The sequence below is a fragment of the Coregonus clupeaformis genome, chromosome 8, assembly GCF_020615455.1.
Source record: "Coregonus clupeaformis isolate EN_2021a chromosome 8, ASM2061545v1, whole genome shotgun sequence".
Classification (NCBI taxonomy): Eukaryota; Metazoa; Chordata; class Actinopteri; order Salmoniformes; family Salmonidae; genus Coregonus; species Coregonus clupeaformis.
The window spans coordinates 12,698,577-12,819,567 of NC_059199.1; the positions used below are offsets into that span (position 1 = coordinate 12,698,577).

The following is a 120,991-nucleotide window of genomic DNA, read 5'->3' on the forward strand; positions in this document are numbered from 1 at the left end:
CCTACATTTCCAAGAAGGGGCCTCATTGAAGTCGGAAGAGATTATAATGCCACTAATAGCCGGATCCATCTGTGACTTACCATCACTTTGTCTTTATTAGTGACCCTTTTCTGTCACTCTGTCTTAACACAGTTTTGCCCTCATTACACCTCGTGTTCCATCTGCTCCATAGAAACTGACAGACGTTCAATCATGCCATAACACTGGCAGCTTCTCACAATCCATCACTGCTGTCACTTACCTATAGAAAACCTCCATTATTGAAATGGACAGAGAACTAGAGGCTTATGTTAAGTCACTTACCAGACACCTTCATCCAAAGCAACTTACAGTAAATTGAGTGCATACATTTTTTTGTATGTGTTCCATGTGGGAGTTGAACCCATGATCGTTGCTAAGCACAAGCATTTCGCTACACCCGCTATAACATCTGCTAAACACGTGTATGTGACAAATACAATTTGATTTGATTTGATTTGATTTAAGCCACACAGGACCACAAAACATGACATATTGATGTCTGTCCTGAAGTGGCAAAAGATGGTAGAAGAACAAACCTTGCTTCAAATGTATTTCTAGATCTATACAGAACAAAAATATAAATGCAACATGTAAAGTGTTGGTCCCATGTTTCATGAGCTGACATAAAAGATCCCAGAAATGTTCTATATGCACAAAAAGCTTATTTATCTCAAATTTTGTGCACAAATTTGTTTACATCCCTGTTAGTGAGCATTTCTCCTTTGCCAAGATAATCCATCCACCTGACAGGTGTGGCATATCAAGAAGCTGATTAAACAGTATGATCATCACACAGGTGCACCTTGTGCTGTGGACAATAAAAGGCCACTCTAAAATGTGCAGTTTTGTCACACAACACAATGCCACAGATATCTCAAGTTTTGAGGAAGCGTGCAATTGGCATGCCGACTGCAGGAATGTCCACCAGAGCTGTTGCCAGAGAATTGAATGTTCATTTCTCTCCAACGTTGTTGTAGAGAATTTGGCAGTATGTCCAACCGGCCTCACAACCGCAGACAACGTGTAACCACGCCAGCCCAGGACCTCCACATCTGGCTTCTTCACCTGCGGGATCGTCTGAGACCAGCCACCCGGACAGCTGATGAAACTGAGGATAAAGCCCTTTTGTGGGTAAAAGGCTCCCCAGTGGGTGGGCCTGGCGCCCAAGTGGGTGGGCCTATGCCCTCCCATGCCCATCCATGGCTGCGCCCCTGCCCAGTCCTGTGAAATGTATAGATTAGGGCCTAATGAATTTATTTCAATTGACTGATTATATGAACTGTAACTCAGTCAAATTGTTGAAATTGTAAGGAGATGAGTCAAGTCAAATTGTTGCATGTTGCGTTTTTATTTTTGTTCAATATATATAATTACATAATTTGTAAAATTTTAAACTTGGATGTTTCAAGAGACCCCTCTTGGGGTTCTAAGGATTATGCTTCTAGTAGCTTGGTGGTGCCAGGGCTTTGTTCTCACTTGATTCGTCAAATTAACCCTGTACAATAATCAAAACGTGTTGTTATGTCATATTGGGAAAAAAGTCTGAAAAATTGAACTCCAAGACTTCCAACAATGGCAAACCTCATAGAATCCTTATGAATTTGGAGCATATTCCAACCATAGCCATTTCACAGACACAGACTATGTTAATCTACTTATACCTCTTGACCGTCTGCATGTCTGCAAATGTATTCAAGCAGCTCGAGCCTGTCAAATAGATCAAAACCTAATCAGAAATTGGACTTAATTGGCCAGAAATTGCACTTTGTGGCACAAAAGCCCTCTCATAACCGCACAGTGATATATAGCAACTGTCTGGTAGTCTACAGTGACTGCCATATGCCAGTAGGTGTGTTGGCTACTGTGCTACACATTTGCCTAGCAACTAAAAGAAGAGCAGAAATTCAACAGTCATTGTTTAATCTAATTGGCTACTCATGCTACTGTATATGGTTTGTCTCATTCCTTAAAGTGGACATAATCCAGACAACTAATCCAGAGCACAGACTAATCTAGAGATGAACTGTCCCTCATGGTTTCGCATGGTTAGACTGATGTAATAGACTGTGACTAATCTGGAGAAGAACCTTCGAACACTAATAGATTTACTTTATTCTTTGTAAAAAAATAAAGAAAAATAAAAGAGAGAAAAAAATGGGGGGAATGAAGAATTACTGTATTCTGAAAGGCATTTGCCATCAGGCAAGTCAGGAGTATTTTTTGGTTGCCTGAAAATGGTCACTTGCCCAAACATGTTTACACGCAGAAATACCATAAATTGGCCATCTTTCACTTTAACAATGGTGAGGAACCAGAGAGATCAGGTTAAGGCTACTGGAATTCTTGCAGTTTGGTTGTTTCAGTAAAATAATTGCCCGCCTTGACCAACTGCTTAGTTTACTTGCCCCGGGCAATAGGGAAACCCTTAATGTCACACACCCACACATGAAAAGATACCAACACCGTTATCATAATAGTCATGTTCATTTAATAGTCCCACTGTTACTGTTTTTTAATTTTTTTATACATGTTACTACTTTCTCTGCCATCATAGATGTCTCCACGTCATTCATTCTCGCCATTACAACTTTTACAGAGGTTTTATGAACAGTTTTTTAAAAACAAAGTGTTAATGAGCTTTCAACCATTGTTTTATTCCCATTGACGGACATGTGCCTAGGAAAGAAAATGATATGTATTAAACTGAGCATTAAAAGAACTGACATAAAACGTGACTGACTACATAAAGTCCTACATTTCCCAATCCAGCTGCAGGAGTCATTGGAGGGGCTACAAGGTCACATGACGTACTAAATGCAGTACCCCTACTCACAAAGTAGAATGGGTATATAGGCTGTGATGGGTATGTAGGCTTCATGTAGTCTCACAGCTTTAAATGTGGCTAAACAATACCTCTAAGTGAAAAAATAGTGGTTTTGAATTGTTTGAACTTAATTTGATACAAACGATTAAAAAATAGAGAGCACATTAAATAAAGGAGGTATTAAGTGTACAGTTATGTTATACTCTTACCTTAAAAAATATTTTTATGTAAAGTTGTGTACATTAACACATACATCCAGTGCATACAGAAAGTATATAAAGTATAAATGTTGGCCTAACATTGTATGTTAACACATACTGATAAATATTTTCAATAGTACCGCTTTATAAGCAGGTCCGTCATGGACCTAACACAAACCGACTGGACAGTTTGACCACAGGTTAGATTGACAACAGAGCAAATCTTTCAAATTGTACCTCGTACCAATAGAAGGTTCACTTTCCTCAGAGCTGAATGAGGCTGGTGTCCAAAACAAAGAAAATACAATGAAACCCAAAGTAGTTTTAACTGTTAGTTTTGACCTTAAGTTATATCTAACTTTTCCATGTTTCCTTTTGACTGAAGGAAAAAAAGAGAGTATGCCCTGTGCAGTGCAAATCTGACCTCTGGTGGCAGGTCCAATCATAGCTTTATATCTGACTTCATTCCTTCTGGGGTGCATCTCAATAGTCCAAAGTGGCCTTTTTTCCATTCCTGTTCCTTCATCTGCATTGATGTGAAAGAATAGGAGAGGAAGCTACACAAGACTATTGAGATGCACCCATGGTCTGAGGAGGACTCTTATTTGGTACATTTAGGCTCACCCACCCCATCGAGAGGGTTCCCCAATCATTTATACTGATTGGCAACGGATGAGTCTAAAATCGATGTCCAGTAAAAACGTTTAAACACACTCATTGTGGCTCATAATATCCATGAGCCCTCCTGAGAAGACTCAAGCTTGACTCATCTCCTTACAATGCCACATATAGAAAATAATGCTCTGGCAATCAAATAGACAACATACAATGTTAAAAATTAAGAACAAAATGGAATGTAAAAATTATACTCAACTCAACTGAGCCAATATATATATCAACTATTTAAAATGTACAACAATGCATTTTCAAAATGGTACAGCAATTAATAAAATACCGACAAGAACCTAGAGAGGAAAAGGGAATGTATTTTCAATAAGTACCACTAGAGGGCAGTAAACACTCATGCTCACACATATCCAGTCATAAACTTGAGATATTTTGAAAGTTCTCTGTAAAGTTTTCTGCACCCTCAGTGGGGTGGAAACAACCGGATGCATCCAATTTTCATAGGAAATGGAAATAGAGCCGGACTTCTGCTTTTGGACGTTAACAAGGCGACATCACAGAGCTAACTGTCTTTGGTTCAACAGTGCAGATTCAGAAGAGAAAATCCCCCAGCAGTTTTTTATTTTCTTGTCAGGACCAGAAAGAAAGAAACGCCGCTCAGATGATTATTTTACGCCTGCTATGTTAGGTTACATTTTCTGTAACGAGAGATGTATTACTATGCTGCCAATGGTCTAATACTTTAAGCCTTTTATTCTCTCTTTCCTTCTCTTTTTACCCTCTTACATTCAATACCCTATTTAGCATATTCCCTTTAATACCCATTTTTAGTGCTCATCCTACCACTTACAGACGCTCTGGTAAACCTGGTACACCATTGAATTAAAATGGACCAATTAAGATTCAGTACATTCTTGTCGAACTCTCAGGGTATAAACGACAGCTTCTGTCCAACACTGAGCACAGTGGCCTCAAACCTCTCACTGAATTACATTTTGTGACAGCCCCATTACTGTAGCAGAAATAAAAAAACAAAAACATTCCATCATACAACTGACCCATGCAGCGGTGCCGACCCACAGCCCACCTGTTCAGAGGGTTTCTAATGTCGTATCTCAGCTAGTGTCCCTAGAAACTAGAGCCAGACAGTCTATTTGTCTGTTTCTCTATTTGTTTAATGTCCCGTTGCTTATTTTTCTTGGCTCATCTGTTCATCGGTTCATTCATTTTTTCTCGTATGCTGTCTTTCAGGCTGTCTGTTTCTGTGGGTGTCACAATTGTACCATCTGTGTTCATTTCTGTACTTCTCTTTTTTAAAACATATTCATATGTCTATAACTCTCCCTCTCCATCCCTTTGTCTCTCTGACTCTGTGTGTTCATTGTTTTAACTCTGGCCTCCAGAGTCAGACAAGTCTCTCTGTTGCTGTTTCCCTGTCGGCCCGTCTTTAGCTCAGTCTCTGGGTAGGCACTCCTCCTCGGTGATCCCCTGGGCCTTAAGCTCCTCCAGAACGTTGTCCAGGTGGCCGGGGTCGGGGTAGCCGTGGCCCGTCAGGTTGGAGCCGAACTCCGTCTTGTGGTGCACCTCGTTCCAGATGACTGTGTCCGACTCGCCCGTGGTGCTGGATGTGCCCACTGAGAAGATGAGCCGGCGGTCCCACGCCACAAGCAGCAGCCTCAGTACCTGGGGGGGAGAGGGATGGGGAGAAAGGGGGTAGAAAGAGACGGAGAGAGAGAGAGCAAGAGAGAGAGGGAGGAAGTTAGTTAGCCACATAGTCCAGTCATTTCATTAACAGCAAACCGGTACAACTGAGTAAACTAGTAAACAAGAAGTTAAACAGTAAACAGGAAGTAGGCTGGTGTTTACCTTGCGTCCCTTCTCGCTGTCAGGGAGGTAGCAGTGTCGGGGGAATCCCCGGGCGGTGAAGGGCTTGCCTGAGTTCGGGTGCTCAGGGCCCTGGGAAAGGTGAAAGGTCACTATTAGAATGTAAACAAGTGACATGTACAGTCGTTCTTCCTAAGTACTATGGAGTGTATTGAAAATGATGCTCAACATCATGATTTACAGAACATCAGATGTGGATAAGAGTAAGGCTGTTACCTGGATGCCTGGTGGGATGTTGTAGATGATGCGGATGGTCTTGCAGTCGGGGTGGCCGGGCAGCGAATGGGGGATAACGTGGTACTCCATCTTGCCAGGCGGCTGGTTGCCCGTCTTCACGCCGTAGATGGTCTTGCAGGTGGGGCACTGAAGGCTGCCGTCCTTGTTGCCGTTGTTGTACATGGCCACCAGACACTGTAGGTGGTACTGGTGCCCACACTGGGCCAGGCGACCCACCGACTCTGCCCGCTGGATGCCCCCAACACCGGGGCCTTTGTAGCCAGAGGGCCCAGGCAGGGCCTCCATGCAGATAGTGCAATCCTCCTCTGGGGGGCTGCGGACCTTCTGAAGGTACCTCTTCACTACTTCCTCAGGGGTCTTGCCTGAGAGAAAGGGAGGAATGGACGAGAGAGAGATTTTCACAAATGTCCTATGCCGGTGTGTGTGTGTGTGTGTGTGCGCGTGTGTGTGTGTGTGTGTGTGTGTGTGTGGGTGCTACACCCACCTTTGCGGGCCTGCTTCTTGGTGGTCTTGCGGCAGCAGTGGCCGAGGCCGGGGACGGGCTTGATGTCACTCTTGCTGACGGGCGGGGGGTGGAGCACCAGCTTGGGGGGGCGGGTCAGACAGACAGGAAGTCCTGCGGCGCTCATCAGGATCCCTGTAATACCTAGAGACAACCAGCAGAGGGAGCAGTGAGACCACTTCTCCATCAATGTCTATTGACACTGTCTAGACACTGTCTCATCCATCAGAAGCTACTCTCATTGACCATATGTGGGTCACATTAATTAACAAATGAAGCCTGATTCTCTGTAACACTGTCTATCGTTGTTAGATAAAGTGACCGTTGATTGACTAAAATAGGCCTAGCAACTAAGAAGAGTGAAAATGAATTTAGACACTGGCATTTCCTTAATAGCGCAACTAGGAAACTAGGCTTGTTGTTTATATTATTTTGATAGTGACTTAATGGCTGTTCCTACCTGCCAATGCAGGGTGGACAGGGCTGGATCCATTGAGGTTCTTCACAGGAACCGTTGGGACTCTGAAACACAAAACACACACTAGGGTTAAACACCACTTCATAACACACACCTAGCAGACACAAACACACACCACACACAATCACACACATCTGGATGGGGATTAGGCACACTAATTGCTGTGTCATAGGTAAACTGCAGGTGGGAAATGCACAGGTGACCATAGCGTCTGCTGTTTGCTGTGTCAAGGGTCGCGTCTTGTTAGCAAGTCAAAAGCTTTTACCAAGTCACGTTTTAGACACAAAGGCTAAGTGGCACACGGACCAGAATAGCACCATGTTGACATGTCACTGCGCCAACCAGTACTCCCTTAGTTGTCTGAGCCATGACTGAAAACAACAACCCTAACCTGAGCCAGCACTGCTTTATTGTTCAGCGCATAGAAGGTTGTGAAACTTCTGAATATTTATCAACAGGAATTAGAACCCTTTGCAGAGTTGGCCAGCTGGTCAATTTCATTTTAATTCCAATAATCTCAGAAATTATATATCACTGCTATAGAAAAATTCCATGCCCAATATAACCGACAGGAATTGAAACAGAATTCAGGATTGAAATTGCCCATCATTCCCTACGGTCTTCTCTTTACTACAGTTACTCACATCCAACATAGAGCCACTGTCAGACAACTGAAAGACTGCTGTGCTGTATCATTCTCATGATGAGACTCCACATTATTCGCAATATGATCCAATCAGAAACCATACTCACTTTGTGTTGAATTTGATTATGGTCATCTTGACTTTGATTGTGGAGTTTGTTTCCCAGCTGAATCTGCAAAACCCTTCAGCCACGAATAAATGTTTTATCCCAAAGACGCTTTACGCTTTTCGCTTCTCCAAACTAGAATCTTTCTCAATTCTTCCTTCTCCTTTCCATATCTCAAGAATAAATCCTTGTTAAGTATGTATATCCTCAGATACGCCGTATCTCCCTGCTCCAGTCTCCCTCGCCTCTCTAGATCAGTCAGTAGGGTGTATGAGTGTCTCGTCTTCTTCCTCTGGCTCTTATAGGGATCATTTCCCTCTGTTGATGTCACCACACCGAGATTACCTGTCAATTAGCACGTCACCGTGCAAGGCTGCCACACGGCAGACAGACACCAGCGCATACTGGAGTAACGACATTATCTGGGGTCACCCCACTCTAACCCTTTAGGCAATGCTGTGGGGTTTCACTGAAGGATAGTCCTTGACATAAAGCAGCGGCTGGGATCGGTCTTGGGTGATTAAGTCCGATCATGGTTCATCCACATTTGCAAATTATTTTAAATAGATACTGAAACATACTGTTAGCCCATCAACTTGGATATTTCTTAGCATCTTTCTGTTTATGAAGACAACACTGCACTGACCAACTGTGGATCATTCGTTGAGTATATGTTACCATCCACCATACCCAAAATACCCACATTTTGGTAACACTTTATTTGGAAAGCCCCTTACCCCTTACAGATGATCTAGTGTAGATGTTCCATATTACAATTGGTTTCATTTATCAAGTGTATCAGCTGCAACATATTACAACTAATTTTAAAACTTGAGTGGCTGAGGAAATTAAACTAGCTATTACATGTCAACAGTTGTAGATTACTTCTAATTCATCTAATGACAATAGTTGTTTAATCATCTGAGCATCTGTAGGGGACTATTCAAATAGTCTGTCAACCTTTCACTCATTGCACCGTCCAAACACTCAATCAACTTTCAATTGTAGGCCATAGCGCTTTTAACTTTATCCAAAGTAACCTACAAAAGGCAAAAAAATGACCCCATTCCTCCACAGGACCAGTCTGGTGGCATCCCTAAGATGGCTGACCACTAGGGAAACACCATGCAGTTCATTGGGTCACCACCCTTCTGTATGGTAAAAGAGTGACTGTCTGGGTTATCTAGCCCAATGTTCTCTCACACATATTAAAATAGTGACATGTTGACGAATGTATGAATGAAACAGCACCTTGTGAACTGGAACAGTAGATATAAATACATTGGGGTACATACTCGTTCCAGGGAGCGACCCTGCAAGGTGTGAGATACGGAAGGGTGGAGAAAGGGTAGAGGAGAGAGGAAAATAGTGAAGGAGGGAGGGAGAGTGAAAAAGGTGGGGAGGAGTTGGGACTTGGGAGTTAACTATGTTGTTTAGTCACGTTTGTTTGATCCCTGGCTAATGTAGGAGCTCTAGAAACTACAGTTGAAGTCAGAAGTTTACATACACTGTCACGCCCTGGCTCTGGGGACTCTTAATTGTTGAGCCAGGGTGTGGATTTTCTATGTTTTGGTTTGCTATGGTTTTTCGTTCTAGATCGGTTAGATCTATGTTGGCCAGGGTGGTTCCCAATCAGAGGCAGCTGTAGCTCGTTGTCTCTGATTGGGAACCATACTTAGGCAGCCTGTTTTCACTAGTCATTGTGGGATCTTGTTCCGAAAGGTTTGTGTTAACCTAGGACTTCACATTTCGTTTGTTGTTTCGTTCGTGTGGTGTACATCAATAAAATATGTACGTTTATCACGCTGCGCCTTGGTCCGCTTCATCATGTAACGATCGTGACATACACTTAGGTTGGAGTCATTAAAACTTGTTTTTCAACAACTCCACACATTTCTTGTTAACAAACTATAGTTTTGGCAAGTCGGTAATTTTTCCAACAATTGTTTACAGACAGATTATTTCACTTATAATCCACTCTATCACAATTCCAGTGGGTCAGAAGTTGACTGTGCCTTTAAACAGCTTGGAAAATTCCAGAATATGATGTCATGGCTTTAGAAGTTTCTGATAGGCTAATTGACATTATTTGAGTCAATTGGAGGTGTACCTGTGGATGTATTTCAAGGCCTACCTTCAAACTCAGTGCCTCTTTGCTTGACTTCATGGGAAAATGAAAAGAAATCAGACAATCCCACAGAAAAAAATGTGTAGACCTCCACAAGTCTGGTTCCTCCTTGGGAGCAATTTCCAAATGCCTGAAGGTACCACGTTCATCTGTACAAACAATAGTACGCAAGTATAAACCCCATGGGACCACGCAGCCGTCATACCGCTCAGGAAGGAGACACGTTCTGTCTCCTAGAGATGAGCGTACTTTGGTGTGAAAAGTGTAAATCAATCCCAGAACAACAGCAAATGACCTTGTGAAGATGCTGGAGGAAACAGGTACAACTGTATCTATATCCACAGTAAAACAAGTCCTATATCGACATAACCTGAAAGGCCGCTCAGCAAGGAAGAAGCCACTGCTCCAAAACCACCATAAAAAAGCCAGACTACGGTTTGCAACTGCACATGGGGACAAAGATCGTACTTTTTGGAGAAATGTCCTCTGGTCTGATTAAACAAAAATTAAACTGTTTGGCCATAATGACCATCGTTATGTTTGGAGGAAAAAGGGGGATGCTTGCAAGCCGAAGAACACCATCCCAACCATTAAGCACAGGCGTGGCAGCATCATGCTGTGGGGGTGCTTTGCTGCAGGAGGGACTGGTGCACTTCACAAAATAGATGGCATCATGGGGAAGGAAAATTATGTGGATATATTGAAGCAACATCTCAAGACATCAGTCAGGAAGTTAAAGCTTGGTCGCAAAAAGGTCTTCCAAATGGACAAAGACCCCAAGCATACTTCCAAAGTTGTGGCAAAATGGCTTAAGGACACCAAAGTCAAGGTATTGGAGTGTCCACCTCAATCCTATAGACAATGTGTGGGCAGAACTGAAAAAGCGTGTGCGAGCAAGGAGGCCTACAAACCTGATTCAGTTACACCAGCTCTGTCAGGAGGAATGGGCCAAAATTCAAGCGTTTGGCCCAAGTTAAACAATTTAAAGGCAATGCTACCAAATACTAATTGCGTGTATGTAAACTTCTGACCCACTGGGAATGTGATGAAAGAAATAAAAGCTGAAATAAATCATTCTCTCTACTATTATTCTGACATTTCACATTCTTAAAATAAAGTGGTGATCCTAACTGACCTAAGACAGGGAATCTTTACTAGGATTAAATGTCAGGAATTGTGAAAAACGGAGTTTAAATGTATTTGGCTAAGGTGTATGTAAACTTCCGACTTCAATTGTATATGACAAGAATAGTCACACACAGGCTGGCCATAGGAAACATACAAACCACAAGCTCTAAAATCATGTGTTGTGGTCAGATCCTTAAACAACTGTCTGGTTCACAGATACCTGGAAATACACACACAATTGCCAGGACCACTGACATGCACACACGTGACAGGGGAGAAAGGGGTTGACCCTGTAATGTCATGGGTTAATCTCTTAACGTGGTTGACCACGCCTATGAGAAGAAAATCCACTTCTTAACCATCTGTCATCGCCCCACACACTCATTTCACTTTCTTCCAAGGAAAACTTGCCAAACAAACGTGCAGAGTTTACAACTATGCTATGAACTGTTGATTGCATTAATAATTTTAACGTTTTGGGCCGGTGTCCTGGACACAGATTAAGCCTAGTCCTGGAAGCACTTTGAATGGAGAATCTGTCCCTCAAAGTTAATTATTCTGGAAATCACATTTTCCTCCCACAAAATAGGCCTGAAACTGTCTGAAACTGCCCTGTCATAAAACTATATGATAATTGAAAAGTAATTAATAAGCAAGTTATCGGCGATTCTTGTCCCTAAACAAACTAGGCATCCACAAATAGCTGACCCACGAATACATCTCTCAGCCTCTGATGCCAGACTTCAGCTACTGTCTGTCTTCAAGTCTTAGCTCTTCACAGTGAGTTAGTCACTCAGCGAACAGTGCCCTCTAGTGCTAAGAGGAGATCATTGCTACACTCACACTCTTTTCACAATAACACATATCTTCACACAGCGCCAGTAACTATGTCAACATTGATACTCGCCCTGTCGGCATATCCTCAGGTGACAACTTATCTATTTGCACGTGTGTATTACCTAAGTATCTGCTACCTCACTTTAATAACGACCTGGGTTGTCCTTTGCCAGGATCCCATACCACACATTACCTTGCACCCAAATCGCCCCCAACCACAGATTTGAAAAAATTAGACAGGTAATATGGCACATGCAAAAGTGAAATGGAAGAAGCTCCAAGGTGGAGCTATTATCATATTGCTTAAACCTATCCTTCCCGATTTACACATGTGCTTGGGTACTGGGTAGTGGCTCATTATAGCATCTACCCTTAGACACTTCTCAATGGCCCCTTGTCAATCTGAAAGGATGGGGTTGGTGAAAGCAATATGTTAGTTGTCTAAACCGAGCCCCTCAGGCACCGTGCACACATCTCAAACTAAGACGCTGCTTTGTGTCACCAAGACTGGAGACGTCTTCCTCTGACACCCCCCCCCCTTCCCACTCCCTCCTCAACCAAACTTCCCCTATCAACAAGTCTCATGTCTCCAAATCACCCCCATCCCCACCCCCACATCAATGTCACATTCACTCTCAGGGACAACTCCCCAACCAATACCACAGTACAGCCACGCAGCTTCGGCTTCTCAGGGTAACACTTGGGCCAGTCGCTACAACGTTGGGTTCTCCCCATACCCCCTGCCCTGAGAAGCCCCTGCCTCTGTCCATGTCCCAGCATTGTTTTGGAAATGGGAACCAGGCCTCGGCTGTGCCCACAATGGTTGCCGCAGTGACCGCACCCTGACATACACACACAGTCACACTAAAAGGGGTAGAGGGGCCTGTAGGAATGAGAATAGGCCTGGGAACTGTGTGTGTTAGGGAAGATATCAGTATTACAACATTTTCTCATGGCTCTCTCTTATCCCTCTGCAGCAGACATATGGTGAACAATATGTTTGGAACATCAAATCCCAATAAAATCGCAGTATCAAATCGAAATACATATAGAATGGTGATAAATTGTGATACATATTGTATCGGCGCCTACTGTAAGTATTGAATAATATCGTATTGTGAGGTCCCTGACCTAACTGGTGTAGTATTGGGATAGTACCTGGATAGTTGATCATATAAAAGGATAAGGTGTAATATTGAGTGAATTGTAGTGACATAGCAACAGCTGAAGCAGTGACTCACCCGGAGGCGATAAGGGCTCTGGACTGGGCCATGGCGATGCGCTGCAGGGCGGGCCGGCTCAGCCCAGCCAGGCTGGCACGGGGAGGCAGGGGGGCGGCACAGGCCGCCGCCGCTGAAGACACCGGCCCCAGGACACGGGCAGAGGGCGAGGGGGTGCAGGAGGAAGCAGCTGTGGAGATTAGAGGAGGAGGGGGTGGCGCGGGCATCGACGGAGGGGCAGAGGAAGCCATGGATGCCATGGAGAAGGAAGAGGAGGGGGGAAGAGTGGCACTGTTGGAGGCGATGGAGGAGGGCGGAGGAGGTGGAGGAGGCGGAAGGGGGGGTAGAGGCGGGGGAGGGGGCCGGGTAGAGGAGAGGGACAGGGCAGCAGTGGCCGAACCCAGGAGGGAGAGCGAGTGGGCGAAGCCACCGCCCCCTCCAACCCCCAAGCCACCGCTAGCCCCACCCACGGACGTCCTGTGGGGGGACAGGGACCTGCCCATGGAGGAGGGGGGGCGGGGGAGGGTCAGCGAGTAGGACCCCCCCATGGCCGAGTAACCCCCACCCAATTTGGGGCTAGGAGGCTTGTTCTGAGGTGGCCTCCTGCCCAGGGTGTGGGCCGTTGCCATGGCACCCGCCTTGACGCTCAGGAGCAGCATGCATTGCTGACAGGCACAGGGCTGGCCCAGGGAGGTAATGGCGGAGGCTGGCAGGGCGCCGCTGGGGTAGGCGCTACCGTTCCCATTCCCCATCCCGCTCACCCCCACCCCCATGCCTACTCCGGACACCCCCAACAGTCCCCCGGGGCCGGGCCCCCAGGCGTGGTGTGACTTGGGAAGGGGACCCGACACCAGTGGGTAAGCCAGGTCGGAGCGGCGCTGGATGCGGCGGCAACGTTGCGTCTGCCCGTTGATCTGGGTCATGCTCTGGAAGTCGATGAGGTAGCAGAAGCCCAGCGGTGCCAGGTCCAGCCAGGGCTGCTGGCGATCGCGTGCCGCCTGGATGGCGATGCCCACCTCCGTGTCGTAGGCCGTCCACGAGCCTGTGTCGTTCTCCCACTCCCACAGCCAGCCCTGACCCGGCGCCGATGTGGGGTCGTAGAAGCTGCGGCGCACCGGTCGGAGGGTACCTGGGGTAACGGTAGAAAGACGAGGGTCACGCCATAGAACTACAGAGATGGGAACAAGAGGGACCTGTTCCAGAAGACCTGTCATACACTCACTGTTCACAACACTGATTACATGTATTATTACACTAACACACTGCAATAGTAGACGTACATTGACACAAATCACTAGTAATTTTCTAGCCACATGATTGTGTTTCTACTTTTATGTGATTTGACCAGTTCAAGTTAAAAAAGAAAAGGAAAAATAATGATTACATTTTTTTATTAGGCTTTGTTGTTGACTGAGACCAACAGAGCTACATGAGCTGAATGTTCTGTAGGCCCTGCTGTAATATTTGTTGCAGACAAGCAGATTACACAACCAGCAAATTTGACATATAGGTGTGTGCTCGCTAAGAATTTGGGCAAACAGGCTAACAGGTTGCCCTTGGTAACAGCCCACAATGTTCTGGATTGTGATTTGTCGCTGGCCTTGTTCGGGCTCAGAGCTGGTCATGTTTGCTTTCCCAGGGAGTCCAGAGACAAAACTCTGAGAATTTTCAATAAAGCCCTGTCCATACCAACTGTCCATCTATTACCTGGGATTTAAAGAACTTCTAAGGAAGACCATTGTGTGCAGCTCACCCTGCACTATCAGCTCCAATATAAATAACATGAGCAAGTCTACTCCTGATAAGCTTCACAATAAAGCATTAAAAACAATCAAGCAATCCAGAAAAGTGCTAAAAATAGCCCATATTAACATATGCAGCCTTCAAGGTTCATGAAGTCAATAACTTGCTTGTAACAGATGACTTTCATATTCTGACTATCTCTGAAACTCACTTACAGTTGAAGTCGGAAGTTTACATACACTTAGGTTGGAGTCATTAAAACTCGTTTTTCAACCACTCCACACATTTCTTGTTAACAAACTATAGTTTTGGCAAGTCGGTTAGGACATCTACTTTGTGCATGACACAAGTAATTTTTCCAATAATTGTTCACAGACAGATTATTTTACTTATAATTCACTGTATCACAATTCCAGTGGGTCAGAAGGTTACATACACTAAGTTGACTCTGCCTTTAAACAGCTTGGAAAATTCCAGAAAATGATGTCATGGCTTAAGAAGCTTCTGATAGGCTAATTGACATCATTTGAGTCAATTGGAGGTGTACCTGTGGATGTATTTCAAGGCCTACCTTCAAACTCAGTGCCTCTTTGCTTGACATCATGGGAAAATCAAAAGAAATCAGCCAAGACCTCAGAAAATAAATTGTAGACCTCCACAAGTCTGGTTCATCCTTGGGACCAATTTCCAAATGCCTGAAGGTACCACATTCATCTGTACAAACAATTGTATGCAAGTATAAACTCCATGGGACCACGCAGCTGTCATACCGCTCAGGAAGGAGACGCGTTCTGTCTCCTAGAGATGAATGTACTTTGGGGCGAAAAGTGCAAATCAATCCCAGAACAACAGCAAAGGACCTTGTGAAAATGCTGGAGGAAAGAGGTACAAAAGTATCTGTATCCACAGTAAAACGAGTCCTATATCGACATAACCTGAAAGGCCGCTCAGCAAGGAAGAAGCCACTGCTCCAAAACCGCCATAAAAAAGCCAGACTACGGTTTGCAACTGCACATGGGGACAAAGATCGTACTTTTTGGAGAAATGTCCTCTGGTCTGATTAAACAAAAATAGAACTGTTTGGCCATAATGACCATCGTTATGTTTGGAGGAAAAGGGGGGTGCTTGCAAACCGAAGAACACCATCCCAACCGTGAAGCACAGGGGTGGCAGCATCATGCTGTGAGGTGCTTTGCTGCAGGAGGGACTGGTGCACTTCACAAAATAGATGGCATCATGAGGAAGGAAAATTATGTGGATATATTGAAGCAACATCTCAAGACATCAGTCAGGAAGTTAAAGCTTGGTCGCAAATGGGTCTTCCAAATGGACAATGACCCCAAGCATATTTCCAAAGTTATGGCAAAATGGCTTAAGGACAACAAAGTCAAGGTATTGGAGTGGCCATCACAAAGCCCTGACCTCAATCCTATAGAAAATGTGTGGGCAGAACTGAAAAAGCGTGTGCGAGCAAGGAGGCCTACAAACCTGACTCAGTTAAACTAGCTCTGTCCGGAGGAATTGGCCAAAATTCACCCAACTTATTGTGGGAAGCTTGTGGAAGGCTACCCGAAACGTTTGACCCAAGTTAAACAATTTAAAGGCAACGCTACCAAATACTAATTGAGTGTATGTAAACTTCTGACCCACTGGGAATGTGATGAAAGAAATAAAAGCTTAAATAAATCTCTCTCTCTACTATTATTCTGACATTTCACATTTTTTTAATAAAGTGGTGATCCTAATGTCAGGAATTGTGAAAAACTGAGTTGAAATTTATTTGGCTAAGGTGTATGTAAACTTCCGACTTCAACTGTAGATAATACCTTTGATGATACAGTGGTAGCAATACATGGTTATAACATCTAACGAAAAGACAGAAATGCCAATGGGGGCAGTGTTGCGGTCTATATTCAGAACCACATTCCTGTAAAGCTTAGAGACGATCTTATGTTAGATACTGTTGAAGTAATATGGCTACAGGTTCATCTGCCTCACCTAAAGCCCATTATTGTAGGAAGCAGCTATAGACCACCAAGTGCTAACAGTCAGTATCTGGATAATATGTGTGATAATGTATGTGATATCAACAGAGAAGTATATTTTCTGGGTGATTTAAATATTGACTGGCTCTCATCAAGCTGCCCACTCAAGAAAAAACGTCAAACTGTAACCAGTGAGTCAATTCCAAAATTCTGAATTGAGCCCAACCCTGATTGCTACAGATATTATGACCTATGTCTTTATCTAAACCAAAGCAGTTTGACTTCTTAGCAATGAAGTTGCAACTGTGAGCTGCTGTAAACCTATGTGATTGGGTACAAAGGTTGAGTCTCTAGATTCCCTTGCTGCACTGGGGAAATAATGAAATGGTTGTCATGGTGATTTAAACTGGGACTGGTTATCTCTGAACTCGGAGGCCATGTCATTTGTTATATTTCAGCCAATTGATAAAAGCAGCTACAAGGCTGAACCCAAAAGACAACTCTAAATTGATACTTATTTAAATTATCCTAAAATCCTTTATCTCATTCTATTGAGTCTCTTTGTTCAACAGGTAGTCTATGATATTAATATTGTAGCAAACAGCGGGGCAGGGAAGTGAACCTGGGTCACTGGCGAGAAAGGCAAACACCCTACACATGGCAATAGGGTTAACCCACATGGTGGGAATTGTAACGTGGCTCACTACACAGCCCCCTCCAAAACAGGAAGGTATTGGGGATTTTTCAGTGGACTATAGTTCAATCCTTTTAGACTTAGTAGACTATAAGTTAAACAGTTAATCACAACATGACAAGCACGGAGCCAGGGTTAAACATAGTTACATCTCTGTTGCTAGGCAGGAACTTCATTGGTTCCTCTCGCTGGTGTAGTCATGGCCCTGCCTGATGCTAGAACCTTCGTGGGCGTGGAAGTTTCTTCTCTCTTCATCTGATCTGACTTCGGGTCGAATTCCTCCCTCCTCCCTAATCCACGGCTGCCCTGCCTTATCAGTGATAATCTTACCTTGTAGCCTGAATTCACTACCAGAACATGTCAAATCATTGAGATGTTTCCCATTCTGCTCAGAGAGCAACTTCCTGATGACGAGCGGTCTGTATCTATGTTCTAGGTACAGTTGATCTCCCATTCTACTCAGAGAGCAACTTCCTGATGACGAGCGGTCTGTATCTATTTTCTAGGTACAGTTGATCTCCCATTCTGCTCAGAGAGCAACTTCCTGATGACGAGCGGTCTGTATCTATGTTCTAGGTGCAGTTGATCTCCCGTTCTGCTCAGAGAGCAACTTCCTGATGACGAGTGGTCTGTATCTATGTTCTAGGTGCAGTTGATCTCCCGTTCTGCTCAGAGAGCAACTTCCTGATGACGAGCGGTCTGTATCTATGTTCTAGGTGCAGTTGATCTCCCGTTCTGCTCAGAGAGCAACTTCCTGATGACGAGCGGTCTGTATCTATGTTCTAGGTGCAGTTGATCTCCCGTTCTGCTCAGAGAGCAACTTCCTGATGACGAGCGGTCTGTATCTATGTTCTAGGTGCAGTTGACCTTTGAACTCTGGACGTGTGTTGGGTAGTCTACCTTTGGCTAATCTCTCGTGGACAGACTACAGTACGGAAACAGAAATGACCAAATTACGCCAGATTTTAGTTCTGGATTAACCGAGATTAGCCTTTGACAGACCTTCAGCTGCTCAGCTACCACTTCTTGTCTTGGCTGATCTGTTCAGGAAGGAGTCAGTGGGTCCCTCCCTGGCCTCAACATTACTGATCTGTTCAGGAAGGAGTCAGTGGGTCCCGCCCTGGCCTCAACATTACTGATCTGTTGAGGAAGGAGTCAGTGGGTCCCGCCCTGGTCTCAACATTACTGATCTGTTGAGGAAGGAGTCAGTGGGTCCCGCCCTGGCCTCAACATTACTGATCTGTTGAGGAAGGAGTCAGTGGGTCCCGCCCTGGTCTCAACATTACTGATCTGTTGAGGAAGGAGTCAGTGGGTCCCACCCTGGTCTCAACATTACTGATCTGTTGAGGAAGGAGTCAGTGGGTCCCGCCCTGGCCTCAACATTACTGATCTGTTCAGGAAGGAGTCAGTGGGTCCCGCCCTGGTCTCAACATTACTGATCTGTTCAGGAAGGAGTCAGTGGGTCCCGCCCTGGTCTCAACATTACTGATCTGTTCAGGAAAGAGTCTGTGGGGTCCCACCCTGGTCTCAACATTACTGGCAGTAGTTTAGGAAACGTTTGTTGGGGGTCAGTCAACCTACCAGGGTACTTACAAACAGCACAGGAATGATTTCATCAACATGTATTGATCACATCTTTAGTAATGCTGCAGAAATTTCCTTTAAAGCAGTATCCAAATCCATAGGAGCAACCAGATGCTGCACTTGACACATTTATGAAATAGCTTATTTCAGTTACTAATAAGCATGCACCCATTAAGAAAATGACTGTAAAAACTGTTAAATCCCTGTGGATTATTGAGGAATTTAAAAATTGTATGGTTGAGAGGGATGAGGCAAAAGAGATGGCAAATAGGTCTGGCTGAACAACCGATTGGCAAATGTACTGCAAATTGAGAAATCCTGTGACTAAACTGAATAAAAAGAAGAAGAAACTACACTATGAAACAAATATAAATGACATAAAGAATGATAGTAAAAAGCTTTGGAGCACCTTAAATGACATTTTGGGCAAAAAGGCAAACTCCGCTCCATCATTCACTGAATCAGATGGCTCATTCATCACAAAACCCACTGATATTGCCAACTACTTTAATGACTTCTTCATTGGCAAGATAAGCAAACTTAGATATGACATGCCAGTAACAAACGCTGACACTACACATCCAAGTACATCTGACCAAATTATGAAAGACAAGAATTGTACTTTTGAATTCCGTAAAGTCAGTTTGTCTATCAACAATGACAAGCCACCGGGGTCTGACAATCTGGATGGAAAATGACTGAGGACGATATTGCCACTCCTATTTGCCACATCTTAAATTTAAGCCTACTTGAAAGTGTGTGCCCTCAGGCCTAGAGGGAAGCTAAAGTCATTCCGCTACCCAAGAATAGTAAAGCCCCCTTTACTGGCTCAAATAGCCGACCAATCAGCCTGTTACCAACCCTTAGTAAACTTCTGGGGGAAAAATTGTGTTAGACCAGATACAATGCTATTTCACAGTAAACAAACTGACAACAGACTTTCAGCACGCTTATAGGGAAGGACACTCAACAAGCACAGCACTTACACAAATGACTGATGATTGGCTGAGAGAAATTGATGATAAAATGATTGTGGGGACTGTCTTGTTAGACTTCAGTGCAGCTTTTGACATTATCGATCATAGTCTGCTGCTGGAAAAACGTATGTGTTATGGCTTTACACCCCCTGCTATAATGTGGATAAAGAGTTACTTGTCTAACAGAACACAGAGGGTGTTCTTTAATGGAAGCCTCTCAAACATATTCCAGGTAGAATCAGGAATTCCCCAGGGTAGCTGTTTAGGCCCCTTACTTTTTTCTAATGACATACCACTGGCTTTGAGTAAAGCACTATACACGTCAGCTACTACAGCAACTGAAATAACTGCAAGACTTAACAAAGAGCTGCAGTTAGTTTCGAAATGGGTAGCAAGGAATAAGTTAGTCCTTAATATTTTTTGGGACAAATCATTCACTAAACCCTAAACTTCAACTACATCTCGTAATGAATAATGTGGAAATTGAGCAAGTTGAGGTGACTAAACTGCTTGGAGTAACCCTGGATTGTAAACTGTCATGGTCAAAATATATTGATACAACAGTAGCTAAAATGGGGAGAAGTCTGTCCATAATAAAGCTCTACTCTGACAACACTATCAACAAGGCAGGTCCTACAGGCCCTAGTTTTGTCGCACCTAGACTACTGTTCAGTAGCGTGGACAGGTGCCACAAAGAGGGACTTGGGAAAATTGCAGTTGGCTCAGAACAGGGCAGCACGGCTGGCCCTTAAAAGTACACGGAGAGCTAACATTAATGACATGCATGTCAATCTCTCATGGCTCAAAGTGGAAGAGCGATTTACTTTATCACTACTTGTTGTTGACAAGCTGAATGTACCGAGCTGTCTGTTTAAAATAGTAGCACACAGCTCAGACACCCATGCATACCCCACAAGACATGCCACCAGAGGTCTCTTCACAGTCCCCAAGTCCAGAACAGACTATGGGAGGCGCACAGTACTACATAGAGCCATGACTACATGGAACTCTATTCCACATAAGGTAACTGATGCAAGCAGTAGAATCTGATTTTTTTTAAACAGGTAAAAATACACCTTATGGAACAACAGGGACTGTGAAGAGACACACACAAAGGTACAGACACATGCATACGCACACATTGTGATATTGTTGTATGGTGGTATTAAACATTTTGTATTGTAGATATGTAGTGGTGTAATAATGTTATATGATGTACTGTTTTATCTTTTGTTTTATATGTAATGTAAGTGCTTTAATATGCTTGGACCCCAGGAAGAGTAGCTGCTGCCTTGGCAACAGCTAATGGGGATTCCTAATAAATACAAAAAATACAAAATAATCCTGGGTTTTACTCATTTCTTTTCGCAAAATATTAAATTGAGAATGACTGGCAGACAATGAATGTTGGTTGCTTGTTTTAACGAAGACTACATTTTGGGAGAATAAATTGTGTAAGACGGCTTGAGAAGCAACACTACAATAGAAAACGAAAGCTTCAACTAAGAAGACACAAACCAATATAATAATAATATTATTATTATTATTATTAATAATATTAATATAAATATAATTCATCAATAAATACAGTATGTTGTTCAAAACAATTGGGTTGGAACGTAAAGTATACTTGAAAAACATACATACTTAGTATAGTCTATTACAATTTAGAGACTATACTAGACACACAACAATGCCTGGAATGCAACAGAGTACTTATTTAATTGAATCTGAACTCAACCCAACTACCCCCTTCTCTCAATGACCTCAGACTTCTGCAATTCATCTCTCTCGCGTCCTTCTGCTCCTCCTTCTCCTCCTCTCCCTCGCTCTCTAGTTTTGGGACTGGGGCAGCCTACCCCCTCTCTCCCCACAGCTATCCCAGCCTGGGAAGCAGGCAGACTGCACAAAAGTGTTTGTCAGCCAAAGTTGAGAGGAGGGAGGTGGTCTTGGCCAATGTGACAGTTCTTCCCTTTGTGTTGTCCAATACTGTCCTCACTTCAATGTGTGAAGACTCTCTTTGCCAGCACCTAAAGTCTGGAGGGCTGGAGACAATCAGTACCATTCTACAGAATAGCATAAACAGCCTTAATAAGAGGCATATAAGGGAAGGTTTGGGGATGAAGAAAGGTTCAGATAGCATTTCACCTTCACTCACTCTATTCAGATAGCCAGTCATAGGTGAGAGTAGCGTATATACAGGAGTTTTATAGAGATTGAATTTGGAAATGTGCTGCTCATGAGAAATCATGTGAGCCTTGCAGTTGCACTGTGAACCCAATCCAGGATTGCAGGTATTTGTATGCATGGTTTGGGTATGTGTCATGCTGAGTGTGTGATAAAGTAGTGTGTACCCACTGCTTCCAACAAAACACATACTACTGATCAATGTGGTATAACTTCACACAAACAAGGGGACAAGCTCAAATCGACCCCAATTTCCCCTCAGCCTTCTCATCTTTATTCATGATCATGTTTTGCATACTGATAATGAGAGGCCTGAACAGCTCATGCATAACTTTGGCCTACATACACTGTAGATGTCCACGTACACACTACAACCAGTGACTAACCGCTGAGTATTGGCACACTGTACGCTCACAGCCTTTGAAGTAGTGAACACAGAAGCTGAAAAACCCTCCAGTTGTACTGTATGTATTCAATGTACATAGTAGATTCCAGGGGCCGTATGTATCAAGTGTCTCAGTATGTGAGCGCTGATTTAGGGTCAGTTTTTCCTTTTAGATTACAATGAATAAGATTGCATGGACCTAATGATAAGTGGACTCCCTAATAAGTGCAAACTTTTTAAGCATGCAGTTTTCCAGGCCCAACTCAGTTGCTTTCCATATATTTCCAGATATTTATTTCCAGATACCAGCATGCTCCTGTTTACTGCATGATGTAATGGCGTATTCCAAGCCGTCGCATTTATCAAGAGTGGACTGCACTTGCAAGATGTGGAGGAAAGGAGCATAAAATCCGCTGTAGCAACATGGAAGTGATGCAGGCTACTTTAAGATATTAATAGCACAATTTGGCTTCCTCTCGCTATTTCTAGGCTAGGTTTCTCTTCTGCCCCTAACCATGTTATCCAGATCCAAAATCGAAATATGATAACAGTGATGATGCTGACAGAATCTTGTGAAATAATGTTTTGTCAAATTCAAAACACATGATCAAGGGAAGGAAAAAAACGCTTTGGGATAATGAAGGCAACTGCAGTTAACAAACAAGGCCTTGAAAAATCTCAGTGAACAACAACAGTCCGCAACCGAACATGCACACATAGGCTATAGCCTAGTCTGCATAAGATGTCGCATCAAACAATAACATAAAGGCTGTTATTTAAAACATTAAACCATATGTCGGTTTTATGGGTTAAATTACTAGTGCAGGCTATTGTATTGCTGTGTCGTATGCTACATCATCGGTTTCACTGCAGTAATAACACTGTAATAGCATAGGGCCAATTTATATTCCCTCAATACAAATAGGCCTATGTCACCGTTGTCAATCACATTCGTCTTACCGGTATCTTGTCGGAACTGGTGCATGGAATGCAAGTCGACGATGTAGGGCGAGAGGCGAGTGTCCACCTGGCCTAAGACAACACTACCACCCCGTGGGTCGTTGCGGATGACTGCCTCGATGTGGTGAGAGACCGCCGAGCTGTAAGGCCGCCAGCGCCCGTGCTCGTTCAGCCATTCCCATACCACCACGGCCGACGCTAGTAACATCCTACTCCTGCAATAGAAAATAGCACAAATTACGCGTTTAGGTGTTTTTCTTTCTAGAAATGTCCTATTTTAGGCACATCTCCGTGCGCAGCTGCATCCATCTTGAGACATTTACCAGCTAGGATAGGTTATCGAAATATGTTTATAATAACTATAATATTGCAGCTCTGACATAGGTAGCCTACCTATTGTCTGTGGAGCCTACCTTCCATGTTGATATCCCGTACAGGTAGCCTACAACAATATTTCGTTCCTTTGTTCAAGCGAATCAATAAATCATTAGAATCGTTTATCATAAAGCAGGGCAAAAAAACAAGCAGGTGCCTTGCCTTTTGGTCCGTATGCAGAAAAATGACGAGTAGGTTAGGCTACTGAAATAATTTATATGGCACAATCAAATTTGGGTGTGTGAAGATGCTATGTGCTATGGTGGTGGTGCACTGAGTTTGGATACATCATCCATTAATAAAGTGGATTACTGTAACAAGTGCCAGATATGGTTTCATTTTGCGATTATTTTAATAGATGCAATGTAACAGATATGCAGTGAGCGCCCACTGGTCACTGAAAAGACCAACAACTGTCGGAGTTCCACAGCTTTATTCCACTGTATTTCCTTCAAATTTTAGGATTATTGGTTTATTTGTAGGTAGGCTATAGCCTAAAGTAAATCAATATAGACATATTTACCAATGGCGGGTAGCCTACTTTTAGTTCGCCTTCTGCTACCTCCAATCAAAGCCAATCCATTGTAGGCTATGGTATTTTCGGTTTTACGGTTTAACGATTATCCATCTCGGTCTGTTAGAAAATATAGCCTAGTATTGCAAGTCCAAGGCGTTTGTTGCGAGAAAAATCACGGATTCGCGTTATATAATTGCCCTGATGTGAAATGCAATAGCTTTGTTTGGCTATTTGTTTGAATCTCTATGAAAGCGCATTTGGGTCTGCATAGCCAGGTCGTGCAATTGGTCCATGATGTGTCTTGGTTTTATGCGTGGGTTGCATTTATATGAGAGGACCACTGGAAATAATTCCGTGGGTGCTCCCGGCAAAAACAATATTTGACTAAATGTTGGCGTGAATGCTTGGACAAGTGTTTCACCCCGCCCTATTTATAGGTAAAGTAACCAATCAAATTCCAGAAGCAAGGCCCAAAACTCCGCCCATAGCTGAGCAGACAAGGAAGCATATTTTACAAGCAGCATCCATTGTCATAGCCCTATAATAAAACATAAATAAATGACATGAATATATGTGTTTTTAGGTGGTACTATTAGTTTAACTCCGAATTATCAGTATGTGTCGTAATTAATTTATTGGGTAGACAATAGGTACAAAATCATGGAGATGCCGGGGATTGAACCCGGGGCCTCATACATGCGAAGCATGCGCTCTACCACTGAGCTACATCCCCATTGGCTACAAGTACGTTAGCAAAAAGGATTATAAAGCTAGTACATCCTATGAACTAACAGGGTATATATACCTTTCACAAAAATTATATTTATGCCTTAAAAACGTATAAGTACTACAGCCTACACTTTTTATAATACTTATATATATTTCTTTTACAAAAACACACTTAAGTAATAGTCATTTTGAAAATATTTTTTATTTAGATTTTGAATAGCTATATTTCAACAATATAACTATCAATTCAAGCACATCAGTGCAAACACTTAAAGGCCTAATGCAGCCGTTTTTATATCAATATCAAATCACTTCTGGGTAACAATTAAGAACCTTACTGTAATAGTTTTCCATTAAAGTTGACTAAATTGCTAAATTGCTAAAAATATTTCTCAAGCAAGAATTTTGCTAGGACTGTCAGGGAGTGGTCTGAGTGGGTAGGGGGAAGCTGAACATATCTGTTATTGGCAGAGAGGTTCGGAACTCTCTTTGTTATTGGTCTATTAAGCAATTTAATGCCTGGTGATGTCACCAGGCAAGCCGAAACTCCCGCCCATGCAAACCTGCTGATTTTTTTATTTTATTTAACCTTTATTTAACCAGGAAAAGCCTATTGAGACCCAGAGTCTCTTTTTCAAAGGAGACCTGGCCAAGAAGACAGCAACAATCAATACATTACAGAATTAAAACATACAACAATACAATTCAACAACATGATCCAGCCTAAAAAAAAAGCATTTACACTCCTCTGTAACAGAGTCTCTCATCAAAATTAAAGGCCCTGTGTAGATTGTATTTTCAACCAGCAACTATCAGGAATAACACTGATCAAATCTTTTCACACTTTTACAGTGTTTGTTTCATCAGTTGTTGTACAACATGATACAAAACACAGGAAAAACATAATTTTGACTGCACTGGGCCTTTAAGTTGGATTAGATAATAACAAATATAAAAGTGTATCAACCAATGAAATGGTTGGCCTATGGCTCTCTGACCGTGGCAGAGGCTCCAGTTCACCATATGGATTTCTCTGGAAATAAACATAATGCACAAAAGACATGAAACAGTATAGCACAATGTCAAGCCCTAGGCCTACCTAAATAGCTATTCAATTAATAAAATATACAGAACACAAATATTTACAATACAAATAATCCCATAGCAACAGTGCAGACCCCAAAACTTCGAAACCCTTGAAACCATGAAACCATTTAAAAATGCTTTTTATATCTAAAATACATTCATATAGCTTCATGTATTCAAGCTGCAATTGTTGCTCATCAGTCACTTTGATAATTGGATTGATTTACACTCTCTGTTGCTCTCTGCCTTGATTGTTGTAACACTGGTTTGTAAGGTTTACAATTATGACAATTATGACAATGATGATGATGATAAGTAGCCCATGTTCTGTCAAGCACTATTACTGTACAAAAATGTATTATGGAACTCTTAGCCCTTTCTGATCCTTTACTCACAATGCAGTCACATCATTGTTGTCTTTGCCTCCCTCATAATCTTCAGACCAGACAGCACTACCAGAGTACTGATGCAGGTCTATCAGCAAACCTCCTCGTCCACTTTCTTCTCCTCCAACTGCTCCCTCATCCCCTTTTCCCTCCATATTCTCCTCTCTCTTCCCCTCACTCTCTCTCCTCTCCTCCTTCACGTCCATGAGCTTCACTCTCTCCCTCAGGCCAGAGTCCTCCATACTGGAGTAGTCATCCGACGAGTCATCCCCTCTGCCCTCCCTCTCATTCCCCCCCTCCTCCTTCCCCTTCATTTCCCCTCCCTCGCTCCCTTTCTCCACATCCTCCTCTTCGTCTCTCTCTTCCTCCTCTCCTATAGCCTCCTCATCCTCACTGAGAGGCCAAAGGCGACACCCGAGCCACACCTCCAGGACTTGGACGCCGCCCCTCACCCGGTCCCTGGCCCCACCCTCCCCAAGGACCAGTTGGTGGACTGTGTACTGGCCATTAGTCTGGTGGTTCAGCCACATGTACAGGATGACCAGGAGGGCAACGAGGGAGACCAGGATGAAGAAGACAGTCAAGACGACATGGGAGGATGTGGTTTCGTCTTTGATTACTAGATTGTCAGTAGCCATGCCTAGAAGGGGAGAGTAACATTGGAAAGACTGTTTAAACTGACATTTGACAGGGACATTGGGTTGGATCTAAGGGCGTATACACTATCTCTGATTCCAATCCTGAAGTGTTTGGTTGGCCTGATCTGCACTATAACAATTACATTTGAATTGAATTGAAATGAATTTGACCCCAACTGTGACAGTCCCAAAATACAAGTCTCGTATTCTAAAGCTGTTCAAGTCCAGTCATGCTTGGCCTCTTATTAGAACAAAATAAATCCTCTCAGAGTTACAAAACCATAAATCCATTATTATTGGGGTTAACAGGGTCAGATAGATTTGATGTCGCAACGTACCTCTTCAAATAGTTCTCAGAAAAGTTGAAGAAATCTCTACTCAGTCTGCTCAATCCAAGGCCAAACTGCTGAGGTGGAGATCCAGTTTACTTCACAATGATATTTCCTTTCAATTGGAGGTGATCCATACATAGATTTATTAATGACTGGATCTGTAAAGAAAATATAGTAACATTAGCTTCCTACTGCCAAAAAATGTAGCTGTATAATTGAGTAGTGTTCATTATACAGTGCATTCGGAAAGTATTCAGACCCCTTGACTTTTTCCCAATTTTGTTACGTTACAGCCTTATTCTTCATCAATCTACACACAATACCCCATAATGACAAAGCAAAAACAGGTTTTTAGAAAATTTTGCAAAAACAAAAATATATACCTTATTTACATACAGTGGGGGAAAAAGTATTTAGTCAGCCACCAATTGTGCAAGTTCTCTCACTTAAAAAGATGAGAGAGGCCTGTAATTTTCATCATAGGTACACGTCAACTGTGAAAGACAAAATTAGAAAATAAAATCCAGAAAATCACATTGTAGGATTTTTAATGAATTTATTTGCAAATTATGGTGGAAAATAAGTATTTGGTCAATAACAAAAGTTTCTCAATACTTTGTTATATACCCTTTGTTGGCAATGACACAGGTCAAACGTTTTCTGTAAGTCTTCACAAGGTTTTCACACACTGTTGCTGGTATTTTGGCCCATTCCTCCATGCAGATCTCCTCTAGAGCAGTGATGTTTTGGGGCTGTCGCTGGGCAACACAGACTTTCAACTCCCTCCAAATAATTTCTATGGGGTTGAGATCTGGAGACTGGCTAGGCCACTCCAGGACCTTGAAATGCTTCTTACGAAGCCACTCCTTCGTTGCCCGGGCGGTGTGTTTGGGATCATTGTCATGCTGAAAGACCCAGCCACGTTTCATCTTCAATGCCCTTGCTGATGGAAGGAGGTTTTCACTCAAAATCTCACGATACATGGCCCCATTCATTCTTTCCTTTACACGGATCAGTCGTCCTGTCCCTTTGCAGAAAAACAGCCCCAAAGCATGATGTTTCCACCCCCATGCTTCACAGTAGGTATGGGGTTCTTTGGATGCAACTCAGCATTCTTTGTCCTCCAAACACGACGAGTTGAGTTTTTACCAAAAAGTTATATTTTGGTTTCATCTGACCATATGACATTCTCCCAATCCTCTTCTGGATCATCCAAATGCACTCTAGCAAACTTCAGACGGGCCTGGACATGTACTGGCTTAAGCAGGGGGACACGTCTGGCACTGCAGGATTTGAGTCCCTGGCGGCGTAGTGTGTTACTGATGGTAGGCTTTGTTACTTTGGTCCCAGCTCTCTGCAGGTCATTCACTAGGTCCCCCCGTGTGGTTCTGGGATTTTTGCTCACCGTTCTTGTGATCATTTTGACCCCACGGGGTGAGATCTTGCGTGGAGCCCCAGATCGAGGGAGATTATCAGTGGTCTTGTATGTCTTCCATTTCCTAATAATTGCTCCCACAGTTGATTTCTTCAAACCAAGCTGCTTACCTATTGCAGATTCAGTCTTCCCAGCCTGGTGCAGGTCTACAATTTTGTTTCTGGTGTCCTTTGACAGCTCTTTGGTCTTGGCCATAGTGGAGTTTGGAGTGTGACTGTTTGAGGTTGTGGACAGGTGTCTTTTATACTGATAACAAGTTCAAACAGGTGCCATTAATACAGGTAACGAGTGGAGGACAGAGGAGCCTCTTAAAGAAGAAGTTACAGGTCTGTGAGAGCCAGAAATCTTGCTTGTTTGTAGGTGACCAAATACTTTTTTTCCACCATAATTTGCAAATAAATTCATAAAAAATCCTACAATGTGATTTTCTGGATTTTTTTTTTTGGATTTGTCTGTCATAGTTGACGTGTACCTATGATGAAAATTACAGGCCTCTCTCATCTTTTTAAGTGGGAGAACTTGCACAATTGGTGCCTGACTAAATACTTTTTTCCCCCACTGTATATAAAAAAAATTGCTGCATGGATATTGTAATTGGGAGGTGAACTATGTTGCTTGTCAGGAGGTAGAGTACGTTCGGAAAGTATTCAGACCCCTTGACTTTTTCCACATTTTGTTACATTACAGCCTTATTGTGATGGGTGATTTGAAGGAGTCAGGCGCAGGAGGGTAAATCACAGAATAACAGGATTTATTCCGGAATACAGAGTTACGCAGTAATGCATCAAAACAGTCCAGTGCACAAAACATGCGCACTGGAACCAACAAGGCACACGGGGAAAATAACCCGGCAATACAAAATACAAGGAGCTCAACCGAGCTTCACTCTCCTCACAATATACAATCACACACAAAGACAAGGGGGCAGAGGGAACACTTATACAGGTACTGATGAGGGGATATGAACCAGGTGTGTGTAATAAACAAGACAAAACAAATGGAATGATGAGATGAGATGAGGAGCGGCAGTGGCTAGACGTGTACCTATGATGAAAATTACAGGCCTCTCTCATCTTTTTAAGTGGGAGAACTTGCACAATTGATGGCTGACTAAATACTTTTTTCCCCCACTGTATATATACAGATAATTAAACCTGAATTATAAATCTTTGTGCCAGAAAGGTGGTGAAATATTTCACAGGATAAAGGCTGGATTTAAATGTAGACTTAAACCTGGCCATGAATAATAATAAAATAAATGTGTAACGGGTCGACCAAGGTGTATAATCAGAAAGTGTCACACTGACTGGTTCTGACAGGTGTGGTGTCATGGTGATTGATGTGCCATGCCATTGTTGCATTGTGCTGTACTGTCCCTGTAGATGCATCACCTCACACAGCACCTCACACCTCAAAAACACAGGAAGTGTCTGTGAGGCGGAGGCCATGGGAGAATCTCAATTGCATACTCTTTGTGTCCTCTCTCACGTCTCCTCGCCTCCTTCTCAAAACCCATTGGAGGAGAAGGTCAGAGGGGAGGGACTTCTGGCTTTCTCATCCAATGGGTTTTGAGATGGAGGCGAGGAGAGTGGAGAGAGGAGAGAGGACGCAGGGAGTGTGCAATTGAGATTCTCCCCCTGATTCTGCCTGTGTGACTCACTAAAAAGGAAGCCAGCAGACACTTTCTCTCACTCGGTCTTGCTCACTTCCAGTTGAATAATTATCACAGTCAATTGGAAACTGCATTATAGATAAATATGGATGCCTGTCAGAGTCGACAAATGCATTTTAAAATGCAATAAGTGCACCTGTGGTTTCCCCTGACCTGTGTGGATAGCTGACACATTGAGAACTAATTGAATCTAATGCATAAAGACTAATTTATATTTCTAGTTCATACAGGAATGCAATGGGATTCATGTATGTGGAGTTGTTGCTCATCAGATGAAAGTTATCAACAAGGCATAGCTAACGCCAACTAGATTACCAACTTGATTATGCAAAATATGTTAGGCAATCTTTTCTCTCTCTTTCTACATCCTACAATGCCTTTACATTTATGCATATGACAAACCAGCCAATAAGTCGAAGGCATATCTGAACACAGGCAGGGTACAGTAGGCTGCGTATACACAGGCAGCCCAATTCTGATATTTTTCCCACTAACTGGTCTTTTGACCAACCACAGTAGATCCTTCCACATCAGATCTTTTTCAGAGCTGATGTGATTGGTCAAAAGACCAATTAGTGGGGAAAATATTAGAATCAGGCTGCCTGTGTAAAGGCAGCCGTATTGGCGCGGAGCACTGATGATTAATAAGGATCTCACAGGGATGGGCTGTTTACATACTCTGTTTAAATGCATATTACTTACGCAGCATTAGCACAGATAACGTAAATGTTTTAATCAAAGGCCCCCTTGATATGAAACCATTAATCACACACTTTACCCCCAATGCAATTCTTTCATTTTGTAGATTGATATTGGCATTTTATTCAGATGCTGAAGCAGCAGCTATTCTTCCTGGGCTCAACACAAAACATAAAACATGACATAATACAGAACCTCAATAGACAATGAAAGCTCAAGGACTGAACTACATACATTAAGATTCTTCTTACAGTTCTGAAACTAAATACACCAGGGTCACACACACACAAAAAATATTTTAAAAAGAAAGGGGGAAAAATACGTAAAAGTCATAAAAGGACTCGATAAAAACACAGGAGAGGAGAGAAACAGTCGTGGGAGAAAAGTGAGGAGGAGGAGATGTGAAGCTGAAGGATGGACATGCAGAGAGTGGAAAGAGCCGTGACAAGATGGTCACACATAGGAAAATGAGAGAAATGTCAGAAAGATGGAAGAAAATGTTCAAACAGATCCACACCATAAAATGCTAAACGTAGGGGAGATTTTATGAATTATGATTGATAAAAAAAAATTAAACTCACCAATGTGTTGCTATAAAATGAACAGTCTGAATGATGGTTTCGAAAGAGATAGACCCAACGAGGCAGGAGTCAGTGGTGGCACTTTTTTAAACAAGAGATGGGGATGCAGAAACTTAAAGATAGGCATGTAAGAAACATAGCGGAAGGGGGATATAATGTGGGTGGAGAGAGAGAGAGAGAAAGAGAGCGAGAGAGCAAGAGAGAGAGAGAGAGCGAGAGAGAGAGAGAGAGAGAGAGAGAGAGAGAGAGAGAGAGAGAGAGAGAGAGCGAGAGAGCAAGAGAGAGAGAGAGAGCGAGAGAGAGAGAGAAGAGCAGAGATTACTTGACAATTGATAGATAAACCAACCCACTAACTCAAGCAGGGTGGAGTGGAAATATTGCAAGGGGTGATAAGCAAGTAAAGTGTGCACCCAAATAAACATAGAAAGAGGAAGCTGTAGTGTTCTGTGTACTTTAGCAGTAGTGCAGATTGACGGTTTGACAGCTGATGTGCAGGGTAGCTACATGTGGTTTGGCTCCTTTACACGTTAAACTGCTCTAAAATCAGATGTGCAGCCAGACATATTAGCCACTCATTTTGCCACATCTCTTTCAACCATACAGTTTTTTGATTCCTCATCAATCCATGGAGCCTTAACAGTTCTAACAGTCAGTTTCTTAACAGGTGCATGTTTATCAATAATTGGAAGAAGCAATTTCATAAATTAATCAAGTGCAGCATCTGGATGCTCCTTATTAATCACATCAGACCAACAAATATTTTTAACATCATCCACATAAGAGTCACAGCTAAATATTTAGTATGATCTCTTATACACAATTTTAGGCCCAGCTTTTGGAATTGTGGCTTTCCTGGATGTAGCCACTATATTGTGATCACTGCATCCAATGGAAGAAAGTTCTACAGTATTAGTAAAAATGTGATCAATACATGTGGATGATCTTATTCCTGTAGTGTTTGTAAACACCCTGGTAGGTTGATTAATAACCTGAACCAGATTACAAACTTCCTCTTGAGCGGACAGCTTGATGAAAACCAGTCAATATTCAGGTCTTCAAGAAAGTAGACCTCTCTGTTGACCTCACATACACTATCAAGCATTTCACACATATTATTTAGATACAGACTATTAGCACTTCGTGGCCTATAGCAACACCCCGACAGAAAAGGCATTAGATGTGCCAAGTGAACCTGCAACCACAACACTTCAATAACACTTGACATAAGATCTTCTCTAAGCATTACAGGGATATGGCTCTGAATACTGTATATACAGCAACACCTCCCCCACAAGCATTTCTCTCTCTTCTATAGATGTTATATCCTTGTATTGCTACTGCTGGATCATCGAATGAATTATCTACGTGAGTCTCAGAAATGGCTAATATATTCATGTTATCTGATGTTAGCAAGTTATTGATTTCATGAACATTATTTATAAGGCTACATATATTAATATGGGCTATTTTCAGCCCTTTCCTGGGTATCTTATCAGAGATAGACATAATATGGAAAATAGCAAATAAATCAAGAAAATAATATACATTCAGCAGTCCATTAATCAATTGGTGTGTGTAAGTGTGGTGTGTGCTGCGGGGTTGAAGCTACAAACCCATAGGCTTGGCTCTCTCATCCCTTCCAGGCTTCTGGGAGGGAGGGTGGACAATGAGCCTGTCAAAGCGGATGTAAGCAATGTCCCCTCGCGCTCTGGCAGCTTTCATGGCTGGGATAAGTTCTTTCCTCTTCTGGCACACAGCTTCAGGATAGTCCTCGTTGAGAAAGATATACGTTCCTCTCAAGTTTTTGGCTCTTTCCAGAACAGCTACCTTGTCCTTGAACCTCAGGAACTTGACCACTATCGGCCTGGGCCTGTCACCTGGGCCGGTGGTGGGTTTTCCAGTTCTGTGGGCGTGCTCCACCTCAATCTTCCTCTGGTCTATCTTCAATTTCTCCAAGATAATTTCCCTCACTTTGTCCCCATCCACAACCATGTTGTTCCGCCTTGATTGTACCTCGAGATAATCTGATTTATCCGTCATTATGATCAGGGAATCACACACAGAACTGACGTCCTCTCTCAATGACTTAGAGATTGCTGTCATCTTGCCGTTCTCCTGTTTAAACTCATCGAGCTGACCCTGGGAGAACTGCAAACTGTTCTTCAGGTCTTGGACCTCTCTGGTCAGGTCGTCCATTGTTTTATTAGTTGACTCCACCAGTATTTGGACAAAACACTTTTGTTGTTGTCATAACAACTGCTTGTAGAACTCTTTTTGTTAATTTAAAAGATCCTTCACCTAATTGTCCATCTGGACCAATTTATCTGTGCATTCTGAAAATGGATTGTTCCATAGGATTTTGTTTTTAGGGAGTGATATAGGTTCTTGTGGAATACATTTCATTTTCTTCCATTGTTATAGTGTTTTTAACTATGAAGTTGTTAATGCTCTTAGCTTCATCCTTTGAAAATAGACACAAGAAAATGTTCTATGGAATTGATTTGTACAACCATGGAGGGTTGATGTCACTAAAGGAACCCACCCATCAACATACTGTACCTGCAAAGTTCAAGGTTCACAGATACATACAGTCCAATGAACACAGAGTGGCTGAACCAAACTGGACCTAGTGATTCTGCTAATGAACACCAACTCTTATAAAAGCAGCTCGCACTCTAAAGAGCAAGTGATATCAGTTATATCAGGGTTTCCCAAACTCGTTCCTCATCAATCTACACACAATACCCCATAATGACAAAGCGAAAACTGGTAAGAAATTAAAAATATATACCTTATTTACATAACTATTCAGACCCTTTGCTATGAGACTCGAAATTGAGCTCAGGTGCATCCTGTTTCCATTGATCATCCTTCAGATGTTTCTACAACTTGATTGGAGTCCACCTGTGGTAAATTCAATTGTTTGGACATGATTTGGAAAGGCACACACCTGTCTATATAAGGTCCTACAGTTGACAGTGCATGTCAGAGCAAAAACCAAGCCATGAGGTCGAAGGAATTGTCCGTAGAGCTCCAAGACAGGATTGTGTCGAGTCACGGATCTGGGGAAGGTCAGCAGCATTGAAGGTCCCCAAGAACATCATTCTTAAATGGAAGAAGTTTGGAACCACCAAGACTCTTCCTAGAGCTGGCCACCCGGCCAAACTGAGCAATCGGGGGAGAAGGGCCTTGGTCAGGGAGGTGAGTTCCTCTGTGGAGATGGGAGAACCTTCCAGAAGGACAAACATCTCTGCAGCACTCCACCAATCAGGCATTTATGGTAGAGTGGCCAGATGGAAGCCACTCCTCAGTAAAAGGCACATGACAGGCCGCTTGTAGTTTGCCAAAAGGCACCTAAAGGACTCTCAGATCATGAGAAACAAGATTATCTGGTCTGATGAAGCCCAAGATTGAACTCTTTGGCCTGAAAGCCAAATGTCACGTCTGGAGGAGACTAGTCACCGCTTGTCACCTGGCCAATACCATCCCTACGGTGAAGCATGGTGGTGGCAGCATCATGCTGTGGGGATGTTTTTCAGCAGCAGAGACTGAGAGACTAGTCAGGATCGAGGGAAGGATGAACGGAGCAAAGTACAGAGATAGTTGATGAAAACCTGCTCCAGAGCACTCAGGACCTCAGACTGGGGCGAAGGTTCACCTTCCAACAGGACAACGACCCTAAGCATTCAGCCAAGACAACGCAGGAGTGGCTTCGGGACAAGTCTCTGAATGTCCTTGAGTGGCCGAGCCAGAGCCCGGACTTGAACCTGATCAAACATCTCTGGAGAGACCTGAAAATAGCTGTGCAGCGACGCTCCCCATCCAACCTGACAGAGCTTGAGAGGATCTGCAGAGAAGAATGGGAGCAAATCCCCAAATACAGGTGTGCCAAGCTTGTAGTGTCATACCCAAGAAGACGCAAGGCTGTAATCGCTGCCAAAGGTGCCTCAACAAAGTACTGAGTAAAGGGTCTGAATACTTATGTAAATGTGATATTTACATTTTTGATTTTTTATAAATTAGCAAACATTTCTAAAAAACAGTTTTTGCTTTGTCATTATGTGGTATTGTGTGTAGATTGATGAGGGAAAAAACCAATTTAATAAAGTTTAGAAAAAGGCTGTAACGTAACAAGATGTGGAAAAGGTGAAGGGGTCTGAATACTTTCCGAATGCACTGTATGGTAAGAGTTGAAGCAGTGCAGAACCACTAGGCTGACAGACACTGCAGAGCCCAGAGGCAGGAAGTGAGTGGTGGAACACGGGCAGGTTCAAAAGAGACTCCGAGCTGATGCACTTTCAGCCTTGGACCACATCCTGTTATGTGACCCACTGGCTAGTACAAACACAACACCAGAAACTACTGGGGAACCATAAAGATAGATACAGTATTAATCTATATGCTTCAAACCTACTAAGAGGACTACCTATTAATTGATTTTAATGTATGTAATTTTAGCTTTTATGTTGTGGGAGGACTGAACTTGATTGTCCATTTCTAATGCACAATTTAATTGAGTTATTCTATCCAAAGCCCTTTTCTCAGAGTATTCTCTTTTCTCAGAGTTGAGGAACCAATCAGATAAGCTTCAGGAGCATGCTTACCCTGTATGATAACACAAGATGATAACCACTGGGTTACACAGTGTATGATAACACAAGATGATAACCACTGGGTTACAGTGTATGATAACAAGATAACCACTGGGTTACAGTGTATGATAACAAGATAACCACTGGGTTACACAGTGTATGATAACACAAGATGATAACCACTGGGTTACACAGTGTATGATAACACAAGATGATAACCACTGGGTTACACAGTGTATGATAACACAAGATAATAACCACTCGTGTGTTTGCTATGAAACTAAATAATTGTACTACTGGTAGAATATATTCTGTTTGTTCACTTTCCTATTTTTGGTGTGAGTCAATACACTGGCTTACTCAGTCATTTCAATGACAGCTATGACTTCCTGAAATGTGGCCCGTGAGGCTTACTAAGTGACTGTTCCACAATGCAAAAGAGGAAGGAGTGTTTATTGGAAGATTCTCACAGTGGAGTCATTTTCATCACCTATTGGTTCACAACCACACACATAACATGATGTGTAGTATGACAGTGCATACAGAAATATTAATCAAGTAAATAAAATAATCACGTGATGAGCCCGATGTGAACTAACCTGGTCCCAGAACTGTTTGTGCTGTCTCGCCAACTCCTGTAGTCATTGTCGACAATACAGCCTAAAACAGATCTGGGACCAGGCTATATGTGAACTGTACCCGAGGCTGCAAAGGGATGAGGTATAAACTGCTGATAAATCTAAATGTAACACAGTGAACTATTATTTTTCAGTTCCGTCCAACAGTCGAGCATCGTATGCCCTTTCTTTCCCATCTTCAAATAGAAACACAACAGCTGCTGCTACATTAGTCTATTAGGTTCTACAGACTTAGATTACATAATTCACACAGTTAAAAAAAAAAAAAAAAAAAAAATCATTGTAACGTTTTAAGTTCTATGCCTCGTGACACTCATAGAACTGCTATGTTTTTAATGGTATCATATTATGTTTGTTCTGCTTGGAAAACATTCTCTGAGGTAACACTTAACTTGAACCCTGTTATAAGCTGTCATTGGAGTTTATAACCCTTTGTGACAAATGATACTGCATGTTGCTGTGTTCACCTAAGACAACTTTTAAGTTGGAGAGCACAAATTAAGTGTTACCTTCTCTAAGGTAAAAAAAAAAAAATACTTACAAAAATCACCCAAAAAGAGATTAACATACATGGGAATGTTTTTAAACTACCTCCTTCAACTCACGTCCTTCACATAATTTGTAAGAAAAAGCGCTTTTTGGAAATTGACCGACCTGTTTTTCTTTATATGTCAATATAGGCGCAATACAGCACAATTCAATACAACTTATCCAATCGCAATGAACCAGCGCAGTTTTGTAAACAGTATAGCGATATTAGCATATACAATTATATTGATAATACCAATGGTCTGATTGTAGGGTAATAGATTCCTATGATGGTAATGAATAAAGCCAATGTATAAAGCCATACATGTACAAATGTATAAGTATTAATAATAAAATGGATATGACATCATGATTAGCAGCTGTAACTACCTGCTGAAACAATCCCTAATGGATTCACAATGTGAGTGCTTCAATGAACACAGCAACTGTAAATGATCTGGCAATCTAAAGATGTGCCATTTTGTAAATGTGCCAAATTAACATAATAGACCTTTGTGCCAGATGTCATACTGGCATAAGGATTCGTGAGTAGGCTACAATTGATTCTGCATGTCTTAAGTTTTGTAGTGATACACCTTCAAATAGTGTCACCATCGATGCACCTTTATAAAACCCGGAGACATATCTTACTGCAGTATGGAAGTCCTATGCAGATGATCTCCATTCATCCTGTATCACCTGCTATCTAACTGAAGCAGCATCTAAAGAGTTGTCGGGTGCATCTCAATTGTATTTCCGTGACTCCTCGCATGCTCTCTCCTCGCTTCCTTCTCAAAAACCCATTGGAAGAGAAGGTCCGAGGGGAGGAACCTCTGACTTTCTCTACAAATGCGTTTTGAGAAGGCGAGGAGAGAGGACGCGTGGTAACAAGAAAACACCATTTAGATTCACCCACAGAATCCAAATTGGTCTCTGTACACCTTCACTATAATAATTCACCTTATTCTCGACCCCTCTGTGATTCACACAGTTAGTCACTGAGCTATACTTCACTACATCATCCCACTCCCAAACAGCTTAAGGTACTGCTGTTGATTCTAGTAAGGCTATGGTCTATGGAGTCTTAGTAAGAATGCCCTTTGGGTGTAGTGGTGACGCCCCTCGGCCAATCAGACGTCCCCGTCCTCAATGCGGACCAGCTGCCTCTCCAGCAGCTCGATCCTCTGGCCCTGGGCCAAGACCACTGAACGCAGGGCCTTCACCTCCGCTAGCACCTCGCTCAGCACCTCCTCCTGGAGCGGAGGAGAGGGATGGAGGGATGGATGGATGAAGGAAGGGGCGAGAGGGAGGTGAAGAGGGAGAATGCAGTCACATACATGATGACATCCTAAATCGTCACTTTTCTGGCACTTCTATGTCCATACTCATACCTATTTCTCTAAGGGAGACAACCTGAACTTGAGCAATAAGAAACTCTCGTTATAAAACGTTTTGCTACAGTGTGCACTAGTGAATACAGCCCTGCTATGCTTACTGCCATACCCAAACTCCATTCTCACCTCTCTTTTCACCCTATCGGATGCTCCTTCTCCTTGAGTAACCCTCTGCTGCACCACCCCCACCCCCTCGCTCTCCATTTCCCTGGTGACGGCGGTGGTGGTGGTTGCCGTGGGCGAGGCGGCCTGCTGGGGGACTGGGGAAGAATCCTTCCCGGAGCCCTGTGACAGCAGCTTGGGCTTGTTCCTGAGGTTGTCCCTGTGCTTGGAGGGGGCGCCAGCGTAGCCCCCGCTCAGAGAGACAAGCAGGGGCGGCGCGTCCTGCCCAGCGATCCAGTCCTCGGCCAGGAGGGAGGGCTCCACACCGGCCGTGTCCGGGTACAGGTCCCCCTGGAACAGGTCTGACTGAGGAGGCAAGAGAGAGGGGAGGGGGAGAGGGTGGTTTAAATAAAACTCCCTGTTCCAATATCCACATTAACATGCCACTTAGTAGAATGTCATGTTTTGGGCATGGATTCTATGTGGGATGCTAGTGTGGCTATTGGAATATGGCCTTAGTCCTTAGACTTCAAATGTCTTTGTTTCGAAATGCATGGTTTACCTTCCGTGGTACTGTCATAGAAATGGGCTCTACTTTCCTCTCATGCAATTTGTAGAACCTGCAATATGCGAGAGAGAGGAGACAGAGAGAGTGAATGAAAAAGTGAATGAATGAAAGAGAATGAAAGAGAGTGAAAGAAAGAAAGATAGAAATGAATTACAGTGGGAGGGCATGAAAGGGGGAGAGGAGGGGTGAAAAACAGAACAAAGGGTATAAATACACAGAAGAAGAATTCAACTAACAACCATGAAGACACGCTGAAAAACCTGTTCACCTGGCTATCTCACACTTGTTGACGTCCACACCCCTCTTGCTGAGAAAGCCTGCTCCTCGCTGGGGCTCTTTGCTGCTGTACAGGCTGAGGAAATGGACGTAAGGCGATTCGTCCGTCACCTCAAAGTACCGGATGGTGCAGTCCCCCTGAGAGTGATCAACAGATAAATGGGACTGAACCAAACATCCGGAGGGGGGAGATCTTCTAATCCGATCATATGCCGCCAGCAGAAATTGTTGAAAGTGTTGAAGGAAATGGATGTACTGTACCTTTCCACACAGGTAGACCATGTTAGTGTCAGGGTCGTAGTAGGGAAGGAGAACACCGTTACTGGTGTCCATCTCCTGCACTGCCATTGGCTCAGACATATCACTCTGCAACACACATACCATAATTAGAACATCTGCATGAGAGAATGCTGTTCATTGACTACAGTTCAGTATTCAATACTAATTGTTCCCTACAAGCTCGTCACCAAATGCAGAGCCCTGACGGGAAGACCACAGGCTGTGAGGATTGGCAACAACACCTCCTCCACAGTGATTTAACACAGGGGCCCCCCAGGGGTGTGTCCCCAGCCCTCTGCTGTACCTCCTGTTCACCCACGACTGCGTGGCTTTGCACGACACCGACTCCATCATCAAGTTTGCTGACGACACCACGGTTGTAGGCCTGATCCCAACAACAATGAGTCAGCCTATAGGGAGGAGGTAAGTGAACTGGCATTGTGTTGCCAGGACAACAACCTCTCCCTCAACGTCAGCAAAACAAAGGAGTTGATTGTTGACTTCAGGAAGCAGAGGAGAGAACAAGCCCCCGAACAACATCAACGGGACTGCAGTAGAAAGAGTCAGCATTTTTAAGTTCCTCTGCGTACACATCACCTATGATTTGACATGGACCAACAACACCCGGGTCCAAATACTACCGCTGCACCATCAAGAGCATCCTGACCGGCCTGGTACAGGAATTGCTCTGTCCACGACCGCAAGGCCCTCCAGCGGGTGGTGAAGAGGGCCCAGTACATCACTGGGGCCGTGTTCCCACCCATCCAGGACATCTACCTGAAACGGTGCCTGAGGAAGTCACGCAGCATCAAGGACCCCACACACCCCAACCACGAGCTGTTCACTCCCTTACCGTCAGGCAGACCGTATCGGAGCATGAGGTCTGAGTGCAATCACTTACTCATTCACGCACGCGCTGCTACCAGACTCGTATTTACTATTGCTAATACTGCCAAATGTTAACATTTCCCCCCCACTGTAATGCTAACAAATGTTAACATTTCCCCCCAATCCCCCCTTCCCTGATAAAGGTGTAAATACTGGACTATAAATTGTGTCTTCCTGTATTATACTGATGCTAAAATGTTTATTCTATTCTACTGCCATTTACTTTATGTTCGTATTCTTATATTTTATTATTTCTTATTGTTGTTGCATTGTTGAGAAGGAACCTAAACGTAAGCATTTCATTGGACGGTGTATACCATGTGTATCCTTTACGACTAATAAAACCTGAAACTATGAGCTTGGATTTGAATGTATTTAATCTCATGCTGATAATGTACGTCACTGCTGCGCCTGGCTGAACACGTAGCAGCTGAACCTGTTGATCTAGCTACCTTTCCAAGGCACAATGAAGATTCCACTGTTTACAGTTCCAGTGTTTATTTAGCTCCCACCACTTGGTAAGTGTTGTATTGAACCCCTAGGTGCTGCGTCAAGGGAAAATAAACAGGGCTGACCTGTACTGTACTGTCATGACACCTCAGCACAACACACTCCTCTACCATACACTCCCATAAGACTCAACAAGGTCATGTACACTGAGTGTACAAAACATTAGGAACACCTGCTCTTTCCATGACATAGACTGGCCAGGTGAATCCAGGTGAAAGCTATGATCCCTTATCGATGTTTCTTGTTAAATCCACTTCAATCAGTGTAGATGAAGGGGAGGAGACCGGTTAAAGACGGATTGTTAAGCCTTGAGACAATTGAGACATGGATTGTGTATGTGTGCCATTCAGAGGGTGAATGGGCAAGACAAAATATTTAAGTGCCCTTGAACAGGGTATGGCAGTAGGTGCCAGGCGCACCGGTTTGTGTCAAGAGCTGCAACACTGCTGGGTTTTTCAAACTCAACAATTTCCTGTGTGTATCAAGAATGGTCCACCACCCAAAGGACATCCAGCCAACTTGACACAACTGTGGGAAGCATTGGAGTCAACATAGTCCAGCATCCCTGTGGAACGCTTGACACCTTGTAGAGTTCATGCGCCGACAAATTTAGGCTCTTCTGAGGGCAAAAGGGGGGGGTGCAACTCAATATTAGGAAAGTGTTCCTAATGTTTGGTGTCCTCAGTGTATATGAAATGTATCCATCCAGCCGACATACCGTATCCCACAAGGCTAGCTGCCTTTCACTCATGCGGCTGAAGCCTGTGGTCAGGATCTTCCCGTCGGAGAGGAACACGGCCCTCATGGGCCTGGTGCCGTCGTGGACCTTCTCTTTCACCTGAGACACAGCAACAAGTGGTAGGTAGAGTCAATGTCAAAAGTCATATGTACAGAAGGTAGAGTTCATACAAACGTATACAATATACATTATTTGGGGGATTTGGCTGAATCATATTTTCTTTCATAAGCAGGATATTTTCTTAAGCAGTGGAGAGTTTATGTGTTACAGTCCACTTTGTGTTGGTGAATTTCCCCTTGAAGGACAGTAAAGTTGTACTGCTGTTATTGGTACTAAAGACCAGAGGAAAAGGCAAAGTGAGAGGGACAGCTGAGCGAAAAACCTGTCTTCTCCAGACAAATTTGTTTCGTTTCTTTCGCTCAACAAGCCAGGAGTTTTTGTATGGAGGTCAATGAGTGTCGAATTTGGTCAACAAAAAATGTAATAGCTTATTTGCTACGTGAGGTTTATTTGAGCTAATAGAAGTTTAGTAATACTTAGGTTGTTACGAGCGTAATGATATAAGTAGGACATGTGACATCACTGCAAATTTTTTTTATATATATATCAGAATTATCTCGAGATGGCTATGCATATTCATGACATGTGGCTAGTAGCATAGCATCTCTCTCCATTGAATACAGGTGGTTGACGTCAACATCCCTAATCAAATATTCAAAAAAGTATTAAAATAACTAAATGTATCCATCAATCCAAAGAGAGGAATAGACGGGAGCTTGACAGCCCGCCGTTCCGCTCTGTGGACAACGAATCCCATTGTTAAGGTGGAGACATAGGTATCTCGTCATTTTATCTAAATCTCTGTACGACTTATTTCCATTCATTTGCATGGGTGTGTCATACTACATGGGACAGACGGGACTCACCTTGAGGACGGTGCCCCGTCGTGGGTCGATGACACGCAGCGCCTTGTCCTTGCACACGGTGCAGATGGCACTGCCGTCCCGGTTCCAGCTCACGCTGTAGATCAGGTCGGGGTGGGCATCGCCTATCTGGTACACCAGCTCCCCCGTGCCCACATCCCACACACACACCAGGTTATCACAGCCTGAGAGAGAGAGAGAGAGAGAGAGAGAGAGAGAGAGAGAGAGAGAGAGAGAGAGAGAGAGAGAGAGAGAGAGAGAGGAGGAGGGAGAGAGAGAGAGAGAGAGGAGAGAGAGAGAGAGAGAGAGAGAGAGAGAGAGAGAGAGAGAGGAGAGAGAGAGAGAGAGAGAGAGAGAGAGAGAGAGAGAGAGAGAGAGAGAGAGAGAGAGAGAGAGAGAGAGAGAGAGAGAAAGCGAGAGGGAGAGAGAATAAAGAAGAGATGCAACAGTCAAAACAGACATATACACAACATCTAGGAAAGCACAGACAAAAAGTTTACAGTAGAGGGTTAACATGCACACTACCAATCTTAGTTTACCAAGACGTCAACCACAACAAATGTGCAGAGGTAAAATCATGTGTGCAGTAGTTATCTGTACTTTTAAAAACAGAGTTCACAGACAACTAAAACGTAAACGCAAATGTCGTATGGACGCAATCAAATTTGTATATGAAAAGCATGCAAATAGACATAACATCCTAAGTAACGCAGACAAACAGACAAATCAAATTGCTTTCAACATTTGAAACCTTCCCATGACCTCTTGAAACCTCTTTAGTTTCATGTTAACCTTAACCTCATTCTCCTTTAAACTTGCAAAGCACTTCAAATAAAATGTATTTATAAAGCCCTTTTTACATCAGCAGATGTCACAAAGTGCTTATACAGAAACCCAGCCTAAAACCCCAAACAGCAATGCAGAAGTAGAAGCACAGAGGCTAGGAAAAACTCCCTAGAAAGGCAGGAACCTAGGAAGAAACCTAGAGAGGAACCAGGCTCTGAGGGGTGGCCAGTCCTTTTCTGGCTGTGCCGGGTGGAGATTATAAGAGTACATGGCCATTAAGGCCAGATCGTTCTTCAAGATGTACAAACGTTCATAGATGACCAGCAGGGTCAAATAATAATCACATGCTGTTAATTGCAAGAGAAGGAAACTCAATTCCTGGCTTGTATAATGCATTGGGAATTGAACCGTCTGTCATGTAACACCTCTCCAGTACGTTTAGAGCGGTCCTTCGACTCTCACTATTTACATTTCCTGCTACATGTTAGCTTTCTCTGGCAATCACATAGGGTCCAATTTTCGACACATGGGTGGCTAACTAGCTACCATGTCTACCTTTTCTTGCCTTTTAACCAACACATTCATTGATACAAGAGGCATCGCTACCGGGCTGGATAGTCCAAAGACATACACTATTTGAGGTGCAGACATTGTCCTCTGCCATGCGTTGTCCTCTCTCAGACGGCCACGACATTATGATCACACTATCTGACGTGAGACAATGAGGTGCAGATAGGTGAGGTTACCTGCAGTTAGGAGGATGTTGAAGGCTGTCGGGTGCCAGGCCAGGATCCCCACTCGTTTGCTGTGGCCCTCCAGTGTCACTACGGGCTCTGTCATTGGCCCAGTCAGCCCTCCATCAGGGATCTCCCACACCTATCATAGACAACACAACCAATGACAACACTTTGACAACTGACCCTTTGTTTCTACTCTATAGACCTAACCAATGACTGTATATGACAGTATCTGCAGCATTCTCAACACAGATATTCCCTCTGGATAGTAGTGCATCTATCATAAGGCCAACATAATGCCATCATATAATAGTGCATCTGCTACGTCTCCTTAATGAACACTTATGACTATAATCCAGCAGTCCGCCTAAATCAAAGCAAAGATCTGGACAAGGGTTTAACGTTTTATCATAGACTACAGTGAACTGCTTAAGCTGCTTTTTTAGAGGGCAGCTACGTTCCCATCACTCACCTTTACGGTGCAGTCCTCCGAGGCACTGGCGATGATGTTGTCGTCATGAGGACACCACTGGACGTCCAGCACCGGGGCTGCGTGTCCACAGACCGTGGGAGTGGCCTGGTCAATCCTGCCACTCTGTGGGAAAGAAGCAGGTGTAAGGTGGGCCTGGTGACAATTCTTCATCAGATAAGTCACAACATCCGAGGTAGATCTCAGTACTTCTCACCAACCACTGTTTTACATGAAACCAATTAGTGGGTCAGAGTTGCTGACATATTGCTACAACCCATCCAGTAATGGCAGTGGAGTAAGAGCAATTCCACAGTAACGGAATTATGCTGAGACTGATTTTTCACTTTAAAATGTCTGCCAAACAAAAACCATGATTTCAAAGTTGAACAAACCATACAACTCAATGCACAATGACTACTTTGAACAATTTACACAGTAAATAAAAATAAAAAAGTAACTTTTACTAGAAAAACTGTAACAGAATTACGGTAAAATCGCCCTCAGTTTTATTCTAAACTTTGTATCTGCACAGTTCTTCCTCTGAATGTGTTTTTGTAAAATGTTCTGAGTACATTTTTTAAAGTATTCCTTTTGTATAGAGTTCTATGGTTTGTTAAACTTTGAAATCAATGGTTTTTGTTTGGTATATATATTTTATGTGAAAAATCTGAGTCTCAGCATAATTCCATTCCCATGGAATTGCCCGAAAACAGTAGGTCATCGTGAATACGATGGCACTTTTAGGGTATTGATCCCATGCTTATCCTCAATCTGAGAGAGGTTGGATGCTTAAATGTAAATTGGCGAGTACGAACCTTGTTGAGTGGCAGAACGAGGAAGGCCCCTCCTCCGCCTGATTCGATGATGACTGCGGTGAATTTGGGGTTCACAGCGCAGAGGGGCCCGTCCCATGTGACGCGGGACACTCGGACATCATCGATGCAGTGCTCCGCCTTCCAAGCCTGTGCGAAAACGTGCCTGAACTTGCTCTGTCTGACCACGCCTCTTCGGAACGACATTACTGAAGAGGGAGATCTTATTTGTTAGCCATAATGCACCCTAAGCAATAACATTGACAAATCGATGTGGAGGTTTTAATCCTCAACATTTAATGATGTAGCCTATGCAGCCACACCCCAACCGAGAAATGTTCCAATACATCTACCACATGAAATACATATTGAGACAAGTAATCCTTCTACCCCCCCTTACCCCAACCCCCCCCTAAAAAAAAAAAAAACATTGTAAAGTGGTTGTACTACTGGCTATAAGGTGAATGCACCTATTTGTAAGTCACTCTGGATAAGAGCGTCTGCTAAATGACGTAAATGTAAATGAGACACTCACATGCAAGTGGCGGTTAGAATTAATTTGAATTCTGGTGGTGCTAGTTTTGCTTATTGCAAGTCAAAACTAATTGGCACGTGGTAGCTGGTATGCCTATGAGTTCCAAAACTTTTCGAGCCATGTTCTTTCAAGAACATCCTCAAGGAGGCTACAATGTCAAGAGTCAAGCTTAAAACAAATGGTCTCTTCCTGTTTCTGTGAAACCCCTATCAACAATACGAGCTGATAGGGGTACACAATATGGCACTGACCAATAAAGAAATGTATATTAAGCTAGTCAGTAACATTTAATTAATGTTAAGGCTGCGGATAAGGAAGTAAGGAAATCATGTGCAACAGCCAAATTCTCCCATAATGTGGGTCAGTCAGTTCTAAAAAGAACAGTGGGGGGGCTAGAGATGACCACAGAGGGGAGGGGGTGCTACCCAATGCTTTACAGTTGACACTACAGTATCCATCTAATCAAGGGTGTTAACATGTGTAATAGTACGCTATAATAACGTGAAGGTGACAAATGTTGGCTTGCATTCAGATCATTTGAATGTAAGAATATCACCGAGAGTGGTAGGTGTAGTTTGCAAATACTGTAGATGCACTGTGCACATTATTATCAGCATCAACATTAATGGAAAAGGTGGGTCAGAAAATACCCATATAAAAGGACACAAAATACAACTAAGGGAATGTAACACGACAAATAGCCTAAAAGTATCCTGCCCTACCTGATGGAGAAGCGGTTCGACAATGCGAGGTTTTAGGAGATTAGGCGAGGTAAATACAATAGCAAGCTGTTTTAGTGAAACAAAATTGACATTTTTTCAGTTACTGTACCTCGATTTCAGGCAACCTCAATTGGAAAAGCTAAAGGCCGAAGACTAGACCTTGACAAGAGGAAGGCAATAGAATAATCCGCCACCAGCTGTAACTTAATCCTTTGCTATGTTTGAGAGACGGCTACACAGCCGACCTACCACGATGGCAGGAAATAATTGTTGTAGATGAATAAACACAAGTGATGATTAGCGCTCAAGAAAAATAAAGACGCGCGGCGCACAATTCTTCTGCAAAATTATTGTCCACCCAGTTGGTTAAAAATTCGTATCTATGGTGCAATATTTAACCTGAGCAAGCATGTCAAAAGCGTCAAAATATTGGTAAATGAAAATGCAGACGACAACAAGAGAATGGTTACCACGAATGATGGGCGTGCGACTGGAGAGATGCTGACACTTCACACTCCGTGTTGGAATGATTACTGTTTGGAACGGACTTCCAGACTTCCGCCCCTGGCAGGATATAGTGGATGTAGCGTTGTTGTATCCATCGCATTACTCAACAGTATCCTATTGGATTGGCTTGCTGCACTAAATACAAAGGCCTACTGTACTACCAGAAATGCTAAACAAGTGTTGTAAATATGTGTGTGTATGTGACGTATTCCGTCAACATTGGCATTACATGTTGGCATAAAAAAAAGCTGTTGAACCACATCAGAAGCATATATCAGGCCATAGATGCACTCAGGTGTGCATGTCCCCCAGGTGACTGAAATGCATAACACGTGTTGGAAATGATTATGGGTGTATGACACATTATGTCTATTTGCACATATATGGCAAAAGTAAAAAGTCGGTATAATTTAACCACGTCAAAAGCTGGCCCTCAGATGTGCCTGTCCCTTGTTGCTTCAGGTATGACCCACCCACATCCAGGTTTTCGCATAGTAAACACTGTTTTCACTGCATATACCACTATACCAGAGTGTATTTCCATGGAACCAATACTCCCTAGACGTTTAGAGGTCCAAATTAATGAACATTTTCATAATTTGTTTATTTTTTACATTCCATAATCCTTCCATTGTTGTTGTTTTGTTTCATGTAAGGGTATGTAGGCCTATATCCTTTCATTTTTTACGTTCTAGAAGACTCTAGAGCTCTCAAAGTATGTAAACCCTTTGATCTGCTTTTTATCTCGTGATTAGTACAAATGTAAATTATTTGTTACCATTGAGAAATACAATTTTTACATTTTAATAGCGCTAAATTATTATATACCGGTATATTTATTTGTGTGATTATTTGGTTCAAGAAGTTATCTTAATCCATATAATCATATTTTATCTATTTCTCACCACTAGAAATAACATTTTAATTCCATGCTCATACATACCACAAGAAGGCGACCATGTCACACAAACAGAAACGCGCAACAAAAGAATCTGTGACAAATTGTTCGCTGCAGGCCTACGTAGATTCTCCAAACGCGTTTGCTGCTAAAGTAGGAAGGATTAAATGGTTTTTGAAAAGAAGTCTTCGGGTGAGTTTAACCCTCTTTTCTTAGACAAATAGTTGCTTCTGATTATAATAACTATATCGAGTACATAACTTGAGTTCACAAGTCAATAATACAAGAAAAGTTGACTTAACAAACAACCGTTCGTTTGTCACTTGAGCTTGCTAACTGGCTAATCGGTGGTGTTGTGTGCAGATGCGCTATCGTCACAAAAAATACCCGTAGTGAGCACGTTTGACATACTATACTGAAACATATAGCTAGAGCATCTCTGATTGAAAACCTAGAAAGCAGACGAAAGAAGTTAATTGCAATGAGAGGAAGTACATGACAACAGAAAGTAACTTTCAGTACTTTTCCAACAGCAAGGTTAGCTAATAAATCATCGTCTAGTCCTCTAGCTCTTCTAGCCAGGCTATTACTAGCTCTTCTAGCCAGGCTATAGCTGTTCCAGCTGGGTAATAGGCCCTTTTCACGATGACGTCATCTAACTTCCGCCTTTCCGCGTAGCAGGTTAACTTCACTTCCGTTCGCCCGTAACCTGAGACTTCTCAACGAAAATACAACTGTTGACCACTAACTAGCAAGCTAGCTACTTGAAGAAATTCCAAAAGGTACGTTTAAGTTAAATTAGTAAAGTTAAGAGTAATAATGTTTACGTATATGCAATGGTTTGTAACTTGCTAACGTTATTGTTAATTCATAATTGTTCACTGCCTTAGTTACTTAAAAGTGGGCTAACGTTAGCTAACAACAACTTAGTACCAGATACCGATAACGTTAAAGGTAGCGTTACATTGCTGCCTGGCTGTAATGTAACAAGTTTACTTAGCTAGCTATCTAACCCTTTGTTAGGCAGTTAGTTTATTCATGAATGTATAGTAACTCACCTATTCAAATACTGTTGTGCATGATAGCTAGATAAATATTGATTCCTGGTCAAAGCTGAATGTTAAAAAAAAATCTCCTCAGCTCAGCAGGAGGACACTCTTAAGACCCAGGCCATCGCCCGGCTGAGGATTTTAGTCGAGAGGGCCATACGGAGGGTGAAGGAGTACCATATCTGGGATGGGCTTGTTCCTCTTTCCACAGTGGGTTCAGTGAATCAGCTGTGGGCCATCTGCTGCCTCATGTCGAACTATCAGGGACCTCTTGACATTAAAGGAGACAAACCAGTCTGATGTTTTTGTCAACTGGAAGTTGTATATTTCCTGAGTAAGCTAGATGGGCTGTAAATAGAAGTACTTTTATATTACTGTATTGTATGTACAAAAAAATGTAAATATGAATTAACTTTGTTGGTAATTTAATTGATCTAATGTTATACTGTATGTTTTTGTTAAGGGTAATAACTTTTTCATAGCTATTAATGAACCTAATGTGATATATTGTAAAAATATCCAACTATTAACCATGTTATGTGCTTATGTGTCATGGCACTGATGGAACTATTAAATATATGTTTGCAAGCAACTGCTTCCAATCCTTTTTGATTTTGGTAAGAGCATTTACAACATCGCAATCCTTTTCAAGATTTGTATTTCAATACATAGATATACAGTATATAACACAATTAAGTTCATTTGCAGTTAAAGAAAAACATGTCGACATTTACATCACAATCCTTTTCAAAATGTGTGTTTCAGTACATAGGAGATATACAGTATATGACAAGTTAATTTGCAGTTAAAGAAAAAAATGTCAAAGGTTCACCTTCCACATTTACCTTAACACTATTTACACACAAAATTCTGCCTTATGTTTTATAACTTAAGAAGACATCCATGTAGATGTTATAATAGAAATGATCAAGCTTCTGTCGCATTGAGTGGATAATCTCCTCATCCCTAAAGATTCTCTCAACTGTGAAGTCAGTGCGGGTATCTGTAATGAAGTCACACCACTGAAGTCCGCTTAAGGCGAGTTGGCCTTGAACCTGATAGTAGTATTTGTGGCTCTTCTTAAGGCAGGCCTGGCCTTTAACTGTGATCAGGTGTTTAACTTGGGTAACATTTTCAACATCGCAACTCTTAACCTCAGCAAGACCAAATGGTGGTGCTTCTGTTGGGCAGAAGACTTTAGCATCCGGGCTGGCTGCAAGGTGAGGTGAATCAGGGTGGATGATGACCCCGCATTGTTTCAGAGAGACATCACAAAAATCAGAATATTGCCTCAGTATCTCAGGTTCCAGATCCAACCCTCTTCTCATAGCAGCTGTCTGAGGAGTTCCTCTCAGAATGCGGGTTGCCAAAGCCTTGGCAGACAACTCCCCCACGAACATGGCATATTTCACGGAATCTGCTGGCTGTCAGTCGGGGTTTGCGTACCTGGCTCCACAGCTGGCATTCTGACTGCATTCTTGTTTCTGCTTCAATAGCAGCAGACATCTCCTCTGACACAATCAGGCTGTCCAAATGACATTGTTGTATGTAGTTGGGCTCAAAATCAATGGGAAATTTAAAGTTGTAACCTTCAATAGGCAACTGAGGAAACTCACTGGCACCAGGGTGTTTAATAATATCTCTACTTAATTCTAGAGGGCACTGGTAAGAAAGCACAGACCCAAATGGCACAGGGCCAAATTTAGAGTCCACCAAATTAAGGCCCTCAAGCCCGTGCAGCAATTTGCAAATCCCTGGTTGTGGACGGATGTCTTTCAGTTTCTCAGCACTGGCCATGACGTGAGGATCCGGAATAGGCCCTGGCATGAAAGTGAGATATGTCAAGTTTAGATTTCATTAAATGCCACCTTATCTTTTTCACTAAAAAAAGACAACCACACTCATCCAGTCTCGTACATGCTTCTAATACAAATAAAAAATATCCACTGAAAGTCTATATAAAAAGTAACAAATAATAATCACTTTTATGTTTGTATTATTTTAGAAATGCACTAAAGTCTTTGTGCTCTAGTACAGGCGGGGGGCTCATTCAGACTCACCATCATAGGCTCGGTACAGTGTGCACTTCACACCAGCTCTGACACTTGTTTTTTTCTTAGCCGCTGGTTTACACACCGCCATATCATTGGTGGCCTCTGGTACAATTCCCTGTGATATAATAATGATGAACAATACATTGTCAAAAGTCAATACAAACTGCAAAGTTCTGCATCAGTGTAACAAATAATGTCTGACCTGTGTCCTAGGCCGGTGCCAGGTCTGCAGTGCGCTGGTGCATGACAGAGGCAATGGCACTGTCTTAAAGCCCATGGTAACATAGTGAGCACTTTGAAAAAGAAGTGCTACTATGTGATTACATAGTGCTTTCCCAGCAGAGCAGGAACATGACATGTGATTGAGTACCACAGGAACCTCTGCAGAGTCTAGTGTAACCTGTTCATAGAGACATAACAATTAGTGCTGTACTTACAAAACATTTTTTCTGCGTTTCATTATAAACTACTGTACACAATTTTCAAAACCCAATTTCTTTTTTTAATTAAGAAAAATTGGCTGTTCTGAAACCTTTGACAAGTAGTGCCAACACTTATCGAAAATTTGAACATTTTGAGTTATCACAGAATCTTTCCCAGTCTTTATTGCCGTCAACAACCCACATCGGTTTGTAAGAATTTCGTTGTGTATTAAGTTTAATGATACAAAATCAGAGCTCAGACTGAGAAACAAACTGATCCACAGTGGAACTTTGTGGAATCATTCTTATTAAATCTGCAACCGCAGCAAAACACAACAAAAAGAAAACTTATCTATCTTAACCTTAATCTTAATCTATCTAATCTTATCATAATGTTAGAGAACTGTTTATCTGAGAAACCTGAAGCCGATGAGCCTCCTCATTTTTCTTCATGGACCTGTAACATCGCCCTCTCACTGTCACCTCACCGTTAACTACACTTGAGACTGTTTCAATACAGTGATTGGGAGAAAGGGCGCAGCATTAGCCATTAATACATTACTGACTCTTATCTTACGGTCGATACAAACAGCAGTAATATTAAAAAGAGGCTGCAAAACAGAAACTCGTCAGCTCATAACCTTCGCTAGCATAGGGCTAATTTAAGCTAAATAAAGATAAACACGTACCTTCATAATCAAACAGGTAACCTTCAACGAAGAACTTGTAGCCTTTATCAAGCTTCGATCTTGAAGTAAGGGACCACTTGTCAGCAAGTCGTTCTACGTCGTTAAGTCGTATTGGTGGCAGATGTGAAAGGGACTGGGTGAACTCCATAATGATGTGCTACTAGCTAAGCGTTCCTAAGCGACACCGGATGTAAACATAACCTGCATCGCGGCAGAACGGAAGTTGTCTGACGTCACGTGAAAAGGGCCTATAGTCGTTGATAAGTAGCTTGTATAAACCTAGCCAGCAGATCTGACCCGCTTGCTTACAGCTGCACTAGGGTCGGACAGACGTGTAGATTAAGAAGGGGTGAAAGTAGATTACATTTCTTCCCGGTACAGTACCACCTATACCAAAAACATGTATGGGCCAAATCATAGAATTTCATATAGAATCCCTATTAATTCAATACGATCTCTGTGGGCCTAGTAGTAAAGATTTGTAATGTAACTTTTAAAATGTATAACTTTATTGTGGCATAAAAACAACCAGTCATGATGTTTTCATCTGATTGTCAAACAATCACTTCAAATGGCTCCTTTACTAGGCTACCTGCACACTTTAATCCACAAAACAAAAAAAATCCAGCCTCCAAACCACTGTGAATGGAACGAGACAGTGGCTGCTGTGGCTACTGCTAACTAGCATGAGGACGAAACACAGCAGTTTACTTAAAAACTAGCGGTCGTTCAATCTTTTCTGTCTAACAGTTGGGCTAATGGGACAATTCGGAGTACAATGCATTTCTCATTCATGGATTGAGGTACGTTTTTCGAGACATATCTCGCGCCGGCTCCGCTGCGTCTTAATCTACACAGAAAGCCTGTCCTACCCTAATGCAGCTTTAAGCAAGCGGGTCGGATCTGCTGGCTAGTGTAAAGGATAGCAGGCACATATTCAACTAACCTGTACTTGCCGATACTTTCTTCGTTCTCAATTCCGAAGAAAAGTGTATCTTATAAATGTCTGTGTCCAGCTGAAGGAAAATATTACATCCACAATTTGCACCGAGTGAGGAGTTCCTTCGCCATTTTAGCTGCCAGACCTCTTGCCTTTCCCAACATCTTTGTTGGTACTGGACTTTTCATGAGATGTGGCCATGTGTAGAAGCAGATGACAGCACTTCACACAGTGCGACCAAAATATCTACATACATGCAAGCGGCATTTCTCACTCGATACAAAACATGGATTTGATATATTTCTGAATATTCTCCGGTTTTTGGAGAACCACTTGCAACTGGACACGGACATATATAAGATACATTCTTCGTTCTCGATTCAGAAGAAAAGTGTATCGCCAAGAACAGGTAAGTTGAAAAATGGGTGCCGGTTCTTTCCATTAGCCAAGCTGTAACGCTGTATGCAGCCATCACAAAATCACGTTACAATTCGGTTTCTACAGTAAGGTGTATTTGAGCAGAGCGGAAGAAAAAGGTTGCACATCAAGTAGCTGGCCCGGAGGAGGGTTGGCCTGCCATATCTGTTTTTTAGGCTACTGTTGCCTTTAAAACATGAGACCAATGTAGACTGGAATGACTTAATCCATATGACTACGGATATTGGATATTTTATAAAAAATGTATCCCCCCATCTCACTTCCCTCTATCTCTATCCCTCACTTCCCTCTATCTCTATCCCTCACTTCCCTCTATCTCTATCCCTCACTTCCCTCTATCTCTACCCCTCACTTCCCTCTATCTCTACCGCTCACTTCCCTCTATCTCTATCCCTCACTTCCCTCTATCTATATCCCTCACTTTCCTCTATCTCTATCCCTCACTTTCCTCTATCTCTACCCCTCACTTCCCTCTATCTCTATCCCTCACTTCCCTCTATCTCTATCCCTCACTTCCCTCTATCTCTACCCCTCACTTCCCTCTATCTCTATCCCTCACTTCCCTCTATCTCTATCCCTCACTTCCCTCTATCTCTATCCCTCACTTCCCTCTATCTCTATCCCTCACTTCCCTCTATCTCTACCCCTCACTTCCCTCTATCTCTACCCCTCACTTCCCTCTATCTCTATCCCTCACTTCCCTCTATCTCTACCCCTCACTTCCCTCTATCTCTACCGCTCACTTCCCTCTATCTCTATCCCTCACTTCCCTCTATCTATATCCCTCACTTCCCTCTATCTCTATCCCTCACTTCCCTCTCTCCCTCACTTTCCTCTATCTCTACCCCTCACTTCCCTCTATCTCTATCCCTCACTTCCCTCTATCTCTATCCCTCACTTCCCTCTATCTCTATCCCTCACTTCCCTCTATCTCTACCCCTCACTTCCCTCTATCTCTACCCCTCACTTCCCTCTCTCCCTCACTTCCCTCTATCTCTCTCCAGCCCGTGTTGCGGAGGCAGGACAGAGGCGTGTGTTGGACGATGCAACACGCCAGCGGAGGTTAAATCGCCAGCTGGATGCTCTAGAGAAGGACAACTTCCAGGATGACCCTCTCTCCTCCCTGCCTCCCGCCGGTCCTGCCGCCCGCCTGCCCACCTTTAGCGAAGGAGACGAACCTGGTGTGTGTGTGTGAGGGAACACCTTTTAGACCTGCCCAGTGCTATTGTTTGGTGGAGAGCTCTACATAAATTTGTTCATGTGTACTTTTGCCCCCTTCTCTCTTTCATCTCTTCATCCTACTCTCTCTTTCTCTCCCTCTTCCTCCTTCCCTCTTTCTTTCTGTCTCTAGGTAAGAAGAAGAGGAAAACTAGAGGTGATCACTTCAAACAGAGATTTCGCAAAAACTTCCAGACTCTACTAGAAGAAGAGGTAGGTAATAGAATTAGAACACCTCTGACCCCTAACCCCTAACCCCACAAGTAGTGCATCATATAGAGAAGTAGGTGTCATTTGAAACACACCAGCATAATGTGCAGAGGAGTGCATCGTGACTGAACATTCAGATAGAAATACATGATGTTTGTATGTAACAGGGTTGGGGTCAATTCCATTTTAATTTCAGTCAAATCAGAAAGTACACCGAAATTCCAAAATGTTGAATTGGAATTTGGTTTACTTTCTGAATTGACTGGAATTTAATTGAAATGGAATTGACGCTAACCCTCGTATGTATGGTCCTCTGTAGCTCAGTTGGTAGAGCATGACGCTTGTAACGCCAGCGTAGTGGGTTCAATTCCCGGGATCACCCAAGTGTTAAAAATGTGTGCCCGCGTGACTGTAAAGCGCTATGGATAAAAGTGTCTGCTAAATGTATTATGTAGCACACTTCTCTTCATCATGCAGAATAGGGAATCAGCTCTATAGAGACTTTCTGAACGTGACCCTGGGTGTGTCCCAATAATATCTCCTTTCTCCTGAAGTGTGAACTCGTTCACTAAATAAATAAAAAAGTAAACTTAAGGCTTGCCTGAGCCAGAACGCCCCAAAGTACACTTATTCACTACTACCCACAAATTTAAAAGCATTGGATTGGCATTGGCTAGTGGGAGCTTCCACCATATTTCTTATACTAATAGTTTCCTTTGAAATCAGTGAAGAGAAGTGAACAAGTGCACAATTTGAGAGGAGAGATTATTGGGACTATGGGAAGATCTCAATTGCATACTCCTCGCGTCCTCTCTCCTTGTCTCCTTCTCAAAACCCATTGGAGGGAAAAGGTCAGAGGGGAGGGACCTCTGGCTTTCTATGCAATTGAGATCTTCCCATAGACGGGTTGGTTGTTAAGCAACAAAACCGACGCATGCAAAACAGACTGGGTTGGCTTAGATAAGCTATATTTAGTCTCCAATGTTTATTGAAAACATAAATACATTTGCACAATGAGCACTCGTTTTCTCTCAAATACATCCTTACAGTTGTTGGTTAGCTAGCTAACGAATTTTAGCCATATTAGCATTGATATGAAATCAGTCAAAACACCTCAAAACAAGACATGGTATCAAGAACAAGATGAAACGAGCTGAAACAAGCTACTTACGATTCTCCACATGGCAGTTTCTTGTCATTCTTGCTAGCAATCTGGCCATCCAGAATCACAACAACACACTGACTTCTGCCCCATGGAAACACGTTGTCCACTAACCCATCTACAGCCCCCGTCTTTGCTGAGAGGCTAACCCTGTCCCTGCTGTGCTGTGATTGGCAGAACGTGTCTGAGAGGGAGGAGCCTAATTACCTGTCAGCTGCGGCCCCTCCCTCCTCGCTCCCCCCTCGTCTGTTCTGCTCCGTCTGTGGATTCCCCTCCTCCTACACCTGCTGCTCCTGTGGGGGGCGCTACTGTTCCACACGCTGCCTTATCACACACAGAGAGACCAGGTAACTCACACTACACTACACTACACTACACACACTAGAGCTGGGACGATAAACTGATAATGATCGACACCAACCATACCGATCACTTATCACAGGCATTTTGCTGGTATCATTCATTACGATAAGTAGCCTATACTAGAGACATGGGAAGTTTGAAATGAAATAAGTTGACTAATATGGGTGATTGTTAATGGGACAATTGATGGCTACAACCATAAAACTAGTTGTAGTAGTTTCAAGGATAATAAAATAAAAACTGTGGTGCAGATTAATGTTATAAAGGTATTGTTCTATTTATTGTTATCGGATCAAATAGTCAAAAATCCATATCGCGATAAATTGCCTATCACCCAGCTCTAACACACACACACACTGTTCCACACGCTGTCTACACACACAGAGAGGTAGGTAACATGCATGCATCGCACACACACACATTTCACACACATTACAGCCCCCACACACACACTACCATACACACTGAACACACACATTACAGCCCCCCACACACACAATACCATACACACACACACATACACAGTATTGTATATTATCCCCACTACCCTTAGCCTCACAACTCATCTCTCTCTCTCTCTCTCTCTCTATCAGGTGTCTGAAGATGACTCTGTAACAGCTCATCTGACCATACTTGGTCATGCTCACAGAATGTGGATGGTAAATTCTTCCACCTGTAGCTGTCTAGAATGTTACAACACAGGAACGGTGCTACGGTTATGACCGTGTACCAGAGATGCTATGGAGAGAACACTACCAGAGAACTAATGGGGAACGCAACTAGAAAGTTACAAACATGGTCTGAAGCAGTAGCGGTGCATGGGTAAAATCACTGGGAAAGCCAGAAAAAAAGCCATATTTCAACCTATGTGTTGTGATTATTGCATTGTTTGCTGTATAACCTGTTCATTCATATGCCTTGCAATTGTGATATACACTACTGTTCAAAAGTTTGGTCACTTAGAAATGTCCTTGTTTTCCAAAAGAAAAGCAATTTTTTTGTCCATTAAAATAACATCAAATTAAGCAGCAATACAGTGTAGACATTGTTCATGTTGTAAATGGCTATTGTAGCTAGAAATGGCTGATTTTTTAATGGAATATCTACATAGGCGTACAGAGGCCCATTATCCGGTTCAAAATGGCCAGAAACAAATAACTTTCTTCTGAAACTCATCAGTCTATTCTTGTTCTGAGAAATGAAGGCTATTCCATGCGAGAAATTGAGCCAGAGGACAAATACATTATTGTCTAGTTTGAGAAACAGATGCCTCACAGGTCCTCAACTGGCAGCTTCATTCAATAGTACCCGCAAAACACCAGTCTCAACGTCAACAGTGAAGAGGCGACTCCGGGATGCTGACCTTCTAGACAGAGTTGCATAGAAAAAGCAAAATCTGACTGGCCAATAAAAAGAAAAGATTAAGGCTTTTTCTTTGCAACTCTGCCTAGAAGGTCAGCATCCCGGAGTCGCCTCTTCACTGTTGACGCTGAGACTGGTGAGGACCTATGAGGCGTCTGTTTCTCAAACTAGACACTAATGTATTTGTCCTCTTGCTCAGTTGTGCACCGGGGCCTCCCACTCTTCTTTCTATTCTGGTTAGAGACAGTTTGCGCTGTTCTGTGAAGGGAGTAGTACACAGCGTTGTACGAGATCTTCAGTTGCTTGGCAATTTCGCACATGGAATAGCCTTCATTTCTCAGAACAAGAATAGACTGACGAGTTTCAGAAGAAAGTTATTTGTTTCTGGCCATTTTGAGCCTGTAATCAAACCCACAATTGCTGATGCTCCAGATACTCAACTAGTCTCAAGAAGGGCAGTTTTATTGCTTCTTTAATCAGCACAACAGTTTTTAGCTGTGCTAACATAATTGCAAAAGGGTTTTCTAATGATCACTTAGCCTTTTTAAAATGATAAACTTGGATTAGCAAACACAACGTGCCATTGGAACACAGAACTGATGGTTGCTGATAATAGGCCTATGTAGATATTCCATTAAAAATCAGCTGTTTCCTGCAACAATAGCCATTTACAACATTAACAATGTCTACACTGTATTTCTGATCAATTTGATGTTATTTTATTGGACAAAAAAAATGCTTTTCTATCGAAAACAAGGACATTTCTAAGTGACCCCAAACTTTTGAACGGTAGTGTATAGGCCGAGACAATAAGAAGACACAGTGGCAGAATAAATTCAACCACACTTTGTTTTATCACAAAACCGGATAGCAACCTCTGTTACATGGCCTACAGCATGGTCAAGCAAGTTAATGTTTCTGACATTTTCGGACCACTAAACAACTATTGATTTAGAACCACAGAGAGTTACCGCAAGTTGCAACGAAAACAGGAGCTGCCTCCACTATTCCAGCACCATTTCAACATCATCAAATCACCTCTGCTTAGTCTAATACAGTGACAACTAAAAGATACCAAAAATAATTTAGTCCAATCAATGTAAGCTAAATATGATGTGGCTGTCCATGGTTCTGATTTCTGTGTGTGTGTGTGCAAGTAGAAAAATATGTTGACTCACCCTACTTGTAGAGAAATGCCATCCTCCTCTCTTTCATGTTGACGAAAAAGTATATCGCTCTGTCATACAGTACACACTTTTATTTTTTGTTGTACTAGGCTACCTGGCTAAAATGCTTGCACGCTAGCCTAACTTCCATTCATGGGTAAAGTTAGCTAGTTAACATTAGCCTTCTACATCTAGCTACATATTGAACTTCCATCCTCTCAGGCCAGGGGCACAACAATGTATGAATTAATGGTTGAATCAGAATAGCCATTATAATCATTGGCCAGTACTGAGAATTAAGTAAAACCACAAGTCCAAATCCCTATCTCCATCCATGGCTAATTTAGGAAAGGGACAACTTTGGCTAGCTAGCTAGCTAGTCACCAGAGGACAACAACACAACGAGATGCAACAATTCAAGTTGTTTCTGTCAATGACGTATGTTCTCAATGCGATTTGATAGGAGAGATGCCAAAATCCAAGCTGGCTTCCCTTAACACTTTATTTTTTTGGTGCGCCAGGACCATTCACAGTTGAGCTCGCTCAGTTTAGCTCAATGCTGATTGGCTAATTTTGTATATTTTTTTTTGTCAAGGGAGGCCAAATGCTCGCTGGCTTCCCTTGCATTCCATTTAGTGCTACAGGCGGCAACAATGTCATACTCGTTTGGACCAGACAGCATCAGATAGATGTCCTACACGTAGAGAGACAGAGGGGCGCTGTTTCGCACGCCTGGATGCTTTTTCCGGTGAGATACATACAGCCTCTTGTGAATTTATGAAACACAGAGACGAAAGATAAATAAATTGGGGGGGAAGGCTGGCTTCACTTGGTATCCGTGAATACACGCCACTGGGCTGAAGGGGGTCCCAGGGGACTGTATCGTTGTCTGTCTGCTATGATGATTTAATTAAACATGTTTGATTATGACTCAGTGTGTTTTGTAATCCTTTATGCGTGTGTGTACATACGCACGCGGAGCCTGTGTACCCTGGTTCAGGTTTGTATTTGATTTATTTAACTAGGCAAGTCAGTTAAGAACAAATTCTTATTTACAATGACGCCTACACCGGCCAAACCCGGACGACGCTGGGCCAATTGTGCGCCGCCCTATGGGACTCCCAATCACGGCCGGTTGTGATACAGCCTGGAATCGAACCAGGGGGTCTGTAGTGACGCCTCAAGCGCTGAGATGCAGTGCCTTAGACCGCTGCGCCACTCGGCGCATGTTTGTTTATAAGCTCTGTCCTGTTAGGAGGAATGTTCCTAGAGGGAACAACAGGTTGTACGCTTATCCGCTTCCAGGAGGATTAATAAAACAACTTCCTTTTTCTGAAACCACTGCACACACCCTTCAGCATAACTGACTAAAGTCTACCAGTGGTAAAGTATATGATTGTATGTTAATGTAGTGCATGTTATGAAAAGGCTATATAATTATATTGGGGGGGTCAAGTGGTAATTAAGGGCAACAACCCCTGAACCTCAGCTGTAAAGGGACGTCAATTATTAATGCATGCAGATTGAGGGTTTTCCACTAGTTACCCCAGCTACAAAGTCAACATTGTCTATATTGTAAATATTCATGAAAAAAAGTAATTGCTTTTTGGTCTTAATTTAAGGTTAGGCATAAGGTTAGTAGTGAGGTGGGTATGATTAGGTTTAAAATCATTTTAAGAAGAGAAATTGTCGAAATAGGCGGGGTTTATGACTTTGTGGCTGTGCTAACTATAGTGACTAGCGGTGGAGGAGAGAGTGAAGGTTGCGCTGGATTTGGCACAGACAGGACGTCTGAGTAGGCTGTGTGTGTGTTTGGTGTGTTTGGAGCCCATTGACAGCACTGGGAGGTTGAGCGCTCCTGTCAACGAGTGAAAACTGCGCTTGCATCGAGCGCTGTGTGAATGGCGGATGACTGCGCTAGGCTCGGTACAATAATCCGTCACTGTTCGCACCGCAGACTTTGCCCGGTGAGGGAGTCCAGTAACGTGGCGCGAGCAGCTGTCAAGCAAAGCTAGCAGCGGAACCCGGGGCTCCTCGAGCTGTCAAGCTAGTCGATCGCTGGAGCGCGCCAGGTGAGTAGACTGGAATGAATGGGTGTATGGGTCGTCCTTTTAACACAGATCTTGGATCCGATTACCCTACCTAAACCCTAAACCAATATGGGGGGATGGCAGAGACCGCGGGCAGATTAATCCCTCTTTCAATGCGCGGTGATCATTACGCACAATAAACTATAGGCTATAGCTGGCTTTCATTTCAGCCGGGTATAGCCAAATAGGCAGTTTTCCCCGAGAAACATGATTTTTATGTTTATTTTCGCTTTTTAATATTATTTATTTGATGCTGAAAATCCCCCTCAACGCTGTCTGTAGACATCAGCCTGTGATTGGCCAAACTCTGTGTTCTCGGAGGAGCGCAAAACCGATTGGGTTAGAGGTGTGCACACTGCACAGATTATTGTGTGAATATGTTGTTTGTGTGTGTGTTTCTCTGTGTGCATGGCTCTAGCCTAGACCCCCATTGATACTGCTGCTGCCATGGAGAGGAGAGAGGTAAGATATCGGAATATTTTATTGTGATTTAATGAAACAGTATCTGTTGCAGAACATCTGCTCATCATACCCCCCCCTCTCTACCTCTCATTCTTTCTCTCTTCTGTCTCTCTCTCTCTTGTCCTCTCCTTCAGCATCCAGTCGGAGAAGTCCTCATCATTCCGATGAGATCTTCAACGTCACTTTTGCCCCAGGATTCAGCTCGACCCCAAACCCTTTCCCTACAGCCCTCCTCCCCTCCTCCCCCTCTTTCCTCCCCTCCTCCCACCTTCTCTCTGTCCAGTCCCCAGCTCCAGGCTGAGTTTCTGAGGAGAGCTCCCAGAGCTGCTTCCCCTGACAACGACTCGGCAAGACACCAAAACCTTCCCCACAAGCCCTCTCCCCCCATCTCCCCCTCGGTGTCCCCCTTCTCCTCCCCTCCTCCCCCTCTTTCCTCCCCTCCTCCACCCCTCTCTCTGTCCAGTCCCCAGCTCCAGGCTGAGTTTCTGAGGAGAGCTCCTAGAGCTGCTTCCCCTGACAACGACTCGGCAAGACACCAAAACCTTCCCCACAAGCCCTCTCCCCCCATCTCCCCCTCGGTGTCCCCCTTCTCCTCCCCTCCTCCCCCTCTTTCCTCCCCTCCTCCACCCCTCTCTCTGTCCAGTCCCCAGCTCCAGGCTGAGTTTCTGAGGAGAGCTCCCAGAGCTGCTTCCCCCGACAACGACTCGGCAAGACACCAAAACCTTCCCCACAAGCCCTCTCCCCCCATCTCCCCCTCTGTGTCCCCCTTCTCCTCCCCTCCTCCACCCCTCTCTCTGTCCAGTCCCCAGCTCCAGGCTGAGTTTCTGAGGAAAGCTAGCCGTGGTCTCAGAACTGTCTCCTGTGACACCAACGATGTCCTCACCTCCCCCAGCTCCACCCTGGTCTCCCCCTTTACCTCCACCACCACCTCCCCCCTTACCTCCCCCCCACAGCCCCTTTCCCCCTCCATGCCAACTACAGAGGGTGAGTGTGAGTTTTGGAGCAGTGTCATGGTGTAGTACTGATAGTATAGTCTGAGTAATGTGATGCTTGTCTCTCTCCAGTTCTTAGATACTGAATAGTAGTAGTAGTGTCGTTATAGTATACTAATAATAGTAGTGTAGTTATAGTGTACTAATAGTAGTAGTAGTGTAGTTATAGTATACTAGTAGTAGTGTAGTTATAGTATAATAGTAGTAGTGTAGTTATAGTATACAAGTAATAGTGTAGTTATAGGATACTAGTAGTAGTAGTGTAGTTATAGTATACTAGTAGTAATGTAGTAACAGTATATTAGTAGTAGTGTAGTTATAGTACAATAGTAGCAGTGTTGTTATAGTATACTAGTAGTAGTGTAGTTATAGTATACTAGTAGTAGTAGTGGTGTTATAGTATATAGTAATAGTAGTGTAGTTATAGTATACTAATAGTAGTAGTGTAGTTATAGTATAATAGTAGTAGTGTAGTTATAGTATACTACTAGTAGAGTAGTTATAGTATAATAGTAGTAGTGTAGTTATAGTATACAAGTAGTAGTGTAGTTATAGTATACTAGTAGTAGTAGTGTAGTTATAGTATAATAGTAGTAGTAGTGTAGTTATAGTATAATAGTAGTAGTGTAGTTATGGTATACTGGTAGTAGTGTAGTTATAGTATAATAGTGTAGTTATAGTATACTAGTAGTATTAGTAGTGTAGTTATAGTATAATAGTAGTAGTGGTGTTATAGTATGCAAGTAGTAGTAGTGGTATAGTATACGAGTAGAAGTAGTGTAGTTATAGGAAACTAGTAGTATTAGTGTAGTTATAGTATAATAGTAGTAGTGTAGTTTAGTATACCAGTAGTAGTGTAGTTATAGTATACTACTAGTAGTGTAGTTATAATATACTAGTAGTAGTGTAGTTATAGTATACTAGTAGTAGTGTAGTTATAGTATAATAGTAGTAGTGTAGTTATAGTATACTAGTAGTAGTGTAGTTATTGTATACTAGTAGTAGTAGTGTAGTTATAGTATACTAGTAGTAGTGTAGTTATTGTATACTAGTAGTAGTAGTGTAGTTATAGTATACTAGTGTAGTTATAGTATACTAGTAGTAGTGTAGTTATAGTATACTAGTAGTAGTAGTGTAGTTATAGTATAATAGTAGTAGTAGTGTAGTTATAGTAAAATAGTAGTAGTATAGTTATGGTATACTGGTAGTAGTGTAGTTATAGTATAATAGTGTAGTTATAGTATACTAGTAGTGGTGTAGTTATAGTATACTAGTAGTAGTGTAGTTATAGTATAATAGAAGTAGTGTAGTTATAGTATAATAGAAGTAGTGTAGTTATAGTATAATAGTGTAGTTATAGTATAATAGTGTAGTTATAGTATAATAGTGTAGTTATAGTATAATAGTAGTAGTAGTGTAGTTATGGTATAATAGTGTAGTTATAGTATACTAGTAGTAGTGTAGTTATAGTATAATAGTAGGAGTGTAGTTATAGTATAATGGTGTAGTTATAGTATAATAGTAGTAGTTATAGTATACTGGCAGTAGTGTAGTTATAGTATAATAGTGTAGTTGTAGTATAATAGTAGTAGTAGTAGTGTAGTTATAGTGTAGTTATAGTATAATAGTAGTAGTAGTGTAGTTATAGTATAATAGTAGTGTAGTTATAGTATAATAGTAGTAGTGGTGTAGTTATAGTATAATACTAGCAGTGGTGTAGTTATAGTATAATAGTGTAGTCATAGTATACTAGTAGTAGTGTAGTTATAGTATACTAGTAGTAGTGTAGTTATAGTATACTAGTAGTAGTAGTGTAGTTATAGTATAATAGTAGTAGTGTATTTATAGTATACTAGTAGTAGTGTAGTTATAGTATACTAGTAGTAGTAGTGTAGTTATAGTATAATAGTAGTAGTGTATTTATAGTATACTAGTAGTAGTGTAGTTATAGTATACTAGTAGTAGTAGTGTAGTTATAGTATACTATCAGTAGTAATGTGTGTGTGTGTGTCTCTCCAGTCAAGAGCTGCTGTGTGTAATGTAGTGGTGTACAATAATATGTGTGTGTGTGTGTGTGTAGGTTGCGCTACTCTCCTGTCTCTCTCCAGTCCTGAGCTGCTAACTGAGCTGTGTCAGTCTCAGTCCCGTCCTATGAAGCACGTCTCCGTCTCTAAAGGACTCACCACTGTCTTCTCTGGACGGGGCAAGGGTGTAACGGTAAGGTGTGTGTATGTGTGTGTCACACCAATGTCTTCTCTGGCAGGAGGGAGGACAGAAAGAATTGGGGGAAAATGTTAGAATTTACCTACTGTGGTGAATATTCTCTCTCTCTCTCTCTCTCTCTCTCTCTCTCTCTCTCTCTCTGCACTCCAGACTCCTATCCCTGCCACTGCGTCAGGAGCAGCCAACCAGACACTCCGCTCAGACTCCACGGCTAATGGGAGAAGACAGGCAGGTCCCAGGCTGTCTAATGGGACAAAGCGTTAGACTAAGCTAAAGTGCCTCTGATGACCCCAGCTACTATATAATGTAATTGAAAATAATGAAAACCAGCAGTACTGTGGCCCTCCGGGGCCTGGAGTTGAGAACTGAATGACAAATGACCAAACACTATCTATACTGCCATGTGCCACTGCCAACACACTAACATCATAGACACAATGCCAACCGACACACTTACACACACTGTAACACACACACACACTGTAACTCTTCATGTAAGACATGGAGAGGAATGTGGTAAGGTGAGGCATGTCTCTCTCTGCAAAAAATAAATGATCGCATGTATCATAACACACTTGTTGGTCTCTGTATTGTGTGTGTCACTGATAAGATCCAACCCATGGCCAGAGTCTAGAGATATCATGAGATACAGGGACTGTGTGTGTGTGTGTGCGTGCGTGCGCGTATGTGTGTGTTGATAGAGGGGTGATGAAACGGCGGTTGAGATAAGAGCCAAAGGTTAAAGGTCAAGTACATAGTGTTCCAGGAGGTGTGGCTTAAATAGGAAGTGTGTCTTTACTGTAATACATTTAGAAAGAGAGTGAAAGGAAAACAATACTAGAAATCGTGTAAGCTGCATAGAGAGTAGAGGGAGAAAGGGAGATGACAGATATAGAGAAATACTTCTAGGGGATAGCGTTTACTACCAGTTAGTCGTATTCCCCAGCCGGATCTCTCTCTGTAGCGATTAGCCTGGGGACGAGGTGACCTACCAGTATGTGAGGGGTGGTCTACTGAGTGTGTCTGTGTTCATCAGGACAGTACCTGTCTGTGTAGACAAGATGGGTATTAATGGGCGACTGCAACGCTACCTGCTGCCAGCCTCCATCATGGCTCTGCTGCTCTTCCTCAGTTCTTTCTGGCTCCGTGAGTTTCCACTTTAACCATAGGGTTTAGCTGAAACTGTTCTCCGTGTGGCTGTGTGTGTATAATGTGACATACACGTGTCTCTCTCGCTTTCAGCTCAGATTGCTATGGGTGATTGTGAGACCTCCTGGCACCCCTGTCTGAGTTTCAATTTCTACCGTCCAACAGTGAGTACACACACATGATTTAGCCTGTAGGGAAATGTCTTAACAGTTAGTAGTTAGTCATTCTATAATTTATATTGTAGTGTAAAACAAAGTGAAAGATTTGAATACATAATAAAAATAAATATAAAATACACTACAAAAGTATGTGGACATCTGCTCGTCGAACATCTCATTCCAAAATCATGGGCATTAATATGTTGGTCCCCCCTTTGCTGCTATAACAGCCTCCACTCTTCTGGGAAGGCTTTCCACTAGATGTTGGAACATTGGTTCTGGGACTTAGTGAGGTCGAGGTTGGAACATTGGTTCTGAGCATTAGTGAGGTCGAGCACTGATGTTGGGCGATTAGGCCTGGCTCGCAGTCAGCGTTCCAATTCATCCCAAAGGTGTTCGATGGGGTTGAGGTCAGTCAAGTTCTTTCACACCGATCTCGACAAACCATTTCTGTATGGACCTCGCTTTTTGCACTGGGTCATTGTCATGCTGAAACAGGAAAGGGCCTTCCCCAAATTGTTGCCACAAATTTGGAAGCACAGAATCGTCTAGAATGTCATTGTATGCTGTAGCGTTAAGATTTCCCTTCCATGGAACTAAGGGGCCTAGCCCGAACCATGAAAAACAGCCCCAGACCATTATTCCTCCACCAAACTTTACAGTTGGCACTATGCATTGGGGCAGGTAGAGTTCTCCTGGCACCCGCCAAACCCAGATTCGTAAGTCCGACTGCCAGATGGTGAAGCGTGATTCATCACTCCAGATAACGCATTTCCACTGCTTCAGAGTCCAATGGCGGCGAGCTTTACACCACTCCAGCCAACGCTTGGCATTGCGCATGGTGATCTTAGGCTTGTGTGCGGCTGCTCAGCCATGGAAACCCATTTAATGACACTCCCGACAAACAATTATTGTGCTGACGTTGCTTCCAGAGGCAGTTTAGAACCTGGTAGTGAGTGTTGCAACCGAGGACAGACAATGTCGTCCTCGGCGGTCCTGTTCTTTGAGCTTGTGTGGCCTACCACTTCACGGCTGAGCCGTTGTTGCTCCTGAAAGTTTCCACTTCACAATAACAGCACTTACAGTTGACCAGGGCAGCTTTACTGCCAGGGTTTGTCTATGGAGATTGCATGGCTGTGTGCTCAATTTATACACCTGTCAGCAACGGGTGTGGCTGAAATAGCCGAATCGACTAATTTGAAGGGGTGTCCACATACTGTTGGTCATGTAGTGTAGATGATACCTCTCGCTTTGTGCATTCATCTTCTCCGCCTCTCTCCCTCTCTCTCTCTCCTGTTCCAGCCGGAGACCCCTGTTATTCCTCATCCAGGAGGGGTGCAGAGTGGGGGACAGCATGGTGAGAGGGGTGTAGTATTGGGTTCCGTGCCCCCTCTCCATGTGTGTCCAGGTCAACAGTTCCAGGTGTGGCGTCTCATGTCCCACCTAACCTCTTCCATGGCTACGCACTCTGACGACGTTCTGCTGGAGCATTACCTCTACAGCTGGGACGAACTCATCAAGTATGGCGTGTGTGTGTGTGTGTGTGAGAGTGTTTATAAGGAGAACACCTTTTAAACTTGCCATGAATGATACAGTAAGGAGTTGTTAGGTGAAGGGCTCTACATTCATTCCCCACTCCTCTCTCTCGCTCTCTCTCTCTCTAGGTTTATGGAATCTCTCGGCCCTCTGGTCAGTTTTTTCTCTCAGAAGGTCAAAGATAAGATCGCTGTCATCAGAGAGCTGGCCCAGCAGGAGAAAGTGGACCATGAGAAACGTAGTCCAGCAGAGGGACACTCTGGACTACAAACTCCCCCATCTGGACTACAAGGCCCAGCGGCCTACAGCTCAGTGCGTTCCATGGTGGAGTCGGAGCTGCAAAGTGGCTTGGTGAACTTCAATGTACGGACGCGCTCCGGGTGCAGAAATCTGCTGCGGCTCCACCGTTCCCTGCTCTGGATCCTGCTGCTACTGCAGGGCCTGGGGGAGGGACCGGACGCACAGGGGGCTTACCGCACCCCTGGGGAGCTCTGCAGGTATCCTTTAGACAGAACACATACACACACTTGCACACACACACTCAAAAGGTTAGTTTACAATCTCACTAAATTATTGAAGACCAAGTCCCACACTACCCATAGCCTGATGGCCATGCCAGCTTCCCAGCAGCGTGGACACAGATGCCTGCTCTCTCACGCATGCACACACACACACACACACACACACACACACACACACACACACACACGCACACACACACTAACCTTGCCCCTGTTCCCTAGGGATGCGTACACCGTCGCCCTGGCCCCCCATCGCCCCTGGTTGATCCGCAGGGCGGCTGAGCTGGTGTTTGTAGCTCTGCCAGACAGAAGAGTGTTCCTGGACATAGTTTGTGTGAGAAAAGAGGAGGAGGTTGGGCCGGTGCTCAACACGGTTCTAAACGTTATGAGAGAGGTATACACACGCACACAGAGCATGCTGGAAGAACACAACATGATGGAGCTGCCATAGACAGACACACACACACGTACGCAAGCACACATAGCCTGCACAGACTATAAAGACACATGATAGAGAGACTGTAGAGACACACAGCAACTCAGTTAGTTAGGCCTACCGTATAAGCATGTTTACAACTGTATATCTAGAAAGGCCTTTATAATTAAGGATAACCCTGGAATACCTGCTCTGTGTCAGTGAAGTGAAAAGAGTGAATAAACATGTTATTTATTCATGAGTGTCTGTAGTTGTTATTGTGTGTGTTTGTGTTTGTGTGTCTAATGCTGTGTAACAATCACAGAACTATAATTAGTACCTGGATCACCAGGCCGGCACTCTGTCCTTCTACAGTGTCTCTGACAAAATGACCCTCCTCCACAGTGACCACATTCACTCAGCCCCTCTATCATGGGTTCTGGCTTCATTGCTTTAAGACCACAGCTGAGTTATGTGAGTTAGACTAGAGGCCCATGTCAGTGATGCTTTAACCTACTATTCTGTGAGTTGTTTATCAGATATACAGTGGGGGAAAAAAGTATTTAGTCAGCCACCAATTGTGCAAGTTCTCCCACTTAAAAAGATGAGAGAGGCCTGTAATTTTCATCATAGGTACACGTCAACTATGACAGACAAATTGAGAAAAGATGTTCCCAGAAAATCACATTGTAGGATTTTTAATGAATTTATTTGCAAATTATGGTGGAAAATAAGTATTTGGTCACCTACAAACAAGCAAGATTTCTGGCTCTCACAGACCTGTAACTTCTTCTTTAAGAGGCTCCTCTGTCCTCCACTCGTTACCTGTATTAATGGCACCTGTTTGAACTTGTTATCAGTATAAAAGACACCTGTCCACAACCTCAAACAGTCACACTCCAAACTCCACTATGGCCAAGACCAAAGAGCTGTCAAAGGACACCAGAAACAAAATTGTAGACCTGCACCAGGCTGGGAAGACTGAATATGCAATAGGTAAGCAGCTTGGTTTGAAGAAATCAACTGTGGGAGCAATTATTAGGAAATGGAAGACATACAAGACCACTGATAATCTCCCTCGATCTGGGGCTCCACGCAAGATCTCACCCCGTGGGGTCAAAATGATCACAAGAACGGTGAGCAAAAATCCCAGAACCACACGGGGGGACCTAGTGAATGACCTGCAGAGAGCTGGGACCAAAGTAACAAAGCCTACCATCAGTAACACACTACGCCGCCAGGGACTCAAATCCTGCAGTGCCAGACGTGTCCCCCTGCTTAAGCCAGTACATGTCCAGGCCCGTCTGAAGTTTGCTAGAGTGCATTTGGATGATCCAGAAGAGGATTGGGAGAATGTCATATGGTCAGATGAAACCAAAATAGAACTTTTTTGGTAAAAACTCAACTCGTCGTGTTTGGAGGACAAAGAATGCTGAGTTGCATCCAAAGAACACCATACCTACTGTGAAGCATGGGGGTGGAAACATCATGCTTTGGGGCTGTTTTTCTGCAAAGGGACCAGGACGACTGATCCGTGTAAAGGAAAGAATGAATGGGGCCATGTATCGTGAGATTTTGAGTGAAAACCTCCTTCCATCAGCAAGGGCATTGAAGATGAAACGTGGCTGGGTCTTTCAGCACGACAATGATCCCAAACACACCGCCCGGGCAACGAAGGAGTGGCTTCGTAAGAAGCATTTCAAGGTCCAGGAGTGGCCTAGCCAGTCTCCAGATCTCAACCCCATAGAAAATCTTTGGAGGGAGTTGAAAGTCTGTGTTGCCCAGCAACAGCCCCAAAACATCACTGCTCTAGAGGAGATCTGCATGGAGGAATGGACCAAAATACCAGCAACAGTGTGTGAAAACCTTGTGAAGACTTACAGAAAACGTTTGACCTGTGTCATTGTCAACAAAGGGTATATAACAAAGTATTGAGAAACTTTTGTTATTGACCAAATACTTATTTTCCACCATAATTTGCAAATAAATTCATTAAAAATCCTACAATGTGATTTTATGGAGAAAAAAAATCTCATTTTGTCTGTCATAGTTGACGTGTACCTATGATGAAAATTACAGGCCTCTCTCATCTTTTTAAGTGGGATAACTTGCACAATTGGTGGCTGACTAAATACTTTTTTTCCCCACTGTAAACATTTCCTTCTTCTATGAACCTCAGAGGATTGACTCTCACAGATTGAGCTCTCTGTAGTCTAGATAGAATTTGAGGTTATGGTTTACCATGCCTTACTATTCTGTGAGGTTTTCTTTGAATACCAGTGGATTGACTTTCACAGATTCATTATTGTCGCCAAATCCTATGATGTTGAAAATTATTATTTATCTCCGGTGAGACTTTACCTCTGAAGGCAGCATGTGATAAGCCATACATTGGTCCAAAATACTTCTTAACAACTTCTACCCCCAAGCGATAAGACTCCTGAACAGCTAATCATGGCTACCCGTACTATTTGCATTATCCCCCCACCCCACCCCCTATGTTCATTATCTATGCATAGTCACTTTAACTCTACCTACATGTACATATTACCTCAATTACCTCGTCTAACCTGTGACCCCGCACAGTGACTCTGTACCGGTACCCCCTGTATATAGCCTCCCTACTGTTATTTTATTTTCCTGCTGCTCTTTAATTATTTGTTATTTGTTATTTTTTACTTATCTATTTTTTACTTAACGCTTATTTTTCTTAAAACTGTATTGTTGGTTAAGGGCTTGTAAGTAAGCATTTCACTGTAAGGTCTACACCTGTTGTATTCGGCGCATGTGGCAAATAAAATGTGATTTGATTGTTTTCAGAATAATTTCTCAACATGTCCTTTCCATTTTATATTGTGTATTCTTTTTCAGAGTTGGCAATTTTCGATGTAGGCTACAGTGCATATGTTTCTGTATATTATTTTTGTATTTATCCTAGATATCTCAAAAGCATGATGTTACAGGTTCCTTGCAGGTTCATATCATATTGTTTTTCCAATAAACTGAGGTAAAAGGTTTTCAGGGCCCCCATAGACAGCGTTCTCTTAATATTGACAATGCTGAAGCAAATGCAAACTGATAAATAAACAGCGTATTTGTTGAACATCTGATTGGTGAACTACTTCTTTAACTTTCAGAGCCTAATGCTCTAGTGACAATCAGTAGTTGGTATCATATGCCATCCAGGGTTCCCACTCAAGCAGCATGAATACTCTATTTTGAAATACATTTAACCAAGTGAGTTACATTTAATTTTACAGTTTATTTTTGTGAGAAAAAAAAACATGAAAAGATTACAATGGAAATTAATTGAACGCAGTAAGTCTTTATTTGATTAATTAGGTGTTGTTACTGGTTGTAACAATTGTTTCTTGTTAGATGTACATTTGAAGGTGTTGTGAAGGCCTTTGTTGATGGCTGAGAACATCCTGACAAAGATGGAGGGTTTGTGTTTCTTCTCCTCGGGTTGAGAAGTGGAGGGACAACTCTCCTGAAGTGAAGCCGTGACAGCCTTTGGCCCTATGCAGGGTGCTAGAGACCGAAGGGGAAAGTTGGCATGAACTTAAGTCTACAAGCCTACATGGACTTTAGGTTTAAAAATGATTGTGTGCTCTTCAAGCATTGTTCATGTTGCTAATGTTGTGGAACTGGGAAATATTATCCCTTTTATATACAAACCAAACTGTGATAAAATTGTAATTATCAGTTAGACTTACATATGCAATGCTCCTCTTCACAGGGAACCTTAATCTGGTCCTGAGCTTCCTCTGAGGGCTGTCCCTCGTTTTTGTTGCTCTGCTTGAAGAACTTATTGTTTCAAAATCAAATGTGTCTTACTGAATGTAATTCTTAAAACGCCATAATTTATACAACAGCAATTCACAGGGTTACTAATGGAAAACAAAACAAGTATAAAGTAATACCATTGAGAGGTTTTCATATTGTGTAGTAAGATACCCAACAGTAAGTAATGAACACCAAATACTTACAACAAAACTCAATAATAACATTTAACTTAGACCCATTTCTGGTGTACCTTGAGGTTGATTCTGAACTTGGAGATCTTTGGGAGGAATCTGAACCTCCGTATGCCTTGATTCACAGCCTGAGGATAACTAGAATAACTCTGAGCCTGCTCCACAGACCCAATGGCAATGACGGATGCGTCTCTGTCATGGATGTTGTCCTCCATTGTGTGACTAGAGGCCCCAGACATGTTGTTCATCACTTGGTAACAGATCGCTCTTGTGAACAGATTCACTGTGTCGTCGTAAATCTGCGATGAACTGCCAGACACCAGAGAGCTACAACCATCAAGTACAGTCACTCCAGAAGTAGTGGAACTTGAGCTGCGGCGACTAGATGCTCTCGATGGAACATCATGAAGGGAGGCTTCCTGATCCAACCCCCATGATGAAGGAGGGAAGATCAAAGGAAGCAGCAATCGCTTCACTGACTCCTCAGCGAACATGTAGATGAGTTTGGAGGAGAAGGGTTTCCCCACTTGGTTTTCCCTCCTTGCAAGGTTAAGCAAAACTGTGTCAGAGACACACTTAGCGACTGCCACCGAATTGATTAGTGGGATGCTGTTCTGCTCCCAAATGAGGCTCTCAAGTTGATCAACAAGGTCATGGCACAATGAGTGAATCTTCTCCTTTGAGATAAGTTCTTCAAGACGTGTTAGATCAGAGTCTGGAGAAGTGGTCTGCTGCAGCACTTCAGGATCAAGATTTTCAATGATGAAGCTCACCACACCATTCAGGGTTTTTCTTAGGTCACTCAATGAGGCCCCAAATGCAATATCATCTCTTGCATCAATACATGTGCTTCTAACGACAGGGAAGCTATTGTCCAGTAACTCAGTTGACATTGGAGTTCCTGGGAGAGTGTGAGTATTGTCCAATCTCTGAGACCTTGAGCCTTTTGAAGCAGTAGATAAAGAAGATGAAGGTCTTTGAAGCTCTTGCCACTCCTGCTCTTTATCACCCTCACTGCAAACTGTCTCCACACCCTCCAGCATTGTTCCCACAATGTCATGGAGTTGCACCAGCTCCCCTGAGGTCATCAATTCCTCCGACCTGCTCATGTCCTCTTGGATGGCAACCAAGATTTGGCTGATGCTTTTCTTGGCTTGCGCCATGGTTGCATCTGTGGTTTTTACATCTGGTTGATGATGCCGGGTGAAAAACTCTCTCAAGTTGTTCCGCAGGTGCCTATAAATAGTCTGTGCTGTAGACCAACGTTTAAAATCAGAAATGGCAACACCACTTTGCCAGCTCTTGCTTGAAGTCTCAGAATAACTTGAGGTACCATGTAGAAGGGCAGAATCAGTTGGCTCTAGACTATCAGTTGATTCGGTAGTCTGCAACAGGCTCTTCATGTCTTTCACAACGGTTGCAACAACACCAAAAGCAGATGAGTCAAAGCTCATAGAGGAAGTTGAGGAGGAATCCTGTAGAATGCCAAAATCAGATTGACTGACCCGACTAGTGTGGAAATCTGATCGGCTGGAACTTCCCAAGTTGGAAAAGCACCTGACAGATTTACTTAGGACTTGTTTCACTCGTTTCGCTGCCTGTGTCTGAAATGTTTCACTAGTGAGTTTGCAAAGTACTGCATTAGGAGAAACGCACAAACTCTCTGATGAAGAGGTTGCGGAACTTGCGGCAGAGATGTCCTTTAACCAAGCTATGATGTGGTCCACAAACTCAGTGGCCAAAAGGGATGTATCCGATGACATTTTTTCATCTGAATATGTCAATTCCTCCTCAGGAACCTCTGGCTTGAAACATGACACAATTGTGCTCATAACCTCCTTAGTGGTAGAGTCGAGGTGAAGCTGAATGATCTGAGGGCTAAGAGCCATCATAGGTCTGGAGCTTTCGCTCTGACCTCTACAAAGAGCCACTGCTCCTGGTGAGATGACCCCTGGAAGCATGGGCTCACTCTTGTTGGATCCAAAAGACCTTTGGATCAAAGTAGGAGCAGAAATGTTTTTAGCTTGCTCTAGATTCTCCTCTTTGTCTCGATCTGAGCTTTTAGGGGCCAAAAGTCGAGAGTAAAGTCCCCTCAGCATATTCTGTAACTTTTTAGCAAGGTTAAGGGCCACGGGCAGAGCTTCCAATTTTGTGAAATCTGATTGTGCGATACACTTCATATCACTCAGAAAGGAATCCATAATTTCAGAGGCTTCAGAACCTATATTAATTGTAGATGTTAAATGTTCTTCTGGCATAGCTGGCAGATTCCTTTCACTGGCCAGATTACTTGAAGGCTCAGGTGTGCAAGCAGACATTTGTGCAGATAGACTTCTACTAGACCTAATGAGCACTTCGCTAATAGCTTTAGTGGCTTCTGACTTCAGTTCAACACTGGATAATTTCTCAATGGTTGACATTACAGGAGATCTAAGCATTTTCTCAGAAGGTGAAAATATGAGCATGTTTTGACTCGCCATGCTGCCAGAGGATACAGTCTCTTTCAGAGATATTTTCTCTTCTAGGGAGTCTTGCAGAAGACCACAAACACTATCTCTTGAAGCCAAAAATTGGACTTTGTGTGCGATTTCTCGAAGCGCATCCATTGTTCCTTGCTCTCCTTCCTGGCATTCTCCGGAGTTGACCATAACAGCCATGACCTCTCCTGTCAACGATGCAAGGGAAGCCTCAATGTCCACATTCTCCTTAGATGGATTGGTTTTGGCTTGAGGCGCAGCCTGTCCAGTGAATCCAAACCTCCGCAGCTTGGCACAGATAACAGACACCAGCTTCTGGGCGGCCTGCATGGCATGTCGCCTGCCAGTGTCACACAACACTGGTCCTGATTTAGCTGAGCTGGAACAGGAGATAATCAGTGAGATGTCAGAGTTAACCTGACTCACGACCTCTCTGACCACAGATCTGGTCAATCCAGGTGAGCCAGAAGAGCAGGATTGATCACACAGCGCCTGGAGAATTGTGTTCTCTGTGATCCCAAAGAGGGCATTCAGAGGATCTGTCAGTCGAGCCTCTCCTCCATGTGCCCTCTGCAACAAGGTCTGTGAACTTCAACACAAACACAATAATTGATCAATCTTATATAATATTTACATATTGATCTCTACAAATCAATACTTTAAATTCACCTAAATCACAATAATTGTAATATTTCGTTCTCTAAAGATGTGGTGTCTGCCTTATTACTTTACCATAAAAACAGTAGTTATTTAGCTTTTCATACTTAGAACTGTCAAATGCTGTGTAATATGTGAATAAGTTAGCCTGAAGTAAGTATGTATATGGTGCTAAGATCAGTTGGGTCAGGCACACAGTTGAAGTGTGGTTGGTGAACATACCTTCTAGAAGAACATGGAGTGAGTGTGCGGGAGCTATAATAATGTGTGCCACTGCCGCTTGTCCTCAATTCTCTTTTGTGGTAACTGTGTTCGCGGATCAATTCCAGACTTTGTTCAAATTCAGTGGAAGAGGGGTAGGGAGTCTTGACCCGTTGACTGCACAGAGACCTTCCACTGCTAGGCCTTGTGGATAGATCTTTGTCATCAAACGTCACCATGTGTGACTGCTCAAAATCAGTGGCGGAGGAGTAGGGAGTCTTGACCCGTTGACTGCACAGGGACTTTCCACTGCCAGACCACTTAGGTAGACCTTGTTCATTAAATTTAACCACATGTTCCTGGATGCTTGCATTGTTGGCGCACAATGATCCAGTCAGCGAGGGAGAGGAGCTAGCTTCCTTAGCGGCATCAAGCTCTAATATTTGTGCAAGGGTCGGGATGAGGATCTCTACCGCTATATGGGAAACTGTTTTCGCTATCTTCCGACACATTTTGGCAAGGTGTACTTTGGTTGTCTGTTTCAATACAAAAAAAGCAGAATATTTATTATTGAGGGGCTGTGTTGTCAAGTGCTTAGTTAGTCAATATGATAAACTTAATGTACAACTTTCTATCAAATAATCACACATCAAATGTTGAAAGATAAACTTACAGGATTTCTCATGCCCTCCTGAATCACCTTCCACTGCCTGATAAAGACACAAGTTAGCATATGTAGTGGTTTTGTAGTGGTTCAGCCAGGGTTGTTTTATAAAGAATGCACACTAATGAAAGATTTTGAGCATACCTTTCAGTAAGATTCCTCATGAAATTGATGAGGATTGGGAAGCAGACGTCCTCTTCCATTCCTGAGGGGTGAAGTAGACTCTTGCGTAATTCCTCCTGTAAGAGTTGAATTACTGCCGCTCTGTTTTGGTATTTATCTGGAGACTGAGCTCTGGGTGAACAGAATGCAACTGAGGGACCTAAAATAAATATGAATATTGTTTTATTTTTATAATGAATCTGCACAACAAAGGGCACACTAACCAAACAGTACATGTACTGGGAAAAGAAATAGTTTAATATAGAAAAATCTCTAACCTTCTTCAGTGCCCTGGTCAGCTGATTTCTTCTTGGCACTTGATTTCCATTTGGCCTTCAAGAATACAGTTTTCAAATCCCACATTATTATTTGTAACATCAAGTCAAAGCAGCCTATTATTTAGCCAATAGATAGCCAGATAGATTCAAACCTAGCAAAGAACCCAAGAGACCAGAGGACCAATCATACCTTCCTCTCATTCTTCCTCTCCTATACAGTGTTCAAAATGAAAGTAATGAGTTTTCTTTTTAAATATGTAGCGATTCTGTAAACTTTCTGTTGAAAAGCTGTGAAGCTGTCGAAAGACATAGACCTGCCTCATTTTCATCTGACATTGAATCAAGTTTGTAAAATGAAACAAGATAGATTATACCCTAGCAAAATAAAATAAAATGACCAGAAGACCAATCGTACCTTCTTCTCTTCCTTTAGTTGAGCATCTGGCTCCTCTTCCTTCACCTCCTCTTCCATCCCTTTCTCCTGATGGCTATATTCCAAGTCCTGTTATAATCAAGTGTTGTTGTTATAATCATCATAGCTAGCCTACTACAGTTGTCCTTAAAATGGAGGTCATTAAAAGTGTTTTAACCCATTAAGCTTTTTATCTGTAGACATTGTAAAATGTTGTGTTAATAAGACTGTAACACAAATCTTCCAAAATAGACCTACCTCCTTTTCATCTGACTTTGAATTAATGTGTCAAACGAAACCAAAACGTGCAGAAATGTGTTCTAGTTATATGCTATGCCATCTAACCACAGTCTGCACCAATGACACAGCAGAGAAGGGTCTGAACTACAGCCAAAGTACTCAAACAGGTGTTGGCCATTAGAGATCCTATTAAATAAAAGCATTCTAATGCCTAATTCTATGGTGTTGACCTTATTGACGTCATAATGATGACATAGGGACAACGGGTGGCCCTGGACAGGAATTTGAATGCAACCATTAAAATAGCCTAATGTGATAACAACAATCTCGGTTGCAGTAATAATAAGGCCTATATGAAAGGAAGGGGATACCTTGTCAGTTGCACAACTGAATTGCATTCAACCGAAATGTGTCTTCCGCATTTAACCCAACCCCTCTGATTAGGCATAATAATAACTGGTTCCATCCACAGTTAGACCTACGCGACAATATCACAGCTAGGCCTATGTGATATATTTCCTTAATCACCTGCTAGTCAACATCACCTGCAAGTCAACCTAATAGAAGTTAAACTTGGTTGATTTCAAAAAAAGATTTCTGCTATTACTCATCGCTCACAGTTCTTTATGTCAACAAACCATGTGGTGACTTTGTCACAGCTGTCAGCAAAAAACCCGATGGTGTTAAAGTAGGCCTACCTAAACAACAAGAAAACAGACGCGATTGGAGATTCAGTTTCAGAATCATTTTAACTGACCTCGCCTGAATCGGAATCCCGCGATCTGACGTTCAGCACCACAGGGCAGTGGACAGCGGTCGTCTCTCGTGCAACCCCATCCTTCAGTAATAGGCCTATAGCAAAAAGTGGCGGGGCTGCAGTTTGGCTGAAAAAACTAATTAAAGATTGTAGCTTTAAGGCAAACTAGTGGGGGATAATGACATGGGCGATAGCACTATCTGTCCGTTCTGATCTAGATGGTATCAAAATACAAGGTTTTGACTATGTTTTGTATTAGGCAGAGTAAGAAATATTTTGAAATATAGCCATAGCTTTCAATAAATAACATTGAAGGAAGACACTTACCTTTTATTCAACCATCTCAGTGTTGAATTGCTCATACATTTTTATATGGTCAGATGTAAATAGATTATGATGGATGGTTTAGGAAACCAAACTTGTCCTTACTGTAATACGTCATGTAGGCTATGTTGTAGGCTACACAATGGTTGTACATGACGTAACAGAGAGGTGCGCGTGTGTCTGTCTTTGTGGGGGGTATCAATCTTTTCATGTGGCAAAATAAATGCTACGATTTTAAAATAAAACAGTTTTGCCATAAGCATTCACTAAAAAATTATTCTAAATCCATAAAATTAGTTGGCTCTATGGTTTGCTCACCATAGAGCCAACCCAATCCCTTAGTAATAACCCTATAGCAAAAAGTGGCTGGGCTTCAGTGCTGTTTGGCTGAAAAACGAATTAAGGATTGTAGCTTTAAGGCAAACTATGGGGAAAAAACAACGACACGTGCCCATAGCACTATCTGTCTGTTCTAATCTAAATGGTAGCAAAATACAAGGTTTTGACTATATTTTGGTTGTACATGACATAACAGAGAGGTGCGCGTGTGTATGTGTCCATAAACGTGTTCTACATTGCAGCCGAAAGTGCAGGCGATTTCCCACTGACTGATCTACAAATAACCTTGCATCATAAATAACTCTGATTGTTATTTGTAGATCGGTCAGTCAGTCACAATTTACCCGTGATATATTACGGTTTTGATCCTCTCCAATACGGCCAATTTGGCTGCTACAGTATTTTGGTATTTCGCTCCTTTTTTGGAGGGATTCCCGTGGATGAAACGTCATCAACAAGAGACCAAATAGGTTTCCAAAATAAAGCCTTTTTAGAGAAATACAGACCATCTTATTTAGCTTTTGGTACTATTACCTGTGTTGAACGCATTTCCTTTGATATGTATAATCACATTTGGAATTTGGGTGTACTCATTTGCTAAATTATAGTGTGTTAACTAGCTAATTATTCGTCAAGAAAGGTTGAGCGACTCTGTTGACTGTTTCTCCACTGTGCGAGGACCTCACAGGGGGAAACGAAACACGCCAGTAGCTCTGAATTCTGAAATATAGCTAGCTAAATGATTGCTTATTGCCGCAGAGAATAAGGTAATGTCTTCTGTTTGATTTGCTACTTGCTACCTTCTAAAATGTTTTGAAACAGCCATACTGGTATTTGTTAGACTGAGTGAGTCGCTAGGAAGTTAACGTTACATTAGCTTGTTAGCTAACTTAGCTCGGATGAGCTAAATAACGTTACATATAATCATGCACATTAACTACATAACATTAACATTTGTTCTCACTTGCAGAATTCAAAACACTAGATCGCTAATGATGAATGAATGCCAATACCTTCAGTGTAATTTTACTCAGCCATGAGATATTATCATTCACAGGTGTAGTTAAACACATAATGGTTGACACAAAGGAAAGAGCCGTGGGTGCCCTATCATCTACCATGGACCCAGGTGGAAAGAACAAAGAGAATGAGAAGAAGAAGAGGTCCCGTGTGAAACAGCTGCTTGCGGATGTGAAGAAGCAGGTGGACTTCTGGTTTGGGGATGTCAACCTTCACAAGGACAGGTTTCTGAGACAACTCATTGAGGAGTCACGAGATGGATGTAAGTAGTTGTAATGGGCAGCATTTGGAGTCATTGTCCCATCCTACGTAGCTGTTGCCTGATCCCAGATCTGTTTGTGCTGTCTTGCCAACTGCTATGGTCATTGAGTTGGCAAATGGCAAGACAGCACAAACAGATCTGGGACCAGGCTAACATAGCTGGAAACGGCAACAATAAGTGTTTTGTCTATCTTGTGGTCGGGGTAGAATTTTGGCCTATATTTGTGATGGAGATTAAGGGATAACATACAACAATCAGCCTATTCTCACTTGTCCTGTACTGCTCCTTTGGAATTATGTTCCTCTCAACTAACAGTGGTTTTATTTTCTACAGATGTTGATATATCTGTTTTGACATCCTTCAACCGAATGAAAAATCTGACAACTGATTGCAAGTTGATTGCAAGGGCACTGAAAAATTCATCTGTCGTTGAGGTGAAGTATTACTGTACATATCCTGTTTTTCAGTTGCTGGTTGGAGTTTTGTATTGAATTCTTAGACGTATGTTGTTCACTGTGATCTGTTTTGGTCTTTCAGGTCAGCATAGAGGGAACTAAAGTACGACGGCAGCGTCCAATTGGAGAGGATCCGAAAGATGTAGACAACCGAACAGTCTATGTGGTAAATAGCAGTTACTTTCATGTTTGTCAAGTCATGACGTGGTCCTTTGAATACAAAACACTAATATAAAATAAATATATTTTTCCCCAGGAACTTCTGCCCAAGAAAGTAACACACGACTGGCTAGAACGAGTGTTTACCAAATGTGGAAATGTGGTTTACGTCAGCGTGCCGAGATACAAAACCACGGGACACTCCAAAGGGTTCGCCTTCATTGAGTTTGAGACTGAAGAGGAAGCACAGAAAGCCATAGAGGTGAGATATCATAAAGATTCCTCTGTAATGAATTTTGTGATTGAATGGATGTGTCCTACCTAGTAACAAGCAGGTGGAGAACTAACTATGTTCTCCTTGTCCAGATGCTGAACAACCCTCCAGAGGACGCCCCCAGGAAACCTGGCATCTTCCCAAAGACCAAGAACAGGAAGCCTATCCCCAATCCACCCTCCCTGAACACCACGCTAGGTGGGTATTGGGAAGAATAAAGCATCGCTGGTTAACTCCAGAGTGACTACACACAATCAAAACAACTGCATATGTTGGAAAGTTTTTAGTAAAGTGCCAACATTTAAAAGTATCAAGTTAAAGCCCTTTACCATCTGTTCATCTACTGTGTGTGTGTGCGTGTGTCTGTGTCTCTGTGTTTTTGCAGACGAGGAAGAGGAGAAGAAGAGGAAGAGGAGGAAGAAGAAGTCCAGGGGGAGCACCAAAGAGGACGCCCCGTCACAGGCGGAGACAACAGTGGGCGGGGCCAAAGAACAGGAAATAGAATCTGAGTCTAAGCCCTCTGACAGGAAGAGGAAATGCAAGGCCGAGGGTGCAGAGGTTGTAGCACCTGCAGGGGGCACAGATAAAGCCCCGGCCAAAAAGCTAGAGAAGAAGAGACGGCGGTCCCAGGCAGGGGAGAGCTCAGAGAGTGACGTCCAGGGAGACATGCCGGCCAAGCTGAGAAGGATGAGCGAGGGGGAGGAGGGAAAGGTGAAGGAGGAGGACAAGGTGATGGGGAGTGATGGGAAAGGTAATGCCCTTAATTGTATTGAACCTACATCACATTGTTTGTGAGCAGATAAAATCACTGGTTTTGGGTACAAGAAAATACACGTGGGCAGGTTTGACTAAATCCAGTCCTAAGGATGGTCTACTGGTCAGCAGTAACAAATAAAGCCTAATAGTAATCTGGTGTCTTCAGATCTGCCTCTCAAGGAGGAGAAGGAGGAAGAGGAGGAGAAGATGGACGACTCCCTGCTAAAAGCTAAGAGGAAGAGGAAGAAGAAGCACAAGGAGAGGGTGAAGATTGGTGAAGAGGTCATTCCTCTCCGGGTTCTCTCCAAGTAAGAACCTTCATGCATCTTAATGACTAATAGCCTGCTCTGAGTCAATCAGACCAATAGCATTGACTTAATCTAAATCCCTAAATAAATGAGTCTAAACCATAGCATCTTTATTGAACAATCCGATACCCTAGTGTTAGACAAGATATTGTTATTCAAATCGAGAGCTTGCTCTCTCGCGTTCTCGCTCTTCTTTCTCTTCCTCCCCCCCTCCATCCTCTCCTTCCTCCCCCTCCATCCTCTCGTTTTGTCTGTCTGGATGGAAGGAAAGACTGGCTGAAGCTGAAGGTGGAGTATCTGACCCTGCAGAAGAGGAGCATGGGAGCTCTGAAGACGTGCCTGACCAAGTTCCACAACAAGGGGGAAGGAGGAAAAATGGAGATGGACACCAGTCTCCAACAGAAACAGACATGTACGTACCTCGTTAGTGCCTAATATTTACCCACTACTTACCTATCTGTCAGTAGTACAACTTCTGCATGTTTAAATCCCCTAGTACTCTCATATAAACACTCAAAATATTGATATTGTGTCAAATGTTAGTTTGCTGTAGAAATATTACATCAGAATAAATGCTGAAAATCTTTTGAAACCGGTTCTCATGCAATTGACCATTTCCACACACAATATTATGTCTTCTTCACAATGTATCTTTGTGTCTTTTTTTTCCTAAGCTGAGGAGAGTAAGAAGGCAGGTGAAAAGGAGACTCCCCCCGGGCCTCAGTTTGAGAGTGGCTGCATCGTCAGGATCACCCACACCAAACCCTTACCTGGCAGAAAAGTCATCAAGGTAGAGATGTGCTTTTAACGCTCTTCTTTTACCATGTTTATTATGCATTCATTGTTTCACATACAAATGATTAGAGCCATATGTTCTTCTAACCCAAAGTTTGTGTGTATCTAGGACGCTCTCTCTGAGGTGTCCCCAGTGGTGTATGTGGACACCCTAGAGGGGGACGCCGAGGGTCACGTCCGCTTCAAGACTCCAGCCGAGGCCAAGGCCATCATTGACGCTCGCACCGAGCTGCAGAACAAACACAGCTGGCAGCTGGAGATCCTCTCTGGTAGGCTGACTCTCCCACTACTACCACTATAGTTCATCAAGGGCTCTGTTCAAATCATCTTTATTTGCATCCTTCCTTCCTTTGAGGTAAGCACTGAGCTGACATGACTAGTGACAGCAACACAGAGGTAGCCTTGCTCACACCTATCAAATCATATTAGATCAGTGATTTCTTCAAGGATGGGAGAAGGGATGGATGTATTTGGGAGAATTGAAACGGGGCCATAAACTATTTACTACATCTGAACAGAGGCAATGGCGACATACAGTGCATTCGGAAAGTATTCAGACCCCTTGACTTTTTCCACATTTTATTACGTTACAGCCTTATTCTAAAATGGATTAAATTAAAATGTTCCCTCATCAATCACACGCAATACACAATAATGACAAAGCGAAAACAGGTTTTTAGATTTTTTTGCAAATGTATTTTTAAAAAATTACCTTATTTACATATGTATTCGAACCCTTTGCTATGAGACTCGAAATTGAGCTCCGGTGCATCCTGTTTCCATTGATCATACTTGAGATGTTTCTACAACTTAATTGGAGTCCACCTGTGTTAAATTCAATTGATTGGACATGATTTGGAAAGGCATACACCTGTCTATATAAGGTCCCACAGTTGACAGTGCATGTCAGAGCAAAAACCAAGCCTTCGAGGTCGAAGCAATTGTCCGTAGAGCTCCGAGAGAGGATTGGGTCGAGGCACAGGTTCCAACAAACTTAATGCACCATAATGAACGTCTGTCAGAAGCTCTATATTCCCTTATACTGGTTACAGACATGTTACATAGGCATAGTTCATAAGGTTGGTTTCGGCATGTCTGGCACCGTCTCCTATCTTATATTCTGGGTGTTCTGCCAACTAGTCTAAAGGAGGAAGTCATAACGCCCCCCCCCCCTCATATCCTTACCAGGCACAGGCAGGAACAAAGGATTGTTTATGACACCAAAGACAAGATGCACAAAGTAACATTTCCTTTAGATTCCATCCTTTTATCACTTGTGTGATAATAATAATTACATTTTAAAGTAAGCATTAGATTTGAGCTTCTATCAAAAGGAGGTTCTGTCAAATTACATCATTATAATAAGTCATAACAAAGGTTATACTTCTATTAACTTCATCATTATAATGAATCATAATAAAGCTAAAATCTACAATCAAAAGGTTATAATCAACGGGAGTGAGTATCAAAAATACATACACAAGTGATCTGTAGATTCAGAGGTGAATAAATCTCTCAATGTTAACCATTGTTTCCATATCTCTTAGCACAATCAGGTTGGATTGACCTATGTTTTTCTAACTGTCCCTGGGACATCGACTCACTCAAAATATAAAACCATGTTGTTTAACAATTCTGCTAAGACCTTCAAAAGGTTGGTGCTGGCTCATCAGCTCAGTGTTCCACATAATGTAAACAGGTTAAGGGTTTAGATGACCTTACCCTTAACTTGTTAAATGAAAACAACTTTCAATCATTACTCATCGTCCGTATCTACAGGGGGCAATGGGAGCTCATCCAGAGTTGGCAGCTCTATTAGCTTCACCATCCTCTGGAGGAGCAGAAAACCTTACCAGCCAGAGAGGCACAGATCTCCTTACAGCATGTTAATAACACAATTAAGCAAACTAAACAAAAAACACACTGCAGCCCATGGGGCAATTTGGGATCTCCAACTTCCAAACATGGATTCTAACCAAGTTGCAAGCGTCCATTCTGGTTTTTGGGGAATTATTCTTAGCAACAGTGGCAATTTATTCGGCAAGATCAGTCATTAGAAGAGTGATCTGGGACAAAAGTACAACATTCGTCGCCAGTGATTGCACAATCGCCCCCTTTGACCTGCCAAAAGATAGTCAAGAGCCTCTCTGTTTTGCAGATTTTATTTTAGCATTGCCAATTTTCTCTACGTATCTAGAGATCTCCAGAATTTGGTCTAGGGCACATGCATATTGACTTTCACAGGGAAGAGAGAGAACACATGTTATAATAGTGTCATACCAACCTTGATAAGAATGAGATTGGGGCAAGGTTAGCCCAAGCTACAATCTAGTAGCTCTCCTCACATTTTAGGGGCATAGCTCTGTATCTAGAAGCCTCGCCTTTCCAAATCATAATTATAACTATTGATCAATTATCCAACCCAACTTTTGAATGACAGTCCTTAGTGCTTCACGTTGGTTCTATCACTTTAATGTAAGACCCTCAACTTAGCACACGCCGATACTGGCAGAATGTACACTTAAATGTACATATAGTATATTCATCTTATTTTTCTAGCATTAGCTTTTCTCATCACTTGTGGTAATGACAGATTGGTATCTCAATGCATTCTTAGTCTAAATTCCTATACATTTCGCAGTGTGCAGACCTCCACAATCAACCTGATACCCCAAATAAACAATTTTGGATAAGCCTAAATCAATTACGGGCACGGTTGACCACCCCCCTCCCTCCCGGCACTCATCCTTCTGGCGTTTCTTCATGTTCTTCTTCAGATAGTGTTTCAGTTCGTCCTCCCTATGGCACATGTTCAAAGTGGGTGGCCCTTGATAATGTCTCTCACCTCAGCCGCCACTGTCCTTTACAGTCCATTATGTCTTGTCCATTTTCCTACCAGTACACCAGCAGCATTAGAGAAGTTTGGATGGGATCTCTCTCCATGCTCACTCCATGTGGACTCATGTCGCACTCCTGAGAGAAAAGGCATGAGAGAAGGCAGTTGATAACTTCGACTGGATGCTGTGTACAGGTTGCTGGCTTGGACTCAAGTCGCACGGTAGAAGTGGTGAAGGACCATACTGAACGCCATTTTCGCCATTGCTTCAGCCAGTTAGGGGGGGTTGAGGTTCACACAGTTCTTGGTCAAATTATCCCTTCCATGCATCTAGACACCATCTGTGGTCACCTTTGCCATAATCGAGAGAGAGAGAGAGGACAGACCAGAACAACAGTTTAGTTTAGGGCATTTCTGATTCAGGAAACCCAGACAAATGATTTACTGTATGACAAATTATTATTAAGACCAATATTCTAAATACAGATTTATAAAACAAATGTCTAAGAGAATAACAACACACAGTTGAAAGCATTATTATTATTATTATTAATATTATTTGGCTTATACGCCCTTATCATCTTGGCGATCTCACTGCAGAGTTACAGGGTCAGGGAGTTGGAGGGCTAATCCTTAGAGAGAAATCCCAACCATCCAGCAGACCCAATCCGGTGAGATTTGTTATTGAAGCAAGACACAAAAACAATGAAAAGACAACAAAACAACAACAGCAATACTCATATATCACTTGATGTGGGGAAAACTTCAATCCATTTGAAGTAACTGTCAACCATTACCAACATCTATTTTTTCCTTTTACAGGCAGGCGTGTGAAGAAAATAAATGTGTATATTTACCAAAGGGCCCCAGGGGACTGGTAATTACCCCTTTGGACACCTGACTCACATCGTGATTCATGCGTCCAAAAAAAACAACAACACTGCCTGTTAAATCAAAAATAAACAAATTAGAATAACAAATCAAATTAGAATTACCACTCTTGATAACTCCATAAGGAAATAATTGTAATAATAATAATAATATGCCATTTAGCAGACGCTTTTATCGAAAGCGACTTACAGTCATGTGTGCATACATTTTTACGTATGGGTGGCCCCCGGGATCGAACCCACTACCCTGGCGTTACAAGCGCCATGCTCTACCAATTGCGCTACAGAGGACCACAAGGTAATGGTAAAATAGACTAGAGACAGTTGTCCCTCATTCAGGGGCAGCGCTCTCTCTCTGTCTTCTCGTGGTCCGAATCACACATGGGACTATTGATAAATTATAAACTTCTTCTAATTATTAGTGTTTACATAGCCCATTTAAATCTCACCCAATGTCTCCAGTCTTTCTAGTGAGGGTGATCAGGCCTCACCAGGCAGTCAGAACAGAGTTCAATCAGCCCTATTAAGTGAGTTTTTGTTTTCCTGTACCTCAGACATTATTTAAAGATATTTCAAACATTTTGTGTCTCAGGTTTACATTGGGTTTTTCCAGTACATTTCTTCTAATCAAGAGAATTGACATGTATGCACCCAAAACTCTGACAATAGAAACTTCAGAAAATGACATTTTTGTACAGCATCCTAAAACCGAAATAAAAAGACCCCACACAATAAATCCAACAGAGTATTAACCACTAACAAATATTCATTAACAGGTGTGTGGGTGCTGGTGTGTATATAGTAAAAATTGTAGGGTAAAAACAAACAAAATGGCCTTGCCTTACTTAATTTGGGAGCTCCTTTGACAGCTGGATCCGGTTACCTTTAACTGCTCTCCTAAGGCATTGTCATTTTGACCTGTTGTGTTGACATACAATTCTATACAAACTGTCCCTAATTTCCCCACTGTCTCTCTTACAGCCTGTTTGAGTTCAGTGTGTACTGGCGTATATCTATTGTTTCACAGGAAGGTTATCTTTAACCCAAACAACAGATGTTAAACACGAGAGCAGTGGACCAGGCCTTTAAGAGTGAGCGACCTCAAATGTAATATCAGTCCCAATGCTCAATCAAATTACTAAGATATTGCATTATTAGAGTGCTATCTGCAAATCAACTACCATTCACTTTGTTACTTTCACTAGTCTCCATATGTTTCCTTCAACTAGGACTTCCTTCTTCCCAATAGGAAGACAATCTACTACTACTAATGCACACGGATCACTCTCAAACAGCATTCTGCATTTCCCCCTATTGCAAGGTTGAAAACAAACAAAACAAACATGATAACTTTCTCCATATTGGAAGGCATTGTTTTCATTTTAGTATACCTTCAAAAAGTTATTCTATTTTTATTACCAATCTCTGTTGGATATTCACTTTCTGCTTCAATATTTATTAAATGTCTATTATTTTAAGATTCATGTGTAATGCTTTGGAGGGATCAATATGTATTAACTAGGTTGGCACTGTCTCAGTCCCCAGTAGATGGCGCGCTCCGTCCATAATAAGTCTGGCACCTGAGACGGCATAGATAGGGAAACAGATGCAGTCTCCATTTTGCCTACTAACGAATTGGTTTAGAACGTCATCATTTGGGATATCAACGAAAACTCCATCAGGAGTACAGTAAATTGTAACCTTAAGTTTAGTTAACAGAAAATCATGTTCAACATTCATTGGTTCTATTTATAGTTTTATTGGTTAGGAGTAAGTCAAATGTAATGTAAATGTAAAATGTAAGTCAAGTCCCGTACAATGCTTTAACCGTATCATACCTCAAATGATCCATAAAGGGACCACTCTGAACATTTGTCAGAATACTTTCTTCACCACTTCCATTTGAAGTTGGAAGTTTACATACACTTAGGTTGGAGTCATTAAAACTCGTTTTTCAACCACTCCAAAAATGTCTTGTTAACAAACTATAGTTTTGGCAAGTAAGCATGACACAAGTAATTTTTCCAACAATTGTTGACAGACAGATTATTTTACATTTACATCATTTAGCAGACGCTCTTATTTCCAGAGCGACTTACAAATTAGTGACTTATAATTCACTCTATCACAATTCCAGTGGGTCAGAAGTTTACATACACTAAGTTGACTGTTCCTTTAAACAGCTTGGAAAATTCCAGAAAATGATGTCATGGCTTTAGAAGCTTCTGATAGGCTAATTGACATAATTTGAGTCAATTGGAGGTGTACCTGTGGATGTATTTCAAGGCCTACCTTCAAACTCAGTGCCTCTTTGCTTGACATCATGGGAAAGTCAAAAGAAATCAGCCAAGACCTCAGAAAAAAAAATTGTAGACCTCCACAAGTCTGGTTCATCCTTGGGAGCAATTTCCAAACGCCTGAAGGTACCACGTTCATCTGTACAAACAATAGTACGTAAGTATAAACACCATGGGACCATGCAGCCGTCATACCGCTGAGGAAGGAGACGCGTTCTGTCTCCTAGAGATGAACATACTTTGGTGCGAAAAGTGCAAATCAATCCCAGAACAGCAAAGGACCTTGTGAAGATGCTGGAGGAAACAGGTACAAAAGTATCTATATCCGCAGTAAAACGAGTCCTATATCGACATAACCTGAAAGGCCGCTCAGCAAGGAAGAAGCCACTGCTCCAAAACCGCCATAAAAAAGCCAGACTATGGTTTGCAACTGCACATGGTGACAAAGATCATACTTTTTTGAAAAATGTCCTCTGGTCTGATGAAACAAAAATAGGACTGTTTGGCCATAATGACCATCGTTATGTTTGGAGGAAAAAGGGGAAGGCTTGCAAGCTGAAGAACACCATCCTAACCGTGAAGCATGGGGATGGCAGCATCCTTTGCTGCAGGAGGGACTGGTGCACTTCACAAAATAGATGGCATCATGAGGAAGGAAAATTATGTGGATATATTGAAGCAACATCTCAAGACATCAGTCAGGAAGTTAAAGCTTGGTCGCAAATGGGTCTTCCAAATGGACAATGACCACTAGTCTATGACTTTTCAGATCACCCATTAATGCTATCTGCAGGGTTAGCTCCAGGTAAATATTGCAATCCTTTAACCATTCCTGGACCTGTGTCCAAAAACAAGCTACAAATGGACAGTACCAAAACAAATGATCTAATGATTCTGTCTCTTCGCAGCAAAATCTGCAGAGCTGGTAAGATTGTATCCCCCATATAAATAACATTCTATTGGTAGCAAGAATTTTTAATAATAATTAAAATTGAAAAATTATACGTTTTGAATTCGGCGTCGTTTTGCGTATCAGTTCATAAACACTATGCCATGGGATCGGTACGTCAAAAATCTCTTCCCAACTATTTTGCAATCTATATGGGATGGCTGTCAATCCTTTGGTCCTTAAATGAAACTGGTATACTTTTTTATTTATCACAGTTTTCTTTAACCAATTATGTTCTTTAATGCAAGGCTGACAGACGAGTTCCTTACTTTCTCCCCCTTCCACTTTCCTCTTCCATTTTTGCCGTAATGCTGCAATTATTTGGTTGTAATTTTGGGTAGAGAAGACATTTCCAAATGTTTTTGTTAGCTGCATGTGCGACAACTCCACCAGTCCTACTGATGATATCATTTATGAAGAATATACATTTTTTTAAACATTTTGTCAAAATTATTATATTTGAGTTTAACCACAATAATTGTTGCATTTATTGTTCTGTCGTTTCTGGAGGATTAAATTGAAATTGCAACCAACTTTCTATGGCTTGTTTTAGAAATTGTGATATTTGGGAGATGATTTCCTTTTCAAATAACTGAAAGTGAGAGGTGGTAATCTGAATAAAGGGGAAAAGGCCATTCTTGAACATTGGGTGAGACAATCTTACTAATTTGGTAGAGAACCAGTTCGGATTTAAGTATAACTTTTGTATGACTGAAGCGTTTAGTGAGAGGTCTAATGCTTTAATATTTAATAATTTCTATCCTCTGAATTCATATTCATTATATAAAAAGGCCTGTTTAATTTTGTCTGGCTTGCCGTTCCAAATAAAATGGAATATTTATTATTCATATAATTTAAAAAACTGTTCGCTAGGCGTAGGCAAGACCATAAGCAAATAGGTAAACTGGGATAATACTAAAGAGTTAATCAGGGTGATTTTTCCACAAATTGACAGGTATTTACCTTTCCATGGTAGCAAGATCTTATCTATTTTTGCTAACTTTCTATTAAAATTGATTGGAGTGAGATCATTTATTTCATTTGGGATATGTATTCCGAGTATATCCACATCACCATCAGACCATTTTATTATTAAAATTTTTATTTTGCAGTAATCCAATATGTAATATAGTACATTTATCATAATTTGGTTGTAATCCAGAGAGGTTAGAAAATGTATCTAGATCCTCTGAGGCTGTGGATTTAAAAGAAAACATGAATCATCATTTAAATTGACTTACTGAAATCAGTTGCCGTCCCTCAATTGTTCGCGGATGATGCGTCTCCTCCTGGGCAGCTCACAGTAAGGGTCTGGTCTGGGCGGGTCTCATCGTCTTTTGGTCAGACGGGAATTTCCCTCACGCTTCATAAAATGCGTCACCGGTTTTCCTCGCAGACCCCCACTGGAAAGCTCCGCAGGCAGAATCAATCATCCTTTTCGTGACGCCAAATTGTCGTGGAAATTCTTACACAGGGACACTCGAAGTCTATCTTAAATGAATCATAGTTTATTGTCAGCGCGCTGGAGAGGTTCCAACAAACTTAATGCACCACAGTGAACGTCTGTCAAATGTTCTAACGGGACAGTCCCGTTTAGTTCCCTTGTACTGGTTACATACACGTTACATAGGCATAGTTCATAGGGTTGGTTCCGGCATGTCTGGCACCGTCTCCTATCTTAACTTGAAGAACATATCTGGGAGTTCTGCCAACTAGTCTAAAGGAGGAGGTCATAACGCCCCCCCTCATATCCTTACCAGGCACAGGGAGGAACCAAGGATTGTTTATGACACCAAAGACAAGATGCACAAAGTAACATTTCCTTTACAATACCCAAACATTTCTGCAGCATTGAAGGTCCCCAAGAACACAGTGGCCTTCATCATTCTTAAATGGAAGAAGTTTAGAACCACCAAGACACTTCCTAGATTTGTCCGCCCGGCCAAACTGAGCAATCGGGGGAGAAGGGCCTTGGTCAGGGAGGTGACCACGAACCCGATGGTCACTCTGACAGAGCTCCAGAGTTCCTCTGTGGAGATAGGAGAACCTTCCAGAAGGACAACCATCTCTGCAGCACTCCACCAATCAGGCCTTTATGATGAAGTGGCCAGACAGAAGCCACTCCTCAGTAAAGGCACATGACAGCCCGCTTGGAGTTTGCCAAAAGGTACCTAAAGGACTCTCAGACCATGAGAAACAAGATTTTCTGGTCAGATGAAACCAAGATTGAACTCTTTGGCCTGAATGCCAAGCGTCAAGTCTGGAGGAAACCTGGCACCATCCCTACGGTGAAGCATGGTGGTGGCAGCATCATGCTGTGGGAATGTTTTTCAGCGGCAGGGACTGAGAGACTAGTCAGCATCGAGGGAAAGATGAACGGAGCAAAGTACAGAGATCGTTGAACCTGCTCCAGAGCGCTCAGGACCTCAGACTGGGGCGACGGTTCACCTTCCAACAGGACAACAACCCTAAGCATACAGCCAAGACAACGCAGGAGTGGCTTCGGGACAAGTCTCTGAATGTCCTTGAGTGGCCCAGCCAGAGCCGGGACTTGAACCCGATTGAACATCTCTGGAGAGACCTGAAAATAGCTATGCAGCGACGCTCCCCATCCAACTGTTTTTGCTTTGTCATTATGGTGTTTTGTGTTTAGATTGATGAGGGGGAAAAAAAAACAATTTTAGAATAAGGCTGTAACGTAACAAGATGTGGAAAAAGTCAAGGGGTCTGAATACTTTCTGAATGCACTGTAAGATCATGGTTAATTAACAGTTGGTTGTCCTCTGTAGCTCAGTTGGTAGAGCATGGCACTTGCAATGCCAGGATAGTGGGTTCGATTCCCGGGACCTCCCGTACACCAAAGTCCCTTTGGATAAAAACATCTGCTAAATGGCATTTATAATAATAATTTTCATACAGTAATTCATTATTATATATTACGTTTTTTGAGTCCTTTTACTGCATCTTCATTTGAGGATCAAGATAGTATATTCATGAAGGGATGTCTTTTACCAAAATATGTTTGATTGATTTGGCTTCATTTGCTCAATAAGAGAAGAATGTGGCTGAATGATTTGTTGCACTTTGGAAAGAGGTGTTTTGGGGCTGTTTTCATGTGCTGCGCGCTGCTGTGTTACAGTGGAAGGGCTGGTGGTCACACTGAAACGGACAATTTCTCATTTCTTCATTCATTTGTACTTGTAGGCGACCATGAACAAAGGTACTGGCAGAAGATCCTGGTGGACCGCCAAGCTAAGCTGAACCGGCCCAGAGACAAGAAACGAGGAACAGAGAAGGTAGGCTTCCCTCCATTTACATTTCCTATGGATTATTTACAAGGATCTCTAGCAGCACCCAACCATTTTCTTTTGAGGAAAACCATTTTTGAATGAGCATGTTGTTCACTCATATTATTGTAGGCCTTAAATTGATTTTAACAGAACAATGTCTCCCTTTCATTTCTGTTTCTGCCCCAGCTAATTTCCAAAGCCGAGAAAATCATCATAGCCCGGGCCAAGGAGGCCACTAAGCACATCCGCTTCATGGAAGACTGATCAAGACTGTCATGTTCTACTGTGCGTCCTTTCTTTTCTGAATCCTTTTCATCCCTAAGAGTTTATTGAAATGTCGGCCATTTTGTCATTTCTAAATAGGATGAGGTTTTTGTTTTACTGTTCATGAGAGTGGTACAAGTAGAGAGAAGCCATGGTTTTAAAATGGATTTCAATAAGTCATGGTAACGTTGTTTATTTTTTAAACAGCCTTTCTGTCCAATGTAGTTTCAGTTCCACTAACTGGAAGGTTATGTATGGTGGCCCCGTGTAGCTCAGTTGGTAGAGCATGGCGCTTGCAACGCCAGGGTTGTGGGTTCGATTCCCACGGGGGGCCAGTATGAAAATGTATGCACTCACTAACTGTAAGTCGCTCTGGATAAGAGCTTCTGCTAAATGACTCAAATGTATTCTAGAAGCAGAAAGCTGCTGCATTATTTAAATTGCGAATAGATTCGCTCACTAGGCTTTTTTAAAATTGTGTTGTAGTGAGAGCTGCCCAGATTTCAGTTCTGAAATATGAATGTATATATGCTGTAAATAGGATTTCAAAACTTGCCCAGAGCTTCGCCCAAGATCTGTTTTCATGGCACCTTTTCTTTTTGAAGAAATGTCCCTATTTTCTAATTAATAAACATCCATTTTGGTGTTTAAAGGCCCAGTGAAGTAAGAAACGTGAATTTCCTGTGTTTTATATGTATTTCCACACTGAGGTTGGAATAATACTGTGAAATTGTAAAAATGATGAAAATGCCCTTTTAGTTAAGCGCTGTTTGAAAAGACCGCCTGAAATTTCTGCCTGTTTTGGTGGGATGGAGTTTTGGCCTCAGCATGCGATAAATTAGTTAATAGACCAATAAGAAAGAGTTCCTAACCTCTCTGCCGATAACAGCTAGTTTTCAGTTTTCCCGTCCCCACTCAGACCACTCCCAGACAGTCCTAGCAAAATTCTTGCTTGAGAAATTGCTTTTAGCTAAGAAGCTATTTTTGTTTTAAATTAAAATGGTCAAAAAGAAACAATCACACTAAGGTACTTACCACCCTCACCCAGGTAACACATTAACCAGGATGGGGTGTTACCCAGAAATAATTTGATATTGAGATAAAAACAGCTGCATTGAGCCTTTAGTAATGGACGTGTGGCTTTTTAATCAGATCATTAATAAAAACATCGGATTATATTGCTTGCACACACATTCTGCTGCATCAGGTGCATCACCATGCTATATGGTGTCTGATCTTTTACATTCGTGTCCACATTGCTCACTTATGTAACCAAAAATAGCAAACAACTTAACGATGATGTAATGTTCAAGTAAGAATTTTTATGAATTTTTTTGTATAAAAAAACAATTGCACAATTAGCATTATGCTGTTTTTTTAATGTGACTATAAAAAATACCAAAGGTGCTCTATTTGAATAGAACAATAAGAAACTTCTCTAGCTAGCTTTGTGTGTGCAGGTCAGTGGTCGGGACTCTATGGCGCTCTCTTGGCTTGTCTGGGGACCCTGCAGCTCTTCCTGCTGTGGGAGTAAGAGGGCTTATTGCTCGTGGCTGCAGCCAGCTGACTCAGCCCTGTTTCCTGTATCGAGATGGTCCGGTACAGCCTGTGTCCTCCAGCACCCATGGAGCTGTACTCAAAGCCAGGAGGGCAGCCATCCCAGGCTGGGCAAGATGGGACCTCCTTGGGCATGTAGGTGGGGCGATAGACAGAGTCTTCATCCATAGCCTGGGGGCTCAGCAGTGTCTGGGTGGGCTTGAAGCTAGCGGCGCGCTGAGCCGTCTTGGGTGCGTATGCTGAGCGGAAGTTGGTGGTCTTGGCGAAAGCCCCCTTGGGTTTCTCTAGCTCATCTGCGTGTAACGTGGGGGAGGGACGCACCATGTCCCAGGCACGGTAGTCCTCCTTCATGGTGGACCTGGTCTGGAGGGGTTCCCTGGCCTCCTTTGTCCATGCCTCGACCGGGGGGCGGGCGGACTGGGGTCGCTGCTGGCACTCGTGGCCGACATAGTCAGCGTGAGCTGTGGACAGACCGACCATAGTGCCCTCAGGTGGGCAGTACTCGTCAGCCTGGTGCCGGTGCTTGGGCTGCAGGGGCCAGGCCTTGTACTGATCACGGAACTCGCTGGTCCCCTGGAAGATTGCCGGGCTGCTCTCCCAAGCCACCTTGGCCCTGAAGGGCTTGACGGGCTTGGCCGGCAGGCCCCGGTAGTCCTGCCTGTAGGTGGAGACCCCATTAAGGGGGGCGCTGGTGGGCCAGTAGACAGCCTTCTCCTTGGGCTGCCTGGGCTGGACCGGGTGGGACACATACTGCGTCTGGTAGTTGGTGGCGCCGTCGAAGGGCAGGGTCTCTGGGGTGTCGGGGGCTGGTTTGAAGCTCTCCCTGGCCTGGGCTGGGCCCTTATGGCAGTAGTCGTCTTGATAGGTGGTGGACACCTCAAATTTGCTGTCGTTCAACTTCAGGGTGTCACACGTCCTGTAGGGTTGGACTTTCTGGGTGTGCCATGCTCGAAAATCCTCTGAAAATAATGGTGAAAGAGAGGACTTAGTTTCATTTGAAATCTATATTTAGAATGGCGCCAGAGAAGATGGCTGCCATTTTACAGCCCTCTAACCAATTGTACTATTATGTGTGTTTTTTCGCATTATTTGTAATTTATTCTGTACATAATGTTTCTGCCATCGTCTCTTATAACCAAAAAGAGCTTCTGGATATCAGGACAGCGATTACTCACTTCGTATTGGACGAAGATTTTTTCTTCAACGAGTCGGACGCAAAGGATATCCTACAGACACCCGACAAGGCCCAAATCCCTGTCAATCGCAGGAGAAAGAGACGGAGATATCGTGGACGTAGGTCGGGGTGCCTTGTAAGGATCCGACGGCGAGCGAGTAAACTGCCTCTTCCATCATTCCTATTAGCCAATGTTCAATCATTTGAAAATAAATTAGATGACCTACGATTACGGTTATCCTACCAACGGGACATTAAAAACTGTAATATCTTATGTCTCACCGAGTCGTGGCTGAACGACAACATGGACAACATACAGCTGACGGGATATACGCTACATCGGCAGGATAGAACGGCTGACTCCGGTAAGACAAGGGGTGGCGGTCTGTGTATATTTGTAAACAACAGCTGGTGCACAAAATCAAATACTAAGGAAGTCTTGAGGTTTTGCTCGCCTGAGGTAGAGTATTTTATGATAAGCTGTAGACCACACTATTTACCAAGAGAGTTTTCATCTATATTTTTCATAGCTGTCTATTTACCACCTTTACTCCACACACAGAGACGCGTACAAAGCTCTCCCTCGCCCTCCATTTGGCAAGTCTGACCATGACTCTATCCTCCTGATTCCTGCTTATAAGCAAAAACTAAAGCAGGAAGCACCAGTGACTCGGTTAATAAAAAAGTGGTCAGATGACGCAGATGCTAAGCTACAGGACTGTTTTGCTAGCACAGACTGGAACATGTTCCGGGATTCTTCCGATGGCATTGAGGAGTACACCACATCAGTCACTGGCTTCATCAATAAGTGCATCGATGACGTCGTCCCCACAGTGACCGTACGTACATACCCTAACCAGAAGCCATGGATTACAGGCAACATCCGCACTGAGCTAAAGGGTAGAGCTGCCGCTTTCAAGGAGCGGTACTCTAACCCGGACGCTTATAAGAAATCCCGCTATGCCCTCCGACGAACCATCAAACAGGCAAAGAGTCAATACAGGACTAGGATTGAATCGTACTACACCGGCTCTGACGCTCGTCGGATGTGGCAGGGCTTGAAAACTAGTACAGACTACAAAGGGAAGCACAGCCGCGAGCTGCCCAGTGACACAAGCCTACCAGACGAGCTAAACCACTTCTATGCTCGCTTCAAGGCAAGCAACACTGAAGCATACATGAGAGCACCAGCTGTTCCGGATGACTATGTGATCACGTTCTCCGTAGCCGATGTGAATAAAACTTTTAAGCAGGTCAACATTCACAAGGCCGCAGGGCCAGATGGATTACCAGGACGTGTACTCCGAGCATGTGCTGACCAACTGGCAAGTGTCTTCACTGACATTTTCAACATGTCCCTGACTGAGTCTATAATACCAACATGTTTCAAGCAGACCACCATAGTCCCCGTGCCCAAGGACACTAAGATAACCTGCCTAAATGACTACCGACCCGTAGCACTGACGTCTGTAGCCATGAAGTGCTTTGAAAGGCTGGTCATGGCTCACATCAACACCATTATCCCAGAAACCCTAGACCCACTCCAATTTGCATACCGCCCCAACAGATCCACAGATGATGCAATCTCTATTGTACTCCACACTGCCCTTTCCCACCTGGACAAGAGGAACACCTACGTGAGAATGCTATTCATTGAATACAGCTCAGCGTTCAACACCATAGTGCCCTCAAAGCTCATCACTAAGCTAAGGATCCTGGGACTAAACACCTCCCTCTGTAACTGGATCCTGGACTTCCTGACGGGCCGTCCCCAGGTGGTAAGGGTAGGTAACAACACATCTGCCACGCTGATCCTCAACACGGGGGCCCCTCAGGGGTGCGTGCTCAGACCCCTCCTGTACTCCCTGTTCACCCAGCTTCTACCCCCAAGCCATAAGACTCCTGAACAGCTAATCATGGCTACCCGGACTATTTGCACTGCCCCCCCACCCCATCTTTTTACGCTGCTGCTACTCTGTTAATTATTTATGCATAGTCACTTTAACTCTACCCACATGTACATATTACTTCAACTACCTCAACTAGCTGGTGCCCCCGCACATTGACTCTGCACCGGTACCCCCCTGTATATAGCCTCCCTACTGTTATTTTATTTTACTTCTGCTCTTTTTTTCTCAACACTTTGTTGTTTTATTTTACTTTTTTATAAAAAAATAAATGCATTGTTGGTTAAGGGCTGTAAGTAAGCATTTCACAGTAATGTCTACACCTGTTGTATTCGGCGCATGTGGCAAATAAAATTTGATTTGATTTATAGTTTATTGGTATCTCATGACATTCCCCAAGACACACGTACTGTACCTTTGTATAAAGACTGGGCAACCATCTTTGCTGTGGGCGGATGGTACTCCTCTGCCTTGGTGACGATGTGCTTCTGAACAGGGTGAGTTGGGTAGTCCCTGACATAGGTGCTGCTGTGTCTCATTCTCCCGTCAGGTGGCACATACAACTTGGTGACCTTTGGTGGCCTCTGGGTCACTTCATGGGCCACGTAGTCTGACCTGAAAGACATTAAAGACATTACACAACCGGCAGACTGAATGAACTACGCAAACTATTAAAGAGGGAATGTTGTCAGAATATCATATCGTCTTTGATGAATTATGTGTCTGTCTCTTACCTGAAAGTGGTCATGTTGGATATCTTTCCTTCCATTGGCTGGTACTCATTCTTCGGCTTCTTGGCTGCCCGGACGACAGTGTTGCAGTAGGCAGGATACTTTTCCTGGTATTCCGAGACCATGCAGCCTGGGATCAGGACACATGGCTCCTCTGGATGGGATCCTTGTAAGCAGTGGTGCTTCCTGCCAGGAAAAAGGTATTAAGTGTTGGGATTGGTTGGGATGGCCAAGAGAGTGTGTTGTTGAGAATATGCTTTAGGCCAAGGTGTTGTTCAAAACAGGAATGGAATGTAGTTTTTCTTATCAGAAAAATATTCAAATTATATTGATCTCCGATTATTTTGTCTCTCAGCTACATTCAAATAATAATTTGCTCCCACACATCATGCAAATGAAGTCTACAGCATTTAAACTTGATCATGACATTTCATCAGTTCACAGTCAATATGTTTGCATTCTGTTGGTAGGCATAGCCCTAAGCCTACCCTGCCACTCCATTCACGATCAGATAGGAACTCCGATGTATTTAATGAACGCAAAGTTGAAACATTAATCTTACCTCCTTGGCAAAGGTGGGCATCTCCAAATTCTGGATATAGCTTGAAACATCGCCCTTATGGAATATCCCTGCGCATCTTTACGCTGTGCGCTCGGGCGTTGTGATCCAATCCATCATACCAAACAGCATTTAAATGATTGACCAGAAGAACATGGATTGTGTTGTAGGAGCCTACAAATGAAGTGCGTAGTGACGGAGAGCAGCGCTTCTAAAAATAAATGCCCGTGGATTACTCACTCTCCCTCTATCTGGCGCGCTAGAAGCACTGAGCGAAGACAGACGCGTCTTTGATGACGATGAGAAGTACTGGACGCGGCAGTGCTTTTGCTCTATACTAGAGGATTCTTTTCAGGGTTTTCGTTGTGGAAATGGATTACATCAAGTCCAGCTACTTTTAGTAAACAAAAATAGTGACATTTAAATGAATGCAGAGCAGATATATTGGTAATTCCATGTCCACTCCAATTACGAAATTGGAGTGGAAATGAATGATTGACATACATTGAGTGTACAAAACATTAGGAACACCTGCACTTTCCATGACATAGCCTGACCAGGTCAATCAAGGTGAAAGCTATGATTTTACATTCCCATTTACAGCATTTAGCAGACGCTCTTATCCAGAGCGACTTACAAATTGGTCCCTTATTGATGTCACTTCAATCAGTGTAGATGAAGGGGCAGAGACAGATTAAAGAAGGATGTTTAAGCCTTGAGACGTGGATTGTGTATGTGTGCCATTCAGAGTGTGGATGGGCAAGACTACAGATTGAAGTGCCTTTGAACGGAGTATGATAGTAGGTGCCAGGCGTAACGTTTTGTGTCAAGAACTGCACGCTGCTGGGGTTTTCACGCTCAACAGTTTCCCGTGTGTACCAAGAATGGTCCACCACCCAAAGGACATCCAGACAATTTGACACAACTGTGGGAAGCATTGGAGTCAACATGGGCCAGCATCCCTGTGGAACGCTTTCGACACCTTGTAGAGTCCATGCCCCGACGAATTGAGGCTGTTCTGAGGGCAAAAGGGGGTGCAACTCAATATTAGGAAGGTGTTCCCCTAATGGTTTGTACAATCATTGTAGACTACCAATGAAACTGTAGACTATGAGACAGAGTGCGAACTCCTTGACCTAGGCTGTGTCGTAGTTGCAACGCTGTCCATCTGTTACCTTTTCCTAGCCAAAAAAGCAATAGACTGCAGCTGAAAGCGCTGGGTGAATGCACGGGTCGGTAGGAATATTGGTACCTACCCGCAGGTGCATATCTGGCACAAACATTGCACTGCCATGGTGTCGGTGTGTTGACTCGAAGCTCCAGATATGATATAATTTTTAATAAACGTTTCGTGTTTGAGAGAATAATGATTCCAAGCTTGCAATTTTATATTCGAGAATGTGCTATTGTTTGTGTCATAATTAGGCTTGTTCCACAGGTGTGATCATAGAATTGGAACACATTCTTTGGACGTGACAGACTTTATGACATTGAAATTTGGGCTGTTCTCATTCTATTTCTGTGGATTTGTCATAGTGACCTCAACCTGTTATTGGCCTATGTTCAATTAATTCCATTATGCCATTAATGCATCGCTGGGCATAGGGCCCATAATACAGTACGTAGTGAGTGGGCCCTAATCCAAAAGCATATCCAATTTTAGCCTGCAATGTCTCAAAGAGTCCACACAGGGGCAGCCATATCCTGTTTCTTACATTATCAACACAATCACAATCGTACTACCTGCTTGGTTTCATATTACATGAGAGAGAGAGAGAGAGAGAGAGAGAGAGAGAGAGAGAGAGAGAGAGAGAGAGAGAGAGAGAGAGAGAGAGAGAGAGAGAGAGAGAGAGAGAGAGAGAGAGAGAGAGAGAGAGAGAGAGAGAGAGAGAGAGAGAGAGAGAGAGAGAGAGAGAGAGAGAGAGAGAGAGAGAGAGAGAGAGAGAGAGAGAGAGAGAGAGAGAGAGAGAGAGAGAGAGAGAGAGAGAGAGAGAGAGAGAGAGAGAGAGAGAGAGAGAGAGAGAGAGAGAGAGAGAGAGAGAGAGAGAGAGAGAACTATAAACTGTAAAGCTGTGGCATGACAGATGCAGTCAGGGAAGTCAAAATAGGACATTGAACTTTGATCACACTTAACAGGCCATTGGAGCTGCTTTCACTATCAATCAACATTGAGTAAACATTTATATAAAGTTGGATTACAATACCTACCACATCCTGTACAAATACATAATGTTGTCAGTTTCTCATGTCACGTGCTAGACATAGCGTAGGCCTAATGGCAAAACCCATTGTGACAAAAACACAAAGCTACACATTGATTATGCATTGCTGCTAGACAACCTCAACTTGTGGATTAGTTAAAGCTGCGTTAGACTTGCCTAATATTTCCAAATGCAAATATCGCTTATTGTCTATGATATGTATAGGTCTAGCGCACCTATAGTATAAGATTCAAGACATCAGTAACTACTAGTACAATGGTGACATCACAAAGTGATGGCATTCATTGTTTGTTCTTGATCCATAGGTCGTACTTTGCTTGTCATCACATCCGGCTGGGCAATTAAAATTATATGATGATCCATTCTGGATTATAATACACTATGTGATCCGATCGTAGTCCACACCAGTACAGTGTAGTAATCACAAACGTCACTTAGTCATTGGAAGGTTCTAGCATACTACATTTTATAATCAGTGACGTAGTGGAGGGTAAACTTTGTTTTTACCCACCTATTACTCTATGTTTCATTAGCTCAGGGTTTACCCTACTTTACCACTACTTTCCTGCTTATAACTATAAAAGGCAAAGGAAAGGGGGTTTAGTTCAGTTATGTAGAAAAAATCTGTATCTTAGTTCAATATCTATTTCAACCAGACTTTTGAGCATGGTCAAAAATAATAGCCAACTGGGGAATAGTTCATTGAGTAACACCAAAGTATTGAGTATTCCAAAATCACATGGCATGATGACATGATGGCTAAGCATGAATTACACTTCATTACAGGCATTGTAATTATAGGCACGCTGTCCCGGCCCAATGACTGTACCATACAACCTAAATGTTTTGATAAATGTATCCATTATTCTGACACCACTGACTGTAAAGACTCAAGTACTGTAAAATCCAGATTCAATAGCTGGTCAGTCTATGGAATCCTAGGACTTTTTGGCTCGGGTTGTAATCCAAAATGGCCAGCACCTACTTTTAGGGACCATGAATAAAAAATAATCTCTGAATATAACCAGCATAGAATAGAATCCAAACTGCAACAAGTTATGACATTGAATGCACTGAAATAAATAGACCATATCACTATGGGATATCCACTAAATGTTGACTATCAAGCAGCAACCACACAGTGGTGTAAAGTACTTAAGTAAAAATACTAATAAGTACTACTTAAGTACTTTTTTTGGGTATCTGTACTTTACTTTACTACTTGTATTTTTTGAGAACGTCACTACACTCCTAAAGAAAATAATGTACTTTTTACTCCATACATTTTCCCTGACACCCAAAAGTACTCTTACATTTTGAACGCTTAGCAGATCAGGAAAAGGGTCCAATTCACACACTTATCAAGAGAACATCCCTACTGCCTCTTATCTGGTGCACTCACTAAACACAAATGCTTCGTTTGTAAATTATGTCTGAATGTTGGAGTGTGCCACTGGCTATCCATAAGTACATTTTTAAAAAACAAGAAAGTGGTGGCATCTGGTTTGCTTAATATAAGGAATTTGAAATGATTTATACTTTTACTTTCGATACTTAAGTATATTTGAGCAATTACGTTTACTTTTGATACTTAAGTATATTTAAAACCAAATACTTTTAGACTTTTACTCAAGTAGTATTTTATTGGATGACTTTCACTTCTACTTGAGTCATTTTCTATTAAGGTATCTTTACTTTTACTAAAGTATGACAATTGGGTACTTTTTCCACCACTGAAACCACATACAATGTATGTCTGACATCATTTATCCTCAAGTGATGCAGGACAGTTCGTGCCATGTCATTCATTTATCTAGGAACCCCCCGTTACCTTTGCCCTAGATTTCTTTAGCGGCGACCACGTCAAATTATGAGCAATATCTCGCGAGAAGCAGAGAATATAAATACGGACGCTGTCGATTCACTGTCAAATCAAACCTGATACAGACTGAGTTATAACACTGCTGGGAACATCATTTACTAAAGTTAGCCAACAGATTTGGTAGGTACATTTTTATTATATAGGCTACTTATGAGTGACGGTGGTTGTGTTTTGTGGAAAACTGTCTGAACATGAGAGTTCCTCTTTCGATTTTGACAGCGCTGCTATAACCTTTGCTATACTGTATCAATCAATATCACTTGCACTGATATATGCTGTCGTGGGGGTAAGTCAGAACATACAGAGTTAGATAGTTTAATTCGTCTAGTCAGCAGAAAATAATCAACTAGGTCTCTTTTTTATCTGTTTAAAGAAACGACTGATTTGTTTTTTACATTTACTTTTCTCCTCTTGTTTAGGTTTGCAGACATGGAGTCAGTTAAAGTTGTCAATAATCAGGTTTGTGACTTTGTGACCAAAGTAGTTAAAAATGAAACATCAGAACAGAATATAACGTACACAAAGTCAAATAACTCATCAAATAACTAACATGTTCACGTGGCATTGATCATTACTTTTAATTTTTTGATTGATTGGGTGTTTTCTTGTCCAGTATTGTGAAATATCATAGCAAGTTACGTTTTATACTATACTACTGTAGGCAGGACAAGTGTCCCTAGACATGGATTCACAATCATTATTTCGCTAATTACCTCCAGTGGATATGGTTTAGATTTGGGTTGCTCATGCTAACCTCCTTAGCAACCTGTAACCTAGTATTTGTTTGTACTTGAGATATGTTGTTGACTGAGTGTTCTAACATCCATTTTCAACTGTCACCAGAATGTGGTTGAGAGGGTGGCCAGCCTCCCCTTGGTGAGCTCGACCTATGACATGGTGTCCAGTGCCTACTGCACCACCAAGGATAACCACCCCTACCTCAAGTCCATGTGTGAGGTGGCCGAGCTGGGGGTGCGAACCATTACCACTGTGGCCCTCACTGGTGCAGCACCCATCATCGGCAAGCTGGAGCCACAAAGTAAGAATCTAGCCATCTCCAAATCTATAGCAATCTGGTATATTTTCACTGATGTAGACCTACATACAGTGGTGGAAAAAGTATCAATTGTGATACTTAAGTAAAAGTATAGATACCTTAATAGAATGTTACTAAAGTAAAAGTCACCCAGTAAAATATTACTTGAGTAAAAGTCTAAAAGTATTTGGTTCTAAATATACTTAAGTATCAAAAGTAAAAGTCTAAATCATTTCAAATTCCTTATATTAAGCAAAGCAGACGGCACCATTTTCTTGTTTTTAAAATGTACGGATAGCCAGGGGCACACTCCAACACTCAGACATAATTTACAAATTATGCATTTGTGTTTAGTGAGTTCGCCAGATAAGAGGCAGTAGGGATGACCACGTGTTCTCTTGATAAGTAGACCATTTGCCTGTCCTGTTAAGCATTCAAAATGTAATGAGTACTTTTGGGTGTCAGGGAAAATGTATGGAGTAAAAAGTACATTATTTTCTTTAGGAATGTAGTGAAGTAAAAGTTGTCAAAAAGTAAAGTACAGATACCCCCAAAAACTACTTCAGTAGTACTTTAAATAATTTTTACTTAAGTACTTTACACCACTGCCTACATATTGAGTTTCATCTGTTTGATTCATTGGTAAAATCCGGAGACCTAAAAAAACTGAGGTGAACTGTCAAGCATTTTGTGACGATGAGAAGATTGAGTCAGACTTCCTAATTTGCAAGGAGCAGGAAGTCTGGCCAGTCATCCCTGAGCTGTTGCTCAACATGACCTTTTACCCAGTAATGTCTATGGCCTTGCCTTGAACCAGTAACACTTAAAAATATATATTCATGTGTAGTGCTACAAATTGTTACTCTGCCTTCCCAACCTTGAATGTGATACATTTAGCTTATTATTTTCTGCCCCCAGTTGCCATGGCCAATGACCTGGCCTGTAAAGGTTTGGATAAGATTGAGAAGACCTTGCCAATCCTGCACCAGCCTTCCGAGCAGGTACGTGATGTCTCGCTGCCCAGTCTTTACTTAGCGCTGACTGGCAATGCGACAACGCACTTCACCACGAATCAAGCGGATGCCAGTCAGGTTGGCCAACCGTAGAGGGAGGAGCAATGACTTGGACCCTGGGTGACAACCAGTGACAGGTCACCCATTTGGATCTGTCTCTCCCTCTGTCGTAACAAAGTGTCTAGTCAGTTAGCGGTCATTCAAAAGACAGGGCGCACTTGAAAATCAGATGTCAACCTCGATGTGACTTCACTTCTTTAAATGAAGGATAACTGAAAAATTACCTTTTTTCTCTCGATCCCATTCTTCCTGTTTAGATTGTCGCCAACGCCAAAGATGCAGTGACCGTCTCCGTCACCGTGGCCAAGGACAGTGTGTCCCACACCTTGACTAGCGCGGTGGACCGGACCAGGGGCGCTGTGCAGGACAGCGTGCAGATGACCCGGGCTGCGGTCAGCGGTAGCGTGAACACAGTGATGGAGAGCCGCATGGCCCAGATGGTCAGCAGTGGAATGGACACGGCCCTCACCACCTCTGAGAGCTTGGTGGACCAGTACCTGCCTCGCACTGAGGACGAGTTGGGTGAGTGTCATGTTTCTAACTTGTGGCTCAGTGGGCTGACAACCAGAGCATTAGGATCAGTCATTGATACAATTGAGCTATGCTGGTGATATTTAGCAGGCACTCTTCTCCAGAGTGACTTACAATCAGTACATTCAACTAAAGTAGGTTAAACAACCACATCTAAATTCAGCAATGTTCCAGAGAAAGGGGAGTTAAATCGGCTTCGGTTGAGATCTCAGAAACTAAGCTTGTTCAGAAGGGCCCATGTTTTCTAATGACCAAATGAGAAAATGTCTGTTTCTTTGGGGCTGAAGCATCTTGGTTTGGAGTACAGATATGAATAAAGAGGAAGAATCCTGTACACAATGTTTTCCTACAATCCAAAATGTTGTCAATGGACTCTGTGTTAGAAAGTGAACTACTAATTTACTCATAATCCCTTTCCTAGAATGTGTGAAAGCATGCGTAGTGAATGTTAACTTCTAAACCCATACAATGTCAGCATTTACGATGATTACAAGAATGATTTTATAAGGCGCTTGATGTTTTTTTTACACAACTCTCAAAGCAATGCTTTATTTCATGTTCCTCTTTTCATGTTGACAGAAATGGAGGCGAAAACAGTGAAAGGGTTCGATGTGGCCAAGGATACTCCCAACTACTATGTCCGTCTGGGCTCTCTGTCTACCAAGCTGCGTAAGAGGGCGTACCACAAGGCTCTGGCCCAGGTCAAAGACACCAAGCAGCGCAGCCAGGAGTCCATTTCACAGCTCAACCACACTGTGGACCTGGTGAGTGACATCAAATTGTGGAAAACGTTATTGTCCATAGAATGTGGACATTTTCGGAGGATGAGGAGATTACCTTCCTTTCAAAAGATTGAATATGAAGATCCTCATTAGACTCCTTTACACTGAGACAGAATACAAACATACATTTTGTATGGATGGAACATTCTTTTTTGAATCTATTTTGTTTTCAACCCTTTTAGATTGATTATGCCAGAAAGAATATTGACGGAGCTAACCAGAAGGTGAAAGGCAAACTGAGCTCCCTGGTCGAGTGGAAATCTAATGAGGAAGGAGATAGCGATGAGGCCGAGGTAATGATCACATTCTAAAGAGCACTCCACATAGAATACTATTTTAGCCAAGTCATACTGTACATCGACCCTCATTATATTTGGCTAATCATTGGGGAAATGCTATTTTAATGTGAAGATACAGGTTCATTTAAATGGACTTCCTCATTTCTCCCCCAGAACATAGAGTGGAGGACCCTGGCGATGGCGCGCTCCCTCACTCAGCAGCTGCAGACAACGTGCCTGACACTGGTCTCTGGCCTGCAGGGCCTTCCACAGAACATCCAGGAGGAGGCCCTGTCCCTCAGCCGCTCTGCCTCGCAAATCTACTCCAGCTTCAGCAAGGCGGCGGCGTTCGGGGACCTGTCGGATGGCGTGCTGGCCAGCAGCAAGGCCCAGCTGAGCAAGATGAAGGAGTCGCTGGATGACGTCATGGACTACCTAATCAACAACACGCCCCTCAACTGGCTGGTAGGTCCCTTTTACCCCCGGCTGGCCCCACCCCCCACCGCTGCATCCTCCCAGTCCCAGAAGACACCAGCCCCCGCAGAGGTGGAGATGAAATCAATGGACTCTAAGCACTAGCTGCCTGTTTAACGACTTTCTATCACCTCCCATAGTATTGTTCCTACATCAAACATCCCTGATAGTCACACTAATGAGCCTGCATTTATTCAGCATGTTGATGAATAAATGTTGACATACTGTTTGACAATATTTAGGCATTCTGACTGAATGTTGCTCCGTGTGTGCTCAATAATCTAGCTACATTTGCCCATGCCTTGTCTTATGCAGCACTGTGCTTTTGATACTACTGTTTTTCACATCACTTTATATCCTGTTGTAATCATAACTTGCCATATGGTAGATCTAGACTCGTGTTAATGCATAACCATGTATGCTTTCATCTTTAGACAATTCTAATAAATGGGTTAATATTTAATCTGTGCGTTGTCTTGCTGCCTTGAAAATGACAAACCGGTTTGAAAAAATGGAATTTGATGTTTTCATACATTATCGCACACATCTTCCACTTCAGTGAATTACGTGTGTGTAATGCATTGAGATACCTTGGATATGGAGTTGTGAGTGGCTCAACTAACTGAACAGTAGTGGTATGCTTTTCCAGGGCTAGGTTTGGCAATAATGATGCTACCCTCCCTGTATTTATTCGTAGTCTTAAGAACGTACCATTAGGCAGTTTTTTTGTACTTAGTTGCATTTTCCATTGGCAGGTACCAGACTTCACCTTCTCAGACTTGGCCTCAGAACCTGACTTCTCCTCAGTTGAGGACGATGGAACGTCAGATGAGTCCAACACCAACGAACCCCTATCAGCTCCCCTTGCCCACCAATAACCTGCATTGTCCGATAAAATGTCCACAGTTCATCTGTCTGGTATAAGGCTTAGTTATATTTGAAAAAATTGTTTGATTTTTTAAAAATACTTTGAAATACTATTGGTAGACATTCAAATAGAAGTAGTTGATTTGGCCAATGTATTTGAAAATACACATGTAAATAAGTATGTATTACAACTACGCATGGATTTGAACCCAGGTCTGTTCCGCTGTGGGTGAAAAAATATATTCGCAGTGAAAGTGAACGCCTCTTCCGCTTTACTCCCGTATCCAGTCCGATACAGTTTTGAATGGGATTCAAGATTTCATATCATTCATGAACACGCAGTCATTTAAGATATCATTTTTGTGGATTTACTCGATGCCTTAATGACTATTTTAGATTGCGTTTTCATTTTGTACTTTTTGCACTTAAAGACCATTTTAAAAACAAGGCAGAGAAGGCGGCCACTTTCCCGGTGTATTTTCATGGCAGGTGTGAGCATTTAAATCAACATTGCAGCTATACAGTAACCATGGTTTCCTTTGCTGATCATAATGGACGATACAGACTAATAAGAATACGTAATTTCTCAATTGCAGGTCATTTAGGAGTAAATGTAACCTGTGTGTGGTTGTGTGTTCTAATATTCAGTTCTTTATTCAGTAAAGACACAAACTAAAGAAAAGCTTGGACCACATTATTTGACATGCTGCTCATAACGCCTTCATGACAATGTCTCCTTTATTATTACCAAACATCAGGAATAGTCGTTGCCAGGAATCCTTAACGAAAATGATTTCCTATCACGTCTTGATGTCATACAGCAAAAACTGTAGAGCACAACATCCCTCAATACCTTTTTGACAACTTTGAGACTTAATCTCGACGAACTCGCTGGTGTATTTTCAGGTTGCCGCTTTCAGTGAATTTCTTACCGCACTTTATACACTGAAAAGGTTTCTCCCCTGTATGAGTTCTCATGTGGTTTCTAATGCTGCTGTTGGAGGCGAACCGTTTTTCACAGTTTGCAGTGGTATGGCCGTTCGCCTGTGTGACTCCGCAGATGCTGTGTGAGCATTCCTGGTACACTGAACCTCTTCCCACAATGTTCACAGCAGTAGTGCCGTTCACCTGTGTTTTCTCATGTGTACCATTAAGTGACCCGAGGTGTAAAAGGCCATTCCACAAACGCTACATAAGCACGTTTTCTCCCCTCTGTGCATCCTGAGGTGTAATGTCAGTATATTTGACTGTGTAAATCCCTTACCACAGATGGAACAAACAAAAGGTCACTCCTCGGTGTGAGTGCGTACATGTGCTTGCAAAACTGCTTTAGTCCTAAAGCCCCTGCCACAATGGGAGCAAACATATGGCCTTTCTCCAGTGTGAAATTCTGGTGGCGTTTTAGAGCCATCTCTGTTTTGAATCTCTTCTCACACTGGTCGTAATGGAAGGGCCTTGCTTCAGAGTGAACACTTTCATGTCATCTCAGGTCACAGTGGTTTCTGAAACCCTTGCCACACTGGGAGCAGGTGTACCTGTTGATTTGATAAGACAAGATGTATAGATATATGATAAGGTGGTTTAGTCAAGTCACTTACCATGGTCACAAACTATAGTTCTAGCGAGCATTCCTTTATCTTCACCAGAGTCCTGTAGAGCACAATACCCCTAGGGCAACAGCACTGTACTCTTGTATCAATCCGTTTTCAAACGTTTGACACTCCCTGACTGACTGCCTAGCTTTCATTTCGGTGACTGTTAGTGGGCAGGATACAATGAATGTTTGTGTGATTACCTAATACACGGTGTCGAAAAGCTGCCACTTGGAGAAACAAAATAACCAATTACCTTATTATTACGAGAAATATCATATTATGATTATTATGAAATAACAATAATGTCGTTATAAACGGAAAACGACGTTTTCCAGTATGTTCTTAGAACATGGATACTCTGTGGCTACTGTAATTCATGTCCAACGAGGAGTGGTGGAACCTTATCCTTCCTTCCCTTGCCACACTTGGTGACTGGTGGTGGGCTGTACTGAAACCTGTAAATGTGGCTTTTTCCCGATGAACCCGCTGGTGTACTTTCAGGTTGCCACTTTCAATGAATCTCTTATTTCACATTCTACACTGGTACGTTTCTCTCCTGTATGAATTTGCATGTATCTGCTAAGGTCGCTGTGGGAGGTGAAGCATTTGTCACACTCTGTGCAGGAGAACGGCCGCTCGCCTGTGTGGATCTGCCGATGTATTTTGAGATCGCAAGCTCTTCTAAACCTCTTCCCATAATGCTCACAGCTTTTGGGGCGTTCATCCGTGTGTGTTTGTGAGTGCACCAACAAGGCACCTGAGGTACGAAAATGATTTCCACAACCAGTACATAAGAACAGTTTCTCTCATCTATGCCACCTGAGGTGACCTACTAGTATTTGCTGTTGGTTAAATCTCTACCCACAGATGGAACAGACAAAAGGTCGCTCCCCAGTGTGAGTGCGTACATGTGATTTTAAGACTTCTGTGGTCCTAAAGCCCCTGCCAATGTGAGCAAACATATGGCCTTTCTCCAGTGTTAACTTGACGGTGCTGTTTAAAAGCCACATTTGATTTTAATCTCTTCTTACACTGGTCACAATGGAACAGCTTTGCCTCAGAGTGAACTGTTTCATGTCGTCTCAGGTCAGATTAGTTTTTGTGACCCTTCCTACACTAGGAGCAGATGTACCTGTTCTTCCTAGTCTAGTCTTGGCTGAGGAGTTCTCTGTCTCACTGACAGGCAGGGAGTTGTTCTCTGCTCCAGCTTCTCCAGAGCCCAGGATCCTGCTGTCCTTATTCGGATGGTTCTTCCTGATGTGCTCTTGGAGAGGGTTGTCCATCTCCTGTCCAAGAATTGGCACTGTGAGCAGGAGAGGCCCTGGGACTGGGGGGGGGCTCGGCTTGAACTTGTCCTGGAGGTAGAAAACACAGGAGAGTGAAATAAGGGCTGTTGAGTTTAACGTTCCATTGCAGATTGTCGTCAGCAGATGATGGGGCGATAGATAATTATTTGTATTTTCTTTTTAATCTATGCAGAAACCTGTTGTGCAGTTACAGAAACTGTCCACTAAATTGAGTTACGGAGTAGAGTGAGAAATTCGATAACAACAAAAAGGTGGGATAATTACTTTACAATGTTATTGTAAGATAGGTTTGACTACCGCCCAGACCCTGCTACACAAAAAAGTAACCAAACTTCACCAACTCAGTATACCAAACATTAAGAACCCCTTCCTAATACTGAGTCGCACCCACTTTTGCCCTCAGAACAGCCTCAGTTCATTGGGGCATGGACTCTACAAGGTGTTGAAAGCTTTCCACAGGGATGCTGGCCCATGTTGACTCCAATGCTTCCCACAGTTGTGTCAAGTTGGCTGGATGTCCATTGGTTGGTGGACCATTCTTGATACACACAGGAAACTGTTGAGTGTGAAAAACCCAGCAGCGTTGCAGTTCTTACATTTTACATTTTAGTCATTTTGCAGACGCTCTTATCCAGAGCGACTTACAGTTAGTGAGTGCATACAGTTTCATTCTTGACACAAACTGGTGCGCCTGGCACCTACTACCATACCCTGTTCAAAGGCACTTCAATCTTTAGGCGTGCCCATTCACCCTTTGAATTGCTCAGTGGTCTAAGGCACTGCATCGCAGTGCTAGCTGTGCCACTAGAGATTCTGGTTCGAATCCAGGCTCTGTCGTAGCCGGCCGCGACCGGGAGACCCATGGGGCGGTGCACAATTGACCCAGCGTCGTCCAGGGTAGGGGAGGGAATGGCCGGCAGGGATGTATCTCAGTTGGTAGAGCATGGCGTTTGCAACGCCAGGGTTGTGGGTTCGATTCCCACGGGGGGCCAGTATGAAAAAAATAAAAAAGTAATGTATGCACTTACTAACTGTAAGTCGCTCTGGATAAGAGCTTCTGCTAAATGACTAAAATGTAAATGTCTCAATTGCCTCAAGGCTTAAAAATCCTTCATTAACCTGTCTCCTCCCCTTCATCTGCAGTGATGGAAGTGGATTTAACAAGTGACATCAATAAGGGATCATAGCTTTCACCTGGATTCACCTTCGTCTTCCCCACTGACTTCTTGCTGTCCCTCCTCGCCACGCTCCTGTTCTTTCTGTCTTTCAGCCTTTTTCTTCCCTCCTTTTGTCCTCACATCACTCTCGGTCTTCACCGTGCCCTTTTCTCCCCCTCTCCGGGTCGGCTTAGACTCCGGTGAGGGAACGAGGAGAGACAACGTGGACAGGATGTATCAGAGTCATAGAAGAGAAGATCTGGAAAAGAGAGAGAGAATCCAACCAGTTTACTAACACTGTTCTCTTTCAGGAGAATCCACCACAGACATTTACCACAGAAGTGAAGTTCAAGTAGATCACCTGAGGGATCCTTATCTTTTTTAAGGTGCCCCAGATGTCTATGATGCTGCAGCAGTGTCTTCAGGTGCTCAGGGTCGGAGACAGAGACAGACTGCTCACGCTCCTCCAGGTCAGTAGGGGTCAGGTTGAGAATAGATGCCGTCTGAGAGGGAGAGAATAACCAGGGACTGAACCAGGGACCCCCGGCACACATCGACAACAGTCACCCTCGAAGCATCGTTACCTATCGCTCCACAAAAGATCTAGACGTATTATCTCACTTGAAGAAAGTGTTCCCTCTTTGTTGGGTCTTCTAGCAGTGTTTGGACCAACTCCACAAAGTTATCCGTTGATGCCTCCACTGCTTTGTCTTTGCTCTGAATATGTAATCACACACACAAAACAACTGTAAACAACTACAACTAGGTAAAGCAGACTTGCCTTTAACAGACTGGCGTGTGTTACACATATTACAGTTTATATACCCGTTTACGCGTTGTGCATGAATGGATTCTGTCTAGATGAAGGCTGGATGGTTTTGTAGCCAGCTGGGTTAGACTCCACACCACGACACAATTCAAGAACAAGCTGAAACAGGAGATGTATGCATTCCTAATGGTTGCCTGAACAATTTATATACTGAGGAGACAAACTGAGGAGTCAAATATGTAACTGATAAGGAGTGAATACAAGGTGTTCAGGAAATTGTGACGAGAGCGATCTCTGGTCAGCATCCCTTTTCTGTGAGATCCCAGGGCTAGGGGCGAACGAAGGTCTACACCACTCTCAACCCTCAACACTTCCACCTGTCTCACCCTCGCTCTCAGCCCCAGGACAAGTTGGACCCTCTGCCTGAAGGTCAGCAGCTCCGGAACTATCTCTGTTACCAGAGTCACAAACTCCTCCAGCTTACCATACTGCATCACGTCACACTGCTGAGCCACTTGCCACATGGAAGCAGACATCAGACATAGTGGTGGCACCAGGAGACAAAAAAGACAGCTACAACAGTCTCCTTGCTCACCACGCATTATGTAAGTCACGTGGTATGCAGCAGAGCTTTCCATTTGCCTTTACTTTAACTCACTGAATTAACGTGACGTGACCACTTTCTGGTGTATCATGTAAAGCACTGGAGGGAGACAGAAACGTAAGGAAACGGGGATTCATCTCAATAGTTTATTGTGACTTCCTCTCCTTAGCTTTTTGCTTTGCCTTTATCGGTTGAAGTAAGGTCAGGTGGATATGATTTTGTTTGGCATTAATTTAAACATATGTTGTTGTTGTTGTTTTTTAAAATAACAGCACACCATTCGTATAGATGCTTAGGCAAATCGTTATTATAAATGTTAGGTAGCATTTTTTGTGCCTCATCAACACACACACACACACACACACACACCTCTATGACATCATGTACAACATACATGACATATTAATATGTCCAGGACGAGTTTGGTTTCCTACTGTCCATCATAATCGATTACATCAGACAACAGAAAGTCGCATGAGCAATTCAACACAAATATGGATGAAGAAAAGGTAAGTGACTTCCAACACGTCATTAACTGAAACTATATGGCTATTCAACTAAATCTATTCCAATAGCTATGAGAATCACAATTATATAGCCTAGGTCTAGTGATATGTTGCTTTCAAGACAACTGGGAACTCAGAAAACGAGGTAAAATAGTGATATCAGTGATCTTCAGGTGAGAGCAGTCAGAGCTCTGTCTTGTCTACACTTGACACAGAATATGAAGATTGCATTGAAAAGACAGGTCTAGACGCACAAAAGTTGCTTTGTTGTCTGATTGTGTTCAGATCTGTCTGACCACTTCAGGAGGTGGTCAGGGCTGCATTGTGTGCGGATTTCTCCTCAGTCTGGACGCAATCACGCTACCAAAAGCGCATACAGTGGGCGACGTCATCAGCACTCCTCCCAAAAGTCTCCCGAAAACGTGTGTTCTGGGACAGAGAGGCACCTTTTCATTATAAAGTTGGAGGAAATACGTTCCTAGCGTGTGGGGAATGTGTTTGCCAGCCTCATAAATTCTAGCCAGCTAGCTAATATTTAGAAAAACACTTTTTTATTTGGATAGAGTTATGCTAACTCGTGTGCAATCCCTTTAGCGTTGCTTGCTAGCTTGCTGGCTAGCTACAGAGGTTAGCTGGCTACATAGCTAAAGTAGTTAGCTACTGCCATCAGTTGTTGTTGTGCTATCATATTTAGCCTATTCCACCGTTTGTAGAACGCATACTGGCATTTGAATATAGCGTGTGAGAGCAAAAATTACTAGATGTTGTTATAATAGTGTTATTGCATCAAATGGTTGTTTTATGCAGTAGAATAGGGTTCTTCGAACTCTCATGTGTCTGTGTTAACGTTGACAGTAGATTTATGATGCCTTTGGTGATAAAACCTACAGCATGCATTCCATAGAATGAGTTGGTGTTTGTGTAATGAAGTACCAGGGAGAGATGGCTCGGGGATGGATAATAATGAGAGGAAGCTTGTCTTAGGGGCCAAACTCTGGTTTCTGTACAATAAGAACAGTCTTCATGGCAAATGCTATCTGGCTGGGGGATACTCCTTTCTCATATATCAAGTCTCACCTTGTGACCCATTCCAGACGCATGAAGTGTTCGGAATTCCATTATCAGAACTCCATTATCAGAAAACAAAAGCTGCATGAACTGTCAAGTCTAGACACCACAGGATGATCCCTGAGTTTCTGACTTGGAATTCCAACTTGGATGACCATTCAAAACGATTTTTCCAGTCGGAGCTCGTTTTTTCCAGAGTTCCCGGTTGTCTTGAATGCACTGAAGTCGGATGTCGGAGATTTCTGAGTTCCAAGTTCCCAGTTGTCTTGAACGCAGCATCATTTCACAAACTTCTTCGATTTCTCTGCATAATGCAAATCATAGTTGAAACCTATTGTACTTTGCTCAGAGACCCTAATTTCTACCCTGAAAACAACTATATACACCGATTTGGTTTACTTAGCCTATGACTGAACTGTGTATTTAGTAGACTAGTCTTGCCATGGAATCGCCTAGCCTATGCTAAGTACCCACATTATCATTTATTGTAGATTTGAAAAATATAGCCCTAGTATAAGAACTTACAGATTTTGAGCTATGGGCGGCACGTTTTTTCTTTTTGCCCACGGTTGTCTTAAAGCTACAATCCTTAATTAATCAAAACGTCACTGCAGCCCCACTTTTTTGCTTCAACTGAGTGTTGGGTACTGCACTGTGGTGCTGAACGTCAGATTGCGGGATTCCGATTCAGTTGCTGTCCACTGGAATGGTGCTGAATCTCTGATCGTGGCTATTTGCTTGTTGTTTAGGCCTACTAATTAGCACCATCAAACTTTTAAGCCTACTTCTGTGACAAAGTCACTGCTAGGTCTTCACGGTATGAACATGGGTTGTAGCACAGGAGGCTGCTGAAGGTAGGACGGCTCATAATAATGGCAGGAACGGCGCAAATGGAATGGCATCAAACACCTGGACACCATGTGTTTGATGTATTTGATACCATTCCACTGATTCCGCTCCAGTCATTAACACGAGCCCATCCTCCCCAATTAAGGTGCCACCAACCTCCTGTGTGTAGACATACAAAATGGGGAGCGAGGGACAGCAGAAATATTTAAATCAATGACCAATTTGAACTTTTATGAACAGGTTGACTTGAAGTTCAAGTGATGAAGGAAATTGTCACATGGGCCTAAATGTGTGGAACCAACCAGTTATTGAGCCTATGCCTACAACACAGGTCTTATTATTACTACAGTAGGCTATTTTAATTCCTGTCCAGGGCCACTGTTGTCACTACTACATCATTATGACGTCAAAAAGGTCAACACCTGTTTATCCTTACTTTGGCTGCATTTCAGTCAGACCCTCTGTGCTGTGTCCACGGTTCAGACATGTTTAGATCACATAGCCTATAACTAGGACACATTTCTGCGCTTTTTAGTTTCGTTTTACAAACTTGATCCAACGTTAGATGAAAACGCAGTAGGTCTATTTTGGCAGCTTTGTGTTATAGTCTTTTCAACAAAACGTTTATAACGTTTCAGATTAAAAAGCTTTAAAAAGGTTCATTTTGATGAACGCTGTAGATATACTGTAGGCTATGATGATTATAACAACAACAGTTGCTCATAACATGAATTGGAGAAAGGGATGAAGGAGGAGGGGAAAGAATAGATGCTCAACTAAAGGAGAAGAAGGACAAGTTTATCAAGGTAGGATTGGTCCTTTGGTCATTTTGTTTTTGTTGCTAGGTTTTAATCTATCTTCTTTCATTTTACAAACTTGATTCAATGTCAGAAGATTGGTCCTCTGGTCATTTGGGTTATTTGCTTGGTTTTAATTACTATCTGCCTATGTATTGGCTAAATAATGGGCTGCTTTGACTTGATGCAACACATTAGGGATAATAATTAATGTGGGACCTGAAATCTGTTTCCTTGACGCCAAAGAGAAAATAAAGTGCCAAGAACACCTCTGAAGAAGGTTAGAGATTTTTCTATATTAAACTATTTCTTTTCCCAGTACATGTACTGTTTGGTTAGTGTACCCTTTGTTGTGCAGATTCATTATAAAAAAAAAAAAAACCTTTTGTATTTTTGTCCTTTAGGTCCCTCAGTGGCATTCTGTTCACCCAGAGCTCAGTCTCCAGATAAATACCAGAACAGAGTGGCAGTAATTCAACTCTTACAGGAGGAAGGAACTACGGAAGAGTCTACTTCACCCCTCAGGAATGGAAGCGGACGTCTGCTTCCCAATCATAATCAATTTTATGAGGAATCTCACTTATAGGTATGCTTAAAATCTTTTAATAGTGTCCATTCTATATACAACAAACCTGTCTGAACCACTACAAAACCACTGAACATGTTTACTTGTGTCTTTATCAGGCAGTGGAAGGTGATTCAGGATGGCATGAGAGATCCTGTAAGTTTATCTTTTTTAAATGTTTTATCTAACTGTCACGGTTTCGGCCGAGGCTGCTCCTCTTCCTTGTTCGGGCAGGCTTCGGCGGTCGTCGTCTCCGGAGTACTAGCTGCCACCGTTCTATGTTTCTTGTTCGTTTGGTTTTGTCTCTTTGTAACACCTGTCCCTTGTTTGTGTTTGATGAGGTTCCCTATTTAGTTTCGTTTGTTTGGGTCAGGTGTTATGCGTGAGTGTCATTTGTCAGACTGCCTCTGTATGGTTACATTTCTCTCGTTGTTGCTTGTCCCGAGAGTTCGCACTGCGTGCGCTTTTCTTGTGTATTTCGCACTGTGTTTGTGCGTAATTGTTTTGCGCCACCCGGTTGGGTTGGCGACTATTTTGTTCACGTGTTTGAACGTTACTAAAAAGACGGTTGAAGTCATCCTGGTTCCTGCGCTTGATTCCTTCCACTCATCTACACACACCACTCTGACACTAACCTTTATTTAACCAGGTAAGCCAGTTGAGAACAATTTCTCATTTACAACTGCGACCTGGCCAAGATAAAGCAAAGCAGTGTGATAAAAACAACAACAACACAGAGTTACAAATGGGATAAACAAAACGTACAGTCAATAACATAATAGAAAATATATATACAGTGTGTGCAAATGTAGTAAGTTATGGAGGTAAGGCAATAAATAGGCCATAGTGCAAAATAATTACAATTTAGTATTAACACTGGAATGATATATGTGCAGAAGATGTGCAAATAGAGATACTGGGGTGCAAATGAGCAAAATAAATAACAATATGGGGATGAGGTAGTTGGGTGGGCTAATTACAGATGGGCTGTGTACAGGTGCAGTGATCGGTAAGCTGCTCTGACAACTGATGCTTAAAGTTAGTGAGGGAGATAAGAGTCTCCAGCTTCAGAGATTTTTGCAGTTCGTTCCAGTCATTGGCAGCAGAGAACTGGAAGGAATGGCGGCCAAAGGAGGTGTTGGCTTTGGGGATGACCAGTGAGATATACCTGCTGGAGCGCATACTACAGGTGGGTGTTGCTATGGTGACCAATGAGCTAAGATAAGTCCCATTTGCCTTTCTGTCAACATTTGATGTGTGATTATTTGATAGAAAGTTGGACATGAAGTTTATCATATTGACTAACTAAGCACTTGACACCACAGCCTCTCAAAAATAAATATCATGCAAATGTTTTGTATTGAAACCAAAATATGCTGGAAGATAGCGAAAACAATTTCCCATATAGCGGTAGAGATCCTCATCCCGACCCTTGCACAAATATTAGAGCTTGATGCCGCTAAGGAAGCTAGCTCCTCTCCCTCGCTGACTGGATCATTGTGCGCCAACAATGCAAGCATCCAGGAACATGTGGTGAAATTTAATGAACAAGGTCTACCTAAGTGGCCTGGCAGTGGAAAGTCCATGTGTAATCAACGGGTCAAGAAATGATCCGGGAACAGTTACCACAACAGAGAACTGAGGATGAGCGGCAGTGGCGGACATTACAGCTCCAGCACACCCACTCCACGTTCTTCTAGAAGGTATGTTCACCAAGCACACTTCAACTGTGTGCCTGTGTCACGACTTCTTCCGAGGCTGCCTCCTCTCCTTGTTCGGGCAGGCTTCAGCGTGCGTCGTCACCGGCCTTCTAGCCATTGCCGCTCATCATCACATTTGTTTTGTCTTGTTTATTACACACACTTGGTTCATATCCCTTCATAAGTATATGTATAAGTGCTCCCTCTGCCCCCTTGTCTTTGTGTGTGATTGTTTATTGCGGAGGAGAGAGAAGCTCGGTGGAGCTCCGTGTATTTTGTATCGCCGGGAATATTCCCTGTGTGCCTTGTATTTTCCAGTGCGCCTGTTTTGCGCACTGGAGTGTTTTTACGCATTACTGCGTAACTCTGTGGTTCAGAATAAATCCTGTTATGCTGTGATTTACCCTCCTGCGCCTGACTCCTTCAAAATCACCTCATCACAGAATTTCACACCCAAACATGGAGTCAGCAGGAGAGGAGCACATGCCTGGAGTCATGGCACGGGTCCGGGAGCATTCGGCTATGCTAACCAGCTTGGGAGAAGCGATGGATCGGGTTCTCCAGGTCGTCCAACGCCTGGAGAGGAGAGGACCCAATCCTTGGGGACCAGCAGAGCGACTGGATCAACCCAC

The 120,991-nt window shown here is 42.8% G+C and overlaps 8 protein-coding genes, 1 long non-coding RNA gene and 1 other non-coding gene across 24 annotated transcripts; 4 read left to right on the forward strand and 6 right to left on the reverse strand.

Annotated features, from left to right (window-relative positions):
* Positions 1–2,185: 2,185 nt before the first annotated feature.
* LOC121571150 (E3 ubiquitin-protein ligase DTX4-like) lies at positions 2,186–24,631 on the reverse strand. 3 transcript variants are annotated; one of them, XM_045221798.1, is made up of 8 exons: positions 24,250–24,631; positions 23,352–23,566; positions 12,858–13,965; positions 6,756–6,817; positions 6,278–6,439; positions 5,773–6,155; positions 5,539–5,628; positions 2,186–5,355 (listed from the first exon to the last, which is right to left on the reverse strand). In XM_045221798.1, the coding sequence occupies exons 2-8, from the start codon at positions 23,557–23,559 to the stop codon at positions 5,125–5,127; spliced, it is 2,244 nt and encodes a 747-aa protein (XP_045077733.1). In that variant the 5' UTR covers positions 23,560–23,566; positions 24,250–24,631; the 3' UTR covers positions 2,186–5,124. The 3 variants fall into 3 exon arrangements, with proteins under 3 accessions (XP_045077733.1, XP_045077731.1, XP_045077732.1); XM_045221796.1 differs by having other exon boundaries at positions 23,765–24,631; XM_045221797.1 differs by having other exon boundaries at positions 23,745–24,631.
* A 273-nt stretch (positions 24,632–24,904) lies between these two features.
* Positions 24,905–24,976, reverse strand: trnaa-cgc. Its single transcript has one exon. It is a non-coding gene; the product is annotated as a tRNA-Ala (tRNA).
* Positions 24,977–26,784: 1,808 nt separating this feature from the next.
* LOC121572706 lies at positions 26,785–31,960 on the reverse strand. Its single transcript, XR_006001896.2, has 3 exons — positions 31,802–31,960; positions 27,421–27,572; positions 26,785–27,084 (listed from the first exon to the last, which is right to left on the reverse strand). It is a non-coding gene; the product is annotated as an uncharacterized LOC121572706 (long non-coding RNA).
* A 4,867-nt stretch (positions 31,961–36,827) lies between these two features.
* On the reverse strand, positions 36,828–47,850 carry LOC121571151 (coronin-1B-like). Of its 2 annotated transcripts, none has more exons than XM_041882473.2 (11): positions 47,773–47,850; positions 46,049–46,254; positions 45,234–45,356; positions 44,771–44,900; positions 43,242–43,423; positions 42,295–42,414; positions 40,161–40,265; positions 39,892–40,037; positions 39,618–39,675; positions 39,080–39,421; positions 36,828–38,812 (listed from the first exon to the last, which is right to left on the reverse strand). In XM_041882473.2, exons 2-11 carry the CDS (start codon positions 46,250–46,252, stop codon positions 38,690–38,692), a joined length of 1,533 nt encoding a protein of 510 aa, XP_041738407.1. In that variant the 5' UTR covers positions 46,253–46,254; positions 47,773–47,850; the 3' UTR covers positions 36,828–38,689. The 2 variants fall into 2 exon arrangements, with proteins under 2 accessions (XP_041738407.1, XP_041738408.1); XM_041882474.2 differs by having other exon boundaries at positions 47,412–47,828.
* A 950-nt stretch (positions 47,851–48,800) lies between these two features.
* Positions 48,801–58,119, forward strand: LOC121572708 (zinc finger HIT domain-containing protein 1-like). Its single transcript, XM_041884728.1, has 5 exons — positions 48,801–48,899; positions 55,304–55,480; positions 55,651–55,730; positions 57,067–57,236; positions 57,846–58,119. Exons 1-5 carry the CDS (start codon positions 48,875–48,877, stop codon positions 57,865–57,867), a joined length of 474 nt encoding a protein of 157 aa, XP_041740662.1. The 5' UTR covers positions 48,801–48,874; the 3' UTR covers positions 57,868–58,119.
* Positions 58,120–60,953: 2,834 nt separating this feature from the next.
* LOC121571152 (ceramide-1-phosphate transfer protein) lies at positions 60,954–69,583 on the forward strand. Of its 6 annotated transcripts, XM_041882475.2 has the most exons (9): positions 61,204–61,852; positions 62,289–62,332; positions 62,467–63,316; positions 65,405–65,541; positions 65,698–66,693; positions 66,790–66,860; positions 68,157–68,374; positions 68,519–68,887; positions 69,134–69,583. In XM_041882475.2, the coding sequence occupies exons 5-9, from the start codon at positions 66,609–66,611 to the stop codon at positions 69,360–69,362; spliced, it is 972 nt and encodes a 323-aa protein (XP_041738409.1). In that variant the 5' UTR covers positions 61,204–61,852; positions 62,289–62,332; positions 62,467–63,316; positions 65,405–65,541; positions 65,698–66,608; the 3' UTR covers positions 69,363–69,583. The 6 variants fall into 6 exon arrangements, with proteins under 6 accessions (XP_045077735.1, XP_045077734.1, XP_041738409.1 ...); XM_045221800.1 differs by lacking the exons at positions 66,790–66,860; positions 68,157–68,374; positions 68,519–68,887; positions 69,134–69,583 and adding an exon at positions 60,954–61,178 and having other exon boundaries at positions 61,738–61,852; positions 65,405–65,546; positions 65,698–66,121; XM_045221799.1 differs by lacking the exons at positions 66,790–66,860; positions 68,157–68,374; positions 68,519–68,887; positions 69,134–69,583 and adding an exon at positions 60,954–61,163 and having other exon boundaries at positions 61,738–61,852; positions 65,405–65,546; positions 65,698–66,121.
* Positions 69,584–72,649: 3,066 nt separating this feature from the next.
* On the reverse strand, positions 72,650–79,557 carry LOC121571153. Of its 5 annotated transcripts, none has more exons than XM_041882481.2 (11): positions 79,479–79,557; positions 79,152–79,246; positions 78,158–78,244; positions 77,933–77,953; positions 77,743–77,797; positions 77,447–77,624; positions 77,312–77,348; positions 76,660–77,174; positions 73,363–76,369; positions 73,043–73,133; positions 72,650–72,857 (listed from the first exon to the last, which is right to left on the reverse strand). In XM_041882481.2, exons 3-11 carry the CDS (start codon positions 78,212–78,214, stop codon positions 72,661–72,663), a joined length of 4,158 nt encoding a protein of 1,385 aa, XP_041738415.2. In that variant the 5' UTR covers positions 78,215–78,244; positions 79,152–79,246; positions 79,479–79,557; the 3' UTR covers positions 72,650–72,660. The 5 variants fall into 5 exon arrangements, with proteins under 5 accessions (XP_041738415.2, XP_041738413.2, XP_041738412.2 ...); XM_041882479.2 differs by having other exon boundaries at positions 73,043–73,121; positions 79,152–79,287; positions 79,479–79,529; XM_041882478.2 differs by having other exon boundaries at positions 73,043–73,124; positions 79,152–79,287; positions 79,479–79,529.
* A 739-nt stretch (positions 79,558–80,296) lies between these two features.
* LOC121571155 (la-related protein 7) lies at positions 80,297–94,702 on the forward strand. The gene is made up of 13 exons (XM_041882482.1): positions 80,297–80,581; positions 80,872–81,096; positions 81,430–81,530; positions 81,634–81,717; positions 81,808–81,972; positions 82,077–82,182; positions 82,370–82,735; positions 82,907–83,048; positions 83,315–83,460; positions 83,723–83,838; positions 83,953–84,112; positions 94,020–94,111; positions 94,292–94,702. The coding sequence occupies exons 2-13, from the start codon at positions 80,889–80,891 to the stop codon at positions 94,367–94,369; spliced, it is 1,764 nt and encodes a 587-aa protein (XP_041738416.1). The 5' UTR covers positions 80,297–80,581; positions 80,872–80,888; the 3' UTR covers positions 94,370–94,702.
* Positions 94,703–95,671: 969 nt separating this feature from the next.
* On the reverse strand, positions 95,672–101,628 carry LOC121572709 (stabilizer of axonemal microtubules 2). 2 transcript variants are annotated; one of them, XM_041884730.2, is made up of 4 exons: positions 101,554–101,628; positions 99,742–99,924; positions 99,423–99,622; positions 95,672–96,885 (listed from the first exon to the last, which is right to left on the reverse strand). In XM_041884730.2, the coding sequence occupies exons 1-4, from the start codon at positions 101,589–101,591 to the stop codon at positions 95,846–95,848; spliced, it is 1,461 nt and encodes a 486-aa protein (XP_041740664.2). In that variant the 5' UTR covers positions 101,592–101,628; the 3' UTR covers positions 95,672–95,845. The 2 variants fall into 2 exon arrangements, with proteins under 2 accessions (XP_041740664.2, XP_041740663.2); XM_041884729.2 differs by lacking the exon at positions 101,554–101,628 and adding an exon at positions 100,301–100,621.
* A 2,783-nt stretch (positions 101,629–104,411) lies between these two features.
* LOC121571156 (perilipin-2-like) lies at positions 104,412–110,113 on the forward strand. Of its 2 annotated transcripts, XM_041882484.1 has the most exons (9): positions 104,412–104,521; positions 104,821–104,860; positions 105,245–105,440; positions 106,356–106,438; positions 106,768–107,032; positions 107,621–107,805; positions 108,006–108,116; positions 108,276–108,566; positions 109,331–110,113. In XM_041882484.1, exons 2-9 carry the CDS (start codon positions 104,831–104,833, stop codon positions 109,451–109,453), a joined length of 1,284 nt encoding a protein of 427 aa, XP_041738418.1. In that variant the 5' UTR covers positions 104,412–104,521; positions 104,821–104,830; the 3' UTR covers positions 109,454–110,113. The 2 variants fall into 2 exon arrangements, with proteins under 2 accessions (XP_041738418.1, XP_041738419.1); XM_041882485.1 differs by lacking the exon at positions 109,331–110,113 and having other exon boundaries at positions 108,276–109,038.
* The last annotated feature ends 10,878 nt before the right edge of the window (positions 110,114–120,991 follow it).

Excerpts from the sequence above, each read along its gene's own strand:
- LOC121572708 (XM_041884728.1), top strand. The coding sequence starts at position 48,875 with ATGGTTTTTGAAAAGAAGTCTTCGG. Across the intron at positions 55,481-55,650 it reads TAGCGAAGGAGACGAACCTG|GTAAGAAGAAGAGGAAAACT; the intron begins GTGTGTGTGTGT and ends TTCTGTCTCTAG. Across the intron at positions 55,731-57,066 it reads AGACTCTACTAGAAGAAGAG|AACGTGTCTGAGAGGGAGGA; the intron begins GTAGGTAATAGA and ends TGTGATTGGCAG.
- LOC121571150 (XM_045221798.1), bottom strand. The coding sequence starts at position 23,559 with ATGTTACTAGCGTCGGCCGTGGTGGTATGGGAATGGCTGAACGAGCAC. Across the intron at positions 6,818-12,857 it reads AGAGCCCTTATCGCCTCCGG|AGTCCCAACGGTTCCTGTGA; the intron begins GTGAGTCACTGC and ends TTTGTGTTTCAG. Across the intron at positions 5,356-5,538 it reads ACAGCGAGAAGGGACGCAAG|GTACTGAGGCTGCTGCTTGT; the intron begins GTAAACACCAGC and ends TCTCCCCCCCAG.
- LOC121571151 (XM_041882473.2), bottom strand. The coding sequence starts at position 46,252 with ATGTCGTTCCGAAGAGGCGTGGTCAGACAGAGCAAGTTCAGGCACGTT. Across the intron at positions 45,357-46,048 it reads TCGTTCTGCCACTCAACAAG|AGTGGCAGGATTGACCAGGC; the intron begins GTTCGTACTCGC and ends TCTTTCCCACAG. Across the intron at positions 39,676-39,891 it reads AACAAGTGTGAGATAGCCAG|GTTCTACAAATTGCATGAGA; the intron begins GTGAACAGGTTT and ends CGCATATTGCAG.
- LOC121571152 (XM_045221800.1), top strand. Across the intron at positions 63,317-65,404 it reads CTCCATGCCAACTACAGAGG|GTTGCGCTACTCTCCTGTCT; the intron begins GTGAGTGTGAGT and ends GTGTGTGTGTAG. Across the intron at positions 65,547-65,697 it reads GGCAAGGGTGTAACGGTAAG|ACTCCTATCCCTGCCACTGC; the intron begins GTGTGTGTATGT and ends TCTGCACTCCAG.
- LOC121572709 (XM_041884729.2), bottom strand. The coding sequence starts at position 100,350 with ATGTTTCAAGCTATATCCAGAATTTGGAGATGCCCACCTTTGCCAAGG. Across the intron at positions 99,623-99,741 it reads TCCAACATGACCACTTTCAG|GTCAGACTACGTGGCCCATG; the intron begins GTAAGAGACAGA and ends AATGTCTTTCAG. Across the intron at positions 96,886-99,422 it reads TGCCCAGTCTTTATACAAAG|AGGATTTTCGAGCATGGCAC; the intron begins GTACAGTACGTG and ends CATTATTTTCAG.
- LOC121571156 (XM_041882484.1), top strand. The coding sequence starts at position 104,831 with ATGGAGTCAGTTAAAGTTGTCAATAATCAG. Across the intron at positions 104,861-105,244 it reads TTAAAGTTGTCAATAATCAG|AATGTGGTTGAGAGGGTGGC; the intron begins GTTTGTGACTTT and ends AACTGTCACCAG. Across the intron at positions 105,441-106,355 it reads CGGCAAGCTGGAGCCACAAA|TTGCCATGGCCAATGACCTG; the intron begins GTAAGAATCTAG and ends TTCTGCCCCCAG.
- LOC121571153 (XM_041882477.2), bottom strand. The coding sequence starts at position 79,513 with ATGAGCAATTCAACACTGAGATGGTTGAATAAAAG. Across the intron at positions 73,134-73,362 it reads AGTTCAGAATCAACCTCAAG|TTCTTCAAGCAGAGCAACAA; the intron begins GTACACCAGAAA and ends TGAAACAATAAG. Across the intron at positions 72,858-73,042 it reads TGAAGAGGAGCATTGCATAT|CACCCTGCATAGGGCCAAAG; the intron begins GTAAGTCTAACT and ends TTCGGTCTCTAG.
- LOC121571155 (XM_041882482.1), top strand. The coding sequence starts at position 80,889 with ATGGTTGACACAAAGGAAAGAGCCGTGGGTGCCCTATCATCTACCATG. Across the intron at positions 82,183-82,369 it reads CTCCCTGAACACCACGCTAG|ACGAGGAAGAGGAGAAGAAG; the intron begins GTGGGTATTGGG and ends GTGTTTTTGCAG. Across the intron at positions 83,839-83,952 it reads CTGGCAGAAAAGTCATCAAG|GACGCTCTCTCTGAGGTGTC; the intron begins GTAGAGATGTGC and ends GTGTGTATCTAG.